This window comes from Furipterus horrens, unplaced genomic scaffold (assembly GCF_987537825.1).
Source record: "Furipterus horrens unplaced genomic scaffold, mFurHor1.1.pri manual_scaffold_3, whole genome shotgun sequence".
In the NCBI taxonomy this organism is placed as follows: Eukaryota; Metazoa; Chordata; class Mammalia; order Chiroptera; family Furipteridae; genus Furipterus; species Furipterus horrens.
In genome coordinates this window covers 136,515,096-136,651,958 of record NW_028327173.1, presented here as the reverse complement: position 1 = coordinate 136,651,958, position 136,863 = coordinate 136,515,096, and the positions used below count along the sequence as shown (strand labels likewise).

The following is a 136,863-nucleotide window of genomic DNA, read 5'->3' as shown; positions in this document are numbered from 1 at the left end:
AAAGCTACTGACACAGTAGATTGGGGCCATATTTCCATGGGGATAAGCTTATTGGTTAATGACGCTAAGGCTACTGAATTTAGGAGACTGAATTATTGGTCTTAGGGGATGAGGCTATGATTCCATTGGAATGATGCTACTGGTCTGTGAGAATGAGGCCACTAATGCATAAGTATGGGCTATTGACCTATGGATTTAGGATAATTTGCCCACAAGGATGTGTGAATACTGGGCAGAGAGGATATTGATTTTAAGGAACTGGATTACTGAATGTTGGGGTACTTTTGGTCCATGGGAGTTGAGCTATTATTCCATTTGAATAGGGCTGTAGATCAGTAGAGAGGAATCTAATAATCCATGGGGATGGTCAATGGAGGTAGAGCACCTGGTCAGTGGTGATGTGTCCAGAATGTGAGGAGATGGGAGTTTTGATCCCTGGGGAGAGCTATTGGTTGGTAGGGATGAGCTGATCCTTAAGGTGAGGCCACTGATTCATATAAATGGGGCTTCTGGTCTGAAAGGATCTGAAACCACTGAAACCCATGAGGATGGGACTTATAATTTCTAGGGTAGTGGTGCTATTGTGGTCCTTGATCCATGGGGGTTGGACTATTGACCCATGAGGGTAGAATCATTTGTCTGTAGAGATGAACTGTTGGTTAATGGGAATGGGGATGTTGATAGTTAAGAACTAACATAATGATCTTTAGAAATGAGGCTAATAGTCCACATGGATGGGGATGTTAACGGGGATGAGCCTATTAATCTATGAAGATGGGGAGGGAGGTGGTTAGTGGTGACAGGAACAGTAGAGGAGGAGCTAGGACTTTTGATGTGTAAAGGTAGGGGTTTTAGTCATGGGGATGGGGTCTTTGTAGATGATATTGTTGATCCATGGATATGGGGAATGAGATTGAAGTCATTCCCTTGTGCGGAAGAGGTATTGGAAGGAGTATTTCTTGATGGGAGTGCAGTTGAGACAGGGGTGGGGCTGCATATCACTGAACAGAAGAAATCCGGAGAAGGCTGCAGAGTCCAACCACTCCTCTTCGGCCTCTTGCCAACATCAGCTGCCTGGCCTAGCCTCCCTAGCATCCCCTGCTTGCCCTGTCCCTGTTAGCCCTCACCTGTCCGTAGGGTAGCCCAGGAACAAGTAGCCGGAGGCAAAGCCCAAGATGAAGAGGATCTGCTCCAGGATCACCTGCCAGCCCAGGTCACACACCAGATCCCACTGGGAATGTGAGAGGGATGGAGTGGGTGTGAGGTCCTGCGCTGGTGGCTCTCAGCCCGAGGCCCCCAGACCCCGCGGCCCATCCAGGTGCCTCACCTGGCCGATGGCGTTGGTGGTGAGCACTGGCAGGCCGTTATAGTCCCACTCCTTGAGACAGTGGTTGAAGTCCGGCGGGGCAAAGCCACTGCACGAGGGGTCAGTACTGGTGGCGACGCGGCTGGCGGCGCTGGCAGCAAGCGCCGCACTGGCGACGCCAACACCGCTGGCGTTAGGGGGTTGCTCCCAGGCAGAGGCGTTGGGGGCAAAGTCCCCGTAGTGGCAATGCAGTGGGGGCGCCAGTGTGAAGATGGGGTCCGAGGCCAGGCCCAGCGCCACGAAGAGCACGGGCAGGCAGCAGAGGCCGAGCTGTAGTTGCTGGCCCCCGCCCAGCGCCCCTATCTGGGCGAGTAGCGCCTCGAAGCTGAGGGGGCCGGGGGGCACAGCCAGCGACAGGCTGCTGCTCAGCCTGTCGCCGCCCGCGTCGCCCTCCCCATCCCGCTCACGCTCACGCTCCCGCTCACCCTGCAGCTGCTCTGTGGGCACCGCGTCTCCGAGGGTCCCGACCTGCTGCGGGGGGAAGGGCGGGGAGAGGCAGAAGAAGGGTGAATCGTAGACAACTGCAAAGCAATGGAGGAGGGCGGGCGCACGGAGCGCGCACGAGCAAGGGAGTTAGGGGAGGCGGATAAGCGGAGGAAAACGCCAGGCTCTGGGTGCGGGAAGGTGATGGCATAGCCCTCAGGGCGCGAACACTTACTCCATTGGTGCTGGGGGTGATCTCTACAGTGCTGTCGATTTTGCTGCCGCCCCCGCCATTGGGCTCGGGGGTCCCGGTGGCCACCCGGGGAGCCAGCTTGCCAACCGAAGGGGCCCTTCCAGGCCTCACCAAAGGGATGCCCTTGTCCTCTGGCCCGGTGGTGCGCCAGGTGCCCGGACACAGAGGCCGGAGAGACCCCGCTCTGCAGCTCTGGACCCGCTGGCGCCTCCTTCGTCTCCGCGATCCCCGCGCCGATTTCCCCTCCCCTTCCTCCAGACTCTCCTCCCCTTCTCACGTCAGCAGAACCTTCGGTCCAGACTCTTCGTCAGAGAGGAAGGGGGGCCAGGGCTCAGGAGAGGGAGGGGATGGGGCTCTGTCTCTGTTCCCTGGGACTACGGGCCTTTGCGGTAAAAAGGGAAAAAAGCTGAAGGTTAGTAGGTAACCAGGTAGATGCCAGAGATTCTTTCTTTGCTTCCAATTCTTCCTCATCATCCCTCCATTCATCCGTCCATGGGTAGAATTTATGAAGCTTCTACTCTGTGCTTGGCCTTGTGCTGGACTTGGGGGATAACAGAATGGACAAGACATCTTGGAGTAGTTTTCTGGAGGTACAGATGAGTATATTGGCGATGACAGTACAGGACATGCACATGGAGCGCTGAGATGGGCACTGTACTCAGCCCTGGCTGCACTCCTGTGCAAGACCACTTCTCCATGTTTCACTCTGGTTGAGTCACCATCATTTTTCAACAGCATTTGGCACTGCTGACCACCCCTTCCTCTAAATACCTTCTTTGGCTGCTAAGTCTCACACTCCCCTGCTTTTCCTTTTTCTTCTTCTTGCTTGTTTTTTCTCCACTGCAGGCCCACTCATCATCACTCAGTGTTTGTGATCCTCAGAGGCTGAGTTCTAAGTCCTCCCCTTCCCCTTATCTCACACTGTTCTGTGCACCCTCAATATAAATAATACAAACCAACACAGACCTGGTCTCCAGATGTACATTTCCAGCTTCTGTTACTGAACCACTTCCCAAAATTCAGGTTTGGTGCCTACATGCACTAGTAAGCCAAACACTGAGACACTGGTGCTTGGGGCAGAGAAATGTTTATTCCATTTGGCCAAATCAAGAGGACAGAGCAAGATCTCTCAAATTTGTCTTCCTCAAAAAACAAATGTAGGGAGTAGGGGAAACAGCATTTCAGGGAACTGAGGGAGAAATCTGTTTCTTCGATCACTGTTGAGTTAGACTTCCACCTCTCTGAGCCCCAGACGCTAGAGGCCACTTCTTTGCCCTCTTGGATGACGCATAAGGACCTCAATGTGGCCCAAGACCAAACTCATGCTCTTCCCCCAGTAACCTGGTTGTCTTTTTAAGTGCATCCTCAGTGAATGGCATGCTCATCAACCAATTGTGGCCAGATATTCAGGTGACAGCCCTTGAAGTGCCATCTTCCTTATCCCCACATCAAATCCTTTACAAAATCATGTCCATTTTACTTCCTGTGTATTTCTTCGATATTCCCATTCTCCCCATCTCTTACTACCATTAATCAAGCTATCTGTTGCACAGACTGCTTTAGCCTCCTAATTCCTAGCTGGTGCTGTGCCCACTTGTTTCAATTTACTTTCCTCATCTGTTATATATAGTGCAGATGAAGTGATTTTTTCAAAATGCAGATCTGTTCATGTCTCTTTCCTGCTTAACAACCTTCAATGGCTTCTCCTCACCATCAAGGTACAGTAACATTTTAGACAGCTCGTACATGGTCCTGCATGTTTGGCCCCATGCTCTCTGCAGCTCGCTTCTCCTTTACTGCAGTCACACTGGACTTCTTTCATTTTTTATCAGTACCACAGGGCCCTTGCACAAGCTTGTCTGGATGCTAGGCTTCTCCTCCTCGAGTCAAGTGCTCATCCTTCAGCTGTCAGCTCAAGCACATTTGCTTCAGAGAAGCCTTCCCTAACTCCTAGAATTGCTACTCAGTGTCATTTACAGACCAGCAGCACCCACATTACCCAGAAGCTTGTTAGAAGTGCAGAATCACAGGCTTTTTAACCAGATCCCCATTAGAGATGCACTTGCCTAGATTTGACACCTAGTAGGTACTTTTTTCTCTAATCTCAGATAAGGGCTGGAAAGGAGTGTCCTGTCAGTCTGTCAGGAAATCCATCCCCTTTTTTCCACTAAACCACACTTCTAATTTGTCTCCTGTTCACAAATTTTCCAAATATAGGAAACTCTTCTAATGCACTTAGCAGCCTCCCACCATTTCCCTTCCCCCAACTCATTTTAGTACCTTTTCAGGATTTACTTCAGTGCTGGTACCACCAACATTCCTTGAGGATTTTTCTGTGTTCTTGTGTCTGTCCTGGAATTATCCTTTAAGTTTATGTGGTGTTAGACTGTTCATATGCATTATCTTGTTAGGGCCTCACAACAATTTGTGAGACCATTATGATCAATTCTCCATTGAAGCTGAAACCAGAACTGAGGGACTGACAGGACTTATCACAGACACATAAGTACATGGTGTTTCTGGGACTGGCACTGAGACTTCTAATTCCAGGCTGATTTCTTAATATTTTTGCTTGATGATGGAGAATGGCCCCTATTAGAAGTCTTCAATACACAGGGGTAAATTTTGGTGACCTCAGAATCTGGAAATGAGTTTTCTTTTGAGAGTGAAATGAGGAAGGAACCCATAACGAAGGAGACAAATGCATAAGGGACACTGAGACACTAGGATGTGACTGGTTTGAGACACTTCCAATCAGCAATGGATCTGTGGCAAATGACTGGAGTAATCCTTCATCTGTACCATGGCTCACCTGTTTCACCAAACCCCAAGTCCTACGGACTTCCAACACATGGCATTAATCAATCTCTCAGCTTCTCTAAAAGATGGTTTGTCCAGAATGATAGTCAGCAGGAAGCCTGGGAAGGTACCTGAAGTTAAGGGGCTAGACCCTCTTGAGTTAACCTGAGAGGGCACCCAGGCTGGCCAGCAGCACTCTCCAGCCAACCAGAGCTATCCTGCCACACAAAGCTGATAGTTGGGGTGACCTTCTCAGCACAGCACTTTAAAAGGCTCTTGTGCGGCCAGCCTCTCCATATGTGCACCTCTCTAATAACATCATTTGACAATGAAGTCTTGGAGAAGCCCCTGGTCAATCAACAGTGTCTGTCTTTCTGGAATGCTAGTTCTCTCTTCTGGGTTCTCTCCTTCTTGGGGTTCTCAGTTCAGATACCACATCCCAACCATCCTGTCTAGTCTCCTTCAATGGCCATTTCCTTCATCTTGTTAGTCCTTCATATTACCCTGTATTTCCATTACCAGCAACTGTGAAATCTGTGGCAGATCTTTTTTAAAAAAATTATTTTGGGGGGTGCGGGGAGGGGCTTGATCAGGCCTTGGGCCTCCCATGAGCAACACTGGGGAGTGGGTCTTCCATTGGCCACATTTCCTGCGCCCCATGGGATGGTGGGGATTCAGCATTGGGCTCTTTCCTGTTCACTCGCTGTTACTGAGGAAATCCTGGTTGGTTTCTTTTCCTTTGCTACTATGCGCAAATTCAGTGGGTCGCCACATCTGATCTGAGGTCATGTTTAATTATTTTAACTGACTCATTTATGTCCATTCCATAGCCACAATGTACCTTCAGATCTATGGCACATTATTAGGAGCTGAGAACCTGCTAAAAGAACAGCTGTTACTTTCCCATAAACTCCTAAAGGCATCCTGTCCACAGTGTGTGCCCCATAGGTTTGGCTCAGGGGCACAGACCTGCCCTCCCCCAACCCCTCACCCTCCAGCTCCCAAGAAGCAGTCAACGAACCAGAGAGCAGGGTTTATTGAGGCGCATGTCCAGTGCCTGAGGCCCAGCTCTCACTAACTTCCTGTGGGGAAGAGCCCTCTGGCTTCTCCCAGACGTTCACATACTGGGCAACCAACGTCCTGCCCTCACTCTAACCTAACAGAGAGGCACTGATGTTCTACAACCAAGAAAGGGGCTCTGGGTGGCCCAGGTTTCAGCCACCTGATTCTCTGTAGGGCCATGCTTCCAGAGGTGGGTGGCAGAGCAGTGACCAAGTACCTCCACCCAAGGCTGAGAGAGGAGGAAGAGTATAGTTCCTCCCTGACCCAGAGGGCCTAGCACCTACTCCTGACAAAGCAGGGAATGATATTAAATAAAAATAATTTATATAAAATGGCTCATACAAAAAGCTGTGGGATGGGGGAAGAGATGCCTCTGTCAGAGACTGAGATACAGGAAGGGGCAGGAATGGGAAGATATACTGTCCCCTCTCCTAGTCCCTAAAACAGAGTCCTCCAGCTGCTCAAAGACTGGAAGAGGGCTCTGGCTGGCAGGGTAGGGTCAGAGTAGGGCCAAGGGATCCTCAGGAGGCCAGGCTGGTGAGCAGGGTGGTGAATTGCAGGGCCTTTCCTGCCAGCTGTGCCACACACTGCGTCATCTTTTGGGCTGCAGAACCGGATGGGTAGCCTAGGGCGGCCCCCTTAACAGCGAGCACAGTAGCCCGCAATTCCTGGCCCAGCGCTGTACCTGCAGCCCCAACCTGTGCTCGGAGAGGGGCAGAGGCTGCCAGCCGGCCAAGGGTGTCCCCAACAAACACTAGGCGGTGAGCAGCCACCACCAAACGCTTGCCATGGGGTACAAAGAGGCGTGGGGGCTGATTGGCCCTGGTGCTGGACATCAGGGCCGCCACGGCAGCCTGCAGTGCTGAGTAGTGGCTCTGGCACTGCCCTGCGTAGAAGTGCAGGAGCTGTAGATCTCCAGTGGGCAGAACCAGCGGCTCCCCTGGGGACAGGACCTCCTAGGAGTAAGAGGAGTGGTCAGTGGCAACACTCTCATTAGTGTCACTTCTGCTCTCACTTGCTTTCTCCTCCCCTCCCTTTGTTCCTCAGTCCTTCCTTTCTTCCTAGTACAATCCCTTTAGCTCTTACTTCTGCCATCAGAACATTTAGATGCTCATAGCAAGCAGAAGTGCTTTGAATTGATGCCAGATAAATCTGGATTCAAACAACCTTAAACAAGTCTCTGAACTTTTTTGTTTCCTTATCTCTAAACTGGGGAATCTAGTATCACCCTGTCCAAAATAAATATAATGTGATTTTAAATTTTATAGTAGCTACCACATTAAGAAAATAAACTGGTAGGTTTTTGAACTCCAAAATATTTTTTAAAAAGTTAATCTGCAAAATTTGGTGTGCATTTTATATTACAGCACATTTCAATTAAGACTAGCCACACTGGAGTAATCAATAGCCATATGTGGCTAGTGGCTACCATATTGGATAGTGCCAGTCTTAGTATCTGCCACCTAAGGCTGCAATGAAAATGAATTGATACAATATACAGAAAAGGCTCAAAACGGAGAATGGCACACTGTACGTCCTGTTTGAGTACTTACTATGGCTATGATTATTGTTGACGCGTACGATGCTTAGTACAGGGTCTGGCCCTTCATAAATAAATACCTGATAAACGGTAGCGATTGTGATTAGGAACATTTTAGACAGAGTCAAGGAGACCACTTCACTTTCCTGAGGCCCAGAGAGACTAACTGGCCACTTCAGAGCCTCTGGTTTCTTAATGGTAGAGCTGGGATTAGGAGCCAGGTCTCTTAGGAACGAACCCAGGAATTCAGCTGGAAGGAGCCTCAAAAGTCACCTGGCCCAGCTCTGACCCACAGCCCAGAAACTTTCTGCTCTTGACTGCTTGGTTTTCTGATTCCTTTCCAACACATTCTTTCCCCTCTTTCTGCATTCCTGATACCCTTTTCTAAGTTCCAGTTCCTTCCTGTTGAATTCTAACTCCAGTCAACTCCAACTGCTCCCTTTCACTGAACTTTTACCCAATTCTAATCTAGTTCCCTTGATAGTTCAGTTGTGAATATTCCTTCTGTGTTCTTGCTCCTCTACCCCGTCCCCCTTCTCTAGCATCACCCCCATAGGATTACCTGCTGCTCCAGTGGGCCCCTCTCCAACAACTCAGGATCCCCGGGGAGGGTCTTATCCAGGGGCCTAGATCCCTGAGCTTTATCAATACCCTGCAGGAAGGGATCAGGGTCTCAGTGCAGGGGTTGGGGAGCAGGGCTGGGTGGCCTTCCTAGTCTTTCTGGCCCTCCCCATTTCCCATTCCTTCTAGAGGTCCCTCCTGCCATTGCAGTCCATGGACTCCAGGTCTGGGAGAGCTCTGGTGGCAAGTCAGAGGGCTCAGGGACCCCAGTCTGGGTTTAGGGGGAGGAATGTGGCACTGGTAAAAGTGGTGTGGCCAAGTACTGGGGTCCCAGGCCAGAGGGTGCAGGGCCAGTGGAGGGGAAGGAAAGAGGAAGAGAAGCTCTGCATGTGGGCCCCAGGCCTGCTCGCTCCTCCCTGCGGCTCTCCAGGGGGCATTCTGAATGGGGCTGGCTGGAGGTGAGCTCACCTTCAGATGGACGTAGTCGTACTCCTCGGCCATCCGGATGCCTTCATACTCATTGTGGTGTTCTGCTGAATCCTCCTCCACCTCCTGGCCCTCTGAATCCTCGAAGACCTTACAGCCCCCATAGCCAGACAGGCGGGGTGGGGGTGGAGGCAGAGGCCTGTCCTGGATGCTGCCTTTTCTGCCTAGAGCAGGAGAGGGAGCCGCAGAAGGACTGGGGACCTCAAGGACAGGCAGGGCAGGCAGTGGACGGCGGGACAGACTCTCAGCGGAGGGCAACCGGGGCCTGTGAGAGGATGGAGGGCTTCTGGCCAGAAGCAAGGCCAAGGTGTCCGTGTCATTGGAGGCTGAGGCTCTCAGGGGCTCTGGAGAAGAGGATGTCTCTGGCCCCAGCAAGGGCACATCGTAGATGCCCTCATCAGTGCTCCCACCTTCCCCATTTGCTAGCAGTTCCTCCGGTGCTTCGTACAGATTGAGCAGGGCTGATGCCCGTTTCAGGTTGGAGGGGGCCGCATAGAGAGGGGGGCCTGGTTCGCGGCCCTCCTCCCACTCCAGATCTGGCTCCAGCTCTGATGGTGGCTTCGAGGCCAGAGGCACGTCATAGGGAGCTTCATCCTCTCCAGGGGGTTGTGAAGTGATCCGGGCCAGAGGGCAGGAAAAGGAAGCAGGGGAGTCATAGGGGTCACTGGAGGGAACTCGGAGGGCAGAGGAGGGCACGTCGTAGACCTGGAGAGGGAGTGGCTAGTTACCGTCAGGTTCAGCACTGGACTCTGTCCAGAGCTATCTGTTCCCTGTGCCACATAGGCACAGACCTCTAGCCCTCACCTCTAAGGTGTCTCCAGGGGCAGCCAGTTGAGTCCCACTGCCTCTGGGGACCTTGTAGATGGGGTCAGAGGACGGTAAGTAGGGTCGAGCTGGAGAACCTGAGGTCAGACAGGGCCGAGCTGGGGGTGGCACCACATATACCTGGGGGATCAAGACATATGGGTCAGGAGGAGGGGGGACCAGGGAATCAGATAACGTGTGCCTTGAAGGAGCATAGACACCTTCCAACCCCTTCCCTGTCCCAAGGGGAAGTAGAACCCAGAAAGGCTTGGTGGATAGGCTTTCAACAGCAGAGCCCTGGAGAGCTGTGGTCTTAGGGTTCTCCCTGCCCAGCCTCACTGCAGGCATCAGCAGAAGGGAAAGGGGCTCTCTTAGCTGGGAGTTGGGAGGGCTGCAGCTCTCACCTCCTGGTCCTCATTGCTGTGCTCTGGGGCTGGATATGGTGAGCCAGGGACCTGGGAGAGACTGGGCTTGGGTGCCGGGCCATCAGGAAGGAGCTTCACTCTGTTGGCGGGCACAATGCCCTGCTGGCCATGCAGGGAGCAGAGGCACCAGCCGTCCAGCCCACCAGCACCCTCCCTCTGCAGTACCCGTAGAACATCCCCTCGGCGGAAGGACAGCTCCTGGGGGGACTCAGCGGTGTTGTCGTAGAGTGCCCGGGCCAGCTGGGCCTGGTGGGTGAGGTGGGATTGGGAAGAGGGGTCTTCACACACATATTAGGTCATGGCACCTCCTGCTCAAAACACTTTAGAGGTCCCCATTTCCCTCAAGCTAAAAATCTGACCTCCTGTCTCAGCTCTTCCTGAGTGGGCCCAGCCTTGTCTCCCATTTCATTCCCTGAACTCTCCCTCTTCCTTTCTATTCCTTGAACTAGACAAGCTCTTCCCCAACCTCAGGACGTTGGCACTTGCTGTTTCCTCTCCCTTGACTGGCCCTTTATCTGTGAGAACAAGGCTATATTCCTAGCCTCTGAAACAGAGCCCCACCTGGAATCAGTCCTCAATAAATGTATGTTAAATGAATTTCTTCCACAGCCTCATGTGTACAAGGAAGTCCTGCTAAGCTCTCCCAGAATCTCCTTTACCTTCTGTGTTGCCAAGTCAGTATCCCCTACAAGCAAAAGGTTAGATGAAGCAGCTGCAGAGACCCCTCATTCTGAGAGGGACTGAGAGAGGCCCAGCCCAGACAGTGCCTCAGTGTAATAAGAAAGAAAACAGAAATCCAAGCAATTTTTTTGTTCTCAGTCTGAGCAAATAAGGTTCTCAGAAGAGACTGAGGTTACCATGGAGAAAAGTGTATAGATTTGTGTGTGTGTGTGCGCGCGCGCATGTGTAGGGGGATGGTGGACCAACCAAGAGCTAGCATTTATCAGCCTGTTTCCAGTCCTGACTGGTAGGGACATCTAAGCTTTTTCCTTAGAGAGCAACGTGCTCAGGTAGTAAGTCATAGATATCAAGTGCAAATTATGCATCCAGACACTAGGCAGGTCTTTGCACTAATCATCTCATTTAATCCTCACAGCAACCTTAGGAGGAAAGAGCCATCATTACCCCCATTTGGAAAATAAACTGGAACAGGGAGGTTAGTACTATTCCCCATGGCATACAGCTGGTACAGTGGGTGGTGTATGATTTGAACCCCAGGCCCTTTGATTCCAAAGCCTGTACTCTCGCTCTTCTACTGCCTCTCTACAATCACAAACCTTAAGGATCTACTTTTTTCTTCTTATATTAGTAACAGTGGTTAAGTCAAGAAGGTCCATGACTCAAACATGACTCAGGCACATCTGAAATCTTCATTTTACACAATTTCCCTTTGCTAGTCACCCTCCACAGGGCTCTGGTTCTGTGGTAAAATCTAGCTCTAACTATTCAGTATTGAAATATATTCCACTTCAGTTATGTTTGCTAAGTGACTGTAAGCCAGGCAGTGGTGGCTTACACAGCGATGGCAGAGAGCAGATAGTTGCATACTGAGCAAGTGATCCATGTGGGCTAATTCAGTAAAAAGTCTCACGCTAAAGATTTCTGGCAGGCTATATTTGGTGACCAGGCCCTGGGGAAAAGGATACTTCAGCCAACATGAGTGCATGTTTCTCTTGGCTGGTGTTTTCCTTGGGTGGAGAAGGTTATCCAGCCCTTCATGGCTGGGTGACTTCAACAATTTCAACAAACTGACTTTACGGAGGCAGACAGAATTGAGTTTGAGTTCTGGCTCTACCCTTTTCTGAGTGACTTTGGGCAAGTTGTTAAACTTCTGAGCCTCACCCTGACTGGCAAAGGGAAAGACCTGCCTGTTTGATTCCCAGTCAGGGTACATGCCTGGGTTATGGGCCAGATCCCTGGTTGGGGATGGGCAAAGAGGCAGCCAAATGGATGTTTCGCTCCCTCTCTCCGTCCCTTCCCTCTCCCTAAAATAAATAAATAAATAAATAAATAAATAAATAAATAAAAAACCTTTCTGAGCCTCAGTTTCCTCTGTAAAATTCCATACCCATATCTGAATAGCCATTTTTTGATAATAAGTACTAGCCTCACTAGCTTGGATGAGATAATGCATTGAGCAACCAGGACAGACCAGGACAAACCAGGATGAAGCTTAGGGCTAGTAAATGTTCAATAAATATTAGCTGTGAGTTTGATTAGCATAAATACCCCCACCTCTAGGTAAAAAGAAAAACACACCTCCTGGGACCACATGGCTGACAAGCTGACTCCTGAGCCAGCATCTTTATGTCAGAGGACATCCCCTATTTCCAGGATCTCCCCCTCTCCCAGCTCTGAACACTATGATGATTTTTCTCACCATCATACAGATGCAAGAATTAAAAGGAGTTTGGTCTGAGAAGGAGTGAAAATTGAACTCTTCCTACAGGGATAAGGGAGGATGTCAAGAGCCATACTCGTCTTCCCAGCCTCCTTTTCAGAGTAACCATTCAGAGGGGCCAAGAAAGCAGGTGGCAGCCTTGCTTTCACTGGGAATCCAAGGGCTTAGGGAGGGAAGGGTGGAAAGCACACAGAGTTGCCTGGAATTCAAACAGCAAGAAGTGCAAGACAGAAAGCAGAGGTGGGGCTGTGGAGAGCTCCTCCTAGTGTTAGGTTTGAATTCTGTCCAATGGGGCCAAACCTCTGGGCCTTGCAATCGCAGGAACCCAGGCCAGAGCTGCTGATAGACTGATTGATGATGGGTGTGGTCACCCCTGCACTACCCCCTCCTCAGGGATAGGGCTGACCTGCGAGGGAGGGGCTGCCTTAATGGTGGTGGCAGTGGGCCACAGGCTCTCTGGGAGTTCTCCTCCCACTGTCCCATCATGCCGGTTGTCTTCTCCCTTTGTCCCCAGAAAGTGGCCCGAAGCTAGCTGACATCACCTCCCCCCTCCTATTTTTTCTTTCTCCCTGCCTGATCTCCCTCTTTGCTTCATTTCCTCCCTTTCCTTCACTCCTCCTCTAGAGAAGGGCCTTCCTGGGCGCTCCCGCCTCTCCGGTTTCTTGCACCCACCCCCGTTCTTTCAGCCCGCTCCCAGCCTTTCACTTGCCTCCCAATCACGAGCCCCTGCCAGCTACCAGTGGCTATCTGTTCCCGCCAATAAATGAGCAGATAGGGCTACACTTGCCCCCTCCCCTCTATCCAGGACAGTCTTTAGAAAGAAAAAGGAGAAAGGGGAGGGGGGGTGATGGGGAGGGGAAGGGGGGGGCCCAGACCAGAAGGAGCTTGGGAAGAGGCGTGAGAACGAAAAACAAAAGTGAGAGGAGAGGGACACAGCTTCCTGGAGAAGGGGCCCAGGAGCGAGACAAAGAAAAGGCAGACATAAAAGTGACAGGAGTGCAGGGCAGCTGTGGAGGTCTCTGCCCGGCAGCCTCCTCTCCCGGGCGGACTCACCGACGTGGCTATGGCCATGGCCTCGGCCTCCCGCGCTGCCTGCTCCAGGCCAGGCTCGGTTTCGCTGACTTCAGCAGCGGCTGCCCAGCACCATGGAGGCGGCCCCCAGCTTTGGCGCCTGAGTCGTGGCCTCCGCAGAGGTTGGAGGAGGAGAAAGAAAACCCACAAAACTCCCCAAATGGGAGGCAACTTGTCCTGGCTGGAGGAGGAGCAGTGGGGCGGGCAGGGGCGTCGCTGCGGGACCTCATCCAAGGGTGCGCTCTCTGTCCTGTCCCCACGGCCTCCCGGGGGCCGCCGGGTTGACCAGACCCCCGGAGCTGCCTGCCCTAGGTCGCAGAGGCACCCCAGGTCCGCAAGGTCCGGCTCCCCTCCAGGGCCGCGGCAGGCGAGGACGAGGGAGCGAAGGCGCTCGACGCCTCTCCAGGCCGTTCAGGACAGCCCCGAGGGCTGGGAGAAGCCGCCGGGGCTGTTGGGCTGGACGAGCGAGTTTAGGAACCAGCCCAACACGACTTGGGATCGGAGAGCAGGGCTCCCAGGGTTGCGGTCCGGGCGCCTGGGGCAGTGCGGCGGCCCCGCTGTGGGGAGAAAGCGAGAACTGAGGCCTACGTCCCACTTCAAACTCGCCCAACTTGGCACAGGAGGCCAGGCTGACGCCAAAGGCCTGCGCGAGCGTGGCCGTGGGGATGCGTGGCCTGCCTGAGCGGCTGTTTTCGGCCCAGACACTCGCACCCCGGGCGGCGAGGCGGTTCGCACTCCCGCACACTCGCTCTCAGCGCGCCCCGGGCTCGGGGATCGCCGCGATGGCACGGCACGCAGCACGGCTCGAATGGTCTGGACGGCCTTTCCAAAGTCAAAGAGAGGGACGCACCCGGGCCCACCCGCCCCTCGGCCGCAGACTGCAGGGCCACCTTGTACCAGTTCCTACCCTCGGCGCCGGTCCGCCGCCCCGCTCGCGCGCACCCTGGACAGGGCCTCCCGGCTTCCCCAGAGCTCGGGGAAGCTTCCAGGTGTCTCTGGGAACGGAGGAAAAGGCCACAAAGCAAAAGGAGCCAAGAGAAGGCGAAGGAGGGGCAGGGGCCAGGGGCCTGGAGGTGGGGTGGACACTAAAAAGGCTGGGGAGGCTCTGGGGGCCGCACGTGGCCTTTAGGCTCACCCCGGCTCGTGGCTCCCCTTCCCTCCCCTTCCCGGGCTCCAGGCTCCTCAGTGCAGTTCCTTTCTCCTCCCCTCCGGCCCTCTCCGCTCCGGCACAGGGCTTAGTCTTGGGGATTGAGAGAAAGGAGGGAGGGGAAAAGGGAGGGGAAGGGAAGGGGCGGAGGAGAGAGGAGGGAGATCCCTCCAAAGGCGGGTGTTGAGTTTCAGCTCCTGACCCTCGGGCCAAACTCCACGCCCCCTCCCGGCCCCTCTCCATGGTGTGTTCTTTTTCCAGACGTCGAGGCGGCCCTCCGGGTGGTCGGGTGCACTCATTTCTGGGGGCTTGCCTCTCCCTGCAACGCCCCCGATCTCCCCCGCCGGTTCTGCGCCTCTCTCTGCCTCCCTTTCATTAGCCCTACATCTGTCTTTCCCGTGGGAGGGAGCGCACTCCTTCTGCCTTTCTGGTGTCTTCAGTAGAGCCTCTCTTCTCCCTTGGCGCTGCCTTTGCAGGGTGACAGGGTTAACGGTCTTTCCTGCGTGGGACAAGCCGGGGGTCTAGGGCTGGACATGGATTCTGGCCCTGGCGAGAGAACGTGAAGTCTGAGTATCTGGTTCTAGAGCTTCAGGAGGGCGAGTTGAGCTGCTGCTTACACTCCTGCTAGTCTGGGCCTGTCCCCAGCCCTCTGCCTGGCACACTTCTGCTGCCACGAAGAGCGGGAGAGGGGATCACGGGCACAAAAAGGCAGAACCCTTTCAGAGGAGATGTGCTTTGGCCTTCCAGGTTTATCTGCTGAAACGGTAGGGCTCTTGGGTCTCCACACCTCTCCCACCATTACTGCTCCTTGGTGTGTGTCACTGTCTCTTTCCAGCTACCCTTCCCTCATCCCTTGTTCTTTTCCTTTTGGGGCACAACACACATCAAGGCCTTGCAGAGGCTGGTGGGAAGCCTTTCGTCTGTTTTTGAGGTTTGGAGTATTTAAAAAGTGAGATGCCAAACAGTATTGAAAAGCTGTAGTCTATTTTTAATACTTACATTTAACAAATTAACACTTGAAATTGTTGATGTAAGAAATGTCCAAACCTATAGAGAATTTTTGTGGTTATTTGAGCCAAACTGAAGACAATGCCTGGAAGCAAGATTTCAAATGCTCCAGGGAATGAAGAATGACAATTTTGTGGTTTCTTTGATGCATTTGGAAATAAGGAGGGAATTTAAGGAAGATTACATGAAGGTGGGAGATAGCAAGGTTCGTCAGCAGCCGTCCGTCTCGAGAGACGATGGTGTAGCTTCTTAAGAGTCTATCTGCACCGCCGAGAATGGCTGTGCAGTCCGACCTCGGGAGTGACACGGTATCTGTCTCCTCCCGTGTTGAATCGACATCTTGCGATGACGCTGGAGTGTCCTCTCCAGTGAAGCTGAAGCTACAGAGCCTGGGCAGGGTGATATGGAGGGTCTGCTGTTGCCCATGCAGCAGACCCCCCCCTCTCTTCGCAGCTGAAGGGTCCAAGGGAAAGACGGAGTCAATACAGCTTGGCTTCAGGTGCGCCGCTGGAGTTGCCGGTGTTGACTACAACGTCAAACCGCCTTAGGGACTCCGGCTCCTGATTTTCTGTCGGGGTTTACTCCCTTAGTCTTTCCCCTGAAGAGGTATGCCGCAAGGCAGCGGAGGTTTTTTGGAGTCAGAGTTTTCCTTCTCTGATGTGCCCTGACTGGAAGATCGAACCAGCGACACTTAGCTCGCAGGCCGATGCTCAATCCACTGAGCCAAACCAGCCAGTCAGATAGCAAGGTACTGAATGGTTAACTAGATTCTGTGTTCCCTTGAGGGTGGTTACACCTTCAAGAGTCTCGAAAAGAAGATTACTTATGGTATTTCAAAGGTGTGTTGACCTAGAACATTGGACAGGGCTTACTTAAAAACCTTTACCAAAGAAGTTATAAGCCTGGGGCATGACAACCCACCATGACCTGCTCAGTTAGGAATTCATGATCAGATCTCCCTGTGAGGTTATTTTCAGTCGCTGCACTTGTTCATATCCCCTTTTACATCTACAAAACACAAAAAATAGACTCTATGTATGACCTAATTTGGCAATAATATCGAAAATCTAATTTAAGGCCGTTTGTGAACCTTAGGCCTTGGGCGGGTAGATAACTCCCCTCTCCACATTCCACAGGCCCACAGGCATTTCCCCGTGTGGGAAGGAGGTGAGCATACCTGCTTTGACTGGTGTTCTGAGAACACCACCCCTTTCCTCCCTATTGCCTGGACACCTATGAAAAACCCTCTGCACCCTGGCTGGTGTGGCTCAGTGGATTGAGTATCAGCCTGTTCGATTCCCAGTCAGGGCAAAGGCCTGGGTGGCAGACTGTTCCCCAGCTGGGGACGTGCCAGAGACAATCGGTCAAAGTTTCTCTTTCTCCCTCCCTTCTCCTCTGTCTAAAAATAAATAAGTAAAATCTTTTCCAAAAGTCAGAAATCTCTGAAAGGAAGGATGGAAGGAAGGAAGAAAAAAACCCTCTTCAGAGGCGAGGGAGTGGGTTAGGGAGAGATTCTGAGAAGAATATGAGGATGGACAATATTGGTTCTGGACTTGGCTAATGAAAGGAGTACAGACCTGGGCATGGGGCTGGGAATCCTGATCAGACTCAGGCACTCTTAGGATGGTAGAGGAACTTTTAAATTTCCAGATGCATCTGAAGGGAGAGTTCCCCCATCCCAGCTCCAGCCTGGTCCAACAGACCCCAGCCCTGGGAGGCCTGGCTACCTGGAACACATACACTGAGGGGGTGACTCCATGCTCTCTGCCCAGGGGACTGCCAAGGTGAACACTCTGACTGGCACATTGGAAATAGATGGAGGCCAGAAAAGGCTAAGCAGGAATGAAGCTCCAGGACCAGGCAAAATGGTTGTCTGGGAGGTGGGCAATGGCCTCCATCCTTGGGGAAACATAGGTATGGGCAGCAGAGTGCAAATCTGCAGGAAAATAAGACTGCCTCTGTGCAGAGACAGCCAGACTTGGAAGTGAATCCTGGTTTATAAGCTGTGTGATCGTGGTCAAGTTGTATAACATCTCTGAGTCTCAGCTGCTTATCTGTAACAGTGGCTTTGGTGAAGCGTAAGTATATGTAAAGTGCCCTGCATCGTGGTGATTCCCCTCCTGGCTTTTCCTCTTCACCTTGGCTCTCCCCACAACTTGAGCTTTTGTGAAAGATGAAAGGGTTTTTTGCTCAGGGCAGGAAGAGCCTCTTCCCTTGTCTTGTACCTCACCTTACCTTCTCTTTTACAGAGGTTTAAGGTGAATCTAACTTGTTCAGAGAGAGCTGTGGCCTCCAAGTTAGGTAGAGAAAGCCCAGGCTGGGTGGACAGCTAAGACCCTGGGAGGCAGCCTTAGGCAGCCAGGCCCTCAGCTTTGAGACCTGCCCTTGTTATATTCAGAGGAAGAAAGGAAGGATCCCCTCCATCTGACTTTCTGGGTCTCAGTCTTCTCTCCGCTTTCCAGCAGGGACAACCTGCTGGTATCTCTCCCTCATCCCACCCTATGACTTCCTTGACCTGTTCTTATTCCTCCTGCTACTCGGAACTTTTCAGGTGCTTGTGAATTTCTCCAATCTTCTTCCTTTGGATCCCTCAGCATCCAGATTGCCTGGGTTCTAATCCTGGTTCCAACACTAGCTAGTGACTTTGGCAAGCTACATGACCTCTTGGAGCCTCTGGTTTTCTGTCTATAAAGTGGGGTAAGAATGGAACTCACGATGTATAAACGTTGGATAAAAGCAACTATTATTGTTATTTGATATCAGCCCTGGGTTGGGAAGAGCAGAATATCAAGGACACAGTGCCTGTGTTCGGGAAACTCACGTCACTGCACTCGTGCTTGAATCCAGTCGGTACTTCCCCACTGACCTTGGAATAAAATTCAAATGCCCCACAACAGTACCTATGTGATCTGGTCCCTGCCTACCGCTTCCACATCATCACATCTCACTCTCCCCCATATGCTTTGTTTTCCATCCACAGTGTCTTTTCTGTTTCTCAAATACACCCATCTGTTTCCCACCTCTAGGGCTCCGCATGTCCTGCTCCTTCTGCCTGGACCGCTCATCCTCAGAGAGGCCTTCCCCAGCTTTCTAAGTTAAAGCAACCCCATGCCCCCATAACTTCCTATCTCATAATTATTATCAGAAAATTATCTGTTTCCTTATTTATCATCTGTGTCCTCCTAAGATGGAAGTTTCGTGAGACAGGAACCTTATCTGGCTTGTCCTCTTCTACATTCCTACTGTTTAAAATAGTGCCTGGTGTAAAGTACAATAAGTGCTCAATAAATACTTGGTGAATGGATAAATGAACAGGGGCAGCCCTGACTGTAGGACAGAGCTGAGTAAGCCAGGGTCTTCTTGCTCTAGGGGGGTACCAGCACCCAGCTGGAGAGGGAGTTGTGGGCCTTCTTGTCTTGTGTAATCCGATTCTCTGTGTGTCTCCCAGGCCAGACGGGGTTCTCTTTGAAGGCTGGCTCCTGAGCCTAAGCATCTTTGTAACTAAAGGTGACACTACAAATAATTAGCAACTGGTACCATTATCACCTGTCAATCAGTACATGAAGCAGTGTTCTGGAGGCCCTATCTGAGCCAGGCTTTTAGTTGCAGGACACAGGCAGGCTGTAATAGGTACCGGTGCTCCTGGGCTGAGGATATCATCTACTTACTAGCAGGGGCAGAGGTGCTCCAGCATTTTAACCACCAGTGGCCCTGCCTCACATCAGGTGAGTGGAGATGAGCTTCTGCTGAGTCCTGTTGTTTCAGCACTATTCCAGGAGCTGAGGTCCAGAGCAGCTAAGCTGGTTGGCACTTTTGCAGCCATCCAGGTTAACCCCCACCTTCACCCCCAATACACATATATGTCTACAAATAAGGAGAAAGGACCAGAGAGGGCCCAAGGTCAAGAGCTGATCAGATGTAGGGTCAGCACTTTAAGGCAGCAGGTGAAGATTTGAATATCTTTCTGAGAAAGAGCAGGACAGCCACATTCCATCTTTCTGCAAGCCCCAGGAGCCTTTTCTGGCCAAGGGCCACATCTTCTCTGCCCTTTCCAGCTAGGTGCTGATCTCTCTTCCCAGGAGTACAGGGTGGGTCTCCCAGCGGGTTTCCTCTGACTGCCAGGTCAGGCCCAGACAGGTGAGAACACACTGGAAGGCATCCTTGATAGCAGGTGCTGGTTGAACTTTTCTTTGCTCCCACCTCCAGCATTCTCCCCATTACTACACCCATCTCCCCACATCCCCAAGGATTCCCTGGAAGCTGAAGTGACTCAGGGATTCCAAAACTAGTCACCCCAGGAGGAAAGCCCTCTGGAAAATGTTTCTCATGGCAGGGAGTTACCCTAAGGAGTCCCACAGAGATGCTGCTGAGATAAGAGCAGAGGCTGAGCAAAGGGGCGGGGCAGAGGTGTGTGGCTCAGAGCACACATTCTCTGTCAGGCCTGATCATCCCTAGGGGAGACTGTGTGTGTGGAGGGGCCCTCCCTCTGACTTTCAGGGATTTCCTCAGAGAAGGTCCTGCTACAGAGGAAGGGGGTCACCCCAAAGGGCTCTTCAGAAGGTCAATGTCCTGGGCAAAATATGTGTTTTTTTTTTTTTTTTTTTTTTTTTTTTGCAACATCAGCAAGTAGTAAGTAGCTAGGATCACTTTCAGCTCTTTTGACCAGGGCAAGGGATGGAGGTTGAGGGGTTGGGCAAGATCAGGAGGTCTGGGCCAATGTCAGGCTTTGGAGCTTTGATTGGTTTGGGGGAGACCCGTAGGGATTCAGGTCTTCTGAAGAGCACTGCCCTCACAGAGCCTTTTCTGGGGTTGGAGGTTGCTCAGGAACATCGAGAGCTGCCCTAGGGGCCTCGTGCCAGACCCAATAGCAGTGAGGAGCAGTGGATCCCACTCAGCAGGGCTCAATGCCCGAGTGGGCAGGAATGGCCTGTGGCCTTGGGGCAGGTTTAGGTGAGATCTGTCCCACCTCAAGTCCAGGTGAGTAGAAAAGCATCTATGTGTGGACTTCCCTTCCGTTTGCAGCCAACCAGGGGCAGCATGGTGTGGCACCTTCGTGCCAGGAGCTTAGATTTGGAGTTGGTTAGGGCTGGAGTGGAAAACCACCTCTGCCCCTTCCCGTGTGACCTTGAGAAGGTTACTAAATTTCTTTAGGTCTCCGTTTCCTCATCTGAATATGAGATAATAGGGGTAATAGTTTCCACCTCATGCTTTTATTGGAAGATAAAATGAGCCAATGCACGTACAGGCCTTGGCACCATCCTGGCACATGACACACAGAGCTGAGAGGCCAACAGAGTGTGGAAGCGAGAGTGTCTGGGACCACACAGGTGAAGAGGGAACAGTGGGAGCCAGGTGATAGGTTCCTGACTCAGTTCTCTCCTAAGGGCCCCTGCTCTCCCAAGGGCCCCTGCTCTCCCAGCTGCCACTTGTTTGCCTGGAGCCCTACCTGCCCCTGCCACCCCACCCCCATTCCCTTTCAAGGCCCTCCCCAGAGCAGCTTCTCCCAATCCCCCAGACTGCCCCCTGACCTCATTCCTACTGTGCTTTAGCACTGCTTTGCCCTAGGGCAGCAATTTTCAGCTGGTGTGCGGAAACACATTGGTGAGCCACAAACATGCAATACCTGATTGTTTAGTCAGGGGCACTGACCTTTCTTCCCTTAGATTGTCAAATTAAAAAATGAAAACAGCCAACACAAAAATAATGGTCTGCTGTGAATGAATCAAAATTATATCTATTTTCTTGTCAGACTGGCAAAAAATATAATATAGTTTTTGGTGTGCCGCAGAATTTTAGTAATTTGTTTATGTGTGCCATGAGATGAAAAGGTTTGAAAATCGCTGTCCTAAAGCATTTGAAGGATTCCTCCTCCCTCTACAGTTGAAGTTATTCCTTGTTCTTTGTTTATTTCCTGCGTCCTTGGTTACAAGAGAAGTATTTTCTAAGGGAAAGCACATGCAAATCAGGAAACATCATTCTAGAGACAATGTCAATATATGGTGTGTCAATATAAGGGTGGGGGGGTAGTGGGTGTGGGGTTTGAGGGGGGTCAGTGGGCAAAGATGAGAAAAAAGGCCTGGAGGGAAGTAGGCTCTGGCCTGCTCTCAGCACAGTGCCTCTCAGGCTGGGTGGTCCCTGGCTGATGTGTGTCTTTGGGGTCAGCCCCAGCTTGAACCATTGTGAACACAATTGCGCCCCCTACCATAGCCCCAGCCAACAATAGCCCATGCAGCTGGGGACTCTGAGGCTGGGTGGGCTCATCTCATGGCCTGAGAGCAGCAACTCCCCTACCAAGACCTTATCCCCCAAGGCCCTGTGAGTGGGGGTGGGGGCAGACTGGTCCCTGGAACCGGGACCTCTTGTTGGGATTTAGATTAGGCAGTTACCAGGCCCCTCCTCTTCTTGGCTTTACCTTCTCATTTGTGCAATGGGAACAGTCACCCACAACTTCTTCCATTAGACCTTATATATCCAGCCAACAAACTGATGGGATGCGGGTGGTCCTGTGGGGTCAGGGAAAGGGCAGGGATGGGGGTTTGGGGGGCCACTGGAGAGGGTGAGGGTAAGTTAGGAAGCGGGTGATGGACAATGGGGAGAAGTCATAGATGAGGAGGGTCATAGGAGTTGGGGTCATTGAAGATGAGGGAGGGGACAGAGAACAGAAGGGTTGATAGTCATAGGAGGTAGAGTGGAAATGTTCACTATGGTAGGTGATTAGGAGGACTTCTGAGAAGAAGGAATGGTGGAGACAAGAGGCTAAGTGGGAGCAGGAGAGACCATGAAAATGAAGCCTCTGGAAGAGAGGCCAGATGATGTTCCCTAATTTTGGCTGCTACCAAGCCAATCAGAGAAATTCCCATAATGCCAGTTGTCAAAGTCTCAGAAGAGCAGAGTACTATTGCTTTGACTCCATGCAAAGAACAAAGTTTACCCAATTGTTTTCCATGCTTACAACAATGTTTATCACAACTTCCATGAGTATAGTATTTTAAGCAGCTTTGGAAACACTGTCAGGTTTTCTTTGGTTTTGTTTTGTTTTTTAATCTCAGGTTACTCCCTCCAAAAGGTAGTGGAAATAAATTTGAATAAACAAAACAGGTTTGCTGAAAATAAAACCAGGACTCCTAAACTGCTCCAGCCAGCCTGCTTCCCACAGGGCCCTGCCTGTCAGCCTCTACAGCACCGCGCTGGTGAGCAGCATCTGGCATCCAGCATGTACCAGGTGAGTGTGCAGAGGCCCGGTGGGGACGGTGCCAAGTGGGAAAGCAGCAGGGATGTTGTTGGGGGTGGAGGGAGGTTGGGTTCCAAGGTTTGGGGCTGGGGATCAGGTGGAGCTAAAAACCAAGATCTAGGGAAACTGCTGGGAGAAGGGCACCCAGACTAGATGGGAGCAGTTGTCTTAGTGGTCTTTTCTTACAGGTGGCTGCCTTCTTAGCAATAGTCATGGGAGCCCACACCCTCTGTTTGCGGCTTCACAAGGATTACACCCGCTGGCCCAGCTGCTTCCCCAGCAAAGGACAGGACCCCACTGAAGAGTTGCTGAAGTTGAACACTGTGCCGATGCCTCCTTCAGAGACTAGTCTCGCACACTACCCAGTATCCTGCAGGGCCAGCGAAGATGGACCCCTCAACAGCAGGTCCATCTCCCCCTGGAGATATGAGTGAGTCTGTTGTTCCCTCCTGAATGCCTGCATACGTGCCAGGCAGGGTGTGTGTGAGGGGCCAAGGGGGTTCTACCCAATTCCAGCCTACCTGCCCCTTTTTATCTCAGAGAGGCCATCAAGGTTTGGGTGTTAGTCTGGGTCCTAGCTCTGACTCTTATTGGGCGGCCTTGGGCCAATTACTCAAGGTTTCAAAGCTCAGGCTATTTTTCATCTGTAAAATGAGATAATACCACATAGGCTAACATGCAGATCATATGACATAATGTACGCAAAATCTATATTTTGTACATAAAATGTTGGTTCTCTCCTTTTCTCCTCCTCCTCCTTCCTCCGTACAATGGCCATGCTTTTCTAATTAGAATATCAGGGAATCATGGTATGATATAGGCAAGAAGCATCCCAATACAAAATGTGTTGCCTTGGGATATGAGTGGGTTATAAATTTACCAGCATAAAAAAACCCTCCACGTGGGGTCTACTGGGTAGCTAGAGCATCAGGCTGCTTACCTTGGATCATGGGCAGTCTTAGTCTTTTACTCTGTGTGCCACACAAATATTGTAATTCTCTATTTGTGCCACGATGTGAAAAATATTAGGAAGAACTGAAATAGGGACAATGAAACAAAATGCTAAAAATTAGGTCTTAGGAATCCCAAACATATTTCTCCTGTTTTGTCTGCACAGGGTGTCTGTGTTCTCACTCCTCATAAGTCCAGTCTGGCTTAACCTTGGCTTTGGGGATGAATGGAGAAGTTCAGTAGGTAGGGAGGGGTTCAGTTCTGATTGAAACTAGATCCATTGTGGAGACCCCAGACACCATACTTTGAAGTGGTTTCCGAAGTCCGGCTGGATCCCTGGCTAAATGTGAAGGGTGGGAGCACTTTTGGGAAGGCTGGGAGTCAGGTGGCTAACTCTGCTGGGATCCAGATCCCTCATTGAGCCCCTGATAACCACGCAGGTGGTCTTCCCCAAAGTGGATTCTTTGCAACATTCATCCCACAAGCCGCTCCTTAGAAAAAAGTGTGGGTAAAGCTGCTCCAGCCCTGACTCCTTGTAGACTCACCAAGTGCTCAGCACATTTAAGTCTGCAAGAAGTCCGCAGACAAGAAACCATTAAGCTCATTTGGCCACAGAACCCTTCTCTCTCAAGGTACTCATAAGGGAACCCACTTTGGAAAATGCTGTGCTAGCTGAGCCCTAGATTCTGAGGGCTTATCTGCAGAGAGAATGGTCTTACAACTTAGCAGCTGTTTCCTGCTAGGCTTCTAGAGTCCTAGACCTGTGGAATGCCTATTTTTTTTGGACCACTACACCCTTTCAGAGTAAATCAGTCAGTCATCGTGCGCTCTAACATGTGCTTATACTACATGTACAGATGGTGTCTGGAGCAAGTGCAAGAAGTGGTTGACGGTGGCGCCCTCTGGGGAGTGGGACTGGTGGGGAGCTAGACTGCTAGTCTTCATTTTACACTTCTAATGTAAGACCAATTTTTACTATAATTAAAAACACCCTAAAAGGTAATAACAACTACAAAGAGAAATGTCATGCCAGAGCTCAGTGTGTGTTATCACAGAGCGGAGCTGGTCTGGCAGAGGCTCAGGCAGGAGCCTGCTGACCTTGTCCTGCCTCCTTTAGGGTTCCAGGACTAATAGGAACACCATGCTTCCATCCTGACCCTCACAGTGGGGGAAAATAAATCCCAGAGAGAAGGGGATGATTTGTTCAAAGTCACCCAGCAAGTGGGTGCCAGAACTAGGGCAAGAAGCCAGGCCTCCCGACAGCACGATTTCCTTTCTCTGGCATTTCCACCCACCTTGGGCCCTCCCCGCTTCTCGTCCAGACCGTGTCTGCCTGGCCAGCTTCCTTCCAGGGCCTGACTGACGAGTGTTACCCCCACAGGTTGGACAGGGACTTGAACCGGCTCCCGCAAGACCTCTACCATGCCCGTTGCTTATGTCCGCACTGCGTCAGCCTACAGACAGGCTCCCACATGGATCCCCTGGGCAACTCAGTGCTGCTCTACTACAACCAGACCGTCTTCTATCGCCGGCCATGCCCTGGTGAGCAGGGTGCGCATGATGGCTACTGCCTGGAACGCAGGCTCTACCGTGTCTCCCTGGCTTGTGTGTGCGTGCGGCCTCGTGTGATGGCCTAGCCGTGCTGCCCATGGCTGGTCCCCGGTTGGAACACTGGAACTGGGTGTATAACCATCTACCCTGGTGAGCCAGGACGCCCAAGAGCTCACCCCTCCAAGTCATCACCTGGAGCAGCAGGATCGTGGACAGGATGGGGACTTTAGAGGAAAACACACTTGCACTTTTTGGAATGGATGGGAAATGCAGGTGAAGCGAAGGGAGTAGCAGCTGCTGTGGCCACTGGAAGCTGGTACCCTGGTGTTTCCTCTCATAAAGGTCTTCAAAGCTCCGTTCATTCCTGGAGGCCGGGAGCCTGTCTCTTCCTTTCCTCCCACCCCCAGCTGTCCTTGTGAGCACAGGCACTTTCTTGATATTTTCCCCCTTGCCAACAGAGAGCCCTTCACTTCATTTATTTGTTTGTTCATTGGTTCATTCATTCATTCATTCACTCATCAAACACTCAGTGAGCATGTTACTAGTCTTCTGACATGGGTGACTCTGAGCATGGAGAGACGTATCCAAATAAATAATCTGTATGTAAAAGTGGTTTAATTCGTCTTTGGCATCCTGGTGCCTGCACATCTTGTGGTCTCCAGCCCAGTCCCTTCTCTTCCCCACGGTCAGCCCTCACCTACCACTCTCTCCAGAGTTTCTGCTGTCACCTCCCATCCTACTCCTTCTCTGGCTCCCCAGTCCACTCCTGAACACCAAGGTGGGGGTCAGGCCACCCTCCTGGCATCCTGGAGAGACAGAGGCCCATTGAGGCACTGCAGCAGGAACAGAGCACCCCCTTGTCCCCCCAACAATCTGCCTTTGTCCTTCATCTTGGCTGCTACAGCTGGGTCCTGGGGGTGCTGCTGGGCACACTCCAGCTCCCGCCCTCACCAAAAGGAAAAGGGAGAAAAGATGGGCCTAGGAAGAGGGTTAAGGTTAGGGGAGGGGACACAAACTTCTTCAGGCTCAGGCCCTTGGGGGTTCCTAGTCCAGCCTGTTTCTTGGCTCCACTTCCAGCGCCTCCTGGTCTCCACAGACCTCCTCCTCTTCCCCCTCCGCCCTGCTCCAAGTAAGGGGAGGGTTGGCCACTCCTCCCCAGCCCCTCCCCTCCCCATGTGCCTCCTGGGGGTTGGTGCAGGCACCAGCAGGGCAGCTGGGTGGAGGCTCATCTGGGCAGGCCTCCCCCACCCGGGCGGCTGTCTTCTCCTAGGACCCCCGCAGCAGGCCTGCACGCTTCATGTTCAGGTTTCTCAAAGTGCCTTCCTTCTTCTATCTGCTTCCCCATCCTACCAGGTTTCCGTCTTCCTTTTTCCCTTCCTGGGCTGCTGGCAGTGAGGGGCTGTGCCCTCTGGGCCTCCTGGAGATGCTCAGTGCTCTGGATCACCGGGACCGGCCCCCTGAAGAGGGGCCAGCTGCAGGGCTCCAGGGCTTTGCTGTGGACAAGACCTTCCTCTCCTCCCTGAAAGGCATCCTGCTGGAAACTGAGCTGGTAACAACAGCCACCCCAACCTGGCGCCTCCACGTCTCCCAGCCCTGGCCCCCCTGACCCTTCCACCACTCCCCTTCCCAGGCTTCCTGGGCACCCCTCCTACCCCCAGATGCCCCTCCTTCTTCTCCTCCCTGCCTTCCTGCTGCCTCTGCATCTGGAGTCAGTGACAGCAGGTCTCAGTTGGGGAAGCTAGGATTGAAGTTAGATAGGACAGCTTTCTGGGGCATTGAGGGAGTGCAAGACACAGGGACGGGGTGAGTGCACCACCTCCCTGTCTTTTCTGGGCTCTAAAATGGCCAATTCTTCGCATGTCCAAGAAGTCCAACTATCAAAAAGGGCAGACTTTGTGCAGCCCTGTTGTATCTGTTTCTGCTCCACGTGAACATCTGTTCACAGGAAAGGATCTTCCCCTGGTCCCTTAGCAAGGCCTTAGTGTAAAGGCAAGTCTTCTGCATGTATGCCATCCTATAGGGCCAGAGCTGCAGGGACCCCCAGAATCCACTGTGGAGCATTATCTTTTAAGCCTCATCTCTTGCCATGGAGTCACAGGCTCTGGACCTTGTTAGAGGAGTTTGAGGCATCCAGGAGGGGGGAAAGGATTATGGGGCATGGGCTGCCTCCTGGGGCACAGGGCTGGTGCAGGCATGACTCCAGGGGCTGCGTTCACATGGTGTTCTGTACCCCAGCAGGACACCAAACTGCCAGGGCTGCTGGGATGCGGGGCAGGAGGCGGCTGGTCAACCCCAAATTAAAAGATTCGAATCCTCCTGGGCTGGCAGAGGTGGGAGGCTGGAGACTGCCCCTGGGCAAAAGCCCTGGAATGTGATTCCTGCTACCAGGAATGGGGAGACCTCCAAGGGCAGGTGCTGGGGACCAGCCTATGGGAGCTCCTGAGGAGACGGAAGCCAAGGCCAGGCCAGGCCAGTGTCTCCTTCCTGGTAAGTCCACACACTTGGTCCTACAGGCCCTGACCTTCATCATCTTCATCTGCTTCACGGCCTCCATCTCCGCATACATGGCCGCGGCGCTGCTGGAGTTCTTTATCACCCTCGCCTTCCTCTTCCTCTATGCCACCCAGTACTACCAGCGTTTTGATCGGCTGAACTGGCCCTGTCTGGTGAGGGACCCCACCTCCCCCATCCCATTCTGGTCCATTTCTTCTCCTTTGAATCTGGGGGTCTCCTTTTCCTCTTCCAGCCTCTCTCCTTTTCTTGGGTCCCTCAATCCCAGCTGGGCTTTGCCCCATTCTGTACCCTGTACTTAAAAACTGCTTTGACCTGCACTGATTCACAGCTGCTGGGTCACTGACAATGAGGACTTACATCCTTTAGATTTGTTCTCCCACTCGTTAAAGGCCCAGCCCCAGCCCTGCCCAGCCCTCCCATGGGCTGGCATCCCCTAGCCCTGCCCCTTGGCCCCAGCTGCTGAGCCTGGGTCAGCCGCACCCAGACCCCTGGCTTTCTCTCCTGGTCACACTGCATTCACCTGCATCCCTTCCCTGGAGAGTGTGTGAGCGCCCTCCCTCTTTTCTCTCTTAATGCTTTATGTAGTGTCCAAGGATACATTATGCAGGCACTGAGGGCCAAGTGCTGACTAGCCTGGAAAAGTGCATGGGGTACCCCTGCCCTCTGACTTCCCTTTGACCTGGAATCTTGCCCTCCCCCCACCCCCAGGACTTCCTCCGCTGTGTCAGTGCCATCATCATCTTCCTAGTGGTCTCCTTTGCAGCTGTGACCTCCCGAGATGGAGCTGCTATTGCTGCTTTTGTGAGTCTAGCCCCCCCCCCCCCCCCAGCTCATCAGTTCCCTACGAACCTGCTGCTACCCACTTCCTGTGCCTCCTCCACCCAGGGCCAAGCCAGTGCCTGGGGCTCTGGCCCACCCTTTGCCCCGAGCCACCCACCTCCCTGGCCTTTGTGGTGACATCCCCACTCCTGCATCACAGGTTTTTGGCATCATCCTGGTTTCTGTCTTTGCCTATGATGCCTTCAAGATCTACCGGACTGAGATCATGCCCAGGGCCACCGAGGGTGAGTGCCTGTGCTCGGGAAGAGGAGATCCTTCTCCATCCCTTGCCCCAGTGGCCCCAGCCTGACGTGTACTTCCCTGCCTGGCTCCATCTTCACAGGGGACCAGCAGTGACCCAGGGCTACAGCCAGACCAAGGGGACAGGGGAACCCAGGCACATCTCTCTTGGATTCACTAGCCTCTCGCCCACTGTCCCCTGCCCCAGATCTACAGAGATGGAGATTGGTCTGAGAAGTCACAGGGACTTCTTTTGTGGGCCTGGTGCTCTAAGATCTGGCTCCTGATGAAGCCGGACTGAAGAGGGGTGTTATGGAGGGAGGACCGGGCAGGAAAAAGCTGGTCATTTCCAAATTAAAAGATTCGAATCCTACTGGTCAGTATTTTTCTTCCCTAGGAATTAAGCATATCAGGACTTCAAGGAGTGTTCAAGGAAATGTTGCCTGGAGTAGGTCATGGTCCTTCTCTGGGACCATGTCTCAGCAATGAGAAAGTGGGGGGCTAGACTGAAGATGCTAAAGACATGCTCAACACAAAATTTTCATGCCGCAGCTCTCTGTGTACAAGGCGACTGGGTAGTGTGTCTGGTGGCGGGGCACCTGGAGTTCTGGCTCCGAGAAGGAACAGCCTTCCCAATGTGAGTGCCCACCTGCCACTCCTGTGCACACAGATTTGTTAGTGGGTTTGAGGCTAGGTGCTTACCGAGGGTGTGTGTAGAGCTCCCCCTTGTGGTGTGGGGAAGACTTGGTCTGTAAGCAACTGGGAAGAGGTCAGCCTGTGGCATCAGAAGAGGGCAGAGGTTCCCAAAAGCAGGCACTAGAAGAGCCCTTAAATATCAGCCCTCATTCCACATAAGAGAAAACGGGTCAGTTAGGGGAAGTGCCATCCTTATTCGTGACAGGGCTGGGACTAGAACTCAGTGCTCCTAACACCTTAACTGGTGTTTTGGATACTGTACAGAGATCCCTTGTACTGGCTCAGAAAACATGGCCCAACCTCATCTCCAGCTCCCTCCATCAGTGAGCCCATTTTCCCAGCTTACCAGCACCCAGCAAACATTTCCTGTGCATTTCCTGTGTGCAGACCCTGTGCTGGGCCCCTGGGATTCAGAGGTGACAGACGGGGGAGGAGGCAGGCTATGATGAAAGGAGGTTATGATTCTCCACCATGAATGATATGGGAAAGCTTTGCTTGTGGGGTGGGGGGGTTGGGGGAGGAGGGTTGGAGCAGGCACTGCCAAAGCCTAGAATCAGCTCTGCAGGGCCCATGACAGTCCAGTGCAGCCAGGTGGTCCTGCCCAGCCCCGCAGAACGCAGCGTGACCTAGCTCAGCAGCTCATCCAAGATGACTTGCTACCTCCTCTCTCTAATGCTTGTTTGCTCCTGTCCTGAAATGCTTTCCTTCTTCTGAGGTGCTCCTTCCAGATGTAGGCCCCAGCCCCTAAGCCCTGCCTGAACCCTGGGACTCTAGTAGAGGTACTTTGCTCCTCTTGGTGATAACCATAGGTCTCTTGGTCAGATTTCTCTGGCTTCCTGCTTCTTGTTCTCCTAGCCTCATGTCCTGGTTCCTCACCGGAGTTGGAACCAGCTTTTCTGTGTTCCTCTGGTCTCCGCTCACAGCTGTCAGGGCTTTATGCACAACCCGTTCTGAAGACTGGTGGCTGACCTTCGAGGGGCAGGGTCATGGCCTCAGAGGAGGGCTAGAAGGGGCTTAGCCAGGGGCATCCAGGAGAGGGGGTGAGAGGGTGGTCAGGAGAGCCTGACTGTAAAGCCCAGCAGGGGGCAGAGATTTGCTCGGAGCAGAATGAGTAGGACCAGCCCTGTCCCCTGAGCAGCAGGGTGGCTCAGATGAGACGGCCCCTAATGGGATCTCAGAGGGAGCATAAGTGCCACCCATGGTGTGTGTACCTGCACGTGCATCCGTGCTCACTTGTGTCTGTGAAAGAGGTCAAAGTCAGACAAGCAGTGCCCAAGTTTTGGCCACACGGTGTATTGGTTTGGATTCAGTGTCTGCTGGCCTAGAGCCTCAGGCTGCCCTCATGGTGAGGAGCTGAGCCACAGAGGCTGGGGGCAGTCCTCAGTCCCAGCTGACTGTCCCTGGGGATGATGGGGAGGAGGACTCCTTCTGGGTTACTTCTAAGGGGCTGCTGAGCACAGTGGATTGCGTCCCACCTCTTTATCTGCATCTGCATCCCCGGCCAGCTCTGCACCTCTCCTGGCATTGGTGGGACATTCATGTTGGGAGAAATGGGTGTTTCAGGGCAGTTTTAACCCTTGTGGCCTCAGAGGTGGGATAGGTAGAGGGTGGCTTCAGCTTTGAAACTAAAATTCTCTCTCCCAGTGTCTAGAATTGGTCTATCCTTCTGGTGCTTTTGTTTTCCCCACTTAAAAAAATTTTATTTATTTATTTATTTATTTCCAGAGAGAGGGGAAAAGAGGGAGAAAAAGAGGGAGAGAAACATCAATGTGAGAAAGAACCATCAGTTAGCTGCCTCTCACGCAGCCCCAAATAGGGACCTGGCCCTCAACCCAGGCATATGCCCTGACTGGGAATCAAACTGGTGACCTTTTGGTTCACAGGCCAGCGCTCAGTCCACCGAGCCACACCAGCCAGGGCTGTTTTCTCCACTTTTGAAAATTTTCCCTCTTGTCCCTTATCTGGTTGGTTTAGCAGAACTAAGACTCATAGTTCTGCTGCCTGAGGAAAGACACCTCACTTCTTGGGGCCCCAGTTTCCACCTCTATAGATTGGGAAACCTTGGCTACCACAGCTCAGACACAGGGCAGGGCTGCCCTCTAAGCTCAGGACAGAAATGACAGGGGCTCAGGTAGAGTCTGGCATTCAGATTTATTACAGGTTAGCAAGAGCGAGGTCCTGAAGGCAGCATCACTCTTCATCATGCAATTTTTGCTGAGAAAGGAATAAAATGTGTCAGGGGGCAACTGGCAGAGGGAGGAAGATGGGGAGAAATCTGTAGGGCTCAAAGGGGCCTAAGGGAGATGCCTTAGAGGGAGAGGCTCAGGCCTCAGGAATCTTGGGGTTCCACTTAGGGGTCCTTGTGATTTAGGACCCCTAAATGGAACCCTGAGGGACTAGGATTCTCTAGAGGTTCTAGTCTGTAGGGGTGCTCTGAGCAGGAGGGGAATTCTCAGGAATTGGTGCTGTGGGATTCTTGGGGCTATCCAAATATAAGGTAAGAAGTGCCCACTCAGAGGGGCACTGATGTTGGAGGGAAGCTGCTGTGGGGGAAACTAGCCAGGCTTGGGGAAGGGACTCACCTTGGCACCAATGTCACGGCTCTTGGCCCGCAGCTTGTTGACCTGGGATTCGGCAATGTCTGCCCGCTCCTCCGCCTCATCAAGTTCATGCTGCACCTTGCGGAACTTGGACAGGTTGGTGTTGGCCTGCTCCTCCTGTGGGGGTTCAGGGGGGTGGGAGGATGAGGTGGGGGGGTAATGGGGCTCAGTGCTCGCACCCTTCACCCATGTTCCTGCAACAGCCTTGCCAAGGGCATTCTACTCCTGGCTTGGTGTCCTCCCCAAACTGGTCCAGCACTTAGAACCCTTCATGGCCATCCACTGCCCAAGATGAATCCCATGCTGCCTGGTCCAGCCCTACTCAAATCCAGCCTCACTGTACTTGTCCAACTGTGAATCTGATACATGCTCCCAGCCCCGGGGTTTCCCACACAGGCATGCTCAGCAACACCTCACATCCACACTTTTCTGCCCACTCAGATGTCTTCTTCACTGCACCGTGCCTGGTCAGCTTCCCTTCCATGCTCAATTTCACTGCCACCTTCTAGCCTTTAGCATCATCTGGCCCCCTGGCCTACATTATCAGCTACACTGCCCTCTCTTGGGCTTACTGGTATATGAATTATAAGCAGCTTGTAGGCAAGTTCTGGATCAAATAAGCATTGCTTTAGTTAACTCAGAAGGGCTGACACCAACTCTGAGCACACTGGACATGTGTAACAAATGTTTGTGAGTTAAAGTGAACAGCAAACCCATTGTCCAGACCCCATGTTGGGGTGGACACTCATTGGTTCGGACACACAGGAACTGTGTTTATTAGAGTGGAGAAAACCAGGAACTCACCGCCTCCTCAGCCTGGCGCTTGTAGGCCTTGACCTTCAGTTGCAGCTTGTCTACCAGGTCTTGTAGCCTGAGCAGGTTCTTCTTGTCCTCCTCCGTCTGGGGGTGGATGGGCAGGAGAAGTCAGGTTTGAGGGAGGAGCAAGTCCAATCATCTTTCCCTCCCTCGCCATTCTACTCTTCTCCCCTTGCCTTAGCTGCCCCTCCCTCAAGTGGGCCAGAGTGAAAAGGTGGTGGAAAGAGCTATCTCTGACACTACTTGTAGGTCAAGGGGCCAAGGCAAAGTCTTCAGTCCGAGATCTAAAAATCAATGAGAGCTGACCCTGGCCGAGCAGCTCAGTTGGCTAGAATGTCCTGATACACAAAGATTGCGGGTTTGGTTCTCAATCAGGGCACATATAAGAATCAACCAATGAATGAATAAATAAGTGAAACAACAAGTCAGTGTTTCTCTCTCTCTCTCTCTCTCTGTCCCCCTCTTTCTCTCTCTCTCTAAAAATAAATAAATAAAAATTAAAAAAGAAAGCAATAAGAGCTGCTGCCTTGAAGTTGGAAGTTGGGGGAGGGGCCCAGACCAAATGGAATTCCATCATCTAATAATATGGAGTCACTGGGCTGTTCCAGCTCCAACTTATCAGTTCCACCAGAGTGACCAGAAAGGAAAAAGGCGAATACAGAAAGAAGAGAGTATTATAGTCCAGATCATTCCAGTCTATCATAACCCAACATTCTAATATACCGTACTGGGCCAGATATGGCACCAGGATCACTGACTCCAATGTTACTTGATCCGTCCTATGTTTACATCATTGTATGTGCTAGGCTGACATTTCCTAGGCTGACATTATGTCCACAATACGTCTGCAGTTCTACATCTGTATCTCTTTCCTGTGCCTCATATCCAGTTTCAAATGGACTAATACCCCTTTCTCTGTCTTTCATTACCAGGCACACTGGTCAAGGGCAAAAGCTATGAGCTATGCAAATAAAGGTCGTAGAATATTTTGGGATCTTATTTCTTTAAGGCCTTCTAGCTATTGTCCCAGAAGTTCCATGGAAGTTGTGACTTTTCCCATCCCTGACTTTTATCCCTAAAATGCCACACGATGTTCCTCCCAATCAGGCTGCTAGAAGGTGGAAAGATTCATGGGACTATTCTGAAGCCTTCATGGTAGATCTTCAGATTATTAAGAAACCTGAGGAAATTCTGGTTAAAAGAGTTTTCAGAAAGTAGATGTAGATTCTCTTCCATTCACAAGAAAAATTCATGGACTTAAGCCAAACTGACTCTGGAATATGTGAAAGAAAGTTAATCTAAAGACAGCTTCTCAACAAGCAGGTACCAGGGGCGGCCAGGTGGCATTTCCTGAGTGGTGGTTTGGCCCGGAGTCTGTCGGGGGCAGGAGGTGGGACAGGTCCACACTTCCACTCCTGATGGCCCCACCCCAGAACAGCCACCTGCCGCACCTGGTAGGTGAGCTCCTTGATGCGCCGCTCGCTCTTTCTCATGCCCTTGATCGACTCCGCGTTGCGCTTCTGCTCAGCCTCCAGCTCGTTCTCCAGCTCCCGCACCCGGGCCTCCAGCTTCTGCAGCTGCTTCTTGCCGCCCTTGAGGGCGATCTGCTCAGCCTCGTCCAGCCGGTGCTGCAGGTCCTTAATGGTCTGCTCCATATTCTTCTTCATGCGCTCCAGGTGGGCGCTGGTGTCCTGCTCCTTCTTCAGCTCCTCCGCCATCATGGCGGCCTGTGGATGGGAGAGAAGTGGTATGTGGTCTGGCTGAGTCCTCTCACACTCACTGCCCAGCAAGGAGACCCTGGTCTGGAGCAGGCGGGCGGGGTGGGGGCACTTACATCTGTGATGGCCTTCTTGGCCTTCTCCTCAGCGTTCCTGCACTCCTGCACCGCCTCTTCCACTTCTGACTGGAGTTGGGTCAGATCTGACTCCATTTTCTTCTTCTGGTTGATGAGGCTGGTGTTCTAGGTATGGGCAGAGAAAAGTATGGAATGTATACTTTGTCACCTGATTCTACACCTTTATCCAGAGAGAATTAAAACCGGTCATTTGTTAAAAACATGTCTTGCTTGTAGTATATTCCTTGTTTTCCACCTGCTTTCCCTTTCCTTATGAAATTAGATAATTATCAGCTCTGAAGAAAGACTTCAGACAACAAAGCGTTTGCAGGTCTGCTGTTGAGCTCTCTAGTAACATATCTATGCAAGAACATAAAAATATTTTGAGGAAAATGGGAATAACTTTTTACCAAAACAATGTCCTGGAAATGATTATGGTTACAGAGAGGATGTAGTAGAGTAAGGAAGAGAGGACCAGGTCAGCGCATGATGTTATTCCCACACTCACTAGGCTGTGGAACAAACTACAGGGCCCTGCAGTGAGATGGGCACAGAAACTCACTGCAGAGCATGGCAGCGCGTATGGGATTGCAGAAAAAGAGCAGTTTGCAAGTAGGTGCAGTTGTGCTCCTTTAAACTTCCAAAGTCCCATCTTTTACAGAGCAAGATGGAAGTGTCTTCTAGATCAAGGATAGTGAGTAACAGCATGCATTCCTCTCCTTCCAGATTTGTGACTTTGGCAGTCATCACCAATCAGTCATGACAGTCTCAGGGGTGGGATGCTGGGTGGAGGTGGGCAAAGTGAGAAAAAGTGGGAACAACTGTAATAGCATAAACAATAAAATACAATTTAAAAAATCATGGCTCTCAGCTTTTAAGTCTAGACCCCTTTCTCAAGGTTCCACAGCCATGACTCACAAATTAGACTTGGCTCAGATAATTTGCGACCCTTGTTGGACATGCTCACTCAGAACCTCTGGTTCAGAATATCTATAGCCCAGGCTCTGCCACTCAGCGGCTATCCCCACAGTGGCCCCTGACCTCCTCACCTGGGAGTGCAGCAGTTGCACCCGCTCGCTGGTCTCGATCAGCTCCTGCTCAGCCAGCTTCCGAGACCTCTCCGTCTGCTCTACCACAGACCGCAGCTCCTCCAGCTCAGCCTGCAGCAGGTTGTTGCGCCGCTCCACGATGGCGATGTTCTCCTTCAGGTCATCGTTGGCCCGGACCGCATCGTCCAGCTGGATCTGGGTGTCCTGTGGATCAGGAGGATGGGCGTGAGAGAGGCAACCGGCCTCTGGGCCCATCAGAAGGTTGTTGCTCCAAACTGGATGTCGGTGGGGAGCACACTGTGATGGCTCAGAAGGAGCATGTGGCTTGTCTCTGCAACGGCCCTGGGGCAGGAGGGATCTGGAGCTGCGATGGGATACCACCACCCAGCCTGGCCACATGGGGGTCATCTCTCTGGGGAGGTGACTTGCTGCTTCTGAAAGTCTCTGTGTACCTTCAGCAAGCTCTGGAGGTTCTTGAGTTGCTTCTGGGCCTCAGCGGCCATGCGGTTGGCGTGGCTGAGCTGGATCTCCATCTCATTGAGGTCGCCCTCCATCTTCTTCTTCACACGCAGGGCTTCGTTGCGGCTGCGCGTCTCCGCGTCCAGGGAGGTCTGCAGTGACTCCACCATCCGCAGGTGGTTGCGCTTGGCCTGCTCCATCTCTTCGTCCTTCTCTACCAGCTTCCGTTCCATTTCTGCCTTGATCTGGTTGAACTCCAGCTGGGCCCGGAGGATCTTGCCCTCCTCATGCTCCAGGGAGGCCTGGGAGGGGTGTGGGGAGAGAGGGTTGAGGCAGAGAATCAGGGCACAGGGCGGGGTGGAGAGGGAGGTTGATAGCATACGGATGGCAGCCAAGACTACGGCCTGGAGGGGAGAGCTGGGAAGAGATGGGGAGGTGGAAACTGCCTTTTAGGCCACCTGGGTGCTCTGGGGGAGGAGATGCAGGATGCCCTGGGCTTCCTCTGCCAAGGAAAGGGTTTGGACCTCACAATTGCGAAGACATCCCAGCACCAACACTACATGGTTCTGACTCATCTAAAATATCATAGAAAAAGGAGGGAGTTTTGTACCCACAAATTCAAGGCTTTATCTTTGTTTCCCAGGCTCCTCACCCTTCAGAGAAAAAATTTAGAAGCCCAAATACTCAGGGCTATCCCTGGGGTCTTAAAAATGAACAGTTACAATAGCTAATATATATCAAGTGCTTAGATGTGTTGCCTCATTTATTTTCATAATAATCATGCATAAATATTATGAGGTATGTACAATTAATTTAATTTTACAGGTAAGAAAACTGTGGTACAGAGAGGTTAAGGAACTTGCCCTATGACACAGTGGAGGCCCTAAAGCCAAGTTTCAAACTCAGGTCTGTTGACTCTAGAGTCTACACTGCCACCCACTGTCTCAGGGGTTATTATGATGGTCAGGCTTAAACGTTATAAACCTCTTATGGCCTGTGATCAGATTGTGATGTTTTCTTTGTGCAGACCTTGGCTTTGGACGTAGTCATGGGTAGTGGGTAGACAACCTTGGACTATGAATAAGGAGCTAATAGCTTTGTCTTGGGGTCAGGGTGAGTAAGACTTGGGGAGTCAAAGACAGTAGGGCTGAGGGGAGCAGGAGAGGATCCAAGACAGGGTTGCAGGCAGAGCCAGGCCCTCACCTCGGCCTCCTCCAGGGCTGACTGCAGCTCCAGCTTCTCCCCTTCCAGCTGCTTGCGGATCTTCTCCAGTTCATGGATACTCTTTCCTCCTTCTCCCAGCTGCTCAGTCAGGTCGGAGATCTCCTCTGGGGGTCAGAGGGCCAGAAAGCTCAAAGCCTGTGTTCTCCCTGACCCTCTGTGGCCTTTCTTACCCACCCTCCTCCCTGGCCTTGGCCCTCTGCGCACCCTGCAGGTTCTTGTTCTCCCTCTTGAAGGTCTCCAGGTGCTCCAAGGACTCCTCATAGGCGTTCTTGAGCTTGAAGAGCTCGGTGCTGAGGGACCGCGCCTCCTTCTGCGAGGACTCCAGCTCTGACTGCGACTCCTCGTACTTCTGCTTCCATTCGGCCAGGATCTGTGGAGACAGGGTTGGGGCTCAGTGTGCGGCTCTGCCCCACCTCCAGGTGCTGCTCAGGCCCCTCACCTGGGCTCAGCCTCCTCCCTGCCTCCAAGGAGGATGTTCCTGGCCTCACACTGATGCAGGTACTCCTGCTGCCCCCTGGTGGCGGCCCCCACCAGGCCCCACCTTGTCAAAGTTCCTCTGCTTCTTGTCCAGGGCTGCAGCGGCAGCGTTGGAGCGCTCCACGTCCACCATCAGGTCCTCGATCTCATTCTGCAGCCGGTGTTTGGTCTTCTCCAGTGAGGAGCACTTGGCATTGACGGCCTCCACGGCCTCCTCAGCATCCTGCAGCCGCTGGGCCAGCTTCTTCCTGCCAGATTGGTTGTGTGTGTGTGGGACTCCACCCAGGAATAGTGGGGCGTTGGGACCACCCCCTCCCTGGACTGCCACATGAGGAGGACCCACTCCCTCCCCACAGATCTTTGGGATGATGAGCAGACCCTTTAGGCCCTGGGACCCCTGCCTTGAGGGAGCCAAGGCCATGGGGTGCCTAGAGCAGTCTTCTTCCCACTTGTAGCATCACTGGGGTGGCAGCCCTCACCTGTCCCCATGCCAGGCTGATCGATGGTAGCTCCTCTGACCAACAAGCTTTTTGCTCGTCTTATACGTGAGCATCAGGTATAACCCGGGCCAAAAGCTCGCCCGTCACAGGAAGTGAGCCAGGGCCACTCGGGGTTTACTCAGAGTGCAGGATCCAAGCACCTCTATTTTCCACCGCATTTCTCCCACCCTCCTCTCTCTCCTACACCAAATCCCCTTCCCATTCCCACTTCGCCTGTTTCATCCTAGGTGCTCTGGCTCCTTCCTTTCTTAGATTCAACGTGGGGGACGACCTAGAACTTACTTGGCCTCCTCAAGCTCCTCGGTCCTCTGGATGGCATCCGTCTCGTACTTGGTCCTCCACTGGGCCACCTCTGAGTTGGCCTTGGACAGGACGCGCTGCAGCTCTGCCTTGGCCTCTATCTCCTCCTCATATTGTTCCCGGAGCAGGTCACAGTCGTGCCGGGCCGACTGCACTGCATGGGCCAGGGCGTTCTTCGCCTGGGGAGGTTAACACTAGGAGTTGGGTTCAGCTCCCAGGAAGGTGAGAGGGAATGCCTTTTGCAAATCCTTTTCATATCTGTGAACTTCAACTAAGCCCCAGTCACATTCGGGGCGTGGAATCTCAACATCCTGGAGCAGCTTCCCAGTTTGCCCACCCCACCCCCTTACAAATAAGAAAAGAGGCATTTGATGATGCAGGTGTGGCTTAGCTGAAGACTAGAAGAACCCAGATGGAGGCCTTCCCAATGCAGGAGCCTCTCTGCAGTCTCTTTCTGGTGTTGATATTAACTGCCCCAGGGCTGCCATCAAGCCTGTCCTACTGCTCCCTCCCTCACCTTAACCTCCTCCTCCAGCTGCCTCTTGAGGTCCTCCATTTGCTGGGTGTAGGAGAGCTTCCCTCGGGTCAGCTGTGAGATCAGTGCTTCCTTTTCTTCTAGCTGCCGGGACAGCTCTCCTGGAGGTGGGAATATGAGTTTGTAGGCCACAGAAGAAGGCAACTGATGGCCTCTCTGGGGGCAGGCACAGGGCTGGTTAGGGACACCCACCATTCTCAGTCTGCAGTTTGGCTCTCTGGGTGGTGAAATCATTGAGGGAGCGTTGGGCCTCTTCCAGCTTCATGCGGTACTCGTTGGCCTGGTCCTCCAATGTCCGAGACATTTTCTCCAGGTTTGCCTTTAAGCAGTAAAGGGACAGGGAAGGGTGAATGTGGAGGGGCTGGAGTTGTCAGGGGGTAGGGGCTGGGTGGACCAGAGGAAGGAAAAGAGGACCAAGGTGGGGAGAACACAGAAGGCTGGGTGTGAAATGGGGTGGTGCTGGAAGGGTACAACCTGAAGAGGGTGCATGAGCTAAAGAAGGGAAGAATGGTGAAGAGATGGAAATGTGGACGGTGAGGAAGGAGCAAGGGAGAGAGTAAGAGAGACCAAAGGATAATGGAGGGAGTGGCAATGACAAGAGAGATGGCAGATAGGAAAAGTGAAAGGAAGGCACAAGCTGTTAGGGAGAAGAGGGTGAGGAGAAGCTGAGCGCAGGCCCACCTTGGCTTTGATGACCTGCTCCATGTTGGAGGTGACATCGTCCAGCTCCAGCTTGAACTCACTCTTCTCTTTCTCCAGCTTCTGCTTCACACGCTGCAGGTTGTCGATCTGCTCGCTCAGCTCGGCCACACTGTCGGCGTGCTTCTTGCGCAGGGCCGCTGCCGTGGCCTCGTGCTGCAGCGTGGCCTCCTCCAGGTCCCGCCTCATCTTCTGGAACTCAGCCTCACGCTTTTTGTTCATCTCAATCTGTGCAGACGTGGCCCCTCCAGCCTCTTCTAGGCGCTCGCTGATCTCCTCCAGCTCCCGGGACAGGTCTGAGCGCAGCTTCTCCACCTTGGCCCTGGCGGTGCGCTCGGCCTCCAGCTCCTCCTCCAGCTCCTCGATGCGTGCCTGGGCCCAGACACAAAGGGCTCAGACCCATTGCCTGGAACCCTCCATTGGAGCCCCCTCTCCCTGATCTAGAAGAGTCCTGGCCCAAGCACTCAGGTCCTGTAGAGCAATGATTCTCTAGGGGTGAGTCAGCAATCTCTGGAGACATTTTTGACTGTCATGACTGGGGAGGGAGGATGCAACTAGCATCTAGGGGCCAGAAGCCAAGGATGCTGCTAAACATTCTGTAATGCAGAGGCCATCAATATGAATGTGGTTGAAGTCAAAACTTTGAGGTACTTTCCAGGGACATCTCAGACCCAGTCTGAGAATCTGTAGCCCTGAGTCCTGAGAATATGTATTTGGAAGAGGATTGCAAGAACTTGTGAGATCTTAAATCTCATAGATTCCACAGATGTACTAGGGTCTGCTCTCCTAACCATAAGGCAGGAAAGCGGGTGCTTGCATTTTACAAACATTTGCAACAATGCACCTCACAACAATCAAAAGCTTTTGTAGTTTTCCAAGTTGACCACAAAGTCCAGTCAACCGTATTCCTCACTCTCCAGGGTTTGCTTTATTTATACCAGTGCTGGGCTCTAGTTTTATTGTTCCCTTCCAGGCCAGCTGAGTGCCTTCTGCCTCTACCTCATTTTTCTGACCTTAGCCTTGGCCTTGACTAGATTGGAATAATGACTCATCTACCATTCTGATCTGTTGTCTGACTAGCCACAAGCAAAGGGGAGGATTGGTGGGATCCCCTCATCTGTGGTTATGAACAGTGTTAATGGAACATGCATGGGTGGATCCTGGGAGCAGGAAGGAGAGGACCACCATGCCTGTGCTCCCAGGATGGAGAAGTTGGGACTATGTACAAGAACTTGAGCAGGAAGAAAAAGGAGCCACAGCCTGTGGCCAAGACTTCATGAAGATGACAACACTATTTTTCTGGGTCCATGAGTCAGAGAAGTTGCCCAGACCCATGGTAGAGAGCCTAAGGATATCTTGACTTTCTGGCTAAAACCCAGAAGCAGCACCAAAGAAGATGGGAGGGCACATTATCATTGATAGCAGGTCAGCTCCTGAGCAGCCCCCAGAGGAGAGGAATTGTGTTCATGTGTCATTTGCAGCCTGGGCCATGGGCCCCAAATGCTGAAGGGAGATCAGCTATCTCCACTTGCTGCCATCTGACCAGAAAATGAGAGGATAAGGCCCTGCCCTCAGTAGCTGAGTGTCTGTTGCCTTTGGGGTCACTGTATCTAGAGCAAGCCATGAAGCTTCTGCAGTTATAAAACAGGGATGAAAGCGCCTGCCTTCCTTGTTTCCAGGCTTCTGACAAACACAGGACTAAAAACACATTAAAATTTGGGATGCATTAAAGGTAAGGTAGACTGTGGCTGTTAATTTAATCTCCTGCAGAGGGATGAGAAGGCCATGGGAAGGAAAAAGAACCTGTCCTTGCTAGTTGGCTGGCTAATTTCTAGTTGACAGAGTGGTTTCACACACATTTTTTCCTCGGTCCTCTGTAAGCCAGGAGTTACTAGTCCCACATGGCAGCTGATAGGAGACTCTTAGACTTTGAGGCTCTGAGGAGAGGTGACTTGCTCAAGATTGTAGGAGTTCACCCCATAACATGGGTGGCCTATGGGGAGTTAGCCTGGGTTAGTGGCTGGGTTCAGGACCCAGGAAGAGTATAAACAGAGTGGCCCCTACAAGGCACTTCTCACTCTCATGCAGGGTTAGAGGAGTATCGGATGCTAGCATTTGTCCCAGAGCAGAAAACCCATAAAGCTGAACATGGCTCAGAAAGAGAATCCCTTTGTGTAGGTATGATTCCCTCTCACCCCCACTCCATGCATGAAATAGTCTTGCTTCAGTAAGATATTATTTTTCTAATGGGACAAGGCTGGTGTGTCCAAGTGCCTGTAAGTCAGGACTGGTGGGCCTTTTGCGGTGGCCTGGAGTTGTAGATACTGTCTACAACCCTAAGCAGCTCCCGTGGCCACCGCTGCCTCAGGATCATTGAGCACCCCTTGCCTATACTAGGAAGAACTTTACCTGGTTTTCCTTCAGTTTCTTCTGCAGCTGAAGGGCCAGTGCCTGTTCATCCTCAATCTTACTGTTCTGCTGGTTAATTTCAAACTCTTTCCTGGAGAAAAATCAGGGTGACAGGTGGTCTTCCTTTCTCTGTGCCCATTTTCTTCTCTTGCCTTAACATGCCAGGATCAGCCCCTCTCACCTGGCCCAGAGGGTGAAGGAGGGAGGGCTGTGATCGACACCTCATTCCCACTGTGCACAAAGCAACCATGGCCAGTGGGGCTGCAGCACGCTATGCTCTAACCCCCCTGCCAGACACCCCCATTAGCCGCTCCTGACCACTGTAGGCTCCTACTTCTTGAGCTTTTCTTCCAGTTGCTGCTTGTCATTCTCCAGGTCCATGATGCTCTCCTGGGTCAGCTTCAGGTCACCCTCCAGCTTCCGCTTTGCTCGCTCCAGGTCCATGCGCACTTTCTTCTCCTGCTCCAGGGATCCTTCCAGCTGGTGGAGGAAAGAGAACAAACAGCGTATAGGTAACCTGAGATCTATGGTGCATACTTGTCTGGTCCCCTGTAAACTCAAAGTTCAGGGGATTGGAAGTCAAAGCCAGCAGAGAAATCCCTGCAAGCACAAAGAATTCAGAGACTCAGACTAGAGAGGAACTACAGAGAACAAAAAGGCCCCAGGAGTCATAGAAGTTATTTCTAGGGATCTGGGACCCCTTGGCCGTTGGGATTGCATGCAAAATCCTGACCTGAGAGAGATGGAGTATGCTTTGAATTACTCACATCGTCCACCTGCTGTTCCAGCTTGACCTTAGACTTGGTCAGTGTGTTGACCTTGTCCTCCTCAGCCTGAAGGTCATCCAGAGCCTGCTGGTGGGCCTCTTGCAGAGCTTTCTTCTCCTTGGTCAGCTTGGCAATGATCTCATCCAGCCCAGCCATCTCCTCTGTCAGGTTCTTCACCTGTCAACCAAGAACCCCATCCCTTTTAGGGTCAAAGGTCACATATATGGAGATCTCTAATGCCAAGGAACACACTGCTCTCAGGATACCCTGAGTGGCCCGGTGTTGGTTAAGATCAGTGTAGTCTTTGAATCCTCTGCATACCTGGGCTGGCACCAAAGGGAGCTGCCTCACCTTGTTCTCTGTTGCATGCTTCTCTTTCTCCACCTTGGCTAGCGTCAGCTCCAGGTCATCAATGTCCTTCTTGAGCTCAGAGCACTCATCTTCCAGCTTGCGCTTCTTGGCAGTTAGCTCAGCGTTCATCTCTTCCTCATCCTCCAGCCTCTCGGTCATCTCCTTCACCTTGGCCTCCAGCTGGATCTTGTTCTTGATCAGCTGGTCGCAGCGCTCCTCTGCATCATTGAGGTTGTCTTGTTCCTAGAAGACGAGGACAGAGAGGAGGGCTGTTGATTAAAAGCAGTAGAGATTCAGGGTCTTAGTCCCTGGTGGTGATGAGATGGGCTATAATCTAGGGGAGAGAAAAAGAGAGGTGAAGAGACAATCATGTGGCCTCACCGCCTGCACTTGGAGCTGTAGGTCGTTCTTCTCCTGCAGCAGGGACACCATCTTCTCCTCCAGCTCCTTGCGGCGAGCCTCCGACTTCTCCAGTGCCTCTTTGATGCGATCAAACTCCTCCTTCATGTTGGCCATCTCCTTCTCTGTCTCCGCACTCTTCAGCAGAGGCTTGATCTTGAAGTACAGCTTCATCCAGGGCCAGTTCTTGACCCCCATGAAGGCCCGAATGTTCCACTGGATTACCAGCAGGGCATCCCTGGCAAAGAAGTATGGAGGAAAGGAGGGGCACTATGAAAGAGCTCTTCTCAATCATGGGGCCAACTGCACTTGGCTCCCAGCCCATCTATGCAAGTTTGTAGGCATCTGTGGGCAGGAACTCTCTCCTGTAGCCTTGATAAATACCCCCACCTCAACATTACCACATTGAATTCTGAGTTGCTCAATAAACATTTATTAATTGATTAGTTAAACAACAGGGCAGTTTACATCTTCCCTGCTGGGGCCTTAGTACTAATGAAAGCTACCACTTGCAAAGTGTTTACTAAGTCCAGTGTTTCTAATCTTATAAGAACCTCAAGTATGTTAAAAGTTATATTTTACATGTAAGGATATCTATATTATATGTTATGATGCATGAAACAAAATGATGGTCTATGAAACCATCACCCAGACAAAGACTAGAGCATTGCCAGTGGTGACTCTGCCTGTGTGCTCCTGTCCCTCCCTTTGCCTGGTCCCCCCACCACAGGCAGCCACTGCCCTGAATCTTGTGGTTTTCATTTCCTAGGTTTTCCAAAAATACTTTAATCATATATGTATGTATCTTTAAACAACATGCCACTGCTTTTATTATTTCTGAGCTTTATGAAAATTGTATCACACTGTATGTATCCTTCAATGACTTGTTTTTGTTTACTTGACAGTATGCTTTTAAGGTTCAAACATACTGCACCATGTAGTTGTAGTTCCCTTCTTTTCCTTGCTGTTTAATATTCCACCACATGACTATACTATTTACCCATTCCCTTGTGGATGGGAAATAGGGTTATTTCCAGATTTTTGCTATTTTTACCAATGCTATAAAGATTCTTTTGTTGTCTTGTGTTGTGCACCTGCAGGAGGTTCTCTGGGCATGTACTCAGGAGTGGGACTGAAATGTATGCAATTCTTCATCCTAAAAGATGATAAATTGTTTTTCAAAGAGGTTGCACTAATTTACCCATGTGTAAGTGGTGAATAACACTTCTTGATTTTTTTGTAAATCTAGTGCGCTTAAATGGTATCTAATTAGGGTCTTAACTGGCATTTCCCTATGAAAAAAAAATTTTTTTAAAGAATTCAAAACGAGACCCAGAGTGGTAAAAATCATTTGCTCAGGATAGCTTGTAAGTGAGGGAGTCAGGGTTTGAACTCAGGTCTTCTGACCCATTACAGTTGACCATATTTGTCTGCCTCTTACATCTCTGGGAGCACCTCTCCCTTCCCTCAAGCCTCACCTGCGCTCCACGATTTTCTTAAACTCAATGCGCATGAGTTGACCCCGGGACTGGGCCTGGATACGAGTGATGATGCGGCTCAGCCTCTCATCTCGCATCTCCTCCAGCAGTCCCAGCAGCCCCGCCTTGAAGAACACCTGTGGCATGGGGGAAAGCCAAGGGGACCGAAGCCTCAGAGAAGGTTATCTAGGGTGGAGGAAGAGGGTGGGAGATCCTGGCTGGGCTCCCAGGGGACCTGTCACCTGCTCATTCTACACCTGGGAGTGAAATGTGAAAGGCAAGACAGAAAGGAAGCCTGACTTCCAGCCTTTGGGTTGATACAGAGAGCCAGGAATCAGGGGTCTACATTCCAAACTCTCAGCTGCTCCACTCAGCACGGCTGCACACACCCTGCAATTCCGCCCCATGAAGCTCTAGACTGACCTTGGTGTGGCCGAACTTGTACTGGTTGTGGTCAATGTCCAGGGAGCCCAGCAGCTTCTCTGCTCCTTTTCTGCTGTCGATGAACTGCCCTTCAGGGATGGCCGATGGGTTTAGAATGCGGTACCTGGGAAGGAGGTGCCCGGAGTCACCCACGGCTGCACTGATCCGCTGTGCCCACAGGATCTGGGGCCACCTGCAGACTCCCCTCCTCACCAAGGCCTCCTGGGCACCCCCTGTTCCCTGAGCCCTGGGGCGTCCTGTACCCACCTCTGCCGGAAGTCCCCATAGAGGATGCGGTTGGGGAAGCCCTTCCTGCAGATGCGAATGCCCTCCAGCACACCGTTGCAGCGCAGCTGGTGCATGACCAGGGGGTTGTCCATCACCCCTGTGGCAGGAGGGAGGGGAGAGGGGTCAGCCTCAGGAAAAGTGATGCCAAGTGCCCCCCCCACCCAACACACACACTGGACCCTTCCTCATGCCTCACCGGGAGCCTTCCGTTCATTGGGGATGATGCAGCGCACAAAGTGAGGGTGGGTGGTCTTAAGGTTGGCCATCAGCTTGTTCAGATTCTCCTGGGGGTGGATGAAATGGAGGAGTCAGGAGTCACAGGGACCATCCCTTTGGCCCCTGAGCCCTGCGCCCCAGACAACCTGTCATCAGAGCCCACAAATGGATAAGGAGTTGACAACTTATTTATGCCAAAAGTTCAAGCTTGTGTAGATGAGCATGCCACAAATGACCATGAAGCTCAAGTTTCTTTCCCCCTAAACTCAGAGCATCAGGTTAGGGAGGTACTCCCAAAGGCTCTGGGCTGGGCCTGCCCAACACAGGTCTCTGGGTTCTTACCCGGTGGAGAGCCGACACTGTCTGAAAAGATGAGCCCTTTTTCTTGCCTCCTTTGCCTTTACCGCTATCAGCTAAGAAGAAAAGAAGGAATGATAAACAAGAGCTTTAAACAGAGGAGCCCTTGGGCAGGGACAGGGCTCTGCCCTCACTAGCTGTGTGACTTTTTATTTCCAAGTCTCAGTTTTTCCATAAGGAGGACAGTAACTACCTCTAAAGGTGGAAGAAGATTAGATAAGATCTAACTTATTTATGTGCTTGCCACAGAGCAGGTGAAGAAACAGAATCAGCTCTTTTCTTCCACCCTCTTCTAACTACACCCTTCATGCTTACATCTTTCCACTCTATATTTTTCCTCTCATATTTTATCCTCCTCATTTCAGTCCACACCCTCTCTCTTCATTGTCTGACCTGGAAGCTCATTTGTTCAGTGATCCTCTCAACATTCACCAAAACCTCCTGCAGATACAGTCGCATGCTGGGCTTGGTGCAATCACGTGTGTGCTACCCTCACTGACCTCCAGGTGCTTGGTCTTGAGATGAGACATGACATATTCGCTGATGTCCACCACACAAAGTGGAACATGGCACTTTCACAGAAGGGGTACAGATGGACTGCTGTGGGATCTTCTGTCACCCACCCCAAGACTCACAGGTTCCCTCCTGCCTCTAGAGTCATGAACTTTGAAGTAGTGGGTCCCTGGCCCCTGGCATCTCCAGAAGTGCTCTGGCCCAGTGCAGAGGATGCCCTCTTACCAGAATCAGCAGAAGCATATGAGGAAAAGAGTGTGGCCAAGAGCTTGAGGGAGGACTTCTGATACAGGCCCACCACCGTCTCATTCAGTGGGTCCTTGTTCTTCTCCAGCCAGCCTAGGATGTTGTAGTCCACGGTGCCAGCATAGTGGACCAGGGAGAAGTGGGCTTCCTGCTTCCCCTTGACATTGCGTGGCTTCTGGAAGTTGTTGGACTTGCCCAGGTGGTTGTCATACAGCTTGGACTTGAAGGTCATGTCGGTGGCCTTGGGGAACATGCACTCCTCCTCCAGAATGGACATGATGCCCATGGGCTGAGAGCAAGGTGGGGTGGTAGAAAGAGCATCACTGAGCACATAACAGGTTTCCAGAGTCCCACACTCTGACAGAGCATTAGAGCCTGCTCTTGTCTCTGATCCTCATATAGGAAGCCAGTATTCTTGGAATTAACCTGATTTATGTTCAAATCTGGCCTATATAACCTCTTTCTGCCCCAGAGTACCCAGTGAAGAGTCATGTACCCCTAATCACCCTGCAAAGCCCCCAAGACCTCCCAGCACAGCCCTTTCTTCCTGGATGGCTCCTGCCTCAGAGGACCATGAGGGCAGGGACAGATGTATGTCAGAGACACCAGACTACAGGGCTGGCCAGACCCCTGTCTATACAATAGGTAACAATTCTTCAAGGGATGATTAGAGGGATCCAGGTTCTGCACAATATCCTACTCTTCAGAAAGTATGCGGTTCTTGACTATTCTTGGGGCAAGGGTCCTATTGAAAAGTTGATGAAGCAAAGACTGCCTCCCCAGAAAAATGAGTGTATATAAACATACACACACAAACAGACACTCTTTTCCATACAGTTTCAGGGGAACTTGAGGCCTGTGGAAAACCTGTACCCTAGATTACCACCCAAAGCCTATGGGATGCTCTCCTGAAGGACAGGGGCTGGGCTAGGGGAGAGTCAGTCCCTCTGGACTCTGGGCCTTATCAGCAAAGCCCAAGGGCACCCTGAGGGTAACTCAGCACTGAGAGCCTTTTACCAGCTTCACCCTGTCTCCTGAGTATATAGATAAGAGGGGCTGAAGACAGGCTTATTCTCAGTGAACAGGAAAAGGATGGAAAGCCAACATCTCTAGTTTCAGCCTAGGATCTTTTCATGAATATTGCCTCTCATGGACTTTCAGAAGGGCGAGGAGACCCCTCCTTCACTACATCCCCTTCTTAAGACACTGAGATGTGATCACTGTGAAGACAAGGTCCTGGGAACAGAAGGAAGGGGTTTGGCCTGTCTATGCCTATGACTCCACAGTGGGTGAAAGCTGGGTCTGTAGAGAGGATTGGGATTCTTGGCTGTAGAAGAAATGGACCTATCATTTTGCCTGGGTGGTGGGGAACGGGACGATAGGCAATGGGGCTGAGGCAGCACCTTCTCGATGAGGTCGATGCAGGCCTGCAGGTCCATGCCGAAGTCGATGAACTCCCACTCGATGCCCTCCTTCTTGTACTCTTCCTGCTCCAGCACGAACATGTGGTGGTTGAAGAACTGCTGCAGCTTCTCGTTGGTGAAGTTGATGCACAGCTGCTCGAAGCTGTTGAACTGCAGGGCAAATGAAGGCGGAGGCGTGTCAGGTAGGCAGGTGGCCTGGTGGCCAGTGGGCTCAGCCTAGAGCTATGTCCAGCCCAGCCAGGGGTGTGGCTGGTCCTCTCCCCTGTCAGGGCAGGGAGGGAGTGCCCCCTGAAGGCAGGACGATGGCTGCCTCCATCACTGCAGAACCCCACTGCCTTCCTGGCGCCTGGCCTATGACCATCCTGTTACATGTGCTAACGAGTGCATTATTGTTCTCCCTACTCCCAGGGCTCCCCAACTCACGTCGAAGATCTCAAAGCCAGCGATGTCCAGGACACCAATAAAGTACTGGCGTGGCTGCTTGGTCTCCAGGGTGGCGTTGATTCGCGTCACCATCCAGTTGAACATCTTTTCATAGACTGCCTTGGCCAGCGCCCCAATGGAGTAGTACACCTGCTGCACATTCTGCCCCTTGGTGACGTACTCGTTGCCCACTTTCACCCGAGGGTGGCACAGCCCCTTGAGCAGGTCGGCTGAGTTCAGCCCCATGAGGTAGGCAGACTTGTCGGCATCTGGTGGAGAAGGAAAGGAGTAAGCAAGTCCTTTCAACAGACTCTTTTCCCTTCCCTGGGGCCGGAGCCTTTCTGAAGCGTCAGGTCCCTCTCATGAAATGGCTGCTAACGGAAGCCTGGAAGGGCACAAGGCTTGCTGTGGTCACACAAGCAGCAGGCATCTGAGTCAGCCTGCAGCCCAGGCCCCTTCATTCTCCCAGGGCCTCCCACAACATGGCAGCCCTTCTTGCCTCCATCTTCACGTCTGCTGGGGGCCTCTGGTCCAGGCTCTTCGCTAGCACTGCTGTTAGCTTGTCTCTAAGCTCACTGCACCCTCTCATCTCTGCAGAGCAGGGATGGGAGGAGATGTACTCTGCTCTCTGCCTCCTTTGTTCCATCCCGGGACTGGCCCAGGATTGAGTACACTCTACTCAGTCCATGTGTTGACCTACTTGACTGGCTGGAAATTCAGTTCCTAACAGCATGTGGAACAGTCTCCCAACTCCCGGCTCTTCAGATATGCCATCCAATATACCTCCTCTATTTAGAGGATATTTATTTGTTTAATTTCAAGCATTTTGTGATAATTGGTGACATGGCTATCATGACAGCCAGGCTTGGTATTTTGATCAAGACAGACATGGAGAGAAGGGGTCCTCAAAGGCAGGTCAAGAGGAATGTTCTCAGGTGTTTGTCTGTCAGAGTTCACACCTTCATACCTCCTTCTGAAAGATTTCTTGCAAGAGCCCCAGAGGGAGCTGGAAAGGACTGTCCTCCATTTCACTGAAGAAGAAACTGAGGGCCAGAGAGTGGGTGACACCAGTGCTCTGAACTGTGCCCTGACCTCTGGCCTGCTGCCTCCTAAATGACATGGCACAGAGCCTGTGAGAGGCACCCTCACATACACTGCATCAGTGATGGGGACATGCAGGGCTCAGAGTCTGTGTGTGTTTGGGCTTTGGCGAGCTTTGGGCACAGAAGGAAAAATTCTTAACTCACTTCTTGTCAGTATTGCTGGTGTTGAGAACTTGAGATGGTGGGGGGCCTCCCTGTCTGCCCACGTCTCCCATGTCCCTGGTCCCTCCTCAGCCCTTACCACACCCATCTACCCCATGAGCCTCAGGTCCTCTTTGGGGACAGTGGGTGGCCAGAGGCCTGGCTAGGCTGTAACACAGCCTGGAGCAGGACTGAAGAGGGAGGGGTGGGGCAGATCCTGTCCCTTGGAAAAGGCATTTCCTTCTGACTAGCTGCCCTCAGACTTCTGATTTCCTCCCATTTTCTCTGTTGTTGTCAAGCTCGCCCCTTAAGAACTGTTAAAAGTTAGTACTTTTGGACACAGAGTGGGAGACCCAGCTCTGAGAGGACCTTCTCCTCTTGATGGGTGAACACCCAGCACCTGAAGCCTTTCCAGCGCCTGCCCTCCTGCCCCTCAGACCTTCGGTGCCGTCTGGCTCTGCCTGCTCCTCTCGCTGCTTCTGCTTGAACTTCATATTTCCATAGTGCATGATGGCCCCCGTCAGCTTATAGACACAGGATTTCTCCTCAGCAGTGAAGCCCAGAACATCAAAGGCATTCTGGCCAAAGGGAGAGAGGCAAAGGGGTGGTTGGAGTCTGTGGCCCAGGAGCCCTCTGGAGCCCTCACACTACCTCCTCACTCACATCTGTGGCCATGAGCTCCTCGGAGTCGTCGATGGAGGCCACGGTCACCTCTCCCTGAGACACGAAGGCATAGTCGTAGGGGTTGGTGGTGATCAGCAGCATTTCTGTCCAGGCAAGAAGCAAGGCAGGGGACAAGGGGTGGGGGCAGCGAGGGGTTAGGAGAAGGGAGGAGAGGATTGAGAGCAGATAGAGAGGAAGAGAATCAGCAAGGACCATGGAGAGACTCCAAAAGAAATGAAAAGCTGGGGGGAGGGCAGGTGACCCAGGGAGGGAGGACACCTGTGAGAAGGAGAAGCAAAGGAAGAGGAGAAGGAGAAAGCCAACAAGGAAGAGGAGAAAAATATGACAAGAAAAGGGTGGGAAGGGGGGCAAGAGGAGGTGCAGGCAGACCCAAGGTGGGGCAGAAAGAGAAAGCCGCTCTGGCTGGTGTGGCTCAGTGGATTGAACGCCAGCCTGTGAACCAAAGGGTCGCGGGTTGGATTCCCAGTCAGGGCACATGCCTGGGTTGCGGGCCAGGTCCCTGGTTAGGGGCGCACAAGAGGCAGCCATACGTTGATGTTTCTCTCCCTCTCTTTTTCCCTCCCCCCCCCTCTTTGTAAAAATAAACAAATATTTTCTTTAAAAAAAGAAAGGAAAGATAAAGCCACTGTGCAGAAGGAGGGAGGAGGGCGGTGAGTGGGGCAGCAGGGCAGGGCGAGGAAATGGAGGGCACCTGCCCTGTGTTGGAATAGCAGTGGGGCAGCGGGGTCATGGGTCAGGCTCACCCAGCAGCTCTGGCTTCTTGTTGGACAGGATCTGGTAGAAGATGTGGTAGTTCCTCTCAGCCTTGAGCTGGAAGATCACCCGGGACTTCTCTAGGAGATCTGAAGTGCAGAGAGAAGAAGGTGGGTAAGGAAGGGAGGAGATCAGTCCCCCACAGCAAGATGGAGAGAGTCAGGGGAAAGCCATGGTTTGAGGAACAGAGGACTAAACTAAAGCCAAGAGGCAGCTGCAGACAAAGACCGAGGATGGAGGGGAAATGATGAAACAGGGCCACCCACAGGGAAAAGAGGCAGAGGAGGAGGGCCCCCAGAGGTGGGCAGGGTTGCCTGCACACTCACAGGTCTCTATGTCAGCAGAAGCCAGCTTTCCAGTGGCTCCAAAGTGGATTCTGATGAATTTCCCCTGGGGGCAGATGGGACAAAGTGAGGGAATTGGTCAAAAGAGACAGAATAGGGATTTTAGGCCTCAACACAATTCAGAATGCCCTGGAAATGTAAATGACCAATTTGGGGCCCTAGTTTAGCATCACGAAAACAGGGAAAGGATGCCCATACCCACATATATCCAGAAACAGCGGCACAGGAATGAGGACAGAGAGAATGTCTCCTGTTTGTACTTCTGATATGACCTCATGTCCTCCTCTCAGTGACTATTACCACCTGTCTCACAGATGAAGGGACTAGAGCTCAGACAGGTGTGGGACGTGCTGGGCAAGTGTAAAGCTGGGGAATTGGCTCCAATGTCTAGGTTCTCTTCCCACTCTAATGTGGAAGAGCTCTGGAAACAGACATAAGGAAAGTCTAGAATGCAACTAAATCTACTCCATTTCTCATCAATGGAACAGCTGTGGTGGCTCGGGTTTTTTTTTCTTGCGTTCCCAGAGGCACGCTGAGTCAGGAGGGGTGTGTGTGTGTGTGCCTGTGTGTGTGTGTGTGTGTACTTGTTGACATTTCAAGCCAAATGCAGAACAATCAAGTGGGTGTGGTTAGTGCCCCCCTTTTTTGGTTAAGGCCAAATGAAGCCAGTTGTCAGTTGTCAAGGGCACTCACAAAGCGGGAGGAGTTGTCATTCCTGACGGTCTTGGCATTGCCGAAGGCCTCCAGGGCAGGGTTGGCCTGGATGATCTGGTCCTCCAGGGTGCCCTGCAGGGGAAGCAGAACCTTGGGAGTTCATTTTCTGTCCACTTTTGGGTACCTGTGGGAGGGCAGGGGGCTGCTCTGGTCCAGGGAAACGGGGACAGGGCTGGGTGGACTGCTGAGGAGCCTGCAGCTCCAAAGGGCCATATTTGGATCTCAGAGTGTGTGACTTCTCCAGGAAGGTCTTGAGCACTGGGCTCAGTGCTGCTGCTACCACCGTTCCCCAGGTCAAGGCTCAGGGTCACTAGGGTCAGCCTGCCCCAGACCCCTTCTGCTGAGCCTGTGGCCCATCCCGCACCTTGTTTGCATTGGGATTTTCCTTCTTGCCACGGTCACCTATGGCTGCGATGCTGGCAAAATACTGGATGACACGTTTTGTGTTCACCGTCTTCCCTGCCCCGGATTCTCCGCTGGAGGCAACAGGGACCCATCAGAACCTAAGATTCCCACTGCTCTCCTCTTGGACTCAAGCACTGCCCCCTCCTCCACCAGCAGAAATTGCCCATCATCACTGGTCGCTCCAGCACTTCTCTGAGAGCCCAGCACCCCACACTCTTTGCAGTCACAACCTGAAACCTTTCCTCCCCCCTGACCCCCAGGAATCAGCCTGGGTTCCCCCAAGCCCCTTTGTGGGCAGATGGCGCTCACTCACGTAATGAGGATGGATTGGTTCTCCCGATCTGGAAGAGAAAAGAGGACAGACAGTGAGGTCAGGGCTGAGGGCCTAGGTCCATGGCTGCGGGGCTGAGGGGGCACAGTTCAGGGCCACAGGGCTCACCTGTCAGCATGTACTGATAGGCGTTGTCAGAGATGGAGAAGATGTGGGGCGGCGCCTCGCTCCTCTTCTTGCCCCGGTAGGCAGCCACCACCTCTGCATTGTACACCGGCAGCCACTTGTAGGGGTTGACGGTGACGCAGAAGAGGCCTGAGTAGGTCTGGAGCAAGAGGCAAGCAGGCATGAGAGGCCAGAAGGGAGAACCCAGGATGGGCAGTGGTGGCAAGCAGGAGAGTCCCTGGTCACTCCAGCTGGCTCCTCTCTTCTTGCAGCTGACCAGGGGCAGGGGGGTGGGGTGTGCTGGGTCCCTTGGGAGAGTTTTGACCTTCTCGCCTTGAGAATGTTGCCCTGGCCTACTCTGGTCTTGGTCCAGGATGGGCTCCCTGCCACGTGCAGAATGCACTCACATAGATCATCCAGGCTGCATAGCGTTCCTTGAGGTTGAAGAGCACAGCGGGCTCATGCAGGAAGGTCAGCATGGCCATGTCCTCGATCTTGTCGAACTTGGGCGGGTTCTGCTGCAACACCTGGTCCTCCTTCACGGTCACTGTCTGGGGTGGGGGAGGGGGGAGCATGGGTAGTAGGACAGGATGAGTACAGTTCCCAGTCTGTGGTCTCCAGCCTCACCCACTTACCTCCTCCCAGAACACGGGCCACTGCCTGGTCTTGCTCCCCTAGCCCTTCTCTGCCCCGGGCCCAGGTCCTACTCCAGAGCTTCCCAGGAAATTCGCCCACTGACTCTCTCTCCCACCCTAGGGACCGTCCTAGATTCTCTGCATCTTGTCAATACCCTAGACCCTGTGTTCCTGAGTGTAACTTTTCAGTCCCTGCTCCAAGTGTCTAGGGGCAAACTTGGAGGGGCTACCAGCTCTGCCTTCTGTGCACATACACCTTACCATGACTCCTGGGGGCAGTACTTGAGGAAAACCTTCACCTTTACTGGAAAAATATCTCACCCATCTACCCTACCTCCCCAATGGCCACTGTCACTGGTTTGAATGGCACTGGTCAATTTGCCATGCTCTGGTGTCATTAGATCCTGCGGCAGGTATTCCACCATTTGTTACAGTGGAGGAAGCTGCGGCTTAAATAATGAAATGATTTGCTGGCCTGGTGGCTTGTTAGTGGCAGAGCTGGGGTAAGAGTCTAAGCCCCCAGTGGGCTGTTACCCAGGATTCCACACCTCGATGAGATGCCACATTCAGTAAATGTGTCTGCGGGGCCTACGATTCTGAGCTGCTGCTGGTGACCAGTGGCAATTCTCATGGCTGGCGTGAGGGACCAGGGACTGAGGACTTCTGAGTGCCAGTCACCGGCCCCAGGACTGAGCATTCTGCTTAAGAGTTCCTGCTCTTTGTGTTCATCTGGGTCTATGAGTTTGCTCTTGGTTTGGGTGTGGGGAATTTGGGAGAGTTTGTCCATGGAGGAAACTGAGGCACAGAGAAGAAGATGCAGATTCAAGAAGGGAGCTTCACAGGGTGTTGTGACTATGCCCTCTATCAGCAAGACCCAACTGAGGTTTCCAGCATCCTCTCTGGCAATGGGTGTGCAATACTGGGATGGTGCCCTGTCACACCTGCGCAAGGGCACCTGAAAAAGGTCAGAGTTCTCACTCAGATACTGGGCTCCTCAAGGGAGCATGTCCTGCCACCCGCTGGCTTTGGATCTTCTCTAGTACCCATCAGCTCCCACTGTGAGTGGCTCTACCCTGCCCCTGCCCCAAAACCTTCCCCCCCTTCCCCTGGCCCTGTTCTTCACGCACCTTGCCATTCTGGGTCTCGGCAGTGACCTTGCCCCCCTCCCGGGATGTAATCTTGGCCTTGACAAACTCCTCCTTGTCATCAGGCACAAAGCACTCAGTGCGGATGTCGAAGGGCCGTGTCTGGGCCTCCAGACGCTCCTTCTCTGACTTGCGGAGGTACTGGGCCGCCTCCCCAAAATCGGCCATCTGGGCGTCTTCACTCATCTTGCTGCTCTTCTGTGGCCGAAATAGGGGGGACCAGGCCTTAGTGGGTGGCACTGCTCTCTCCACCCCCCAGTCCCTGCCCAAACTTCTCACCACCTGGATGTAGGAGCTCCTCCCTTGAGAAACACCTGGCTTGGGTCCAGCCCTCCTTCCTCAAGTTCTGTTCCCTTGCCCTCTAAAGTGACTCTGAAGGAGAATTTCTGTGAGGCATCTGCCGGGGGTGGAACTGGCTGCAGTTTGCTAAGGAGGGGTGCTGAGCTGCTCTGAGGACAGATGTGAGCCCCTGTTCTAGCAACCTGACTCCCAGGAGAAAATCAGTGGTTCTCACCTGGTTAACTCTTCACAAACAATTCTGAAGATTCTGGACCATGGGTGGAGCCAAAGAGGTGCAGCCGGGCAGAGAGAAGAGATAGAGGATGAAGAACCATGGAGGTGGGGAGATGTGAGGGGCCAGATGTAGATTGGAGTGGGAAAGAGGGAGAGGCAAGATTAGAACACGCAGCCAAGAAGGAAGAGCGAGGGGGAGACCCAAAGAAACATGATGAGTTTTGACAAAGACCAAGAAGCAAAGAACACCAGGCAAAGAGAGGGGAGCCACCAGAGGAGGGAGAATGCTGGAGACGGTATGGGGAGGACACAGAAAGCAGAAAATGACAGATGCAGGAAAGAAATGCAGATGGGAGAAGAAAAGAGGTTTCTGGCTTTTCCACTGAAACCTCCTCTCTGTCAGTGGGAACGTCCCAGGGCTGGAGAAGGGCAGTTCTAGCAAAACTCTCCAGCCGACCTGTGCCCCATTCCCCTGTGAAGGCACAGCCTCTCAAGGTGGGGGCTCTGGGAGTGTGGCACAGAGCCCTCGCCCACCCCTGCTCTTACCTGGCTCAAGGGAGTATCTGCCAGTCCTCGCAGCCAGCTCCTTTTATATCTCGCTGCCCCCACCCGCTGCCTAAATTGGGAGTCCTTCCGGGAGGGACCCTCCCTCCCACCTCTGTCCTCTGCTAGCTCCTCCTCCCTTGATCTCTTGGCTCTGGAGGTGAGAGGAGGACAACCGGGCCTCCAGATTTGCCCATGAAAGGTCTGTTGCCCTAGCCCCTCTGGCTCCAGGGCCTTTTTTTAGTCCTTGGGCACATTCCTCCCCTCCAAAGGACTGATGGGCAGAGAGTGGGAAGACAGGACCTTCTCACACCACCTCCCCCTCCTTACCTTGGTTATTTTTAACCTGAAGGGTGAGTTGAGCACACTGGGTGAGGGTCACCTTCTCCTGCAAACCAGATGCTTGTCCCCTGCCCTCCAACCACAAGCTCTCCCCATCTTTTTCACCTTCTTCTTCCCACTTGAGCTTGTCCTCACACAGCCCCAGGCTGGGAGCATCTCTCACTCTCCCACCTGAAGTCTACAGAGCTAGGGACTGGGAGCTGAAGCCAGGATGCCCAGGAAGGCGGTCTCCATGACTCCTGTGCTGCCCCTCTCAGCACCAAGGTTGTGTCTTGTTACCTTCTGTTCCCCAAGTTTTCATGTAGGTGTCCTCTTGGGGACTTGAGGCTGTGCTGCCTTGGGGACACATCTGGAGCCCCCGGCCCCTCCCCTTATGCTCCTCTTACAATGCCCACCGTCCAGCCTCTCAAACAGGAGAAGGAGGGGTTCCCTCATGCCACTACAGCAGATCTGTACTCAGACCCACAGTCCAGGACCCTTAAACATGAACTCGACCACCACATGTCCACGCCCACGCTTAGCCACACACATGCAGAATTTTCACACTTATAAACTTAAGTTTGTAAATTTTCCTACTTTCTGTTATGCATACCGATACACACATTTGCACACATACAATTTTACCCTACCACTGCCACCCTTTGCTCCTGATGGGGGGCAGGCATCAGGGGATAGGAGGCATTAAATCCCTGAGGGAAGAGGGATGGGGGTGGGGGGCCGCTCCCTTCCGCCTCTCTGGACTGCCGAGAGTGCAGATGCTGCTGGGGCTGGTTGGGGCCTGGCAGGCCTGGGGATTTACAACAGTTGGGCCCTGGGCTCCTTGTTGCCTGGGGTGGGGGTGCGGGTGAAGCTCTGCAGTCTGCCGCCCCTTCCCAGGTAGAACTCTGGTGCCCCTTCCAAACTTCTTGGGGCTCATCGTCACATGCCCTTCTTCATGGTGTCCCCAAGTGCCCCAGGCCCTCAGGCCTCCCTCCCCAGCCTCTACTGATGCCACCTCTCAAAGGCAGTAGGTGTCAGGTCTTCAGCAGCCGTGACTGTTATGACTAAGTGGACATTGTGTTCGGGAAACAAAGCCAGGCTCCCTGCTCTGGCTTTCCCCCACACCCTCACACCCAAGAATACTCTCCCAGCTCCCCCCTCCCCCCTCCCACTCCATCTACTGTCACCTCTCAATATAGCTCTAGAGTGTGGAGGTGGGTAGGACAGGCAGGGGTCAGCTTCTCTGGGTAGGAGAGCTTTCCACTAAGCATGTGGCTTCTCTCCCAAGGTCTCCAACTCCCTAGGACCCTCTACTGTCCCATCATCAGATTCAGGAATATATATTTGTCTCCAGACCACTTGAATCCTATACCCAGTGTCCTGTGAGTCAACCCCACCTCCCCATCCCCTGCAGGTGCACACGTCAAATTGTTACCCCAGGGAATACAGGCCACCTGTCCCCAGCTCTAGGTCACTTGAGGCCCCATTGTGCAAGCTGGGGGGTTAGTCCTGGCCCAATGCCTCACTCACTGCCTGGTTCCCATTGCCCTGGGGACAAGATAAGGGGCTGAGAACATGAGGTCAGCCTAGGTTGGGTCCAGGTGACAAAGACTAGGCTTTGTCCTTAGGAAACCCTGCGTTCTGAGCAGGCCAGACTCCATGTAGGTGGAGAGGGGGTGAGGGGTGGCAGGCAGCTCCTGCTGCGTTCTACGGGACGAGGGGGAGGGAAGGGGCTAACTTGATTCCAGGGCTCTGCCCCCTCTGTGGTCTGGTTTGCCCTCCTCTCCCTTTCCTAGGCCCCTTCCACTTTCCTGGCTCTCACACCCACACATGCTCTCCATCCTCCCTCAGCTCCTCCCAAAGCAGCTCCTCATTCTGCTGGAAGTCCCGGAGTGTGAGGGCACGGGGTGGAGGCTCCTGCCACAGGTAAGGCGATGAAGAGGTAAGGCACCAGGTCTCATCTCTCGGCCTGGCTCCCTGTATCTCTGTCTGTCTCTGTATCTGACCATCTTTGCCCTCTGCCTGGTTCCCTTTCTCAAAGTCGGACTTGGCCTCTGCCATGTTTCTGCCCATCGTGGGGTCTGACATGCCTATATTTTCAAGGGTCTGTCTTCTCTAAGCTTACCTCTGCGTGCCCTCTGCCTGTCTCATCTTTTCCTCCACACCTTGCTCCAGTGTCTTTGTTGACCTCTTTCTAATCTCACTGTTCTCTGCTTTCCTGATTTTCCTTGCATCCGAAGGTGACCCGGAATTCTTTCCTTGGTCCAGGATCACCCTGCTCAGCTCTTCTGGTTCTTCTATCCAAAGCTCACCCTCCCTTCTCCTCTTCCATCCCCTCTTAACACCCTCCTCTTCTGTGGCTCAGCTGCCAGTCCTCGCTCACACCCCCTATCGCCTGCCATTCTCTCAGCATCCAGATCCTGCACTGTCTTCTGCTTTGGGAACTTAGATTCTCTGGGTGTCCCCTGCATCTCTCCTCTCAAATGTGTCCTCTCTTTTCCCTACTGATCTCCTCATTGCTCTCCAAGTCCTTCCTGGGAAGAGGAGTGATCCTTGGGTGGGGGAAGGGAGAAAGGTATGAGGAGAAAGGTGGGAGGGGCTGTGCATCTTTCCTCCTCACTTTCTGTATCTTTCATCTTTGTTGGTTTCCCTGGTCCTCCTGTCCCCCAGCTTCTTGAGCTCTCTCCCTCTCTCTCTCCCCGGGTCTTTCCGTTTTCTTTTCCTTTTCCCTTTCTCCCTTCTCCCTCCCCACCCTGTAATCAAACACTGGCATCCCTCCATCCTGGGATAGGACCCTGCCCTCATTCTGACTTGCATTGCAAGCTCAGAGCTCCGAGTGGGGGCGGAGCAGGAAAGTGGCCAGGAGTGGCTGTGTGTGCTGGGGCTGGGGAGATTCAGTTCAGGGCTGAACCAAGGCTTCAAGAGTCTCAGCAGAAGGCTGGCAGTTCCATTGCCTCCTGGGCCCCTGCCCCCTATGGCCTGAAGTCCCAGGCCTTTGTTAAGCACCCAGGTGAGGCAGCGATTCCAGGGTCCTGGGCTTGTTGAGTTGTAGTGGGGCTTGCTTTTTCCTCCCGGCCCTTCAGTGACCCTTCCCCTCCTCCTTTTCTCCGGAGTCCTGCTCACATGTGACTCTCCCCAGTTCCTCATTTGCCTGTCTCCCCTTGAGATGGCTGCCATAAATTGGCCAAAGATCCCCTACCTTCCAACAAGTCCATATGAGGAGGGTCTTGGGAAAGGAAGTTATAGTGGGAAGAAATGAGAGGGAAGAAAGGAGACCCTTGGATAGAGGGGGACAGGCCCTGGGAGATGTAGGTGGGCTGAGGGTCCGGTTCTCCTGGTTAGGTGGGGAGAGGGGCACTAGCCTCTGGGGGTGGTTGGAGACTGTGCTGGCCGTGTCTGGAAGGGTAGTGGGGCTACAGCTGCAAGTCTTTGTGCCTTCTCAGAGACCTGCCTTGACTGAGACTTGAGGGTCATTACACTACCTGTCCAAGTGGATCACACCTCAGAGGGTACTCTTAAACGCTAACCTCCTCCCCACGGTCTAGCCCTGGTGTTGTTGTTGTTGGTGGTGAGGTAGCATTGATCAGAGCTGGGATGTATGTCCACAACAGAGGGGCACACATTCTCTAGGCGAGTCTCAAGAGTTTCCTTAAATCTCCTTAACCTTGGGTGTCTCAGAGCCAGGAGAGGGGCTGGGAGGAGAGGTGTCAGCTGCCGAAGAGCAGGTGAAGGGGAGCACAGGCATCGTTGCATTGGGGATGCTCAGAACATCACAGACTCTCCGGGGAGGCCTCCTTGGTCTGGCCTGTGAAGCTGCCCCTCCTCTCCTCACCCCTGTGTCCACCCCCCTATGCCTGTTCTTGTGCTGGCAGGCAGTGAATTAGAGTCCAGAGGTAGAATCTCACATTGAGGAAAATTGCTTTATTCTGCTTTCACCAAAAAGGCTGCTTCATAGGCTCTAGGACTGGGTCTCTTTGGCACCCTCAGGGCTGAGCACATCAAGAAGCTGTGGCAAAGCTACTCTTCATTCAAGCCCTTTGAAAGGAAATAAAGTCCAACTTAGCTCTGGAAAGGTGGGTGTTGGGTCAGGATGGGCATAGAAAACAAAAGGGAGACAGGGCACTCAGTAGGGTGGAGGACTGCTGTGTGGCCTGACAGGGGCCCCCATGATGGTGGGAGATATGTCCTAGGATCGGTGTGGAGGGCAACTTCTGAATGGCAGGGCTCTGGGGTCCACCAGAGGGAGCTGCGTGGGTGAGGTAAGGGTGCTCTGGGACACCTGCTTTAGGTTTGCATTACAAGTTTGAAGGTCAAAACTAGATGAAAGAGAAGTGGAGACTAGCAGCTGGGAGAAAATGGAGCATACTGAGTGTATATATGAAGTGGGGTTTTCTAGGGTTGCTGACCACCCTGGGGCAGGGATTTGCAAAATCATTGAAAGTGAGAGCCAGAAGAATCTTAGAAAACACAGAGGGCTGAATCGCCTTGCTCTCTAGGGCCTTGGAGTTCATTTGTGGTGGGTGAATAAAAAGGAGGCATCCCTTGTGTTGGGGGCTGAGTCTGGGCACTGATGGGGGGTGTTGCACTGCCATGGTGGCCACTAACATGGCCCGGGTGTGGGGGTGGGGAACCCACCTTGGCGCCGATGTCACGGCTCTTGGCCCGCAGCTTGTTGACCTGGGATTCAGCGATGTCCGCCCGCTCCTCCGCCTCATCAAGTTCATGCTGCACCTTGCGGAACTTGGACAGGTTGGTGTTGGCCTGCTCCTCCTGTGGGGGTTCAGTGGGAGAATGAGGGGACAGGGGGCCCAGGGTTCTCAACCTCCCAGCCTGGGGCATTGGTTCACCCTGTGTCCACAGCAAGGTCACTCACCGCCTCCTCCGCCTGGCGCTTGTAGGCCTTGACCTTCAGCTGCAGCTTGTCCACCAGGTCCTGTAGCCGCAGCAGGTTCTTCCTGTCCTCCTCTGTCTGGGGGTCAGGGGTGGTCAGGAGTGAGGATGGCACTGTCATAAGAGGCATGCCCCACCTCCCCTTACTTGTCATTTTTACCCTATTTTCTGATCCTCAACAAACACTTGTGTTCTCCTTATAATTTTTCATACCCCTCAAAAAAGTAGAACTATTTTTACTGGTTTGTACCAGGAAAGTGTCTAGGGAGCTGATAGGACTCTAGAAATTTTGCAGAAAATTGTGTGTGTTCATTGTTTGGAGGAGCAAGCTCTTGGAGGTTCTGGGGCCCCACAGAAGACAAACGCCACAATTCTAGAACCCAGCAGGCTGGCAGTGACTCTGGGCCTGCAGGTGTGATGGGACCCCCTGGGCTGCAGGGAAATGACATAGACTTGATCAAGATTAAAGGTAAATGTGCGAAGAGGGATGGTGACTTTCTGGATTGGACAGAAATAAAATCTAATTGAGAGTCTGATTCTAGAACACACCATGGAAATCTAAGGTCTACACCTCCTTATGTAACTGGAAAGTTTTGTGATTTATTTGAATGGCTTTCGTATGTTTTTGGTGTATTTTGGTGGCAATGGGGCCAGGCCAAAACTTGGCCACACACTTGCTTTCTGGTAATACTGTGCAGGCTGAGCTCTGTCTGGAGTTCAGTGTGTCCCCAGGAGACAGACTGAGGGTGACCGCTGAGGTGGAGCTCTCAGCCAGGAGTCTCAGAGACTGACCTCTGAGCCAGGGAACACTCAGGGTGGGACCGGGCTCTGCAATGTGATAGTGGGCATCCAGAGGTTGCGCTCCCACCCCTTGCCCTGAAGCAGGCTCACAGAGAACAATTCATTCCTCTGGCAGAGCTGTCAACCCTGGCTTCAGGCCATAATGCCGAGGGCCCTGCCCCCAAGCAGCCACCAGCCACACCTGGTAGGTGAGCTCCTTGATGCGCCGCTCGCTCTTTCTCATGCCCTTGATCGACTCCGCATTGCGCTTCTGCTCAGCCTCCAGCTCGTTCTCCAGCTCCCGCACCCGGGCCTCCAGCTTCTGCAGCTGCTTCTTGCCGCCCTTGAGGGCGATCTGCTCAGCCTCGTCCAGCCGGTGCTGCAGGTCCTTAATGGTCTGCTCCATGTTCTTCTTCATGCGCTCCAGGTGGGCGCTGGTGTCCTGCTCCTTCTTCAGCTCCTCCGCCATCATGGCGGCCTGTGGATGGGAGAGAAGTGGTATGTGGTCTGGCTGAGTCCTCTCACACTCACCGCCCAGCAAGGAGACCCTGGTCTGGAGCAGGCGGGCGGGGTGGGGGCACTTACATCTGTGATGGCCTTCTTGGCCTTCTCCTCAGCATTCCTGCACTCCTGCACCGCCTCTTCCACTTCTGACTGAAGCTGAGATAGGTCTGCCTCCATCTTCTTCTTCTGGTTGAGGAGGCTGGTGTTCTGAGGGCCGGGGTGGGCAGAGCATGAAGAGCACTGAGCATCCATGACTGGCTTCCAAACCTCACCTGCTGGGTCCTGCAGCCTGTGCTTGCCTCCAGGAATGCCCAGGGGAACCACTCACCTGGGAGTGCAGCAGTTGCACCCGCTCGCTGGTCTCGATCAGCTCCTGCTCAGCCAGCTTCCGAGACCTCTCCGTCTGCTCCACCACGGACCGCAGCTCCTCCAGCTCAGCCTGCAGCAGGTTGTTGCGCCGCTCCACGATGGCGATGTTCTCCTTCAGGTCATCGTTGGCCCGGACCGCATCGTCCAGCTGAATCTGGGTGTCCTGTGGATCAGGAGGATGGGCGTGAGAGAGGCAACTGGCCTCTGGGCCCATCAGAAGGTTGTTGCTCCAAACTGGATGTTGGTGGGGAGCACACTGTGATGGCTCAGGAGGAGCATGTGGCTTGTCTCTGCAACGGCCCTGGGGCAAGAGGGATCTGGAGCTGCGATGGGATACACCACCCAGCCTGGCCACATGGGGGCCATCTCTCTGGGGAGGTGACTTGCTGCTTCTGAAAGTCTCTGTGTACCTTCAGCAAGCTCTGGAGGTACTTGAGTTGCTTCTGGGCCTCAGCGGCCATGCGGTTGGCGTGGCTGAGCTGGATCTCCATCTCATTGAGGTCGCCCTCCATCTTCTTCTTCACACGCAGGGCTTCGTTGCGGCTGCGCGTCTCCGCGTCCAGGGAGGTCTGCAGTGACTCCACCATCCGCAGGTGGTTGCGCTTGGCCTGCTCCATCTCTTCGTCCTTCTCAGCCAGCTTCCGTTCCATTTCTGCCTTGATCTGGTTGAACTCCAGCTGGGCCCGGAGGATCTTGCCCTCCTCGTGCTCCAGGGAGGCCTGGGAGGGGGTCAGGGAGAGAGAGTTGAGGCAGAGGGTCAGGGCACGGGGCGGGGGCAGGGATCTTTCCATGAATCATGGATACAAAGTGAATTCAAGGGTGATGTAAGTGGCTCAGTCAAAGAAGCATTAAAAGGAAGAAGAAAAAAGATTTAAAAGGAAAAAATAGGCCTAATAAAAGGCATTTCAGGCATCACAGAAAGGAGCTAGCAATAAAGACAAAGAGGAAAATGATGAGAAAGGTGTTACCAAGGAAACAAATGCAGTCAGTTATAAAATGTAAAAATCCCAAAGAGGGAGGCAGAGGTGGAAAGGGGAGGAGAGTGAAAACAGGAAATCTTTTCTAAGATGTAATAGGTAAAATGTTTCTGTGAAGTAAACTGAGTGACCTGTTCCTTCATTCCACAATATTTGTTGAGTGTCTACTGTGTGCCAGGCACTGTTCTAGGCTCGAGGATGGAACAGTGAACAAATCAGACAAACAGGGACCACAGCCCAGGGCTCTACCTCCCCCTCCTTACACACACACCTCCGCCTCCTCCAGGGCTGACTGCAGCTCCAGCTTCTCAGCATCCAGCTGCTTACGGATCTTCTCCAGTTCATGGATACTCTTTCCACTGGAACCCAGCTGTTCAGTCAGATCAGAAATCTCCTCTGTGGGAAGGGCCGAATGACTCAGTTGGGGGCTGCTCTGGTCCATTGGGGGAGGGCATGCCTCTCTGAGGCCCCTGTGTGCACCATGAGGTGGCATTCTTCCCACCCCTCCTTAGCCTGGGGGCTCTGCACACCCTGCAGATTCTTGTTCTCCCTCTTGAAGGTCTCCAGGTGCTCCAAGGACTCCTCATAGGCATTCTTGAGCTTGAAGAGCTCAGTGCTGAGGGACCGCGCCTCCTTCTGCGAGGACTCCAGCTCTGACTGCGACTCCTCGTACTTCTGCTTCCATTCGGCCAGGATCTGTGGAGACAGGGTTGGGGCTCAGTGTGCGGCCCTGCCCCACCTCCAGGTGCTGCTCAGGCCCCTCACCTGGGCTCAGCCTCCTCCCTGCCTCCAAGGAGGATGTTCCTGGCCTCACACTGATGCCCCCACCAGGCCCCACCTTGTCAAAGTTCCTCTGCTTTTTGTCCAGGGCTGCAGCGGCAGCGTTGGAGCGCTCCACGTCCACCATCAGGTCCTCGATCTCGTTCTGCAGCCGGTGTTTGGTCTTCTCCAGTGAGGAGCACTTGGCATTGACGGCCTCCACAGCCTCCTCAGCATCCTGCAGCCGCTGGGCCAGCTTCTTCCTGCCCCAGGAGGTGGGGGTGAGGGGAGAGGGTGGGGAGAATGGAGAGTGTGGATTTGGACAAGAGGGAATGACATGAGCCTTCTGGAAAACAATACTTGAAAATTCAGACGTGTGCGGGAGAAGCCTGAGGATGGGCCCCTGGTGGAGAACTGAGCAGGCAGAGCGTTTTGGTGGCAGGGTATGAAGAACCACAGCACCCCGGAGGGCCTTCTGGGTGGCATCCTTCTCACCCTGGGCTGGCCCTTAGGCTTCAGACATGGAGGACATATGAGCTTCTCCGGGCCACCCCGCCTCCCCTGCCACAGCACCCTGCCCCAAGTGGGAGCACTCTGCCCTCAGACAAACCTTTTGTTCGTCTTATATTCGGATGAGAAACATAATGCGAGCAAAAAGCTTCCCTGAGAGGAGAAGGAGACAGGGCCAGGGCAGGGTCCTCCTGTATTGTCAGAACTTAGCTAAGTATACATCTCCTGTGGCCAGTCTACTGAGGATTGGGCTGCCCTGCATCCTGTCTGCAAAGGGGCCCAGCCAGAGTCAGGCTGCCGGGGACTCACTTGGCCTCCTCGAGCTCCTCAGTCCGCTGGATGGCATCCGTCTCGTACTTGGTCCTCCACTGGGCCACCTCCGAGTTGGCCTTTGACAGGACGCGCTGCAGCTCGGCCTTGGCCTCTGTCTCTTCCTCATATTGTTCCCGGAGCAGGTCACAGTCATGCCGGGCTGACTGCAGCGCGTGGGCCAGGGCGTTCTTTGCCTGGGCAGGTGGGCACCAGAAATTGGTCTCAGCTTTCTCCAAAAGCAGCCCCAAACCTTGCCCATCTCCTCACCCTGTTTCAAAAACCTCCCCATGGCTCACCTATCTCTAAGTCCCCAGTGGATGTGGAATGGTTTACTGAGCACTAATAAGAAAGTCTGCCCATGCAGCACTGCACTATTCACAGAAAGCTTCATGTCATCACCCCTGCAGGAGGCATCATCATCCTTACTCCCACTTTGAAGGGAGGAGACAGAGGCTTAGGGACAGAGGCTTGATTTTCCCAAGATCACCAGGCTCTAAGAGGCAGGTTAGGATTTGAGCCCTGGTCTTTTAAAAAAGTCATTTTCTTTTCCCTTTTTCATGAGCCCAGCAACATGCTAGGAATAGGCTTCAGTGAATTTCTTTCTCTAGTTTCAAATTGCCCTGCTAATCCAGGACCCCCGGGCACCCTTGTCCATGTCCTCCCTGTAGCCCTCCAGGAATGGCAGCAGAAACCTCAGCCTGGGGATTAGACTTAAGAGGTATGTGGTGGGGTCTAGGCTGTCATTCCTTTGGAATTCTGGGAGAATAATGGGTGAGCAACAACCCCAATCCGGTGAGAGAAAATGATGTGGATGCAGGGCCAGCCACTATGCTCCTGGCAGGGGACCAGTGGCCTGAATCCAGGCCTCACCTTAACCTCTTCCTCCAGCTGCCTCTTGAGGTCCTCCAGCTGCTGAGTGTAGGTAAGCTTCCCTCGGGTCAGCTGGGAGATCAGTGCCTCCTTCTCATCCAGCTGTCGAGACAGCTCACCTGGAAAGGCACCAAGGCATCCCCAACTCTTGAAGGCCAGACACTTCTCTCTCCCCCAACCCCTCTTCTAATCCTTAGGCTCCATTCTCTGGAAAGGTATGTGTGTGTCTATTACCCTAGGCTGGGGTGGACTCACCATTCTCAGTCTGCAGCTTGGCCCGCTGGCTGGTGAGGTCATTGACAGAGCGCTGAGTCTCCTCAGCTTTGCTCCGGTGCTCATTCATCTGGTCTTCCAAGGTCCGGCACATTTTCTCCAGGTTAGCCTGAGAGAGGAAGGAGAGTCATACAATGGCTGTAGGGGGCATTTTCAGGGGTGTAATGGGAGCAATTAAAGGAGAAGGAAAAGGGAAGACAGAAGAAAGGATAGATCAGAGAACTGGGTGGAAGGAAAGTAGGAAAGAGCCTACTCTCTGCATCAAAGCAGAGAGGAAGAGACATGAGCAGAATGTGTATGTTGGTGGAGGGAACTGGAAGAGGGGAGAAGCTGAGCGCAGGCCCACCTTGGCCTTGATGACCTGCTCCATGTTGGAGGTGACATCGTCCAGCTCCAGCTTGAACTCACTCTTCTCTTTCTCCAGCTTCTGCTTCACACGCTGCAGGTTGTCGATCTGCTCGCTCAGCTCGGCCACACTGTCGGCGTGCTTCTTGCGCAGGGCCGCTGCCGTGGCCTCGTGCTGTAGCGTGGCCTCCTCCAGGTCCCGCCTCATCTTCTGGAACTCAGCCTCACGCTTTTTGTTCATCTCAATCTGTACAGATGTGGCCCCTCCAGCCTCTTCTAGGCGCTCGCTGATCTCCTCCAGCTCCCGGGACAGGTCTGAGCGCAGCTTCTCCACCTTGGCCCTGGCGGTGCGCTCGGCCTCCAGCTCCTCCTCCAGCTCCTCGATGCGTGCCTGGGCCCAGACACAAAGGGCTCAGACCCATTGCCTGGAGCCCTCCATTGGAGCCCCCTCTCCCTGATCTAGAAGAATCCTGGCCTGTCTGAAACAGCAAGTTTGTTTTAGTTCTGCCAGTGGAGGTGTGGAAAGAAAAGGATTTGGGAGAGATGGTTTAGGCAGCAGAGTTAGTCTTCCTTTAGGCCAGAACATTTACATTCTCTTTACTGAGAGGACAGCTGTTGAAGCTTGCTCTTAAAGAGGGACAAAGAGACCTGTGCTCTAGGGATAATTCAAGCAGTTTAGTGGGAAAAATAATAGAAGTTAGAATGAGAGAGCCATGTTTGTTTGACCAGACAACTAAAGACCTAACAGTGTCTGCCCTAAAAGTAAGAACCAAAGTCATAGACCGTCAGGGCTGAAGGGACCTTAAAAGCTACCAGGTAACAGGCGGGGACCTGGAGACGCAGAGATCTGGAGTGGGTTCCTCCACTGTCATTGGCTAATCCAGAGCTGAAATAGGAAGCCAAGATTTCTGTCCTCCAGACCTGTGAGCTTTTTAAGGTCTCTTCCTACGTCATCCTTAGATCACCCAGTCCCTCATGGAAGTTTTCCATGGGAGAACTGTGATATCTCAGTGTCTCCCTTCATGGACCCATAGCAATCGCCTGTAATGCTGAGGAGAGAACCGCCTGAAGGAGGAGGTTGGGAAGCTGAAAACCAGTCCAGGGAGTCCAGCACCCACCCTGGGCATCCTAGACTTTACCTGAAGCTCTTTGATTTTCTTCTGCAGCTGACTGCCCAGGGCCTGCTCATCCTCAATCTTTGCGTTAAGGGCATTCAGCTCAAAGTCCTTCCTGTGGGGAAGAAGGGAGGGTGAGGCAAGGGAGGCTGTTTGGGCTCCAGGAGGGCCCACCAGTGGTTGGAAATGGTAATAAAACAAATGAACATCAGGATTTCATCAGAATAGGGCTGATGGAGGGTCCACCTGCTGAAGGACTGAAGTCCAACAGGAAATGTAATGGGAACAGCACAGCAGGCGGAGTGACAGGACCTGGGCTCTGAGGGCCTCTCCCTCTTTGGTCTGTAAAATGAGGGGGTTGGACTAGATTGTTTCAAAGGCCCCTGTTAGCTCCAATGGTCTTTAATTCTGTCACTATTACTTTGCATTTGGTTAACCTTTCTGACCCTTTGTTTCCTCTTTGGTAAACTGGGACTAAAAATACCATCCTTTAAAGGTGGTTTAAGGATCAATGAGGTCATATACTCGCTCATTCAACAAATACTGTGCCTGGGGAAGTGTAAAGTCTCCTGGGCAGACATAGCCCAATGAGGATGGAGATTATCATGATTCTCAGAGTCTTTCAAAGGACTTACTCTAAAGCACCATAGGATCCTGATTATCCAAATATGTTCTGCAGGTTTGCCATTTACCAAGTTGGAAAGTGGAGCTGTATATTTTGGAAGGACTTGTGATAAGAATTAAACCCCAAATTCATCAGAATGAAGAAAGGCCCAGACCCTGCACTGCTCATGTGCGGCGGCTGGCCCATTTCTCTGTGTCCTAGGCTCTCTGTGAAGGTCCTAAAAGAATGTTCTTGAGAGGCTGTTGTGTGGAGCCGTCTTCCGTGTTAACAGCTTGTCTCCAAAAAGACTTGTATATAAAGGGGGGAGCTGTCTTTTTTTGCCCCTTTTAAGTGGCCAAAAGAAAGAAAGGGCTTGAAGGATTCAAGTCAGACTTTTTGCCAGGGAGGACTGCCCGACCCTGAAGTGCACATCTGCGGGAGGAAAGCGCGCCTCCTGGAGCCTTTGACCACAAGTTTGCACCCACTTATTGAAGCTGCAGGAGGCTGCTGCCTCTGGGGATGGAGATCTTGGGTCAGCTTAGACTGCCATCCACCGGACAGGGTGCTGGGCTGGGGAGGGAAAAAGGCAACAGAGAGGGGAACACATTACTTTTTCAGCCGCTCATCCAGCTGCTGCTTGTCATTCTCCAGGTCCATGATGCTCTCCTGGGTCAGTTTCAGGTCACCCTCCAGCTTCCGCTTTGCTCGTTCCAGGTCCATGCGCACCTTCTTCTCCTGTTCCAGGGACCCCTCCAGCTGGTGGAGAGAAGGACAAGTGTGCTCTGTTAGGACAAGTATCCTGCCCTGGTGATTTGAGAACTTAGTCACTCTGAGGATGGGGCATCCCAAGAGATGTCCAGTACTTGGGAAAGCTTCCTCAGAGTAGGCCAGATGTTACCAGGAAGCTGTGAGTGTGCCTAGTATGTAGGGATGCTCAGGAACTGATAAATAATTGAATGAATGACCGTGGGATGAAATTCCAAAGCTACATTTATTCATTCTGCATCCTACAAGCACCTACTGGGTTTCAGGAGCCATCCTAAGCACCACAGACAAAAAAGGGAATAAATCCAAGTTTCCACCTAAAGGCAGCTCACAGTCTTATGGCTGAGACAGATATTTCAATAATGATAAGTCAGAGTAATAAGTGAGTCAACAGAGATATGCACAAAGAACTATCAGTGGAAACAATGATCCCTGAGGACCAGATCCTGCCTAAAGTATTAGAAGTCTGAAGCTCCTCCTTGAGGAGCTTCAAATATTTCCAGAGAAATGTATCATGTTCTTATGCAATAACCCTCTAAATCCTGTGGTTGAAGGCGGAGATATTTAGGCTTGAACCTACATTGAAATAAGGAAGCCCATCTCTACTGTTGGTCATAACAGTGATCACTCTTCCCCTTTTCTATTCCCCAGCTCCCTTCTAGAAAGGTTTTAAGAAAGAGAACACTCTCCAATACCACTCCACAAGAACACACACACAAGCACAGATGGACATGGTATATCTAGGCCCTGTGACAATCTACTCACATCGTCCACCTGCTGCTCCAGCTTGACTTTGGCCTTGGTTAGTGTGTTGACCTTGTCCTCCTCAGCCTGAAGGTCATCCAGAGTCTGCTGGTGGGCCTCTTGCAGAGCTTTCTTCTCCTTGGTCAGCTTGACAATGATCTCATCCAGCCCAGCCATCTCCTCTGTCAGGTTCTTCACCTGTCAACCAAGAGCCCCATCCCTTTTAGGGTCAAAGGTCACATATACAGAGATCTCCAATATCAAGGAACATACTTCTCTCAGGATGCACTGAAAAGCCTGGTGTTGGTTAAGGTTAGCGTAGTCTTTGAATCCTCTGCATACCTGGGCTGGCACCAAAGAGAGCTGCCTCACCTTGTTCTCTGTTGCGTGCTTCTCTTTCTCCACCTTGGCTAGCGTCAGCTCCAGGTCATCAATGTCCTTCTTGAGCTCAGAGCACTCATCTTCCAGCTTGCGCTTCTTGGCAGTTAGCTCAGCGTTCATCTCTTCCTCATCCTCCAGCCTCTCGGTCATCTCCTTCACCTTGGCCTCCAGCTGGATCTTGTTCTTGATCAGCTGGTCGCAGCGCTCCTCTGCATCAGCCAAGTTGTCTTGTTCCTGAGGGTGAGGCACAGGGGGGAGGTTGTTCAGTAGGTGGGGTCTTTGCTGTGGCAGGTGGAAGGAGGGAGAGGGTCAGCCCTCACTGTAGGAGCTTGCAGCCATCCCCCCTCTGAGAAGAACCTCAGAAGGATGTGGAGGGGAAAAATTTTAGGGCAGTGTAATGGGAAGATTGGGAGATGAAAACGGAGGGAAGGAAATCGAAGTCTCTTTATCTGGCCCTCTTCCTCTGGTCTCCGACATTGAAGGGAGGGAACAACATAGACACACTTTATATATTTACAATGTAGTGAGATGGACAGCTTTAGGGATGAGGACATTGAGATTCAAAGGTAATGTATAGTTTGCCCAAGGTCACAAAACTATTGAGCTGTGGACCCAGGATGAACCCAAGCAGAAAACTTGTGTTTTAAAAGTTAGTTCTCCCCCCACCTCCCTTCCCTTTCCTTCTCTCTCAAGGGACCTCTTTGGAAGTCTTTGAAAGTATTGATTCCAAAATCCTCTGCCTGTGAGGGAACAAGATGGAGAACCCCTGGGTCGGAGGTGCAGGGTGCAGGCAGAGATAGGTGGAAGAGCCGACAGGGGCCCAGAGGCTCACCGCCTGCACTTGGAGCTGTAGGTCGTTCTTCTCCTGCAGCAGGGACACCATCTTCTCCTCCAGCTCCTTGCGGCGAGCCTCCGACTTCTCCAGTGCCTCTTTGAGGCGCCCGAACTCCTCCTTCATGTTGGCCATCTCCTTCTCTGTCTCCGCACTCTTCAGCAGAGGCTTGATTTTGAAGTACAGCTTCATCCAGGGCCAGTTCTTGACCCCCATGAAGGCCCGAATGTTCCACTGGATTATCAGCAGGGAGTCTCTGCAGAGGACCAGGGAGAGGGGTGGTGAGAGATCCCTCCTCCCTCCTTCCTGGAGCTGCCCTAGGAGGCCCTGACTCCTAGGCCCTTTCTCTCACCTACCTGGTTCTCTGACCAGGAGGCCCACCCCCTGTCCCTATGAGACACTCCTGCCGGTCTCATTGTTTGAGAATCCCATGAGTTTTCCTCTTGACATTGCCCCTGAACCAGCCTGGGCCTCAATCTGACAACCTCCTTTTGGGATCTTGCACCTGCGTTCCACCAGCTTCTTGAACTCTATTCTGGAGAGCACGCCCCGGGACTGGGCCTGGATACGAGTGATGATGCGGCTCAGCCTCTCATCTCTCATCTCCTCCAGCAGTCCCAGCAGCCCCGCCTTGAAGAACACCTGTGGCATGGGGGAAAGCCAAGGGGACCGAAGCCTCAGAGAAGGTTATCTAGGGTGGAGGAAGAGGGTGGGAGATCCTGGCTGGGCTCCCAGGGGACCTGTCACCTGCTCATTCTACACCTGGGAGTGAAATGTGAAAGGCAAGACAGAAAGGAAGCCTGACTTCCAGCCTTTGGGTTGATACAGAGAGCCAGGAATCAGGGATCTGCTTTCTTGTTTTTAAAGATTTTATTTCTTTATTTTTAGAGAGGTGGAAGGTAGGGAGAAAGAGAGGGAGAGAAACATCAATGTGTGGCTGCCTCTCGCGCCCCCCCAACTGGGGACCTGGCCCACAACTCAGGCGTGTGCCCGGACTGGGAATCGAACCAGTGAACCTTTGGTTCGCAGTCTGGCACTCAATAATCCACTGAGCTACACCAGCCAGGGCCTTCATTTTTTTTTTTTTTTTTTTTTTTAAGATTAAGGGTCTGCCTTCCGAACTCCCAGCTGCTCCACTCAGCAGTTCCACCCCATGGAGCTTTAGACTGACCTTGGTGTGGCCGAACTTGTACTGGTTGTGGTCAATGTCCAGGGAGCCCAGCAGCTTCTCTGCTCCTTTTCTGCTGTCGATGAACTGCCCTTCAGGGATGGCCGATGGGTTTAGGATGCGGTACCTGGGAAGGAGGTGCCCGGAGTCACCCACGGCTGCACTGATCCGCTGTGCCCAGGATCTGGGGCCACCTGCAGACTCCCCTCCTCACCAAGGCCTCCTGGGCTCCCCCTGTTCCCTGAGCCCTGGGGCGTCCTGTACCCACCTCTGCCGGAAGTCCCCATAGAGGATGCGGTTGGGGAAGCCCTTCCTGCAGATGCGAATGCCCTCCAGCACACCGTTGCAGCGCAGCTGGTGCATGACCAGGGGGTTGTCCATCACCCCTGTGGCAGGAGGGAGGGGAGAGGGGTGTGTGGGGAGAGCACTGGACTAAGTGCCAAATGTCCTGAGTTCTGATCCTGCTCTGCCACTTAAAAGCTGGGAACCTTAGCAAGTCAGTTTATAATGATCCTTAATTTCTTTTCATTTTTTATAGCTTTTAAGAGTAACCAAAGGTTTTCACATTTTTTATATTGTTTATGTCTATTGTTATAAAGTAACCAGGGTAGATATATCCCATTTTCTAGAGAATAAACTAAAGCCAGAGAGATTAAGCACAGAGAGACTATGAGACTTGACTAAGATCACTAAATTGATCTGAACAGAGAAATCCAGGCCCCTCAGCCTCCATTTCCTTATCAGTCAAAAAGAGATAAACAATCCTTATATGTCTCATTGGGGGGTTGGAAGGCATTCATGAAGTAATGTCCATCAAAGTGCCTTACATACTCCCCTGCATTACACATTCCAAATGTAAGGTAGCACTGGGGCAGGGGACGGTCTGTGAGACCTCAGGGGTGACGAGAGGAGAAGAAGGCGATGTGGGAAGCACTGTGATGGGAGATTAGGCGATGACTTAGAATGCCCTATTCTCTGGCAGTGAGTCCCTGGCAGTGGGCTGGTCCTCATTCTGGGGCTCACCTGGAGACTTCGTCTCGTTGGGGATGATGCAACGCACAAAGTGGGGATGTGTGGAGCGCAAGTTGGTCATCAGCTTGTTCAGATTTTCCTGTGGCCCAAAAAACATGAGGGAAAAAAAAAAAAAAACATGAAAGAAAGAGAAGAAAGAGAGGAGAGGAAGAAGGGGAAAGAGATGGAGAGAATGCAAGGAGCTGAAGAGAATGAAGGAATGTTAGGGGAAGGCATGGGGGAGGAGAGGGAGGAGGGAAGGCAGGAGGGGAAGAAAAGAGGTGGGTTGGAACCAGTAAGGGAAGAGGCCAGCAAACGCAGGGGAAGAGAATGCAGATGGAAAGAGGAGAAGACGAAGAGTGGGATCACAGTGGAATGAGGAGACAGGGAATGGGAGGGGTCAGGATGAACAAGACAAGGAAGGAGCCATGCTGGGCTGGGCTCCCACGCTTACCCTGTGCAGAGCTGACACAGTCTGAAAGGATGAGCCTTTCTTGGCCTTGCCTTTGCCCTTGTCAGCAGCTGTGGGAAGGAGGATCAAGAAAAGGGGCACAAGCAGGTGTGTGGGGAGGCCAAGGCAGGGGTGAAGAATCACAGTCTCTAGTTCACATCCTCTCTGGCATTTGGCCTCAGGGGATGACCTTCACAGTAGGTGCCTCAGTTTCCCCACCCAATTCTATGTCAATGAGCCTGTAAACCTTGGGTACAGCCTGACGTGGAAATGGTGAAGTATACTGATGGAACTGCTTCAAATTCAGGGCAGAAACCCTGTTTCTTAGCCTCCTGGTTCCCAGTCTCTACTTACGTGTATCAGCCCCAGCATAGTTGATAAACAGGTTGCTGAGCAGCTTGAGGGAGGACTTCTGGTACAGGCCCACCACCGTCTCATTCAGTGGGTCTTTGTTCTTCTGCAGCCAGCCTATGATGTTGTAGTCCACGGTGCCAGCATAGTGGACCAGGGAGAAGTGGGCTTCCTGCTTCCCCTTGACATTGCGAGGCTTCTGGAAGTTGTTGGACTTGCCCAGGTGGTTGTCATACAGCTTGGCCTTGAAGGTCATGTCGGTGGCCTTGGGAAACATGCACTCCTCCTCCAGGATGGACATGATGCCCATGGGCTGAAGGTGGAAGGGAGAGCATCACTAAGCACATTTCATATAGATGGAGATAGATCCTGCTTTGGGTTCCAAATTTGTTTATGGAGGTGCCCCTTTGGACATTAAGGTATCATGCTCAGCTCTGAATATAGTTACCTACTGACTGATACCTGTTCAAGACATCCCAAGGTGGAAGACTTTGATTTCAGAGGGACCTTTGTGAAGTCTGGGAATGTGGATGCTATAGGTGCTTTACACATCACTCATTACCTAGATCCTGAAGATGGTAGGGTTGAAAATTCCCACCCTTACAATTCCCCACCCTACACTCAAACCTTCTGCTCCTTGGATGGGTAAGACAGGGTGGCTAAATACACTGGTGTGGGAAGCCATCCTGGAGGTGCCTGTCCTCTATGTGTCTATTCTCTAGCCCTTGGGAACTCAGCTCTCCCAGGTGCCACCTTGTCATGGGTGGTTAGGACAAAATGGGGCTCTGGAAACTAGTTATCCAGATCTTGTTCCCCAGAAGAGATGAGGCTGCCATTTTGACTGGGGAGTTCAGGTGGGTGTGAGTGGAGAGTTCAGTTGGGGCTGAGGCAGCACCTTCTCGATGAGGTCGATGCAGGCCTGCAGGTCCATGCCGAAGTCGATGAACTCCCACTCGATGCCCTCCTTCTTGTACTCTTCCTGCTCCAGCACGAACATGTGGTGGTTGAAGAACTGCTGCAGCTTCTCGTTGGTGAAGTTGATGCACAGCTGCTCGAAGCTGTTGAACTGCAGGGTGAATGAAGGCGGAGGCGGGTCAGGTAGGCAGGTGGCGCGGTGGCCAGTGGGCTCAGCCCAGAGCTGTGTCCAGCTCAGCCAGGGGTGTGGCTGGTCCTCTCCCCTGTCAGGGCAGGGAGGGAATGCCCCCTGAAGGCAGGACGATGGCTGCCTCCATCACTGCAGAACCCCACTGCCTTCCTGGCGCCTGGCCTATGACCATCATGTTACATGTGCTAACGAGTGCATTATTGTTCTCCCTACTCCTAGGGCTCCCCCACTCACATCGAAGATCTCAAAGCCGGCGATGTCCAGGACTCCAATAAAGTACTGGCGTGGCTGCTTGGTCTCCAGACTGGCATTGATTCGTGTCACCATCCAGTTGAACATCTTTTCATACACTGACTTGGCCAGTGCCCCAATGGCATATGACACCTGGAAGGTAGGGGAGAGACCCAGGTGAGTAGGTTTATTGGGAAGAGTAAATTTTAAAGCTCCCACTGCACCATGAAAGTCTCCACCACCATTTATCTTCTGAAGATGACCCACCTGCTGGACATTCTGCCCCTTGGTGACGTACTCGTTGCCCACTTTCACCCGAGGGTGGCACAACCCTTTGAGCAGGTCGGCTGAGTTCAACCCCATGAGGTAGGCGGACTTATCAGCCTCTGGAAGGAAAGGGCAGGTAGCAAAGTTGATAAAGAGATGACTCTTCTGCAGATGCAGCCTTCAGTGACTCCACAGCTGCTCCTAGATCCCAGACTCCCACCTTCAGTGCCGTCAGGCTCAGCCTGCTCCTCCCGCTGCTTCTGTTTGAACTTCATGTTTCCAAAGTGCATGATGGCACCCGTTAGCTTGTAAATGGAGCTCTTCTCCTCTGGAGTGAAGCCCAGCACGTCAAAGGCATTCTGTAAGAAAGCCCCATATTGGTGGACCGCAGAAAAAGAAGTAGGGTCCATAAATGAGATCTTTTTTCAGTTGGAGAGAGAACTCTGTGAGTTCTGAGATTCCTATACCCAGTGGTGACTCCAAAACAAGGACAAGAGGTATCAGCGCAGAGGGCAGACTGCCTCGGCCCCAGCATCAGGGGTCAGAGCTGTCCTCTGGGGGTGCTCTGGGTTACCCACACATGTTTCCTACTGTTAACCCTTTTCTAGGTCCCACACTTGCTTCCCTGCCTGGACCTTCCATATGTGTCCATATCTGTTGTTTACCTAACAGCTTACCCAGCTCATGGAATCCTCATGATCCTCCCCTCCCTCTTTTCCTTAGTGATGCCTTATTTCTTGGCTTGTCTCCTTCTCTCTCCCATGGCTTTTAGCCCTCTGTGGTTTGATTGAACACCAAATACTGGCCAGCCCTGTCTCATCACACCCACACCCTAGCACACCCTGACAAGAGGGGCATGCTGGCCTTCAGGGAGGGCTATACCACTATGAACAATAGACAGTCAATGTCCGCTCTACTCCTGGGCCAGTGGAATCCCCATTTGCCCCTCCCTGCCAATACCCTCATTTCTCGACTGTGTCCTTACACACTTACATCAGTGGCCATGAGCTCCTCAGAGTCATCAATTGAAGCCACAGTGGTCTCTCCTTGGGAGATGAATGCATAATCATAGGGGTTTTTGGTGATCAGCAGCATGTCTAGGGGAAGAAGATGTGGTTAGGATGTGGCACAAATCCCTGGCTCTCACTGGGCTGCCTGCCACAGCACAGGGCCTGCAGAAGAGTACAGGACAGGCCTTAATGTGGCTCCACAGCCCCCAGAACTGAATCCAGAGTGCCATAAACCCAGTGCATGCCAACAAGCAGCAGCAAGTAGAAGGGACCAGGTTGCCATGGAGATAGTTGGTCTCAGTTGGTAGCTCTGACTCACCCAGCAGCTCAGGTTTTTTATTAGACAGGATTTGGTAGAAAATGTGATAATCTCTCTCTGATTTCAGCTGGAAAATAACTCTGGATTTTTCCAGAAGGTCTGTGAACAGTAACGGAGAAGAAATAGAGAAAGAAAAGATTGTTGGTTTTAGGTACAAAGAAACAGAAATGAATGATAAATATAGCAAGCAAAAAGTAGAGGGAGAGGGAGAGGGAGAGGAAGAGAGAAAGAGAGAGAGAGAGACTCATACACAGACACACAGAAGTGAATATGGGGGCAGAGACCCAAGGGGAGAGAAATAGTCTCAGAGAAAGACATACAGACCTGCAGCGAAGAAATGGAAAGAAACCAGAGAAAGTCTCGGAGAGAGATGGATACACAGGCCTAAAGACACAGTTACTCAGAGACAGAAAGAGAGGGAGAAAGACTGAGGACTGGAGACCCAGTGAAAGAGAGAGAGAGATTGAGATCAAGATGGTTAGAACGAGGATGAGCTCAGGTTGGGCCCTAGCACACTCATGACACTCACAGGTCTCTATGTCTGCAGAGGCCAACTTTCCAGTCGCCCCAAAATGGATTCGAATGAATTTCCCCTGGAGAGATGGAGGAGAGGAGTGAGGAGTTGAGGGAAAGGTCATATTTGATGCCAGCCCTCAACCAGCCCAAACCCCAAGTCCAAGGTCAGGGACCACTCACAAAGCGGGAGGAGTTGTCATTCCGAACTGTCTTGGCATTGCCAAAGGCCTCCAAGGCAGGGTTTGCCTGGATGATCTGGTCCTCCAGTGTGCCCTGCAGAGGTCAGGAGAATGGCAGGTGAGGGGGTTCTCTTCCCTTTTTGCAGTATGGGACTTTCGGGGACAATAGACCTACCTTGCTTGGGTTCTGGTCCTTCTTGCTGCGATCCCCAATGGCAGCAATAACAGCGAAGTACTGAATGACCCTCTTGGTGTTAACTGTCTTCCCAGCCCCGGATTCTCCGCTATCAGGACATGAAGGGGCTCATAAGGCAGGGCACAAACACTGCTTGAGGCCAACAAGCCTGGTCCTACTCAACGGGGGAGCCCTGACGCCAGCAGCTGGTGGGTACTTAGCATGCCAAACACGTAGTTGAACTCTGACATACACAGTGTCAGGGGTAGCAACCAGAAAGATGGCACAGAAGGTGGTGGGTTTGGGCGGGTGGAACCTAGTCTTAGCTGAGCAAAGTAAGTCAGAGGAGATGAGCCTGGGCCGTTTTGAATAAGAATGGGTGGGGATGGAAGAACAGGGGAGGTTTTTGAAGGGAAAGGTGGAAGAAAAAGAAGACTTGAAGAAGACGTGATGGTACTGAGCTTAGGGATAAATGATGAGTTGGAGGAGAGTGGGTGAAGGAGATTGGAGAGGGAAAATATGAGAAGGAAGGGGCAGAGCAAAGAGAACATAAGGGGGAAGGCCGGAGAAGAAAAAGGAACTGGTGTGAAGGTGGAGGAAAAAGAGTGGGTTATGCATAGGGCTTGGGGGCCCTGATGGGGCTGGAGACCCTGATGGGGCTGGGGTCAGGGAGATTCCGGAAGGGAACTGGGTAGGAGCCATACTCACGTAATCAGGATGGACTGGTTTTCTCTGTCTGTGAGGAAGAAATGGGAAGGGAAAGTCAGGAGCCACATAGGATGCTCTTGTTTTGTGTCCCCCCCACTCATCTCCCCACCCCCTGCCCTTCTTCAGGCCTGTCCCAACTGCCAAACACCTCAGGAGGAGGAAGAGAGCCAGTATGGGCATTTCTTCCTGTGGGGTCCTCAGGAAAACCCTTCACTGGGGGCCTGTCACCTGTTAGCATGTACTGATAGGCGTTGTCAGAGATGGAGAAGATGTGGGGCGGCGCCTCGCTCCTCTTCTTGCCCCGGTAGGCAGCCACCACCTCTGCATTGTACACCGGCAGCCACTTGTAGGGGTTGATGGTGACGCAGAAGAGGCCTGAGTAGGTCTGGGGGTAGGAAAAGAGGAGTGAGCTGCCAGTGGGAAGGATGGCATTCAAGTTAGAGGAAGATCCCAGGAAAGGAAGAAGAGAAAGGAAAACCTATGAATACACAAAAGCTGAGTAATGCCAGCCCTCAGGGTATTAGAACTGAACCAAGGATGTAGGAAGGAGGACAGAGTGCAAGACTGCACGGGTACAAAGAACAGAAGCTCTTGTCTCCGGGACATAGATATGTACTGACCAGGAAGCTACCCGATTCAGAGGGATGTCACAGGTGGAGCACTCACGTAGATCATCCAGGACGCATAGCGCTCCTTGAGGTTGTAGAGCACGGCGGGCTCATGCAAGAAGGTCAGCATGGCCATGTCCTCGATCTTGTCGAACTTGGGCGGGTTCTGCTGCAACACCTGGTCCTCCTTCACGGTCACCGTCTGCAACAACCCACACGCAGAGCCCACTGTCAGCCCTCCCTCAGCAGGGATAGGAGTCGGGTGAGTTACAGGACAATGGTGTTCAAGAGAGAAGGAGCCAGGATCACAGAGAAGATACACTGAATGTTGGGAATGAGAAGGGCTATTTGGAGGATGTGGATCCCTACCTAGAGGAAGGAAAAATTGGACCTTCCTCAGGTCTGCATGGGGTGGATCCTGGTGGCACCGCTTTCTGTCCACCCAAGGAGTAGGGGGTGTCCAGGGTGGTTTCTTATGCCAGCCCTGCCACCCACCTTGCCATTCTCGGTCTCAGCAGTGACTTTGCCACCCTCTCGAGACACAATCTTGGCCTTGACGAACTCTTCTTTGTCATCAGGTACGAAGACATCCTTCTTGAGGTCAAAGGGCCTGGTCTGGGCTTCCAGCCGCTCCTTCTCTGACTTGCGCAGGAAGGGGGCAGCAGCCCCAAATGCTGCCATCTCTGCATCCCCCATGGCTGGGCCTGCAGTGGGCAAAAGAAGGAGTGGCTGTCCTCCCCTCGCTCTCCTCTTCACCAGGAGCCCCAGAGCCTAGCACCAGGCTCAGGAGTCAGGAGGGGTCACTGGCGAGTCTCTTGTTCCTTGAACTTATATCCCTTAACCTGAGAATGGCTCGCAAATCTGTCAAGGCAGAAGGGGAGACTAACTTTTGTTCAGCCTGGGGCGCTCCTGGGAAAGAGAGAAGCGTCCTGGGCTTCTCGTGGGAGCAGGAATTTGACAATTTCCATCTCTGGCCCTTGTCCTTCCCTGGCCCCCTCACTAGTCACAGGTAAGGATTCCTGGTCACCAAGACATTCTCCCTAAGGCCAGGCAGAAACTAGACTTCCATGTCTTCTGAGAGCCCCCCACACCCCATCTGCAGCTTTCCTTACCTTGGCTTCTCAAAAATGTCTATGAGGAGAAAGTGTCTCAAACTTGCAGGGGACCTGGGGAGAGGGAAGGCTGTGTCAGGGCCACCCCCCTGCTGCTCCCTGGCTCTGCCCCTCAGCACCCACCGACCCCTCCTCTAGGGCTGAAAATAGTGGGAAGTGGAAGTCTCTCTGGTCCTGTCCTCTCTTTCGTCTTCCAAGCACACTGTTCATCTAATTCCCTGAGCACTAATTCTTGTTTCCTGACATCAACTCAACTCTGAGCCCTAGTCCCCTTTCCTCCTGGGAGATGGCCCCACCCTTGCCTATATCCTTCTAGTGAAACTTGCTTTCCTTCAGGCACCTGAAGACCAACAAATGCTCACCTGTATTCAGAGCTTTACAGGCTCCAAAGCATTTTATTCACATTCTCACACTCAATCCTCGCCCCATTCTACAGATGAGGAAATCAAGGTTACAGGATTTGCTCGTCCAAGAACACATAACAAAAAGTGGTGGAGTCAGGATTTGAACCCTATCATGACTCTAGAGCCAGTTCTCTTCTATCCTGTCTTCATTTGATCATCAGTCTTTGTTGACATTCTCAGAGAGGAGACCCTGTGGGCATCCTCTCATAGACACACCTATCACACAGCTGAAGGCATTCCACATGTCCTTTAATAAACACCTGTGCTCACTGCTCATCTCTCACACAGACACCCTGCCTTCCCTCACACTAACCTTGATACACACCCCCTCCCGGTGTGCCATTATGCCTCAGCAATAGATGTACCCTTAAATATATGTACAGCATAAATAGGCTCACATGCTGTACTCTGTTAAGTATACAGAGACCTGGAACAGCCACACCACCTGCCTGAGAACACCTTTTGCAGGGTGTATGCACCCTGTAGCAGTCAAGACTCCTAGATGTGTACACAAGCACCTCCACATGTGTGGACATGGGTAGTTACACATTGGAGACCTCACATTTCCTAAGTAATCATTCTCTGCCATCCTCTGCCCCCTGCACCTCCCCCCAGATGGAGCTGCTTGTCCTCAGGCATGATCATAAACACACATCTCCCACTTGATATTTCTGTATCTTAAGCAGTGAGGTACATACTCTCCATCATCATGTGTTCAGACCATGCATGCTTGTACACACACCATACACACATGCACACCCCTCCATTGCATTCTGCTCTCATATGTTTTCATATAGACACCCCCAGTAACACATAAGCCCCCCATTCATCCTGGGGCACATATACACATGTTTAGACCTAAACGTGTGTGCTCAGCTACCAGACCCAGGACTCTGCATGAAGCCCTGCTTACAGCTTGCTATTCCTAGAGGGGCCCATTTCCAAACCTGGGGCCTCTTATCCCAGAGGAAGGCTTCCAGCTTTGCGCTCCTACCTGAGAGCAGAAAGGACAGACAAAGTGCAGGCCAGAGCTGTGGAGTCTGGCTTGATTAGGGGCCATATATATGGGGCAGCAGGGCACTTCCACCCCCACCTGCACCCAGTCCCAGCCAGATTTAGAAAGGACTGTTGTCACTAGAAGCATTTCCCCCAGCCCCCCCTAACAGCACTCCCCTCCCCGCCCCTCCCCCCCCCAGCTAAGAAACAATTGGAAGTGGTCGTCATTGTTATGGAACGGAGTCCGCAGGGTCTGAGTTCCACGGGGCGGGGCCGGCTCCAAGTGCAGCCAAAATACCTCCCAGGACTCACATTCCACAGCTGGCAGGAGAGGGAACTGACCACAACCGACCACCCCGGGACCTCAGGGAGACAGGACCCTGGCCCTCCCCCAGGGGTCTCCTGGACCCTGACACTGCTGCCCCTCAGTCCCTTGCCCCAAGCACTGGCTGGCCCCTTGCACAGTGTCCTCCCTGCTTGCTGGCTTGGGTCCTGCATCCAACTGTGAGATGGGAGGGGGCTGAGTGTCAGCTGTAGAGGGTATGGCAGAGTTGAGGGCCTGTTCCTAAGGTGGGGGCTGGACTGAGGCAGCTGGAAGAAGATTTCTTGGCCAAGTGACAAGAACAACAAACCAGAAAGCTTAGAGATGGGAACTTGGGCTTGGGTACTAATTTCCTTGGACCAGCCAGGTGATGTTGAGGTCACTGAGCTTCAGAGCCAGATAGGACTTAATGATGGGTCCAAGCCCTTCATTTTATTGGAGAGGGGAAGCACCTTCTTTAAGGTTTCACAGCCAATCAGGACAGCAAGATTCAAGGGTGGAAAGAACACTCAGCAAGTAGGGGAGAGAGCCCAGCCTGTGGAGGCGCACTGAGAGTCTAGGGAGACAAGGACCCATGTGTGCAGAGGGCAGGGCCCGGCTTTCAGATGGTTTTGCTGGATGGAGCCTTTGCCTGACTCCTTTTCCTAGCTCTGCCCCCAGGTACTAAATGCCTAGCCCAGAGCCAGACACTTTAGAGCCACAGATAACACAGCTCCTGTAGAAGGAGACCCTTAACCAAGACAGCTGTTGCCCAGTCCACCCAACCTCTTGTGTTCTGTGGGATGCTCTCTATCCAGACCTGGTAAGACTGGTGCTCTGGCAAGAGGGGCAGAGAAACAGCAAAGATGTCCCCTATACCTGCAGGCCTTAGGAGCAGCCACAGAGTTAGTTAGTGAGGAAAAGGAGCTGGGGTTCAGTCTGTGAGCACGGGACATAGCCAATGCCACGCTCTTCTAGCAATGGGGACGGTGAGGGTGTGTGTGCAAACGTCACTGGCTCCGTATCCTGGCAACCACTGCGTGGTTTGGTTTGGAATCTCCTTCCTTCCCAACCCCAACTCTTCAGCGCATGCAGGTTAACCCATCTGATTAGCTGTCAGCTCGGAAGGTCAGTGGCAGGCCTGGGGGATGGAGGCAGAGCAGGCACACTTTGAAGGTGGGGTGGGCATAGCCTGGGGGCATTGAGCAGCACAGGAAAGGGCGCAGGGAAGTTGGGGTGGACCATGAATGCAAGGGCCTTGCCCAGTGCAGCCGCAACTCTGCAGTGCTGAGGTCTACACCTCCTGGCCCGGGGCCCATAGGTCCAACTGCTAACATGTCTGGCAGAACAAACTCTGGGGAGCTCAGTGAGGCCCTGCCAGGTGCCAGGAATTAAGCCCACAGGTAGGGACCCCAGGAATTGGCAAGAAGTACGAAATCTTTATTTTTTTTAGTGGTTAATTACTTTTTAATTATTAAATTATGTTGTAAAGTCTATATCTACAATTTAATCAGGAAGAAATGCTTCAGCAAATTTCTTTTCATCCACCCACTCCAGGTTTCCAAACTCAAAGCTGCCACCCCTCTTTGATTGTCCAGGGCTCAGGCACAGATGCAGGCAGTTGAGATGCACCAAGAATACTTGGGACATGGCTGAGCCATTTCAAAGCCAGTGTCTTCACCATGGGCCAGCCTCCATGGCTGTGGAGCTGGGAAGTCTTTCCTATGTTTAGTAAATCAATTGTGCTTTGTTTTTCTCCTGGTAGGCTTGGGGTCACTGGCCTACTGGTATTACAGTGTTACTATTCTCCACACTCCATTGCAGAATAGAACTCAGCCTCCTTGCCTCTAGACTCTCTGCCTCAGATCTCCAATCTGGAGATAGATTGGAGTGTCTGATGTCCTTAAACATCCCCACTCGTTCCCAACCCTCTGGCACCTGCTCATGGCTCCATCATGATTCTCTTCCTTCTGCTCACTATTATATGAAATGAGCAGTTTTGCTGATTCCTTTATTCAATAAGTATTTACTGAGTGCCTGCTATGTGCCAGGCATTGTTCCAGTCAATAAGAGTCTAATGATGACCAAATAAAGATCCTTTTTCCAGGCAGCTCTAGTTAACTGTTTGCAGAATTGAAATCCAAGCTTGAGCTTATTAGCTAGTGCCTTTGCTCACAGCACATTTCTGGTTAGGGAGTGAGGGGCCAGGGGCCCCACTGGGTGAGGGTGGGTGGGGATCTTGCAGAGTGCACTACAGAGTGATAGCAGACAAGACAAAGGAGGGCAGAGCAAAATGCTATAAATAAAGAGGTACTGGAGGAAAGCTGCTTCACCAAGGTAGACCAAATAAGGCCTGGAGTGGAAGGAAGGTAATCTCTCTCTCTGGGCCCTCCCTCCTGTCCTTTCCCCTCCCCTCTGCAGCATTGTGCCGGCTTTGTCTGGGCTCTGTCACCACCCTGATCAAGTGTCAGGCCCAAACAGGAGCCATTTGCTGTGAACATGTCAGTGGGCATTCAGAGGAAAAGTGACTAAAATTACTACCAGGAATGGGGGAAGGAGAGGCACACTAGGGAAGGTTAGAGGAGACCCCCAGAATGGAAAGAGGCCCCCAAACCCACAGGGATGGTAACAGGAGAGGGGCAGAAAGAGGCAGGGGCTTGGCCCAAGAAGAAGAATGAGGCACCAGCTGTCTGTGCACACAGGAGCAGGGACCCACCCTGGAGTGGGGCTGAGCACTCCTACCCGCCTGCCCCCGGAATCCCTGACCTTGGGGCATCTCCACCCTGGCCTCCACGTGAGCCTGGGATTAGAGTTTGAGCTTTGTGCCTGTCTCAGGTTTCCCTTTACAAACAGCTGCTCCTTCTTGTCATCCCTTTGTCTTCCTGCTGGCTCCAAAATCTTTTGTACCTTTCTCTACCCGGTCCAGAGCCTCTGCTTTCCGACAGACAGCAGACAGCTGGAAAGGTGGGGGCAGGGCCTGGGGCTGTTTGGAGTGTTTAGGAAGGTGAATCTTACCATCAGACAGTGTTTGGATGGGCACAACTTACCCAAAAAAAGGCTTTGTGGACTTGGCCAGTCTGGATCCAAGGCTGGAGGCCTCAGATGGCATGCCTGGTGAGCTTTGGGGTCAGTGACAAAGATTCACTCTGTTTTCCAGATGTGTGGTCAGGTCAGTCACAGAACCTCTCCGAGTCAGTTTCGTCATCTGTAACATGGGCATAGCCACATTTCCCTTCTAGGGCATTAAAGACCACTAGAGCTTGTATAGGTAAAGTGTTCAGCACAGGCCCAGACACACAGTGGGCCCTCACTAAACGGCAGCTTTTATTGTTAGAAACACAAACCTAACTGTAGGTGGGCAGGGCGGTTACACTGCCGTAAGTTCTCTGCCCCACACCTCCCTCAGCCCCACTAAATGGGATGGTCTGGGCCAGGGCCAAGGTGAATAAGAGACTCAGCAATCCTGTGATCTCTTCTGTTCGGATTGTTGCTGACCCTTGGGAATATCATGACCAGGAGGCCAAGTCTTTAGGCTCTCCCAGGCTCAGTCTAAGCCCACAGCCCAGCCCGGAGGTCTGGAGAGGCAGGACTGTCCACGTGCTGGCCACAGACTAGCCCTCATGACAGGCCAGTGTGCTGAGCTGAGGTTCACCCAGAATTGCCCAGGCTAAGTAGTGACATTGGCCAAGCACATCTGACAGGAACAGAGGCTCTAAAGTAGAGGCTGCTTGGCCATTAGGGCCAACCATCAGCTAGATTTGTGCATGTGTCCTGGCTAAAGATCTTAGGGATCCTGAGTGGACTTGCCTGGGGGGACTAGGCTGGCCTTAGGAAGTAGAGTTGGGTAGTGGAGGAGAGAAATATTAAACTGAAGCCCTCAGAGATGGGAGCTACCCCTGGGCTGGAGCCAGACTTAGGATGCAGAGGGGCTAGCAACCTCTGGGTATTGCCAGGGTATTGTGATGTGAAATAATTGGACAAACTGAAAGATAGCATCCTGGAGTCATTTGCTGGAGCTGTGCACACTGCTCTCTCTATGTTGGGCCCCGGCTGGGAACCCAGTACAGGCCCCCACTCCTCCATCAGAGGACCTGCACACAGGCATCCCTGTGGTTGCCGGGCCTGGAGCAGCCAAGGATATGGAGACACCATGGGATTTATTAAGCGTGAATGGTAATTGTTCAGTGAGGAGCCAAGAGGCTGAGTAATCAGCAGCACTTTTCCCAAGGGGAGAAGAAATTCTGTACTTCATTCCTTTCTTCAGAGGCCCCACTTCTGTAAGCAGGCCTCCCTGGGACTGTCACCTGCCTGCCTGCCTCTACCCTCACCATAAAGGCAGGTGTGGGCACACAAGTGCATGTGCTTACACACATACACACATATGTGTGTATGCATACATCTCTGCACAAAGACCTATAACACGCAGTCTCCACTTACCTTACAGAGCATTGGTATTTGATGGACTTGCCAGGAGTGCCTCCCTCCCAGCTTCCAGCCTATCTCGTTCTTCCTTCCACCACCCAGCTGGGTCCTAGTCAGCCACTTAATCAGGTGCCTCGATGACCCTGCTGTATTCCCAGCTCTGTGGGGGCCACAGGAGGATCCCATGGCCTCTAACTCATAGACACTCCCATCAGCTCAAGAAGACACAAGTAACATACTGGAAAACAAGGGAGAATGGTTTAGTGTAGTCCACATCCAGAACAACCCAAAGGCAGAGAAGCTTTTGTTCAGTGTGGGCTGGAACAGTCAAAGGTTTCTAGGCCGGCGCCTGAATTGGGGTTTGAAGGGAGGAGGGTAGGGCTTTAAGAAGCACTGGGAATGGGAATGTGGTCTAGGGGTCAGAATCACAGCATGATCAAAGGCATGGCAGGAAATGGCATGCTGAGGTCACAAGGACCCAGAGGACATATTCCTGGTTGGACTATGGGGGTCTGTAGATTTCAGGTGGGGCCACATTGTAGAAGAGGGGAAAAGGCTGTTCATGCATGGAGAGCCTACCTGTGCCAGGCTCCATGCATATTATTGCCCTTAATGCTCACGTTTGTCTGTCAATTAAATTGGATTTTATGGTTGAACAATGGAGTCCAGAGAGACTAGGATGTTTGTTCAAGATCAAGCAGCAAGTATGGTGCTGGGATTCAAACCCAGGTCTGTCTTGCTCCAAGGTGCTTTCTACCGACACTACCATGTTTCCCAGACCAGCAAAATGAACAACGTTCTAGAGGCAATGAAGAATGACTAAAGCTCTGGACCAGTGGCAATCACTGTGACATTGTGACAGCAGAGTTTGAGGGGCCTCACAGGAGTATTGTTGGGTGCTCTGAGGAGAAGAAGCTGGAGGCAGGGAGACCTGAAAGGAGGACAGAACAGCAGTCAAAGTCAGGAGGAGGATGTGGCTAACCAACGTGATAAGGGCAAAGCTGGAAGGATTTTGAAAAGAATGCCTTGTTGAGAGACTGGACACAAGAAATGAAGAAGGAAGACTCTTAACTTTGTGAAGTTTGGCAAGGACAGGGATAGCAGCAAAGAGAACCAGAACTTAGGCAGACAGGAGGAAGGACCAAGTGTTTAGCTGCAGGGAGTTGGCATTAACAATGTGGCATCTGATGGAAGATGCTTTGCATCCCTGTAGGAAGTTGGAAGTATGGGGCTGGCAGGCGGGCTGCTGAATGAGACCGAGTGCCGAGGGACAGTGGAAGAAGCTGTGAAATGGGAGAGAAGAGGAAAAGCACGAGGAGATACGCATGGTACCAAGATGAAGGAAGGGAGAGAGGCCCTCAGAGAACAGAGAAGGTGACTCAAAGAGAGCCAGGGAACATGAGAAAAGGGCAGTTAGTTTCCTAGAAGCCAGAAGTGTTTCAAGAAGAACAGGTGGCTGTAGTGTCAGATGCCAAAGAAAGACTTGGTGCCAGGGAGACAGAGAAGAGGAACTTGAATGATCTTGGAGCGAGCATCTTCTGTAGAGCCACAGGGCAGAGCCAGGCTGCAATGAGGTGTTAAGAGAAGGATGAATGAACAGGAAGTGGAGGCAGGGGGTGTAGACCGTGCATCTGAGGAGCTTGGCAGCGAAATGAAAGAGATTATTAGACAGCAAGTAGAAGGAAGAGGGCCAAGTAACACTGTTTTGTTTTTAAGACCAGGCAATCCCAAACATATGAAGATGAGGGTGACTGATAAAAGATGCCCTTGTTTTGTTCCCCACTCTCTTTTACATTTTCTAGTTGTTTTCTAATTCCCATCTTTCTTTCTGGAAGCCTGAGAGGTGGTCTGGAAATGAGAGTTGAGATACTCACCACCATAAATTGGGCTTGCAAACGTGAGGCTCAGCCAGCTTTCTCCTCATCTCCAGGTACAAATAGGGAGTTCAGAGCCGAGCTTGGGGAAGCTCTGGCCCTTACCCTTTGGCCCTCACCAACTGGCCTTAGAAAGGTCTCGGCCTCCTGTGTTCCAGGGTAGGAGAACTAATGTAGGGCTGGAGGGCAGGCAGTAGCCCTAGAGCGTCATCTGGAAACACAGTTAGCACCCGTGAGTCAGCTTCTTCTCCTTGCTTATGTCTCACCATTTAAATTTTACCTAAAAAGATGATGTTTCTCATTTGATGGTATAGCTGCCTTTACCTAACCCATAACCTAGCCATGGGATAACTGCTGGTCTCTGAGAGCAGAGCCCTTGCTGATGTTTCAAGCAGATGCAAGGTAGAAGGAAGGCTGACCCTTCACTGCTGTTCCTATGCTGCAGCACCCTATAGCATTCCCGCTTCTGGAAGTGTAAGCCCGGGTTTATGCCAGACTTTAATTCCAGTCCTCTGCTACACATGCTCCAAAGTTATACACAAATATTAGAAACTGTTTTAGAGAGCACACAAAGATGCATACATTATGCAGGTCTTTCCAGCCGTGGGGGAGGGTGGTAAGTGACTTCCCTGGGTCTGATTTGGAAAGGAGGAGCCTCGGGAACTGGCTGCTACTTTCTCTCAAGGGAGCTTTTCAGAAGCAGCAAGTAGCCTGATTGCCAGATCATCTCGGAACCATGGACCAGACTAGGGACCAAGATCTGGCCAGGTTCCTTGATGTCTAAAGGCATCAGAGCTGGGGTCTTAGCTTTCTTACCTGTAGCAAGGAAAGAAGGGCCTTTATCAAAGAGCTTTGGATTTACTAGATAAAAGGAGCCTGACCCATTCTGAGTAGGAATAGTGGAAAGGAAGCAATATGGTGAAGTAGTTGGTTTGTTGGGAGTGGGGGAGAGCCAGGAAAGGGTCCGAGGGGAGCTGGAGAGAGGGGCATGTCAGGAGGTACAGCAGAGTAGTAGGGATAGGGCTGGCAGAATGGAGGCTCAGCTGTGCTGTGAATAGGCCAAAACTGCTGAAAGGGGCAGAGCTGTGTAGCTGTGTGTCTCTGTGTGTCATGGGGCGGGGCGGGGGGGGTAGGGTTGTTAATGACCTTGCCCCAAGGGCAGAGTCTCCATGGCTCTGAGAAGTCAGGTCAGGGGCATGGGTTCCAGCCTGGCCTACCCATGCCTGGGCCCCTTGTCTCTGAGATTACAACCCTGGCTGCCGAAAGCAGCTCCATGGCAGTGATGTTAAACAAAGCAAAAGGCCTTTTTGTGATACTGGGTTCCTAAGAATAGCTCTGGCTGGGCTTGTGGAGGTGTCTACCATGGCCTGCAAGTCAAGTCATGGGTCTTGTTCTCAGAGGTGTCCCTATGCCTGCTATCCCACGGTGATGACTGCCAGTTGTAAGGAGATGGAGGCTGTCAGCTCACCCCGGCCTCTTGTCCAGCTCAGCTTTGAGGGAGGGCATAGCAATGGGGCAGAGGGAGGAATGGACAAGAAACTGGTCAAATGTGTTAGGAAAGGGAGACAAAGGCCAGCAGTCTGAAAAACAAGTCTGGCTCCTGAGGCTGAAGAGAGTGGGGATCCTGGGAGGTGAGAGAGTGGGACAAAGTGGCCAGGAGGGAGAGGGAAGTGGAGAAGGATAAGTGGGAAGGGCTCGTAAGAGGTAGTGGGAGGAAGCAGAGCAAGGCAGACAAGTAGGGAGAAGAGGCGCTGGCGACAGGAACATGGAAAGGAAAAGAATGAGGTCTTAGGATGTCTGGAGAGGAGGGTGGGGAGGGGGACAGGAGGGGGCGGGAAATAGATGCACACTAACAGAGGAGAGCAGATGAAAAGAGAAGAGGAAGAAGTGGTGAAAGACTGTGAGCACCCCCACACAGACATGGGGCAGAGGAGGGAGTGGTGCAGCTCTTGGAAGAGCTTGGAAAAAAAGGCTCTCAAACATGGTTCCTGTGAGATAACAACGCAGTTCAAATCCCTCCCTAATCTCTCCTCCTATTATTAGCCCTGCGTTCTCTCAGAGAAGAGGCCACAGGTCCCTGGGCATTGTCCTTTCCTCCATGCCCTTGGCTAGAATTAGACAGACGTGCCTGTGTGGTCATCTGCTAGCCATTGCCCTTATGGCTTCTGGCAATGTCCCTGGAGAAGACTGTGGAGAGGTGGCCGGAGGGGACAGGAAGGTCACTGCACACCCTCTGTGGAACAGGCAACACCTAGACACCAGAAGGGGTAAAGAGGCAGGTCAGAGGCCTAGAAGAGCTTTCAGATCAATGAACACGTGGCCAACATGATCACAGATACAGAGTGACAACAGTTAACATATGCAAAATAACTGAAAATCTGAGTATTTAAGTATAGGAATACAGAAGTGTTGTCAGTAAAGGCAGAGCAGTAAGGGGAGAGGGCAATTAGGAAGGTTTCTGGGGTAGGTAGGGTGGAGATGGTCCCTGAAAGGGCTGGGTGGGTCTTGCGCAACCTTATTCATGGCCACTGTCAATGCTGTTGGCTTTCTGGAGGAAATAAACGTGATGAGAGAGGCTATGTTTACCTTTCTGGCATAGCCTCTCGGAAGCAAGATTGTCACAGCTCAGACAAAGAGTAGCGCCTCCGGGGTTTTCAGCAGACTGGTATTTGTTGTTATTTACTTGAAACTGCTGTTTCTTTCTTGTCCAATGTGTTCTTCTTATGTTTTCCCCTTGCCCTCCCTCTTGCCTCTGGTTTCTTTAATATTATTATTTTGATATTTAAAATGGTCAAAAGTTATTATGTATATTTTTATCTCAAGCTCTTCCAACTCGGATAAATCTAAATAAAATATGTGATGAATAATGTACCAATGAGGGTGAACAGCTGCTGTTCTCTATTCTTGTGAGGGTTCCAATTGCTCCTGCAGGATCAGGGACATAGATGAGATTCCCTGGATCTTATTCAGGGACAGGGTGGAGGTAGCTCCTCTCTCCCCCTCCCACCTCCCTCCCTCTCATTCTTTCTTTCTCACTGCTTTTTTGTTTTGTCTCTCTTTTCTTCTCTCTCTCAAACCTCTTTCTCCTTGCTCTCTCTCTGCTCCTTTTCTTTCCTCCAAATTATATAAGTAATGCTCACAGAAAGGTGATGTACAGCATAGGGAATAGAGTCAACAATATAATAAATATGTACCATGACAGATGGGTACTAGACTTGTTGTGGTGACCATTTTGTAAGATATATAGACATTGAATCACTGTGTCACACACCTGAAACTAATATAATAATTTATGGCAACTGTAATTAAAAATAAATTTTTAAAAAAGTAATGCTCATTACTTTAAACATTCAAACAGTGTGTCTTCTATAAAGCAAAAGAGGTGGATCTCCTTCCACTATCCACAGTCCCTCTGCAAAGGTAACTATGGTCAATAGTTGGAGTGTATGTATCCAGACTCTTCTATGTATATGTATAAAATATATGTGGGTTTTTTTTTTAAACTAGGATACACAAAAATGAAATGTTTGTAGTTTTTGGAGGCTTCAAGTCATGGATGTTTCCAGGGTTCCCTCCTCCAGTAACTTGTATTTGGATAATTATCAGTCTCCAGAGGCTACGCACTAATCTGCTATCAAAAGTGAACCCAAAAAACGCTTATTGGTGTGTCTCAGTTGGCTGGGCATCATTGAGAAAAGCCAAAGGTTTGATCCCTGGTCAGGGCACATGCCTTGGTTGCGGTCTGGTCCCTAGTCGAGGTGCGTGCAAGAGGCAACCAATAAATGTTTCTCTCAGGCATTGATGCTTCTCCCCCTCTCTTTCTCCCTCCCTTCCACTCTCTTTAGAAATAAGTAAATAATATCTTTTAAAAAATGAATTAAAAAATGAACCAGAGAGGCTGAGGAAGGATCTGTAAGAGGTTGCCAGCAAACATTCCCTTTCTGCCTCTTTTTTGCCCCTGGACATCCTCCTCTTAGAGAATGGAGTCACTTGACAGACACACTCTGCCTGGGGGCAGAAGTGACAGTAAGTACATCGTGGGCTCTTGGATCATGAGAAATTATCCTCAGATAGCAGAGGCAATTATCTGTCTCTGCTGTGGAAAAGAGTTTTTGTTTTTGTTTTTTCACAACAGTAACAGTGATATGATGATGCCTGATCATGTCTTTTGCAAAGCCAATTCTGAATTGTCCCATTTATCATGCTTGGAAATTTATCTGGTCATTTCTGTTTTGGGCTCTGTAACTTATCCTTTAGGTCACATTTGTACCTCTCCTTTGTTGTGGCAGCTCTGAAGTGGCCTTTAGCCAAAAGTCTATCAAAAGTTCTGGCCAAGATCCTAATATAGTTGATGACTCTGATGCAGCCCTTCAGCTGACAGCTGCTGTAGTGTGCATGGCTGGATTCCTGATGCAAAAGCATAAGCCCAAAAGCATCTGAAACACCCTGCTCTTTACCCACCTCCTGCTCTGTGCTGTTTCCCATGGGCTCAGCCCTCTCCACTGCAGACCCCAGACTGAGTCAATACTAGCACCTCTGGTTTCTGCTGCATTTCAGAGACCTATGCCCTGGCCAATCAAAGGGAACAGTCAGGATGGAAAAATAAGGAAAGAAAAATCCAAGGCAGTTGTTACAGATCCTGACAGAGCAAGGTCAGGGAGATAAGGACCTGAAATATGGAACTTGTCATGCAAACAGGGAGTGTGCATGTGGGGACTAAAGTGGGAGAAATGCTTGAAATCAAGAGATGAAGGGTGAGAAAAGGGAGTACAGGGAATGGGGTCTATAGTCCAAAAAAATACTGGTGAGTGCTAGGAGAGCCTAGCCAAGGATCCTAGGGAGGAGAGCAGGAAGTATGGCCTGGCTCCCATTCTTTGCCCCTTTTCTTCTTTCCTATGCCTTCTTTCGTCACATCTGTAGAATCAGTCTTGCCCCTGCATCTGGCCCTATTTCAGGCCCCAGACAAAAGGGATAGAATGAGCTCTTTCCCACACTTGGAGTCTCAGCATCAAGTCACCCTTGCTGCTGTACCCTAGTTCTAGAAACTTAGCTTCTGTCTTCTTTCTAAGACTTGGGCCCCACCCTGTGCCCCAGTCTGGTAACTGAGCCCTGGTCCTGTTTCCTCTGTCTCTAAAAACAAATAAATAAAACATTAAAAAAAAAAAAAAAGATGGTTCTAGTAGCACTTAGTAGTCTTTAACTTCATTTGAAACAATTTTGTTAGATTGTATTATGAGAGCTATCACATCAGCATGCGTTTTTAAAAAAACATAAAATTAGTGCATTTTTTGTGTAGCTATTTTAATATTGAAGACTGAAGAAAAGAGTGACATTTTTGGCATATTATGCTTTATTATTTTAAGCAAGGTAAAAACACAACTGAAACACAAAAAAAGATTTGTTTAGTGTATGGAGAAGTTGCTAGGACTGATTGAACATGTCAAAAGTGGTTTGTGAGCGGGGACCACTGTGGCTAAGTTGGTTGGGCGTCATCCTGCAAACCAAAAGATCGCCAGTTCAATTCTTGATCAGGGCACATGTCTGGGATGCAGTTTTGGTCCCTGGTTGGGTGCATACAAAAAACAGCTAATTGATTTTTCTCCCCCACATTGATGTTTCTCTTCCTCTTCCTCCTTTCCTCTCTCTTGCAAAAAAAAAAAAAAAGTGGTTTGAGAAGTTTCATGCTAGAGATTTCTCGCTGAACAATGCTCGGCGGTCAGTTGGGTAAATTAGGTCTGGCGAGAGTGAGAGGAGAAACGACAGGAGAACAGGCCATGAGTTTATAAAGGATTTATTTGGCCAGCTGCAACAGGTGGGCTGAGACCCTGAGGTGTCAGCAGCAAACAAAAGAAAGGCAGGAGATTTTAAAGGGGATAAGAGGGTAGGGAGTTGAAGGGACTCTGTAGATGTCTTTGGGGGAGTTGGCTCTGAGAACAGAGAAGTTTACTAAAACAGAAAAGTTACTAAATTCTTGAAGTAGGCTAAGACATCTTTGAAGGACAGAAGCTTTGCCAGGAGGCTGAGATATCTTTGAAGGTCACAGGCCTTGCCAGCAGCCTAAGATATCTTAGAAGGACACAGGCAGTTACTAACATCAGCAGTTACTGAGGGGGTAGCAGATTTAATGGGGCTTGCTAAAATTATTTTAGAATTCCTGGAATCCAGGTCTTATGCCTAAGAGGGTAGATGAGTTGAAGTTGATAGCAATCAAATTGAGACATTAATTGAGAACAATCAACGCTATACCGCACAGGAGATAGCCGACATATTCAAAATATCCAAATCAATAAAGTTATTGGTGAAAATGAAAAACATGTCTTTTATTTTATGAAAAAACCATATGAACTTTTTGGCCAACCCAATATGTGCAAATGTTATGAATGATTGCCCGTTTATGATCTTGTCTTCTTTGCCAACACTTGTTCATTGGTCTTAGAAGAGTTTTACCAAGATTTACTGTATTGTTAACTCCGAGATTTTCTTGTAATGAAATGGTTGACAAGTATTTAATAATCAAAAACAAAAAAAGGTGGTGTAATTTGTTTTGCCATTGATATAACGGACACAAACTAAATTTCAAGTTCCAAGGAAAGGAAAAGCTTATCTGTGACCTAACTAGAGAACTTATGTTGAAATGGAAACTTTTCCTAATACAAATCCTGATAAATGGTACAAAAACTGTTGGTTAATTGAATGTTACAGCACCCTGAGCTTGCGTGCTGGGCCTGAAGCAGCAAATGTTAGAAGCAGAGGCATGGGGATTGGATACCCCTTGCCTTCTTCCAAGTCCAGCAAAAGATTTAGAAACAAGGATTTCCTCACCCTGGCTGCTGATATGTGGAGGTTAGTCCTTCCTTAATTTCAAAAGGCAGCTCCAACTCAGAAGAGCTGATTTCTGGTCCTAGATCCACTCTGTGGTTGCAAGATAAATTCAAGACCATCATTTGCCCTTGCACTGCTATTTCCTTAGGCAGACGAGGGGAAAAATTAATATGCACCCAACTTACTTTACCTGAGAGGAGCAGGAGTGAACTGATATACTGGAGAGTACTGAGAAAATCTGAAGTAGTGCATAATGAAATGTGCACAGGCTGGTTTGAACCAAGTTCTGCTGCTAACCTCTATGACCAGAGGGAAGTCACGTAAATCTGAATCGGCTTCCAAAGAGTGCGGAGTGTTGGGACGGCACCTGGGGGCCTTTCTAGATGTCCCTCGGTGCACACGACGAGGGCGACTGTCTCGGTTGTCCGTGTCTAAACCCTAGGTTTCTTTGGCCCGATTCTCTTATTTACACATTAAAAAAGCTCAATGACCTACTAATTTCTCCGTGGTCACACAGAAGTACAGTCACAAAATCCATCCAAGGGTCTTGGGGTCTGTGAGCAACCTGGCACGGCCTGCGGTGGAGCAGCAGCCGGCGACAGCACCTGCACAAACTGGCCATCTCCTAAAGTTACGCTACAGCCCGCCGCCTAGAGGCCGGTTCAGGCCCCGCAAGGGAAGCATCGTGAAAAGACTCTGAATATGCGGCATCAGGGAGCCAATACACTCTCAGTTACCTCCGTTAATTTCTTTTTTCCATTGGGCCTCTGTAAGTGTCAATCAATCACTTGCCCAGTTTTTATTGGTTTAGATTCAATCATTCTACTCAATTTACTAATCACATGCTTCTTTCCCGCAGCATCTTTACATCATTTAGGTCTCTGCCTAAATCTGACGGATTTAACCAGTTCTTCTATTCCATTGGTTGGACCCGGTCCCTCTTCTTGTACATCCTGTTCGAGGCGGAAATGAGAGGTCCCTTATTCCTATTGGCTTAGATTTGCAAGCTGTGCTTGTCCATCAGTCTCTCGACCAGGAAGTACGGCTCCGGAAAAGGCGGGTTTTGTGAAGATGGCGGCCCCGGCGAGTGCGGTATGTTGTCTTTCTCGGGGTGTTATCGCGGACGTGTCCTTTACCCTAAGTGGCTCAGGCAAATTATTGGCGTGAACCTCCCTGGCACAGCGAGGGGGAAAAGCAGCAGTGGGGAGACGGGGCTGGAGTTACCACTCCTCTCCAGTAACCTTTGAGGGGGTGACCCTCTAGGAGGCAAGGATGCTTGTGAACCGGAGTGGGAAGGCCGGAAGTCTGGGTATCTGAAAGAAAGTGGGGACTTTTCCATTTCGTAATTCTGAGGAAGACATGGCTTTTCTTTACTCTCCCTCCTGTAGGAGGTGCCGGAGTCGGACCTGTCAGGTGCCGTGGCACTTCTGAAAAACCTCCAGGAGCAGGTGAGCGATGTCACCCCTTAGGAATAGATGAATCACAATTTGACGTTGTGTGTTACACCTCCAAACTTTGGTGATTTGAGGGCATATATTTGAATGCTACCACATACCATAAGAACAAAATGATTTGATGAAGACCTTTTCAGGTTACAATGAAAAGTAATTGATTTCTGCAGCCAAATGAATGCAGAAAACTCAAATTATCTGAATCAATTTTCTTTATTCTTATAGCCAAGGAAACCGATGCTGGGGAAGGTGATGTGATTTGCACTTTGCATGCCCAGCTAATATACGTTTATATAGTTCTAGGCATTGCAAATTCAACCAGTACAGATAAAGTTACAGGCCCCTCATCACGACTGTCCCTGTCCCCATTGCCTTCCCATGGATATGTAAGGTGGTTTTTTTTAGCTTTAAGAAGAGATGAAAGTCCTTTTCCACCTTTTGAAGAAGTATCGGAAACCATCTCTCCTATTATTTCCCAGAACTGAAAAGAAGATAGTACTGTATGTTGGACAGTGTTTAAAATCATTTTCAGGTGGTATTGTTTAGCATTTGCCCTTTACAGCTCACAGAGATCACTAATGTATTCTAGTCAGCTGTTTTATTTGGACTAATTTCAGGCAGTGGCTGTAACTGCACACATTCAAGCTCTGACCAAAAAAGTTCAAGCTAGAGCCTATTCTACAGAGAAGGTAAGACATGCATGAAGAATAAGCATCCCCTGACTTGATGTTCTCAACATTTCTTCCCTGATTGGTATATTGTCTGTCTGTCCTAAGTATTTAAGCTTTAAAAGTGAAAAATATCCAGTTTCTGTGCTGAGGTCTAGTGAGTAAGATGATCAAAATAGTAAGCATAAACAGTAGCCGTGTCACAGAGTCATGAAGAGTACCGTACAAGCCAAGAAGAGAGATTAAATAGTTGACAGAGAAGCAGAGGAAGTCAGGGAAGTCTTCTCAGAAGAGGTAACAGGATTGTAAGCAATAAATAAAAGTCAGAGGTTCAGAAAGAAACAGGTGTGAGAAGACACAAAGGCCTGAAAGCATGGTGATATTCTGGGAAAGGAGGTGAGTCCTTTAGTGTGGTTGCATGTATATTGTGTGTGTGTGTGTGTGTGTGTGCGTGTGTGTATTAGGGGTAGGAAATAAGACTGGAAAAGTAGTGACTGAAAAGTCTTGTCAACTGAGGAGTTAACTGTTGTATTTTATCTAATGCAAGAAGCTGTTAATTGAGGATATATCACTTACTTTATATATATAGTACTAAGAAAAAAATGCTGCCTGTTAATCTGTGACATAATGCTAAGATACTGTTGATTAAAAGATGCATCCTGACTTCAGAGTTGTCAAAATATGACAACAATGTGCATCGTAAAGTTGAAATACAGTAGTTTATAAATTAAGGTCTTATAGAACCTTCTCAGGGTTCATTGAGTATGATCAGTATAGACAGAGGGTTTTGGATCCCTCCTACTTGCTTGAACTAGAAAATCTGGTGTTATCTATTTTATATATTGAGCTTTTGTCCTAAGATGTTATTTAAGCAAAACATTCCATAGGTCAACAAAAGTATGAAAATCATGACATTGGGATAATAAGAATTATTGAAGGATTTTTAATCATGGGGTTTATGCTTTAGAAAGCAGTTTTGTGCTTTAGAAATATAGCTAATACCCTTTTTAATATACTCTCTTTGCCTTTTCTTTATTGTCATTAAATTTTGTTCTTGTCTTATTTTATATTTTCTGGTTATTTTTTATTCTTGGCTTTTTCTTCCATCTTTGTGTTTCTCTCATGGGCTTATAATCCAGTTTGCAGTTGTTAGTGCCTAATCATGTCAGAAGAGCCTACTTCTCAAATTCTTGGCTGTCTTTATTCTAGGTACCATGCTTTGCTCCATTATAATGCCTTTTTGAGATAGGCTGCCAGCATGTATCTTACATCACTATATATTTGTTTAATCAATGAACAGATATTCACTAGCTTATCACCAAAGACTTTTACTAGATGTTTTATAGGTTACAAAGTGCTTTCATGTTATCTTATTTGAGCCTCAGAATTACCCTTTGACACTGGGAGGAAATACTATTCATATTGCAGATGAGGAGACTGCTGTTAGAAGGTTAAATAACTTACCCAATATTTGACTACTAAATACCTAATTCAAACTTGACTTGTCTGTCTTTAAATCCTTTGCTTAACCTCCTGTACTACATCAGTGCTGATATGAAGAGCTTTTATTGGTTTAAAGATATCTAGGGCTTAGGTATAAGAGTTTGATACCTAAGGTGTCAGACTGAGGATGAATCCTAGCTCCACTCCTGTTACTGTGTGATCTTGGGCAGAGTATTTAACCTGTCTGACATAGGTCTTCCCAGGGCTGTGGACTTTCTCAGTTTTATTTTGTGTAACAGTTACTCCTTAAAAAAAACAAAACAAAACACAAAAAACCCACATATTACTTTCTTTTATCTAAACGTTTTATGAACTTACATAATTTTCTGCCTGTAAATATAATAAGCTTTTAATTTTAGCAAGCTTATTTTTTTTTTTAATTTTAGAAAGTTTGGAGGATATGTAAAAACACAAAGAAGAAAATTAAAAACCAATATAATCACTCTTTTGAGATAATCACTAGGGTACATTTCTTTTTTGAAATTTCTTTGATTATAAAAGTAATACATGTTTGATGGAAAAACAGTTTCAAAATACAAGTACTCCATTTGTTTCTTTTTTTCATTTTGCTCTCCAGGGGTAGCAGTTGTTAATTGTGTGTTATTTTCCAGGCATATTTCCATACATATAAAATGTGTGTATATCATACTCCCCACTTTTAGTTGAAACCATATTAAGTTAGTATGAAATTAAGTTAGTATGGCAGGCATTATGTCATTATGTATAAATAATTGTTTTTCCCTATATCACATAATTCCATTGGATGGGGATAAAAATCATTAATTGTTTTGATTAAATTAGCTTAGAATTCAGCAGTGTATTGCGACATTGTAAAAATTTTTATAAGAATTTATTTGAGCCAAACTGATGACATAAGTCATGAAATAAGATCTCAAATGCTCCCAGGAATAACAGTTTTGCAGTTTCTTTTATACGTTTGAAATTAAGGAGGGGATGTAAGGAAGATTGGAGAAAGTAAGGCAGGGATTGGACTATAAGATAGTTAAGATTATGTGCTATCTTGAGGGTTAGCTCCCCACTTCTGGCATCTCAAAGACATGTTAACCTCGATGCCCAAGAACAATGGGCCAGGCTGCCTTAAACCCTTTCACCTAAAGTTATAGGCCTAGGTTGTGACCACCCATCATGACTTGCCGAGTTAGGAATTTATGATCAGGCCACCCTGTGAGGTTACTTTTTTCATAGAACCTTTTCTTTTTCTCCATGATTCTCCCTTTTGGTCCTAAATCAATCTGAAAGATGCACCGATGACCAGCTTTTTGGTTGGGTAGTGTGGTCTCACAGCACTGGGAAGACTCATTCCTAGGAAGTCTTAGTATGGCCGTCTTGTTGACCACTGGGGATGGGGCAAAACTGTAATCATCGGACCTGAGTTGAGAGGCAGAATTTTTCACCAAAAAAGGAAAGGCAAGTAAATGGAAGGCAGTGTGGTCTTATGGCCTTTATTGTGGGGGGGAAAAAAACACTCTGGATCATTTCTATCCTATGAAGTAGCATGATCCGAGTTTTACCTTCTCATCTTTCTGTATTTGGCATTTAATATAACATTTACATGAGCCATCAAAAGAGTATTAACAGATATCTCATACTCAGTAATCATAAACAGTTGGACTATATGGAAAAACCTGAATAACAAGTGTAACTATTATTATGACTAATATCATTAGTGGACAGGTAAAAACAATCAAAATGGATTCTGAATTCAATATCAGTCTGTAGATATGTAGGCCTTATCATGTCTTGGGATAGCTATCTACCTTTGGTGTCAATGGCTCTTCATGCTCAAGGAGTCTTTGACATCCACAGACAGAGAGAGATGTCCATTCATGGTTAAGCACCTGATAAGATCCTTTCTAACGAGGTTGGAGTGTGGCTTTTATTAGATGTCCTTTCCAATAAACATTTCCACGTGGCAGTCAGTGATCTTTAAAATAAAGTCTTTGTCTTCTGGGAGCTCGCCAAATTCACCTGATGCAAAGCAAGGAGTCAGTGGGGCACAATGGGCCTTTGCTTGTACCTAACACCAGATCTGGGTCCATGGATGGTCCTGGGTGGGCTTTTCAGATTCCTGCCAGCTACCAGGTAAATGTTGACACCAAACCATTTCCTAGCTTAGGCTCTCCTGATTCTCTGGCTAAAACTGGGTTTGCATCTTTTACTGTTTTATTCAACTCAGGGTCTCAGCCTCTTGGAAGTGAAAGACCAGCTGCTGCTCATGTACCTTATGGATTTGAGCCATCTCATCCTGGACAAAGCTTCAGGAGGGTCTCTTCAAGGACATGCTGCAGTTTTGAGACTGGTGGAGATTCGTACGGTATGAAGCATTTGGTATCTTAAAGTACTAGGTTTCCAAATCCTGAACTCCAGGACCAGCACACAATAGATACCATTGAAATGGATGTTATGTTTAAGTGAGGAAATGAAATGAAAAATAGTATTTTTCTCTTCATTTTTTCTAGTTTGTGCATATTTTAGGTGCTTTATCTGGCAACTTAATATAGGTATGTGCTTAACTTGGGAAAAGGAATATGATCCTTTTTAACAATGTTACAGGTTTTGGAAAAACTTCGTCCCTTGGACCAAAAACTGAAGTATCAAATTGACAAACTGGTCAAGACTGCAGTGACAGGCAGCCTCAGTAAGTGGGGGAAGCTGTAAGGTTGTGTTGGGTCTATCATAAAGTCCCAAATCTTATAAAATATGTTGGTTTTTTAATGTTTCAGGTGAGAATGACCCACTCCGTTTTAAGCCTCATCCCAGCAATATGATAAGCAAGGTAAGGGGTTGCATTATCCTGATTTTCCTGAGTAATCTAAGCCTGAATGAGCCTCATGGTGATCCTGGTTCTCCTGGGATTCTCTTATTACTGTTGATGCCCAGCCTGAGAGTGTTGAGTATCAGATTCCCCCTTCTCCCTTTTGTTTACCCACCTCCCAGTTTATGCCAGCTTTGGATTTTCTTGTCCAACTAACACTTTCCAAGTGTGTGGACATTATATTCTTTTTGTAGTTGAGCTCTGAGGATGAGGAAGATGAAGTGGAGAAAGGTCAGTCTGGGGCTTCAGGGAAGAAATCTGCAAACGGAGCAGTTAAGAAATATGTTCCGCCACGCTTGGTTCCAGTACATTATGGTATGAACTGTGGCTACAACCTCCTTCGTGTGACTTGTGTTTCTCTTCTTTTTTTCTCTATTCTGGGATAACCCTTGCTAATTTTTATCACAGATGAAACAGAGGCTGAGCGGGAGAAGAAGCGCCTAGAACGAGCCAAGAGGCGAGCGTTGAGCAGCTCTGTCATTCGTGAGCTTAAGGAGCAGTACTCAGATGCTCCAGAGGAAATCCGTGATGCCCGGCATCCTCATGTTACTCGCCAGAGTCAGGAGGATCAGCACAGGTCTGGGTTCTTGGGATTAGGCATTGTTTTCTAGGCAATAAAGACCTGTCTTTGTGCATTGGATGAATATGATTAAGTCTGGTACCAAGAGAAACCATATTATATAGGAAATGGAGTAGAAAATTTGGGAGAACAGTTTCTAAGAATTAGGGATTTGAAGTACAGAAGAACTAGGGAAAAATCCCCTCCACTCCCCCAACTGTTTAGGGTGAGAAAATGCTGTATGAAGAGGAATATAGGCAGTTCCACCTAGTAGGGCTTTAACATTCTGTATTTCACTATCATAGCTCTCTCACTTTTGTGCAGAAGGCAATAAAAGCAGGTTTTTTTATAATGGTGTTTAGAGCTCTAGATAAGTTCAGGGAAGAGGAGTAGAAAAGTGATTGTAACTTGAATACAAACTCATTGACTTTTCACAGTGGATAGGTTTGAGTGAAAGGGCCCATGTACTAATCCTGTTTCTGGATCTGAAATAAGAATTTTCTGATATAATAGTTTAAGTATTTCTATGGTTGGGCTGTGAGTTCATCTCTAGGGAGGAGAGAAGTTCTAGCACGAAGGACATTTCCTTGGGGAAGCTCAATATTGAGTGTTTGATATATCCTTAACTAGATACTATAGTGTTCTGCTATGAAATTTCTTGAGAACTGTGTGAATAAGGGGTGGGTGAATGTCTGGGCCCAGGTTCTGGGCTTCAGCTCTGTGTCTTATGAACTGAGCATACTGGAAACAGTGTCTGTTTCTCTGGCAGGATTAACTATGAGGAGAGCATGATGGTGCGTTTAAGTGTCAGTAAGCGAGAGAAAGGACGGCAGAAACGAGCAAGTGTCATGAGCTCACAGCTTCATTCTCTCACGCACTTCAGTGACATCAGTGCTTTGACGGGAGGAACACCTCACCTTGATGAGGTGAGGTTGTGATACAGTGGTGGGAGGTGACCTCCATGCTTTTAGCCAGAAGTACAAGGGGCTTCTTCCCATGGGAACTTGGGAAGGGATACTAACACCTGCAAGCTCACTGCTATTGCTTCACTTCTCCATCTGTCTCCAGGATCAGAATCCTATTAAGAAGCGGAAGAAGATACCTAAGAAAGGTCGGAAGAAAAAAGGTCAGTGAATGGCTAGGACTTAGGTGATCAAGCGCAGGGTGGAGAGTATGAATTGGGATGTCAGCTTGGATTTGCCATCCTGGGTCTTACCAACCACTGTAATATCTCTTCCATGCTGGGCAGTAATCTCTTTAGAGGTGGGCTTTTATTTTTCTTCTTTCCCAAGCTGAAAATCAACATCATTCACAAAACAGATTTTTGGACTCTTTCTCTAAGGTCCCACAACTCCTATTCAGGCTCCCTTAAATGGAACTATGAGTGTCACTTGAAGAAACCATTATTCAATTTCAGTTTCTTCCTACTTCTAGTCTTTTGTCCTGGGAGGATATAGAGTAGAGCATAGGGGACCCACCCCTATTGAGCCCATCTTTCTAGATGTCTTTTTGTTCTGCCCTTCAGCTTTCCCAACTGTCCTTTGCCTCATTCTTGGTTTCCCTTCCTTTCAGGTTTTCGGAGGCGGCGGTGATTATGGGTGTACATATTTATATATTTTTTTTGTCATCCTGGGATACTTCTAGTTTCACTGTATGTAGGTTTTTTCCCTTGGAATTTATTAATTGTTTGCACATATGGAAAGACATTTATTAATAAAATTGATTTTACTTTGAATTGAAGCCCCTTTTGCACATGTATGACTCAATTGCTTTGTGTGGAGTATTTTAGATAAGGTGATAAAAGGGAAAGATGAGATTTTGGGGGGAATGGGAGAAGTTTGGCTTTATATAGTTTTTTTTTATAGCAGAAACTAGAAATTGGTTATTTAACCAAAAGAAATGAGAGATTAGAGTAGCATAATCAACTCTTCCAACTCACATTGCCCCAAGTTCCTATAGGATTTGTTATAGTACAGATAATCTGAAATACATGGATTTTAAGTTTTATAATGCATCTTGCTGGCCACCAGGTGGCATTAGTGGTTCGGAAAACTGCGTGGTGCGTGACTAATCAAAAGCAAGCTAGAATCTTCATCAGTGAGTTAACTCTTGTTACCATTTCTCTGAATGTTTTGTTTTTTTTTAATTTCTAAGATAGCATGAACACAGAACTGAGCTTAGCTATTGAAAGTTAGAGTTTATCTGGAGAGAATAGTAGAGTGAATGAAAAGACTATAGAGGGTGAAGAATCAGTCTAGTCTTGTGTTTCTTAGCCTCTTTGACCCTCTTTCAACTAAGGCCTCTGTTTACCAGTCAGTAAAGGCCAGCCGTTTTATAAAGAGCTTGCAAAAGAGCGCCAGCAAGCAGGCAGAAAGCAAGTTCCTACCTTAAAGATAAAAAGAATGAAAATCTCACAGAAATATCTGCCGAAGTCAGGAGACTGGTGGGAGTTACATATCTGAGATCTTCTGTGCTTTTCATAGAATGACGTGTAAGTGAGAGATCCCTCAGGCCTTGGCTAATACAAAAAATGGAAAGAGGACTAGGAAGAGAGAAGCTGAGGAATCTGTAGAGTTAATTCATTGGAGTTTAAGGGCTTGGGGTCTCACAAACACCTAATTTCCTGGGTAGTGTCCTGAAGAGGGATATAATTTAGGTCATTACTTCACTAAAACCTTGTTGGTTCTGATTCCTATGAATTTGGATTTCTACTGGTCTGCTTGATTGGGGCAGGGTCTGTTTTCAGTCAGTGGCATCCTGATAGAAAGTAGTTAGAAGATAGTCTAGTAATGTTTTCAGTTAACTCTGTGATCTTAGCCAAATCACTTAACATCTCTGGTCTTAATCTTCCTCAGCTGAAAAATAAATGTGTAAGACAATTTATGAGATTTCCTCCAAACCAAAGAGCTTAGAGCTGTTTCTCATGAATGACACCAAGATGCTTACTTCTGGGTCCTCTCTTAGTCCCTGGCAGCTCTGAGAGAGCCTGACATGCCCCGGGCCCTCATACTGCCATGTCCTGGAGTGAATCTAAGCAAAGAAGCACAAGAACAGATTTAGAGATTCTTTTCCCTTTCTGGCTGAACTAACTGAACAAGGGGTTCAGGTAAAAACTGCTTTAGGACTACTACATTTGCTTAGGACTATTGCATTTGCTTCTAATTTATTACAATATTTGGATTATAGGAATTGCCAAGGGAAAGGAGGTCACTTTTATATATTTTTTAAAGCTCTTACTTTGTGTTAAATACTGAGCTGAGTGCTTGACACTTAATCCTTACAAAATTTATGTCATCTCTATATTATTAATGAGGAAACTGAAACATGTAGGTTATTTTCCCAAGCTTACAACCAGTGCTTGTGGAACACAGAGAGTGGAGGACCTCAAGGGTCCTGAGATTAATGAAAGTTTTCAGAGTTTTTGTTTTTTTTTTCATTAAAAAATATAATATTGTTGGGTAGTTTATAATCTCAGGCTCTCCCTTCCTTGTGCTCATTTCTATTCCGGGACTTGCCTTCAAGAAAACCACAAGTTCCAGGCACTGTTTGGCTTCTTGGTATAGCACTGAACTAAACAGACAAAAATCCCTCCCTCCCTTTGTGGGTATTATATTAATTCAGTTCAGTCTTTCAATCTCAGGACACTTATCCCTGCCCTCATGGATGACGGGCATTATTTGAAAGAGAGTTCCAACAAAAAGTTGAATAATTTCTGAGAATATTTGCCCCAGAGTCATCAAACTGTTTAGAGTACATTCTTGCCCAAGTACTACATGGATTTTCAATGTGTAAAACAGGCATATGGGAGGTTACTATCGTTAAAATGGGAATGAAGGGTCCTGGAGCTTCATGTTCTCATGGCCCTCTTTCCCCAAGATATCTGAGGAGCTCCAAGGAAGCTTTAGAACTCCACAGAATGTAGTTTGAAAGCCAAGTAGTAGAGCAAGAGAACTGAGGCTTAGGATTTGAGTTTCTCTATAGCCATTGTTTTTCTTTCTCATTCCTACTTATAAATTCAGTTCTCTGATCATTCAGACCACATGAATGTCACACTTTTTCAGTGCAGTGCAGACAACAGATCGTTCATTTCTAATGCTCGCTAAGTAATGTCTATCATTAGTGCATATAAGCACCTGTTCATTTTATCATGTGATGATAAAGAGTCTTGGCTTTGTTCTGGCAAGTAATTTAGCATCTCTGCCTTAGTGTTTTCATCTGAGGGGGTAGGGAAGAGGGTTTGACCAAGACCTGCTTTTGTCTCTAAAGCTTTTGTTATGACTATGAAGGCTTGGAGAAATGTCTATCAGGAGTTCATACAGTCTTCATGGATGCCTTATTAGAAAAATATGTTTTGTCTTGTAAAGAAAGCATGACCGGATTATATCCCTTTTCAGCACCATGGAGAGTTCAGGCTCATTCCCTGTTTTGGGTTCGTTGGATGGAAGGTACACAGCTAAATCGACCGGTAGAGCTGTGTGTGTAGACCTACCCATTTGCAGAGCTCAGTTTATCTGTCCAGTCTCCAGATTTGATTGTCAGCAGTAGTCCTGAGTGTCCCCATCCTCTCTGGTATCTATTATGTGTATAAACCTCAGATTTACGGTTAGACTTATCCAAGGATTTGGCCAACCTAACAGAGGCAAATGAGTGAAATCCTGCTTTCTGCTCTGTTGGTAACATCACTCTTATTGTGATGCACATGGTTTTTAACAGTCATTGAGAAAAACTGTCTCCTTCTCTTCTTTGCTTACAGACCCTTAGAAGACTTAAAGTTGCTTTTTCATTCCTTGGACTCAGCCTCTTTTTCTGCCTCTGCATGGAGAAAGGCATCATTGCGCTGGCTCTCTGCCCAGTCTTGCTTTTGTATTTCTTTGATCTCATTGTTCAGAGGGTCTCAGAGAAACCCCAAGAGCCATGCCTTTGCATGTTTAAGCTATTGATGCTTTTGAAATAACACTGTCGCTGTGTAAGAAGTGTATTAAAGCTCTATCTTGAACAAATTTGGGTCAATAGGTGGCAGTAGTCACCTAGTCCCAAGGCCCTGACACCCCCTGAACACAAGCACATTTGATAGCCATTATATTTAAGGTTGTGAGAAAGAAGGTCACACTGAAATAAAAATGGGGGGGGGGGATGCAATCCTTTTTGTTGGAATCCAGGAAATGGTGAAATGTACTGGTTACTTCTGTGAGGGTATTGGAGTGGGAGATTGCCGTCAGCTGTGAAGGGCATGGTAGGAAAGCCGGGGGTGGGGGGCGTTGCTCAGGATTAGGGGATTGGTGTGTGGGTATTAGGGCTTCTGAGAGTTAGAGTAAGACTGTTAAATGAGCACCAGTGCTGAAAGAATTGAGTCTAAGGTTGCGGGGAGTAGAGAGAGGGAGAGAAGTGGAGGAGAGAGAGGCAGAGCTGTGTGAAGGAATCGTGAAAGGGGTGGGCTGTGATGGGGAGGACTGTGGGGGAGGGGGAGGCTGCTGCAATACTGAGCCTGTTTAGTGGGGGAGGGGAGGGGAGCGGGGAGATACTCGTCTGTGCTGCAGCTGCATTGACTCCCCTCCCCCACACTTCCCAAGGAGCCAGAGCAATGCTGGCAAATTTGTCCTCATGTATTTATTATTATTAAAAATGTGAAGGATCCTTCCTCCCTGGAAGCACAACAAATACCACTGATCACATTTCTCTCTCCCCTCCCTCTGCAGAGCATTTTGCATTCTCTCATTCTTTTCACCCTACCCCTCCCACCCCCAGGTCTGTTTGACTGGTGCGGGGACCCTTCCCTTTCCTTCTTGGAGCTTGGTGGCTCCCTGGGGGTTTCTAATGATGGTTGGGAGTTGCAAGGCTATGCTGGGAGGAAGCAGCTGAATGAGGGGCATCCATTGCTCCAGGGTGGGAGCTGTACTCCCACATACAGTGGGGAAAGGAAATCACTTGGAAATAAAGATGAAATCCTTTCTCTAGCTAATGAAAGAAGCAGGCGCACACATTTCTTTCTGAACCTGGCATTTCTTCCCTTTCATACCCTTTTCTTTCTGCTGCCTGAAATCTGAGGGGGAAACCCCTTTGGAATGGAAAAAGCCAGGAGTTCTCTGTCCTCCCTCCCTTACCTTGTTAAGTCCCTCTCCTCCCAGGAGAGCCATATAGAATTTATTCTTCTAGCCTGCATGTTGTGTTACTGAAGGGTCTGAAGGGCAGAAGCCATGGCTTCTCCCTCCCAACCTGCACCCCAGGATCCCATGCCCAGGTGGGGGCCTCTTTTGTTGCTGTCTGTAACCCTGCACCATGCCCATAGGTGGTGCTGCTGTTGCTCCATGTGCAGGGTCCTCCTCTCCAGCACCCTTCCTCCCCACCCCTTGACGCCCTCCCCCTTTCCCCAGCCCTCTACCGCCTGATTGTTATTCCACTAACGTCTCCTCTACTGTTCCCTTCCTCAAATTAATTTTGTGGCGCTCTTTCTTCTGCAGTGCCATCTTCCTCCCCTCCCCCCTGCTCCAGCTCTCTAGCTTTCTCTGTCTCTATTTCTCTCTCCCTCTGTCTCCGCAGGATTTCCATCTCACACCCCAACCTAAAGTCTACACTCTTTCTTACTGTTTTTCTTGATTTCTTCTACCTTTGGCATCTTACACATGACTCCTAATGAAAAGTGGCTGTAGTTGAGACTGGGTTAGAAGAGAACGGGGTGAGGGGTACTTAGGGGTCAGTCTTAAGGGCTAGCTTAGGAGAAGGATGAGGCTCTGAGGGAAATGAGTGGAGATGGGGAAGTAAAGGAATCCTTTGCTGCTCTTATCTATTCAGTTCCTGGATTTTGATAGTGAGAGTTCAGTTGGCAAGGGACACTGCATTATCTTAAGTTACAGAATTTCACTCCACATGCTGGGAAAATGGGAGCTAGAGAGTCACAAGAATTGAAATAATAAGGACTTCATCCAAAAACTTCTGGTTTCAGTTGCTAAGGATTGCTCTGCTTTTGTTATCCTGTATTTTGAAGACGCTGGAGGAAAACCATGCTCTGAAACCTGTTCTGTGGTTTCTCATGAAATGTCCTGCTGCTGATCTCTGAGTCCTCAGAAGGTTCTTGCCAGGGCAGCTATGACACTTGTTGGCACCCTGGCTCTCTGGACACTGCTGAGCACAGTTTTGGCTGCAGGATCTTAGTTAGCTCTTGGTGGCTTGCCTCCTCCATCTGGTACTCCCTTCTATCCTTTATCTCGGCCAAGTGTCCGTGGTTATCCCACTCAGCCATAGCTCCCTTTATTGTTTAGTCTTCTCAGAATGTAGTCCAAACTCATCAGCCCATTACCCTAGCTCTTGCTCCACCTCGCTTCTTAATTTTATCTGGAGACCACTCATTAAGTGACCAGTATGACCCCTTAGCTAACTCACACCCATGTGGTTGACTGTAAAGTTATCAATTTCTAGGATGGCTAATTTTCTCTTATTGAATTCTTTTTATGGATTGCTAATACCATTCTACTAACTCCCTGGATAATAGTGCTGAGTCTTTGCCTTGGAATTATCTGCAGCATTACAGTGTGGCCTCTTTCCTTTATTCCTTGGTGCGAGACTTGCCTTACCTTAAGTGGCAGCCCCAGAACGACTGGCCTCCATTTCCCTCGCATGTGCATGTCAGGGCTGACTTCTGGGTTGTGAAGAGGGCAGAGCTGGTCTGCCCAGCAGAGCCCTGGAAAGAGCCACAGTGAAAAGTGGGCTAGAGTACCACACCCTTCACTTTATTTTATTATCTGAGCCTTGGAGGTGCTTGTGGAAGCTTCTCTTTTGTCTGCCTCTCCTGCCTTCCTAGGGTGTGTATATTGTGGCGACACATGGACCAGTGGCCTCTTTGTTTCCTCAGCTGATTTTCCTACTGCCCTTTTTAGAGACCTCTCTTGTCATATGCAGGTGACCCTAGTTAGGGTCATGGACTCATGTAATATGGACAATGGTCCCTGTTAAGGTCCCTCTCTTAAAAGCCAAGCTCAATAAATATTTGTTGCAATGAATGATAGGGCTTTCCAGCTTTAGTACTTTTGTACAGAAGAAACTTATAAATTAAATTTTAACTATTTCTTTGCTAGGTGCTATGGTGCTATAACTAAAATTGGTTGATTTTTGTTATTTTTTCCACTGAGGCCCAATGAGGGGAGTGATTTATTCAAAACTGTACAAAAAAAACATTAGCAAAACAGGCATTAGAACCTATATCCTTTTGGACATCTAGACTTTTTTGTGGACTACTCCTTGGAAACCAGTGTTCCCATTTCACCCCCAGCAGGTCAGATTCTGTGTCTAAGCCAGCCTCGGCAAGGCTGCTGAGGGAGCGTGTCAGCGGCGGGGGGTGGGGGTGGGGGGTGGCCAGGTGAGGTACCGGGCTCACCGAAAAGGGGCCGGCATTCCCCTCGGGTATCACACAGTCCAGCCTATTGGAGCGGCCGGGACAGTGCCAAGGTAGGGAATTTCCAAAGCCCTGGCTTCTATTTTCCATTTCAGATTTGGCTTGACCTTTCTGCTAACTAATATATCCCTTCCCCTAGCCTTTTCCCCTCAAGAATATCTTGGACTGGATAGCACATGGTGGCAAATGCTGGAAACTCTGGACTCTGCTCATTCGCAGCTAACTCCAGTCTTAGGACCCCTAAAATTAACAAAGGCTCTCTGGGCCACCTATTTTCTCCTACTAGCGCTGATAATCCTAAATCTTACAGAATTTCTCTCTCGTGTAAAGCCATCATTATGGCTATATTAATAAATATTATTGTAGTTTTTATTGTTAATTAAAACCTAAACTAGAAAGTAAACTCAGAAAGCATTCATGTACTTCCTCTTCGAGTCTGTAGTAACTTCCTCCGAGAACTGCTTTGTCTCATCTGCCAGCCTTGGGTTTAGCCCCACAGGTGAGCTCTGGAGAATAAAAAGTCACTGAGCTTCTACTTCCTCTCTCCCAGTTTTGATTCACTCATTGCTAGCTCTTGCAGGAAGCCCTAGGTGGTAGAGAGATCAAATCAGAATTCCTAGCCAGGAAAACCCTGTCTCTTAGCTACAATGACCCTTGTCTGCCATTGCATTCAGCTCTGTGGCAGTGAACACCAGAAAAGCTTCATCTGGCCTCACACCCTCCTCAATTTCTTTCAGTCAAGTCTTGTGTAATCTATCACTGATGGGAGACTTTTTGCCTTCCTTTATTCCCTCCCAAGGCTGTAAGCTCCAAAGCTTCCTAGATGCCTCCCACCAAAGGGGTGCCTTCTGGAACCCAATCCTTCCTTTCTTTCTCATCCCTCACATCCTCAAATCAATCCCCTCATGGAGTATTTCCCTGAGTATCAGCGGACTCCCTTACAGAGCCATTTGGGTGTTGCTAAAAATCCCATTCCTCACCCATCTCCCTGCTGGAGCTCCTGGAAGCGGATTCTGCAGCCTCCTCTCATCCTAGCCTCCTTCTCTGTTCGTTAGGAAGTTTTTCTCCATTGCTTTTGATAAATTCCTGGCTTGGCATAAATATCCAGTATTTAGGAAGATTCTGCAGGATGCGTTCCCTGTCTCCAGCACTTCGGTTGACCCTCAGAAGGATCTGTTCCTGCCCCCTCCCTGCAGTGCTGCCATTCCCCTTCTGCCTGGCCTAGGCTGGGCGGGATCAGTACGTGGAAGTCCTCTGCACAGACACTCCAGCCCTCTTGATCCTTCTTGGCAAACAAAGCCCCTGACTTCTCTTCTCTGTTATTTATTTCTTCTCCTTCACCTCCCACTGCTCCCTTCCCTTCTCACGTACACCCTTCATTCCTCTTCCTTTAAATCTCTTGCCCACTTGCTCACCGTTGCCCATCTGTGCCCACTCCTGCCACTCCCCATCTTTCATTTGCAGTAGCTCTTCCTCATCGCCTGCTCATGCTGAGGAAGCAGTGTGGTGTGGGAAGAATGGCTGCAGGGTGGGTCCCTGGTTGTCAGAGTAAGCTATCACTTTTCTTCCAGAGGATCAGTGACTATCCTTTCCCATCTTGTTTTCAGTAGTCCTTAGGAGCCAGGGAACCCCAAGATGTTGGCTTGCTTTTGGGATGAAGAAGCTCTCCTCTTCGCTTCTTCCAGTGTTGGAGAGGAGAGGCATCATTTGGTTCCGATGCCCACTTCTTTTGCTCTTCCTGAGCGTGTGTCTGTCATGTTTCTCTCTCCCTTTCTCTCGCTTGTCCTCTCTTTCTGTCTCTTCCCAGTACAAAGCAGCTGCAGGACTGAATGAGTCTGTCTAGTGGCTCTGCCAGTCTGTGCCCCTCACTTTTGCCCCTCCCCCCTCGCTGTGTGCTGTTGGGTGGAGGGGGGTTGGAGGGCGGTGGCATGGTGCCAGCCAACCCAGAACCATCTGTGGTGCCTTCTGCACTGAGGCGAGCTCTCTCTCCCACCCTCCTCCTCTTCTATCCTTCCTCTCCCATTTTTAATTAGCTGCTGAATTAATTAAATCCCACATGCTAATTAAACATTCCTACAGGGAAGAATACGAGGTCAGAAAAGTAGGGGGTAGTAAAGCAACGCTTCTGTCCATTTAGAATAGGAGATTTAGGAATGTAGAAGAAGGGGAAATAAAGGGTTGGTGAGGAAAGAGCAATCAAAAAGTGGAAAGCAACCTTGAGAGAGCTATGAAGAGACAGAATGGAAGTCATGGAGAGTGGAATCTATTAAAAAGGAAAATAATTAAACTTATTAATATGGGAGAAATGAAAGTGTCTTTGAGCCTCTAAAGATTTGAGGTAGAGCTATGGGTCTCCAACATTAGCATGCATGAATAACCTGAGAAATAATGATACAGAGGGTGCTAATTTGCTACCTTGAATGTCTAAAGAAATAAATCTCAATTTTAATAGCAGTGCCGTAGGTTAGAAATGAAGGAGAACTTCCTCTTGCAAGGCTGTGGCATGCTCTACTGGAGGAACTCTTTGGGAGATAAATTCTTATCTGTCCTGAATGGTTAAAGTTTGCCTAAAGCTAGGGGAAGTGATGAACTTTGGAGGATTTTTTTTTTTTTTTCTAGATAGACAAATATTAATCCTTAAGTGTGTACTATGTCCTGGAGAATCAAGGAAATCCAGGATGGGAAAACTCAGGGTTGCTTTTCAGCTCCCTTTCCTTATTGCTGCAGGGTGAACTTTGAGTTTGCTCTTTGTGGTCCTGTCAACTTTGTAGGGATGTATCTTCTCTTCTAATTAGATAACGGCTGCCCTGGAAGGTTTAGAGCACTGCCTCCCAGCCAAGACTTCAGAAGGATGACCGTCTGATGGCTGGCATGGCTTCCATCCTTGACTAAGAGATGGGGAGACCAGAGAATGGTGGGAGTTATATATGGAGCAGAGGAGGGGAAGTTAGGGTGTAATTTGACAAGGGTATGGCTGGCACCAAGTTTTTCATTAAGGTCACTGAGAAAAAAGAGGGACAGCATACTTGTCATTGCTTTTCTCCTCTGAAAAGGAAAGAAGACTATTCAGTACAAGTCTAAATTCTCCCCATCTCATCCCTGACTAAGAACTGAAGTCTGAGAGGAGTCCATTAGGTTAGCAGAGCCTCTTGATGGCAGCCCCAGTGTTTCCCAACATTTTTCAGTCTGAAATACACCAAGAACAAGACAATCTTTCCTATACCCATAACCACCATTCACTTAGATGGCATTCTCTGTTATTATTCATACTGAAATATTAATTCACTAAAAAATAATTGCATTTAACTGTGCAGAGCATGGAGTATCATTAGTTAAAGAACATTTATGAAGTACATACTATCTGTCAGACATACAGGCATTCATTGGTTTAGATACAAAAATAAGGAATAAGAGAACTTCATCTGAGGGGTTTATATTTTGATTCAGGGGAAAAAAAGATGTATTCAATAAAGTTCAGTAACTCTGTGATATATGTGCAAACATGCATGAACTTCTTTAGCTCCTGTTGCCTGTACTGGTTTTGTGTCCTCTTATATTATTACTTATTCTTTCTTATATATGTGTCCTATCTGTCCACAGAGATGGTAGCTCCCTAAGGGTAGAACCCCACATCTTTAAAATGAGTTACACATTTCACTAGCCCAAAGCTTTACATGCTTGCAGCTATTCAACTGTGCTGATTAACATACAGCTGTATATCAGAGAATAAGTGTTACTTTAATATCTATGACATTCCTAGTTATGACAAATACTTGTCCTCTGAAGGGAGCTCTTATTTTTTGAAGTTACAACAAGCATGATAGAGAGTAAGCTAATTATGTGATGAGTGAGGTAGATCACTAAACAGGATTACGGTGCTTAGGCTCCTCAGTGGACTTGAAACCGGTTCCTAAAGAGGAGCCAGGGCTGAGGAGAGGGAGTGGAGTGTAAAAAAAAGGTCACAGGCTTCTTTTTATATGTACTATCTTCCCTTTCACTTTTTAAAAAAAATATTTTTGGTTTATTTATATTTTTAGAGAGAGGGAAAGGGAGCAAGAAAGGAAGGGAGAGAAACATCAATGTGAGAGAGAAACATTGATCAGTTGCCTCTTGTATATACCTGACCAGACAACCAGGGACCGAACGAACCCAAAACCCATGCATGTGCCCTGACTGGGAATTGAACCCACAACCTTTTGCCTTGCAGGATAATGCCTAACAAACTGAGCCACACTGGTCAGGGCTCCTTTCACTTTTTATAGCCATTCTTCACCATCTTCCCACTCCAAAACTATGATTAGGCCATTCATACATATTCATGTTCTGTTTTGTTTACTTAACATTTTGTCATATTTTCCTATGCTATTAAAACACGAGATTAAAAAATAATGCATATGTGAGCCCTGGCTGGTGTGACTCAGTGGATTGAGTGCCAGCCTGTGAACCAATAGGTCAACCTGTTCGATTCCCAGTCAGGGCACATGACTGGGTTGCAGGGCAGATCACCAGTTGGGGACTCACCAGAGGCAACTGATCGATGTATCTCTTGCACATCTATGTATCTCTCCCTCTCTTTCCCCCTCCCTTCCCCCCTCTCTAAAAATTAATTAATTGATTAATTGAAAATAATGAACACGTGATATTTCATTATGGATATACCATAATTTGTAAAACCTTTTTTTGTTAGACATTTAATATGTTACCAGGTTTTTTGTTGCTATTTTTTCCTTCTATGATGGATACCCACATGTTTATACATAAATCTTTGTAATTTTCTGAAATGGAATTTCTGCAGCAAAGGATGAGGACCCCCATTCTAGTTTGTGGACTGACTGCGTTAGATTCACCTAAGGGGGCTTATTATTATTTAGTTTCTTAAAAGGGTTTATTTTTGAATAGGTGAAAAATTTAAACACTACAAAGGGAATACAATGAAATTTCCTTCCACTTTGTCCCTCATTTTCCTTCCCCAGAGGTGTTCTATGCCTGTATAAGCACATGTGTAGATAGAAGCCTCGTGAAAAATAGAGCTCATTCGATCCCACCTCCCAGAAATTCTAATCCAGTCTAAGTGGAGCCTTAGAAAGCCTTTTTTTACCATCTAAAGCTGTCTGCCTAATTCTCTTGTGCAGCCAGATTTGGGAAACACCAAGTTAGATGAACTCTTGGGATCCTTTCCAGCTGTAAAATTTAATGACTGAAACTCACAAAGTTAGTAATTTAAAAAATAATAATGATTAGTGTTAAGACTAAATATTAATCAGGTATCATAAAGAGTCTCTTTGAAATGATCTCAGGGATCTAATTTTTGATGCTTAATTTATTGTTATGAATGCAAATACTGAATGGCTACCATTTACTGAGTGTTTATCTGTGCCAGGTTCTGTGGAAAGTACTTTATACATTCTCACTTGTACCCTGTAGGACCCTATATGCTAAGTAATTCTTAAACCAAGGCTTTGGAAAGATTAAGCTGGTATTCCATGATCAAGGGACCATCAGGTGGCAGAATGAAGATCATAACTCAGGTCTCTTCTCCAGGCTGATTTTATTTCCTTCTTCCCTCTCACCCTGATCATGAGATTATACTATGCCTGGTGTCAGGTAACTTGCTTTTTTTCACTAAAAACATATCTTGGACATCTTTCATTTCACATATAAAGGTGGCCTTAATATTTTAATTCATTTTTAGGGTTGGGGGTATTTTTGTCATTACTCATTGCACATGAGTACATTTCCTTTTTTTAAAAAAAAAATTTTATTCTTAGAGGGGAAGGGAAGGAGAAAGGGAGAGAAATGTTGATGTGCAAGAGATACATTGATCAGTTGCCTCTCACATGCCCCCAACTGGGTACCTGGCCCGTAACTCAGGCATGTGCCCTGACTGGGAATCGAACCAGTGACCTTTCAGTTCTCAGGCCAACACTCAGTCCACTGAACCACACCAGCCAGTGCTGAATACATTTCTAAAACAAATTTCAAACAGTACAAATAAGAAAAACAACCTTGACCCTTACTCCCTTAGTTCTTAAAACCACTGCTAACAAATGCAAGTGTACCTTCTGGACTTTCTTCATGCATTTATGGATTTACAGAAACATATGGTTCTGTGAGTGTTTGTAGTTTTATTTTACAGTAATGGAAACATACTATATATAGGGATTTGTAACTTGTTCTTTTATCTTAATTTGAAAACCTTGCCATGTCTCTACCTAAAGATCTTCCTCAAATTTTTAACAACTACGTGGGTATGGTTTACATAACTGTTTCCCTAATGATGGGAATTACTATAAACACTGCTATCATAAAGAATGTTGAATTACTTTTTTTTCATAAATGCCTAGAAATAGAACTGCTAGATAGGATTTTGAAATGTTAATGGAGACTGTGGTTGCCCTCCACAAGTCTAACCCAGTTTATGCTTCCTCAGCTGTGTGTGAGAGTGCCATTTCCCTTGCCAGCACAGTCACACCGCAGCTCTCCCTGTGAATTTGTTTTATGTTAATTGCTTCTTCTGGATGGTCTCTTGCAGAACAAGCCAAATATTGACAGACCTCTTTTGATTAAACTCTAGGGTAACTTTTCCCCTATTATTTCTGACCTCTGTCCTAGACCTGTTCTCTGAGATACATAAGACCTTTTTTTTTTTAAGAGTCTAATTGTCTAAATCTTGTGTCTGCTTTGGCACACCCTCATGCTGTTTTTCTCTCCCTTTTGCAGTCACTAATATTCCTGGAATGGTTTAGGCATAACCCTGCTTACAGCCATTTTTCTGCATCTCTCAATTATTTATTGGCACAGGGAGAGACTAGTTGAAGAATTATATAACACTTTGTCTTAACAAATTGCTTGTTTTCTGTTTTAACACTTTGTTTAGTAGCTATTATTTTTCCCTCTTTGCCATCTGTTGAGAATGTGTGTCAGGCTACCTTGAGTAAAAGCCACTAAAGGGTGAGATCATCAGGAGGCCTCTTGATGACAAGGCAGTGTTCGCTGCACCCGTAGTGAAAATGAGGCTGCCCTCCGAGAAGGGGCACAGGCAGCTTCAGGCCCTACTGAACTTCGGATCACATGCGTAAGAATAGGTAAACAACAAAGAAAAATAAATAAACAGTACTAACATTCAAGTATTAGAAGAAATAAACATCGTTTGCTACACTAACAGGTTCAGTTGCCTTAATAGTTATTGGAGAAAAAAGAAAGGAGGTGAATTTGGCAAGCCTTCTTTTCCTTAAGGCCTTTCTTGATTTTTCTCCTGGACTGTTTGTTTCTGTGGCCATAGAAAGTGCAACTTGGGTAATTTAGCTTCCAGATCTTGATGCCATGAACTGATGAAGGAAGAAAAAAGTGACAGTGAGGGATCATTCAAGAAATTCAGAGCATTAGAGCTGAAAGGGAGTTTGGAAGTTAACAACGGCATATGGCTTAGTGGTTTTTGGAATCTGAAAAAAAACTGACCTTGAAATTCATCCACTTTCTAGCTGCAGAGCTTTTGGCTAGTCACCTATCCTCTCTGAGCCTAAGTTACTTCATTTGCAAAATGAAGATAGTTACTACTTCATAGGATTTTTATGAGTAATAGAAATGAGTATAAAGCATTTCTAACCATGGCCGGGTGACTCAGTTGGTTAGAGTGTCGTCCCTATATACCAAAGTTGTGGGTTCAATCCCTGGTTATGGCACATACAAGAATCAACCAATGAATGCATAAATAAGTGGAACAATAAATTGATGTTTCTCTCTCTCTCTCTCCCCCTCCCCGAACTCCCTCTCTCCCATCCTCTTTTTAAAATATCAATCAATAAATTAAAATTTAAAGCATTTTTCATAGTGTCTAGCCTATAGAAAGCACTTAGTACATGTGGTTGACACATGGGCCAGCATCCTCATTTACATGAGGAAACCTGTTTAGGGAAGTGAAGTAGCCCTTCTCACCAGCTTGTGAGTAGCAGAGCCAAGCCCTGGATTTAGATTTCTTGACTTTTAGCAAAGTTTTCTTTCTGCTGCCTCACAATGCAGTTGTTTTTCATTCATTCTTTATTTAAAAAAGAAAAAAAAATTATGCCGCCACCATGCTTCCACTCCCTCCTCCCGACCCCCATACACATTCTTCTATGTTTTTCTTTGTGTACACAGAGAGAGTTGGGACAGGAGCCCTACAGAGGTGTGGGATAGGAGGAAGCATTCAGTTGGAGAGACTTAATTGACTAGCTTATTGGAAAGTCTTGCCAAGCTGGTAGTAAACCAATGATCCTGGGTCTAGCTCTGGCTATAAGCAGTGAGGAATGGGCTTGAAGCTCCTCCACTCCCTCCCCCTTACTTCCTACTGTGCTTGTCAAAGGCTCTTGTTGGCCAGGACTTCCAAATGGATGAGACTGATTTGAGCCAGTATCCTATTAGCCAACTCTGTTTCCTCCTAACTAGGAGCTCTTGAGAAGAAAATGGCTGGTTGGCCTTTGGGATTTTTCTGCAATCTGCAGAGGGAAGAAGGGAGGAGGAGGTGAGACCGGAAGGTCCAAGGCTGAGTCTGGCCTCAACAAAGAGATGCAAATGTCTGGGAATTCTTGGCTCCCTTATTGTTAAATCTGTGCAGAGATTTCCATGGATGGATGAAGTTGGCAACACTTAACCACTCTCTTTTTTGAGCTTTGTCAGGGACTTTTGTGTCCTTTGCTAAATAGCATGGCTGCTGCCCTTGGCCAGGTAGTTCAGTTGGTTGGAGCATTGTTCCATGAACCAAAAGGTTGTAGGTTTGATCCCCGATTAAGGCCCCTATGGGAGGCAACCTGTCAGTGTTTCTTTCTCATATTGATGTTTCTCTCTCTCTCTCTCTCTCTCCCTCTCTCTCTCTCTTTCCCTTCCTCTCTCTCTAGAATCAATACATATATTCTCAGGTGAGGATTTAAAAAAAAAAAAAGGATGGTTGTTAGATCCTGTCACTGTGGTACCCTATACTCTGGACCTTTACCTGCCTTTCTTGACCATATTTTATCTTTCATACTCCCATTCCCAAAAGACTTTACTTCTGTCAGGAGACAGTGAATAAATGAAATCAGCTAGTTACTGCTAATTGGTTTGATTTCTCATGGTATTTTTCCCAGACAATGCCTTCAGCTAGGTAAGAGAAGCACTTCTGGGCATGAGAAACTTGGGCAGCTTGTATCTGCAATAGGTCACTTTTGTTAGGCACACACTAACTCTGAGCACTGCTTTTGGTATTAGGCACTATGCTAGGTGCTGGGATAAGACACGAGCCTCTTATGGAGGAGTTCACTGTTTGGAAGGGAGTTAGGCATGCTCAAATAGCCATTATAAATAGGGTATGCTCCGGGCAGACCATTTGTGTAAAGTCTTTTGTAATATCAACTGAGTGAATCCATTGGACATGTCGGGGATATTTTGGGGCCTCAGTCCAGGCCTGGGTGGTAGCTTTGGGGGTCCTACACCCTTTAGTTGTCTGTAGACTCAGAATGTTATAGAAACCTGATAGTATGGGGGAGTCAGGACTCTTGAGAGTTTTTATTGGAACTAATACAGACTTGTATCTAAGAGGAATTTTCTTGATAGAGCAGAAGCCTTGATAGCATTGTTCAGTCACATCTGAGGGTAAGGATAGTTATCACATGCTCCTACCCAGTTATCTACCTAGAGCTGGATTAGTTAATCAATAACTTTATTGAGCACCAACCATGTGCAAGGAAGATATGGGAATCAGACATAGAGACTCCCTTCCCGATCCCAAAAGGTTGTAAGATTTCTATGAAATCCTAGGTTTAAAAGTCTTTGAAGTCTATAAAGGAAAGAAGAAAATGAATATTTATTAGCATTTATTGAGTAACTCCTAAGTGCCAGCCACAGTATAAGATGTTTTCATCACTTGGACCATTTCACAGCCATTTTTAAGATGAGGGAACTCAGGCTTAGGGGGATTTGTCCTTAGAATCAGTAACTTTTTCAGGGTCCTGGGTCTAATGCATAAGCTCCTTTTTCAGGGTCTTGGCCCTCAAGAGACTGCCAGGTGACCCTGACCTAGGTGTTCCTTGAAGCACTACTGCTTGTCCTGACATGAGTCTTTACTGAGCTTCAAAATGAATAAATAAATTGTTTTTGTTTTTCAGTGGCATTAAAGTGGGGATAATGAAACATAGCAGTTGTGAACAGTGTTCTGTGTCAACAACCTGGATGAAATAGATTAGGGTGTTGCCAAGATCTCCAGTGGACCCAGCATTTGACCTTTTGGTCTCTCTCCTTCTTGACCCTCTTCTCCCTTGGCCTCTCTGACCCACCCTCTCCCATTTGTCTTTGAATCTCTCTGTTCCTTCTTGGCCTCTTTCGGCTCGAACACCTTTCCCACCTGTTTAGTGTTCATTTCTCACTCAGCATTTTCTCCCTGGGTGACACCATTCATTCCCAAGGTTTCAACTCCACCAGTTTCCTCTACCTTCAGCTCGGATTTCTTCCTTGAGCTTCCAACTCCTATATTCATGTGCTTGATGGGTGGTCCTTCACCTGGATGATCTAACAAACTTTAGTGTAACATTTCTAAAACCAGCACTATCATTTTCTCATCACATCTACTTCTTTTATTCACTTTTCCAGTAGGTGATTCCAATATCCTCCTGATTTCCCAAGTGCCCAAGCTGAGCATTATTCTGGACTTTTTCTCCTTTCACCCCTATATACCATCAGTTAAGGAAAGCTGATATTAACTTCCCTTTCCTGTTACTACTGTTTCTGTTCAGTTTCTAATCATTTCTTACCTCAACCAGCCACAAACTCCCATTATCCCTGCCTCTGGTTTCATCCACATTCAAATCTAGCCTCCAATTAACCACCAAAATAATCTCTCTGAAGCATGAATCTTGCCATCATTCCCCTGCTTAAAATCCTTTAGTTGCTTTTGGTAGCCTTTGGAGTAATGTTCACATTTCTTTTTTTAAATATATTTTGTTGATTATGCTGTTACAGTTGTCCTAATTTTTCCCCCTTTGCCCCTCTTCACCCACTACCCCCATTCCCTTCAGCAATCCCTGCCCCCCTTTAGTTCATGTCCATGGCTCTATGCTGCTGTCCTCCACTTCCTCACTTTCTTTTCTTGTTTCTCCAAGTGCTGTTTTAATTTTTTGTACCTCTGGTGGAAAAGAAAATGGCAAGCCCACTGGACAGGTCCATTTCTTCTGGTCCTAATCCTAGGCAGAGCTGCATTGTGGGTAAGTAGATACAGGGAAGAGACAGCAATAAGGCTCACTTAGTAAGTCACCCAGCTATGTGTCTGCACCAAAGTTCTTCAAGGTGTGGCCTAACCAATACTTGTTATTACAGTCACCTTAGGGGAGTGGAGAGAGTTGTTAAAATGCATATTTCTGGGTCCTTCCCCTGTCCTATTGAATCAGTCTCTGGAAGATGACCTGGGAATAAGCATTATCAACAAGCTTACCAGGTGATTCTCATGTTTACTTAAGTTGGAGAATAATGGCTTTAAAGGTTGGTTTTTTGGTCTTGAATAGCCTGCAGTAGTGGACTAAAGTGGGCTGAGAAGGGCTAAGCATTCTCAATGAATGGAAGTCAGGGAAGCTGCTTGGGGTTCAGCAGAAAACATCCCACTTAAACATCTGGTTTTCCTGAATGGCTTGTTCCTGAGTTTGTGATGAAAACAGAGGGGGTAGAGAGTACTGAAGTGATGATTCATCTCTCCCTGTCCCCAGCCCCAAATGATGAAATTAGACAGGTCTGACTAAAACGTATCATTCTAACCTTAGCTTCATTCATTCAGCAAATATTTATTGAGCACCTAAAATGTGTCAGGTACTGTTCTTTGTGTTTGGGATACACACATGAACAAAGCAAACATCCCTACCCTTGCAGAGCTTACATATCAGAGGTTAGAAATAGGAAATAAACAATAAACAGAATAACCAGCGTGGCTCAATTGGTTGAGTGTTGTTCTGCAAAGTGAAAGGTCACTGGTTCGATTCCTGGTCAGGGCATATGCCTGGCTTGCAGGCCAGATCCACAATTGGGGCGTGGGAAAGGCAACTGAGTGATGTTTCTCTCACACATTGATGTCTCTTCTCTCTTTCTCCCTCCCTTCCCCTCTCTAAAAATAAATAAATATAATATTTTAAAAAATAAACATAATAAATGAGTCAATTATATAGTATGTTAGTAGGTAATACATGCAATGGAAAAAAGAAAGAACAGAGCAGGGTGAAGGGGCTGGGTGGGGGCAGTGTCAGGATTAAATAGGATGGCTGGGTAGGCTTCCTAAGGAAGGAGCAGGAGGAGGGCCAGGTGCTGGCTGCGCTGCTCTCTGGGAAAATGCGTAGCTGCACAGAGGACAGGTGGCACAAAGGCCCTGGCTTGGGGAGCAGATCTGGTGTACCTTTAGTCTGGGGCTCAAGGCCTCAAATCATTTTCCTAGAAAACTTACTACCATGATCCTACTTTTTTTAGTGCTCAGACCTTAAAGAAATCTGACAGTAGCCTTAGAAGACATACTAAACTAAAGAATTAGAGAAGGTACCTTAGGTTCATTCCCTTCTTTTTAACAGAAATGTGGTGAAGTCAAGTGCCACGCTGAAGGTGTGGCAGAAATGGGACCAGACTGTAGGTTCCTTCCTGTTCACTAGTGTTATTTCTTTCTGGGCAGTTTTGTTTGAGATTAACCTTCTGGAAGACACAGCCTTCTGGTTCATGCTGAGTGTGGGGGTATGGACATGGTAGCACTGAGGACTTTTCATCCTCCTCCAGGGTTCCTAGCTGCCTTTGGCTTTCCCTCTGCCTAGTCCTGCCCCCCAAGGGCCATTACTAACCAGTCTTTCTCCCTTCTTTGCTGCTATTGGTGGGAGGCTTAGAGAGTGGCTGTCAGACAGAGTGATGGTTCTAGAAGACAACATACAGTTTATCAATATTGGATTTTGTAGCTCGCCTCTGCTGACACCGATGTAGGGAGCTGGCCAGGCTTGGCAATGTTATTTGATAACAGAATAATCATCATTTATATTGCAGCTCTGGAGTGCCTCTGCCGCTGACAACAGCTCTGGACCTGGGTGTCAGAGAGAGAAAAGGGGCTCTCGAAGGGGGAGTGAACTGGGTTGGAGTCCATGACCCTGGAGAGCTGGACTTTGGCCTCTCTGACTGACCACTGAGAGGGAATAATTTAACAAAGATGCCACCCGAGCACAAAGCCCTAAAATGCTTTTATTTACGTGTCCTGTGAGATCATCCAGTTTTCTCCTCTCGCTCTTTCTGGTTGGCTAGTTGACTCCGCTTCGTCCCCGCTTCATCACATGGTTCCTCAGCTAGAAGAGTGGTCAGCAGGTGGATAGTGTGTCACACTTGCACTCTGAAGTGGCTCTGCCGTCCCAAGGCCAAAGGGCTATCCTGTCAGGAACATGGGAGGGAAGGAAGAGACGGGGTACTGGTGCATATATTGAGCTCCAAGGGACCTCATCATTCCTGGAAATTTGGATGTAGAGCTCTCTGGCAAATCATAATTATATATATTTCTTTTAAGGATTTCATTTATTTATTTTTAGAGAGAGAGTAAGGGAGGGAGAAAGAGAGGGAGAGAAACATCAATGTGTGGTTGCCTCTTGCATGTCCCCAACTGGGGACCTGGCCCACAACCCAGGCATGTGCCCTGACTGGGAATCAGACTGGCACTCAGTCCACTGAGCCACACCAGCCAGGGCCATAATTATGGATATTTCAAAGCTCTCTCTTTAAAATGGTGTGGTCAGTTATCTTGTGAAGAGAGTCATCATTCTTTTGAAGTTGTGGGTGGGTGTGAAGTGGTACAGGCTCACACAATAGGATCCAGAAAGCAAAAACAATGTAACAATGTTCTTCAGCCTTTGAAATGAGCTAGGCTCCACCTGTCTCTGTTGTCCTCCAGCTCCCCAAAGGGCTCTGTGAGGAAAGATGGGCTCAGGCTGAGGGCCCTGGAAGGTTTCTGAGGCTGGCTCCCTGGTCTCCTCACTCTAGTGAGCCACTTGTGCCTACACGCCTATCATCTAGAGGATTCTGAGGGAGCAGTTAAGTGACCTCAGGGACTCTGGTTGCCAAAGGGAAGACAGAAAACGGAAGGTGCTGGGAGTACAATGGGAGGAGGCCCAGGAGACATTTGGGGTTTCTGAACAGAATGAGGTGAGGTGGTGATGGGAGTACAAGTTTAGGTGGATGGCAATGATATATAGTGGAGGCAGGGTCATCCTAGAAGAGGGCGAAGTTTTGAATCCAGATACTAGGAACACTGGGGGAGATTTTGTGAAACTGATGCCCCTATTTCCACTTCCACAGGAATACAGAATAGACTTTCTAGAGGCAGATAGATGCTTCAGGGTTCCAAAGGAGGCAGGAGGCAAAGGGCAGGGGTAGAAAAGACCAGGCCCAGGCCTTAGTCAGCGGAGGGAAGGGGGGTCTTCATGAATCTCTTCCAGAGCAAATGTAAATCCTATGCTGGCTTTGTCCTGGAGTCGGGAAATCTTGGTCCTAATGTTAGCGCTGTTGTCTAGTGGCTCTGTGACCTTGGCCAGATCACTTCACCTCTCTGAGTCTCAGTTGCTTCTACTGTAAAATTAAGAAATTGGGCTTAATGGTTGCTAAGGTCTCTTCCCAGCTCTGAAAGTATAGGTCTGTGTTTCTAAAGAGTGAAGAGGTTTCTCCACCGTGAGCTGGCGCGGTGCTTTCCTGAATTACATTTGTAAGACCAGAGCCTGACTGCTGTCCCTTTGTTTATGGAATGTTAGATCCAGCTGACCTGGGGCCAGCTAATTCTTCTGCCAGCTTCTAGGCCATAACCACCCCGATCACTCGATAGAGCCTTCCCTGTAGCAGAATGCTGCTTCTGTGGGAATAGAATTAATTAAATAAGAAATTTAAAAAATGAGGGCCCTGTTACCCAGTGACTTTGAGACTCATTGGATTAAACATGTTCAAGGGTTTCTCTTTCCTTTTAATTTTTTTAACAGGACTTCTCAGAGCCTTTAACATACCAATATGCATTTTGAATCTTTTAAGAGGAGGAATATGCAGTATTTCTCCAAACTGATTTGATTGTGGGATCCCTTTTACTGAGGCACACTCATCAGATTAGTGTTTCATAGAGCACCCCCACAGAGGGAAAGAGGTTCACTCTGTGGCATCTCTCTTTCTTGGGAAACTACAACTCACTTGTTCCCAAATTCTTGACCTTCCAGGTGGGTAGGAGTGTCTACTCTTCCTACTCTGGAATCCCAAAGACAGTCTTTTGTCATGGTCTTCCTAGGGCAACCTTGCAGGCATTGCCAGTGATTTTTCTGCTAATTGTTATGGAATTCTTATTGAATTGATACCCATCATGGTTTCCCTTGTTGGTCCCCTGTGTCTCTCTACAGCAGACGCTCACAGAATGCCCCCTTCACCTTGACCAAAAGGTAGCTAAGGGCAAGTCAACATGAGCTGCTTTGAGCCCAGAGCCTTCTCTTGTGACCCGGGCTGAGGGTCATTGTGGCTGGATTGACGGTAGTAGCGGTTGACTCTCTGGTTTGGGGTTGGTTTTCTAGAAGAGACAGGAAAACAGCTGCCAGGGTCCCCCATCCTAGGAAAATACACTTTTGTACGTGGGGCCAGAAGGGAGGGTGAGCTTGGGGACGGGGTACTGGCTGTGTCTTACTTATGTGGGTAGGAGAGGTTGGGTTGCACTCACTTGGACTCAGGCAGTGTTTATACTCCATTTCCATGCCCTGGTCTCAACACTTTGCCCTCTTTCTCCTTCATTCTTTTGGGTTCTTTCCATCTCCTCCCTCTTCTCCTAAGCAGACAGGCTCTCCTTCCTCCTCCCCCATCCCAATCTCCTCTTTACATCCCCTCTATGTGCTGCCCCCCCCCCCCAGCCTGGCAGCCTGCCCTTTAGGAATGTTAATTAGCATTCTCGATTTAATTAATTCAGTAGCTAATTAATGATTGGGGACTAGGGGGTGAGGAGCTGGGGTGCAGGGGAGTTGGGGGCTGGAGGTAGCAGGGAGAAATAGAGGAGGCTGCAGAAGGCATCGCAGATGGCTGTGCGGTGGCTGGCACGGTGCCCACCGCCATGGATGCAAACACACGCGCACACACATACGCACACACAGAAAGGAAGGGTGATCGAGGAGTGAAATCAAAAGCAGGGAGAGAAGGGCACAGGGGCCCTGGAAACTGGGGGTGGGGAAGGCTCTAGATCTATTTGAATCTGCTCCGGAAGTGGAAGAGGAGGGAAAAAAAGCCACCACAGGCGCAGAGAGAGGAGTGCTCTCCCGATACCCCCCCACCCCCACCCCACCCCAGTCACCCCTCCTCCCTGGCATGGGATTCCTGGGCACCAGCTGAGGACAGGGTCCCTCCCTCTGCCTGCCATACACATTGGCACCGAGGACCCAGAATCAGGACAGGACATTCCCAAAGAAAAGACTTTCTCTTTTAAGTTGCTTTTAAAAATATATATGTATAAATATATTTAAAACATTGCACCCGTTTTGGTGTGAGGGTGAAGGCGAATGAAAGAAGGTGACCGGTGACTGAGCCAGGAGGAGAAAGCACAGATGGCTTGGTGGTGGTATAGTGTGGTGAGTTGTGGGAAGGAGGAGAGGGGGTCTGGTAGAGGTTGGGGGTGGGCGGAATGAGGACCCTGTTTTCCTCTTTTCGTTTTGCTGTGGATGAAGGAGGGAGAGAGAAAGAGAGAGAAAGGGGGTGGGGAGAGAAGCGAGACAGATGGCAGAGTGGAGAGGCGGCAGCCAGTGCCGGCACTGCCCAGCCTGGGCGGACCCAACTCCCCCCGCCTGCCAGCTCTCCAAATGCCACCCTTCCCCCATCCTCCCCTCTCCCCATTCCCCCAGCTTGGCACTGATCTCGGAGAGAGAGGGAGGGAGGGAGGCTGGGCAAAGAGCATCTGTTCCCTCCATGCTCCCAGCTCCATCGGCTGCCAACCTAGGGCCATCTCTACCTCCATCACCCCTCCACCCGCCTGCCCGCCTGCCTACCCACCCAATCCCAAATGGGTGCTGGATCAGGTGCCGAATCTGGTTGACTCCTTGGGAATACGAGTCACTATGCATTGCTGTGTGTCTGCCACCGCTGCCTGGCACTCATGGGGCCGTGTGTGAGTGCGTGTGTGTTTGTGTGCGCACATGTACATGTACGCATAAGCGTGTGCTGTATGTGAGCCTCCTGGGCATGGGTGGGGGTTGACACTGCGGTTGCCAACCTAGTGTCCAACCAGGAGGACAGAGGGATGGAGTAGAAGAAGGAGGGGAGAGGTTCGGGGCCTGGGAGGGCAGAAGAGGATACATGAGTTACTTCATGCTGCCTGCTTCAGGCATTGGCATTACAGCTGCTACCCTTGTGCCCGCGGAGATGGAAGGAGGCGAGTGGGGAGGGGAGCAGCAGCAGGAGCCCTGGTGCTCTGGGAGGAAGGCTTGGTACCCGGGAGCCATTGGCCTCACATCCGTCAGGCTGGTGCCTTGAGCTGGGGCAGTGGAACGGGCCCTGGGAGGTAGAGAGGAGGGGCAGGGGTATGTTGCTGATGTTGCTGTTCCTCTAGAGCTCTGCTCTAAGAAACGGGTGGACTATGAGGTAGTCCTCTTCCAGTCCGGGAAAGTAAAGTGGTGGAGAGAGTAGCCAGAGAAGTGCCAAGAAAGCCTCTATGAGCCAGCAGGAGGGACTGTGCCACCGTTCCCCAGGGAGAGCTCATTGGGGCCGGCAGTCTGGCCTTTGTCGGAGCACTGAAGGAGAGGCAAGGGTAGCCGTGTGTGAGGCGGGTAGGTGCTGGCACTGTCCAAGGAGCCTGGCACAGGCTCTGGCATTGTGAGGAATGGGGGAGCGTGTCAGTGCCTCTTGCCAATCTGGTTGAGAGGGTTGTGCTAGGAGTGAGAACAGAGGAGACAAGATTGTGTGTGTGTGTGTGTGTGTGTGTGTGTGTGTGTGTGTGTACGCATTATTTGGGAGAACACTTTTTTCTGCCAGGACCTCCTTCCCGTTCCCTCTTAGGCATGGGAAGTGGAGCAACAGACAGAGAGAGGCATGAGGACACAAAGGAGGAAGCGCGCCATTGCCAAGACCCCAAGGAAGAAGGATGGAGAGTCTGGCAGTCCTGCCTGGCCACCAGCCAATTTCCTGCTGAAGATGGCCAAATCATCCTGCCTGGTCTGTATATGTTGCTGTGGGGGATTGGTGGGGGAGGGAAGGGCTTGCTTGCCGAACTGGGATCTAGAATGGAAAGGGCACATTTCTGCGGATCCCATTTGGACTCTCCACTCTAACAAGTGAGATGGTTTGATTTCCTCCCTGGGGCCCTTCTCTCCTTCCCCTTCCTCTACTCCACCCCTCTTTCATCTCTGTTACCAGCTGGGTCCTATTGCTTGGCACCCAACCAACTAGATGCTGCCACGCTTGGCAGAGCTGCATTGGCACGTGAACAGAGTCTCAGATCCTGGCACTGCGGCAAGCCCAAAGCCGCCAAACATGCTCACGACTGCCACTTGGCGGCAGTGAGAGAGGGGGCAGCACTGCCAGGCGTTGGGTGGAGCTCTGTGCTGGGGACTGGCATCGGAGGATGCCCCATCAGCGGCGCTGAATCAGTGCTCTCCAGCCCATCCCAACTCTGCCTTCCTCCCCGTTAGACAGCTACCTCTCGCCAACCCTCACAGCCCCCAAGAAAGGGATTTAGGTGGTGCCACACTCAGTTTAAGTGGCTATTTCAACAGAAGCTGGAGCACAGAGGGAAAAGGGTGAGAGCCATGCCCAAGGTCCAGCCCAGTGCACTGTACACTCTTTGGTCATCAAGGATAGAAAAATCGTAGGAGGACGAAATGAGATCCTGGAGAGAGGCAAGCCAGCTATGTTGTCATAAAGATGGTGCCAGAAGAGATTGGAAGGGAAGTAGGAAGGAGGAGAGATCCGCAGACCTTGCTATGGGGTGCTGAGGTGGTTTGTTCCTGTGTTTCATCCAGCCCTGTGCCTGGTAATTGGCTGAACTGTGGTTGAGATGAACCAGTTCTTTCTCCCATTTTAAAAGGCCCATATTCAGTAACAGTCCTAGAAAGATCGAGAGGTGCCCTAGGACTAGAGATAGGCAGATGTTAGAAAGACAAAGGTGCCTTGGAGTTGTCCTTCCAGGAAGTCTATTCAAGGAGATTTTGTGTTTAGGAATTTTTCAGTGGAACTCCAGTTAGAGTTGGATAAATGTCCATGTCTTTGAAATCCAACCCACAAGGGAGACCATAAGTGAGTAGTGAGCCCTGGTAGAGAGAAAGGCCCCCAGGAGCAGAATCCCAGCATCTGGTGACACAGAGCAGACCTATGCCTCCCAGAGGCAGTGCCATTGGCAGCCCTACAAAACTGGACCTTTAGCCTCCGTCTGGAAGAACTTCTATCAGGTTGGGCTTTCCTTGCTTCCCGGGTAGCCAAAGACTGTAGGGCAGTGATTCAGAAGCTCTCCGGGTAGACGTGGCTCTGGGTGATGGGGGAGGCTGGGTGGCTCTGATGGGGGATGGGACCTGTCCAGAGGGAAGTAAAACCGCTGCCTATGCTGGGCTGAGCTACTTGGAGCTGGGGGAGTTCTGATTTCAGCATCTCAGGACATGGAATGAAGCTTCAGAAGAAACAAAAGGAGAAAGCAGCACGCTCAGCCGGCCAAGGGGGTGAGTGCACAATGGTTATAACTTTTCTCCTATTCAAGACCAGCCGACATCAGCAGAAGGCACAGTCAGATTTTCAAAATATTGAAGGTGGGGGAAATGTCGAGGTAATGAAGACGATCTGACTAGGCCCTGTGTGACGGCCTCTGGTGTAGCAGGGCTGGTCCCTGGGCTGGAGAGTTGGGGACAGGTCGCAGATGTAAATGGAGCTGAGTAGTTTAAATTAGTGTTTCTTAAACCCCAGGGAGCACAGAATCACTTCAGGAGTTTCTGCTTCAGTGGGTCTGATGTGGTCCAGGAATGTGCATTTTACACAAGGACTCAGGTGGCCATGACACAGGTGAATGAATCTTTGAGACACTGTTCTAAGAGATGTCCATCACCTTGTAGGACAATTGATCTAGTCTGGAGTTATCATGCCTTTGGAATCTTTCTTCTTCCTCCCCAACCATAGGCATGTCTTTATGTCATCATGCATGCAATATATGTGTTGAGGGATGTGTGGATGCATGTTTTACGTGGGGCAGCAGGAACACAAAGGGTGATTTGTGAAGTCAAATCAGGCAGATTTAACTTGTGAGAACTACGCTTCTCGTTGACAATAGTATGATGGTTGTCTGCCCTGTGCTTCTGAAACCTCACCACTAAGAACCACTCTCAGAAAGTTGCTCTCTGAGGTCCTGGCCAGATGGGTGTGGACTCTGGCTCTGTACAGGATGTGTCCTCGTTACACCTCTCTCCAGAGGCAGATCGGGGTCCGGGTTGTGGGAGTAGGTGAGCATAGTGCATGCCTAACCTACTGCCGATACTCAGCAAGTTGCAGATAATGCTGTCACTTGAGCACTGGTGCAGGTCCTTCCTGTTGAGAAGACATGATGCAGGTTTGGGCCATTGCCGAGCTCTTGCCGATTCCTTGTTTCGGTGTTTTAGCCATTGTTTGTATAAGAACGTGTGTATGGTTGATAGGAATATGAGTCAATCTTGGGTCACCTTCCCCCTCACTTCCTTTTGGGCCCACTCATAATCAGCCTCTTTCCCCACTAGCTTTTAGCCAGATAACCTCTCCATGGTTGGGGAGTCTCAAGAAACACTAGGCTCAGACGGCTGTCTGTCCTTTGTGTGGAAGACTGTCTGGGTTGTCTATGTGGAGAATGATGGGGTGGGTCCTCACACAGTTATAAGTTCTTCCCATAAAGTTAGTCTTTCCCTGGGAGGTGTTCCTGGGGATCACTTCTCATCCTTCCGAAAATTTGATGAGCTATAGTCTAGGTCTTCTACCCATGCCCTCTCCCTTGCTTTTCTTTCATCTGACCTTTTCACAGCGTATCCAAGCTATAATCCTGTAAACCCCGCTGCTGGATCTGCACCTTTTGTGTTGGAGCAAGAGCTTACTTGGTATTGGGGGCATTTCTTCCTTAATCCTCTAGAAACGTCTTCCTCCTGACTTACAAGTTTCTCACTCTTGTTTCCCACTGGTGTTTTAAGTTCCCCACCGCAACCTAGAGAGAAATGCTCCCCAGTACCTGGCCCTTCCTGTAACACAGGGTCCCAGTCCCGTTTACCCTTGTGTTACACTTAAGTTTTCCCCAACTTTCCTCCTGGTTTCTCTTCTACAATTCACACTTCAAAGGAATATAAGGTCCTTTTCCCATGGGCTAATGTTCAACATTTGGTCACCTTTTCCTGATACTGCTTATACTTCCTTGTGTATAAGCTTTTCCATGAATTGGAGGCTGTTTCTACTTGGGGGAGTGTTGGTGCTGGGCCTGGGACATGTCCCTTTGCCTGTATGCTCATGGGACCTGTGCTTGCTGGCATTTGTGTGTATCCCTGCAGCTCTCTCTCTGTGGTTTGCTTCTGTTTCGGATGGTGTGCTTGCTTGTTTTATTGGTGCAGTTAAATACACAGAGCTCTGTACTTCAGGTATAAATATCTACACAGGGGTGAATGATTGCCTAAGTGAATGTCTCTTAAAACAGATGAAGGTGGTGAAGAATTGGGGAATCAGTGATCTGGTATCAGCCCTGAAAGTGGTTAAGGAAAAAATACAAGGAATTAAGGAGGTAGGTGCTATTGTGCCTGGAATAACTGGCTTTTGTTGTTGTTGTTGTTCTTGTGCGTGCTTCTGTAAGTACACTCAAGGGGCTAGAGGGTTGGGGGAACAGGTTTCTTTTTGTGGTCCTATTGCAGACAGACTCTGCCCCACTTAAGCCACTAAGGCTTCAGATTTTCTCATATTCTTCTAGACTTTGATTTTTGTTCCTACTTGAGAATTGGGTACTGTAAGCCATTCCCACCCAGCTGCTGGTTTAGAGCCAAGACAGCCAAGATCATTTCCTGCCTTCTGGTACTGACCCTGGCAGTAAGTAGAGTGGACCAGAATCTGGATGTTTTAGGACCCACACATGTCAGAAAACCTAGTCCTTTGCCCCCAAGCCATGGAAGATCAATCTTAGGAATGAGCGATTCAGGCTCACTTTAGGGTTGCGGATTGTTCTACAAAATAGGAGTTGCTGTGTCAGGCTCTTGAGCTGGGTTTACTGCTCCACAGAAGCAACATGATTTAACCCAGGTGACTTGCAGTTCACCTCTAGCATATTCTGTGAGGGGCTGTGCTGACTCAGCCTTCTGTCCATCAGAACAGCTCAGTGCATGTCTCTGGAGCGACAGTGCTGCTGCTAAGGACTTCTGCTCTGAGAAAGGGGTTTGGGGGGTGCTTCCAACCACTGGGAGCCTGCAGTGCTGTACCATGCAGAAGTGTGTTGATTGACCTAAGTCAGCTGAGTCAGCCAGGCTCTTGTCTCCCAAGTCACAGGGCTCCTGGTAAGGACAGTTGCTCCTGGCTACTGTTGTGAATGTCCCTGGTGTCTCCAGTCAGGGTATCTGGTGTAAGAGAGTATGCTGGAGGGCCAGAGGAGAGATTCCTGGTGAAAATAATCATGGTTCTAACTAAACACCCAAGCTAAACTAGCTGTAAAGCCCTAAAATGTGTGACATCATACCTCTCATCAACCCATGCTAGGTGCTTGCCAAGGTGTTCTTTAAAATGATTTTTTTTTTCAAATTTTATACACAAGTCATATTCCCAGAAATCAGAGTGAAAAAGCTTCTTTCCTCATATACATGCTGCTAAGAAAATAGTTTTATACACAGAATCTCAACAGGAGAAAAAAGATAGGATGGAAAGGAGGGGACAAGAGAGATGTCAAGAGGTGGGGGAAGGTGGCAGTCAGAGCAAGACCATGGTAGGACGGGCTCTCTCCTCTTGCCTGCACCTGTAACTGGCATTTTTGTCATCATCAGAATAACTAACTACACCCCACCCCTGTTTGCTAGAGTTGGAGATTTTAATTTTAGAAATGAAGAGGACCAGAAGTGAGATTCACAGAACATACGGGACTAGGAACAGCCATTTTCCCTCCCCCTCTCCCCTTCCATCTTTTCTGCACAGAAGCCACTGCTTTGCTGGTAACATGTTCACAGAGTGGAGTGACAGACAGGAAAATCTAATTCCAGGGCTGGTTGAATATGTGCGCGCGTGTGAAATGGAGAATGGAAGTGGAAGACGTCTGAAGGGAGAAAGTCTGGAAGCAGATTCCCTTGAAAGAGTTCTTAGGGGCAAGGGTAGTTGGGAAAACTATCTGGGGGACTGGGAAAGCTTTGTGGGCTTTTCTTTGCTAAAATAAAACACCTGCTCCTCCACCCTATGCCACATAGCTGGGCTTTGGGGGTTGCTGCAGGTACCACCTGATGCTTACAGAGACAATGAGGACAGAGGTGGGGAGCCCTGTCCCAGCTTGTTCCTCTTCTGTTGGTTCAGAGCCACTTTGTGTTTCGGTCTTCTCCTTGCCCACCCGGCCCCTGCAGTCATCAGCTGTGGTACCCACAGGCCACACCACAGGCCCTGACTCCTCTAGGGCTGTGTCCAGTGGCTGCCGCTTACTGGAGGGGCTGGGCTGGGTTGAAGGGAATAGGAGCCTGGGCAGAGGACAAGGAAGAACACATATAGGGAACAAAGGTCCTCAAAGGCAAGGAGGTTTAAGAAGCAACCAAAAACATGAAGGGGCCACTTGAGAGGGGAAGCAGCACAGGAGTTTGTGAAGAGGTGAGTGAGAAGACATGGCGGTCAGAGGCATGAGAAAGCAACACACCCAAGGTTCAGAAACCAAACTGCCCTGTCAGCCCCTTTCCTCCTGGCACTGCCAAGGCCTTTGTGGCAGCACCGACTTTCCTCACTCACAGCTGGGAACGAGGGGATGTTACCTCTCCTGATAAACACTATTCAGGGGCAGGATGTGTCTCCCCAGGGTCCAGGCTCTTCACCTCATTCATTACCAGCTCCCCCTGGAGGCCAGGCATGACCGGGGCAAGGCTGCACCACTGTCTCCAGGATCGCCCACCCATGCAAGGACTTAAAGCCATTTGATCTTCCAAAGACGAGATGCTTTAAGAAACCCTTATAATGGGGGAAAGTGACACAAACAGGAAAAAAAAACACTTGTTTGATGGGAGTTTTCAGGGTTTTTTTTTTTTCTCTCCAGTATTTTCCAAGTTTCTCTTTAGTTCATTCCTCTGGTCTCTCCATCTCTCTCCTGTGCACATATGTGTGCTCTCTCTCTTTTTGGTTGTGTGTGTGTTTCAGGTGGGGTTTTTTTTGTTTGTTTGTTTTGTTTTTTTTTAAGAACTTTGGATTTGCTGTTGGTGGGCAGCGCCGGTCCCAGAGGCTAGACCCCCGCATGGCAGGGCTGAGACAAGGGGCAGGCCCACGGCTGCTGAGAGGATCTCTATTTAAAGCCTTTGAGAATAAGTTACTGCAGTTCCCAGGGTGCAGGGTGGGGCTTGGCAGAGGTGTTCCTGGTGGCAGCTTCCCCCAGAGTCCAGGTCACAGGGGCTCCCTTGTCAGGCAAGGAAGTTAGGAGGGAGAGGTGTGAGGGGTGACCAGGGAGCACTTCTCCACACCACCAGCCTGAAGTTTGGTTAGTTTTGTGGGCTCCCTGCCCATCCCAGGCTCTAATCTTGGGAGCCAACGGGGTATTTGGAAAGTTTTTGAGCAGTATGGCGCTCTGGACAAGGGGGCAGGAAGGAGAAGGGGGAGTGACAGTTAACTTTCCTTCCCCCTTGTCTTGAGTTTTCTTTTTAACTTCTTCTTTTGGTGTTTTCTCAGTGGAACAGCATGGGAGACATGTGTCTGTGTGTGTTTATAGGAGTCGGGGGTAACTGAATTCAGCAGGGAAAAGGTTGTAGGAAGATCAAGGATAGATTCTATGTATAGTGGGCAGAGCAGACATGAATGAATAATCAGGATGACAAGATTAGGGTGTGTGTCTATGAAGACATAGGGCAAGGAGTTGTGGAGAGGTGTGTCTGGTTGGGGGTAGGCAGGACTCTGCTGGAGGTGGGGTGTGTGAAGCCCACTGAGGGTGGGATTAAGAGATTCCCAGGAGGTGGGTGGAGCCAAAGGTTGGGTGAGGGATTTGAGCTCCCACCAAACTCCCCTTGGGGTAAGAGAGAGAGCCCTGAGGCCTTCCCCTCTCCCAGGATCTTGGTTTATCTGTTTATAAAGCTAGAAGTGTAGAGGTAGTAGTAGTTTTTGGGTTGGAGTCCGAGTGAGGTAATCTTGCTTCCTCTTTGGCAAAAGCCACGGCAGCCGTGGCAGCAGTGGCTGCATTGGTGACGGTGATGGGTGGGCCCCCTGGGGGTGGGGCCGCCTTGCGCCTGTGGGCCGAGGAGCGCAGGTGGGATGCCAGGGCTTCACGCCCACTCAGCAGCACCTCACATGCCAGGCAGTGGTAGGTGCAGATGGGCACCCGCAGAGGGGGGGGCATTGAACCCCCAGAGCCCCGCCCAAAGAAGCAGAAGGATCTCTGATGAGCAGT

General features: G+C 49.8%; 8 protein-coding genes and 3 long non-coding RNA genes across 17 annotated transcripts in view; 6 read left to right on the top strand and 5 right to left on the bottom strand.

The window, feature by feature from the left end:
- Positions 1-3,790, bottom strand: part of SLC22A17 (solute carrier family 22 member 17) — a 7,836-nt gene extending 4,046 nt beyond the window's left edge. The window contains exons 1-4 of the mRNA XM_090268322.1: positions 3,754-3,790; positions 2,025-2,311; positions 1,328-1,837; positions 1,128-1,231 (exon numbers count right to left, since the gene is read on the bottom strand). Of these exons, the coding sequence (XP_090124448.1) occupies positions 1,128-1,231; positions 1,328-1,837; positions 2,025-2,311; positions 3,754-3,790 (938 nt within the window). The remainder of the gene's footprint in view (positions 1-1,127; positions 1,232-1,327; positions 1,838-2,024; positions 2,312-3,753) is intronic.
- A 2,072-nt stretch (positions 3,791-5,862) lies between these two features.
- EFS (embryonal Fyn-associated substrate) lies at positions 5,863-13,593 on the bottom strand. Of its 3 annotated transcripts, XM_090270254.1 has the most exons (6): positions 13,174-13,593; positions 9,699-9,965; positions 9,295-9,435; positions 8,473-9,195; positions 8,006-8,095; positions 5,863-6,859 (listed from the first exon to the last, which is right to left on the bottom strand). In XM_090270254.1, exons 1-6 carry the CDS (start codon positions 13,189-13,191, stop codon positions 6,425-6,427), a joined length of 1,674 nt encoding a protein of 557 aa, XP_090126380.1. In that variant the 5' UTR covers positions 13,192-13,593; the 3' UTR covers positions 5,863-6,424. The 3 variants fall into 3 exon arrangements, with proteins under 3 accessions (XP_090126380.1, XP_090126381.1, XP_090126379.1); XM_090270255.1 differs by lacking the exon at positions 9,699-9,965 and having other exon boundaries at positions 13,174-13,203; XM_090270253.1 differs by lacking the exon at positions 8,006-8,095 and having other exon boundaries at positions 13,174-13,198.
- Positions 13,594-22,517: 8,924 nt separating this feature from the next.
- Positions 22,518-25,611, top strand: IL25 (interleukin 25). Its single transcript, XM_090271887.1, has 3 exons — positions 22,518-22,568; positions 22,766-23,007; positions 24,910-25,611. Exons 1-3 carry the CDS (start codon positions 22,560-22,562, stop codon positions 25,163-25,165), a joined length of 507 nt encoding a protein of 168 aa, XP_090128013.1. The 5' UTR covers positions 22,518-22,559; the 3' UTR covers positions 25,166-25,611.
- Positions 25,612-26,267: 656 nt separating this feature from the next.
- CMTM5 (CKLF like MARVEL transmembrane domain containing 5) lies at positions 26,268-29,025 on the top strand. The gene is made up of 5 exons (XM_090271886.1): positions 26,268-26,628; positions 27,593-27,745; positions 28,302-28,394; positions 28,573-28,657; positions 28,756-29,025. The coding sequence occupies exons 1-5, from the start codon at positions 26,377-26,379 to the stop codon at positions 28,767-28,769; spliced, it is 597 nt and encodes a 198-aa protein (XP_090128012.1). The 5' UTR covers positions 26,268-26,376; the 3' UTR covers positions 28,770-29,025.
- A 2,455-nt stretch (positions 29,026-31,480) lies between these two features.
- Positions 31,481-56,091, bottom strand: LOC150016053 (myosin-6). The gene is made up of 38 exons (XM_090270250.1): positions 56,010-56,091; positions 55,478-55,693; positions 54,123-54,266; positions 53,719-53,875; positions 53,593-53,620; positions 53,239-53,350; positions 52,854-52,946; positions 52,143-52,206; positions 51,807-51,905; positions 51,043-51,146; positions 50,819-50,957; positions 49,136-49,404; positions 48,692-48,862; positions 47,268-47,577; positions 46,515-46,585; positions 46,153-46,240; positions 45,936-46,053; positions 45,669-45,792; positions 45,246-45,382; positions 43,750-44,005; positions 43,369-43,611; positions 43,018-43,194; positions 42,585-42,730; positions 42,251-42,341; positions 39,824-40,213; positions 39,335-39,461; positions 39,125-39,243; positions 38,590-38,786; positions 37,872-38,055; positions 37,535-37,700; positions 37,310-37,434; positions 36,100-36,408; positions 35,648-35,851; positions 34,599-34,724; positions 34,216-34,491; positions 32,753-32,848; positions 31,931-32,065; positions 31,481-31,562 (listed from the first exon to the last, which is right to left on the bottom strand). The coding sequence occupies exons 2-38, from the start codon at positions 55,679-55,681 to the stop codon at positions 31,539-31,541; spliced, it is 5,823 nt and encodes a 1,940-aa protein (XP_090126376.1). The 5' UTR covers positions 55,682-55,693; positions 56,010-56,091; the 3' UTR covers positions 31,481-31,538.
- A 2,421-nt stretch (positions 56,092-58,512) lies between these two features.
- LOC150016050 (uncharacterized) lies at positions 58,513-96,806 on the top strand. Of its 4 annotated transcripts, XR_016509769.1 has the most exons (5): positions 58,635-58,798; positions 75,872-75,981; positions 76,208-76,379; positions 78,781-78,894; positions 80,580-80,594. It is a non-coding gene; the product is annotated as an uncharacterized LOC150016050 (long non-coding RNA). The 4 variants fall into 4 exon arrangements; XR_016509771.1 differs by lacking the exons at positions 78,781-78,894; positions 80,580-80,594 and adding an exon at positions 58,513-58,533 and having other exon boundaries at positions 58,724-58,798; positions 76,208-76,279; XR_016509768.1 differs by lacking the exons at positions 78,781-78,894; positions 80,580-80,594 and adding an exon at positions 96,792-96,806 and having other exon boundaries at positions 58,638-58,798; positions 76,208-76,396.
- Positions 58,807-63,640, top strand: LOC150016052 (uncharacterized). Its single transcript, XR_016509772.1, has 2 exons — positions 58,807-60,945; positions 61,541-63,640. It is a non-coding gene; the product is annotated as an uncharacterized LOC150016052 (long non-coding RNA).
- On the bottom strand, positions 60,767-80,705 carry LOC150016051 (myosin-7). Its single transcript, XM_090270252.1, has 38 exons — positions 80,497-80,705; positions 80,060-80,203; positions 79,622-79,778; positions 79,394-79,421; positions 78,686-78,794; positions 78,512-78,604; positions 78,345-78,408; positions 77,816-77,914; positions 77,480-77,583; positions 76,707-76,845; positions 76,487-76,605; positions 76,223-76,372; positions 75,779-75,949; positions 74,887-75,196; positions 74,536-74,603; positions 74,094-74,181; positions 73,339-73,456; positions 73,074-73,197; positions 72,408-72,544; positions 71,903-72,158; positions 71,062-71,304; positions 70,711-70,887; positions 69,791-69,936; positions 68,601-68,691; positions 67,463-67,852; positions 67,099-67,225; positions 66,844-66,962; positions 65,971-66,167; positions 65,231-65,414; positions 64,923-65,088; positions 64,664-64,788; positions 63,826-64,134; positions 63,375-63,578; positions 63,128-63,253; positions 62,745-63,020; positions 61,746-61,841; positions 61,508-61,642; positions 60,767-60,907 (listed from the first exon to the last, which is right to left on the bottom strand). Exons 1-38 carry the CDS (start codon positions 80,695-80,697, stop codon positions 60,890-60,892), a joined length of 5,808 nt encoding a protein of 1,935 aa, XP_090126378.1. The 5' UTR covers positions 80,698-80,705; the 3' UTR covers positions 60,767-60,889.
- A 1,160-nt stretch (positions 96,807-97,966) lies between the features above and the next one.
- On the top strand, positions 97,967-104,684 carry NGDN (neuroguidin). The gene is made up of 9 exons (XM_090270251.1): positions 97,967-98,072; positions 101,752-101,889; positions 102,129-102,213; positions 102,299-102,351; positions 102,585-102,705; positions 102,799-102,967; positions 103,719-103,875; positions 104,018-104,075; positions 104,522-104,684. Exons 2-9 carry the CDS (start codon positions 101,791-101,793, stop codon positions 104,539-104,541), a joined length of 762 nt encoding a protein of 253 aa, XP_090126377.1. The 5' UTR covers positions 97,967-98,072; positions 101,752-101,790; the 3' UTR covers positions 104,542-104,684.
- A 24,576-nt stretch (positions 104,685-129,260) lies between these two features.
- Positions 129,261-134,689, top strand: LOC150016048 (uncharacterized). Of its 2 annotated transcripts, XR_016509767.1 has the most exons (4): positions 129,261-130,990; positions 131,232-131,327; positions 132,967-133,050; positions 134,439-134,689. It is a non-coding gene; the product is annotated as an uncharacterized LOC150016048 (long non-coding RNA). The 2 variants fall into 2 exon arrangements; XR_016509766.1 differs by lacking the exon at positions 131,232-131,327 and having other exon boundaries at positions 129,265-130,990.
- Positions 134,690-135,638: 949 nt separating this feature from the next.
- Positions 135,639-136,863, bottom strand: part of ZFHX2 (zinc finger homeobox 2) — a 13,552-nt gene continuing 12,327 nt past the window's right edge. The window contains exon 9 of the mRNA XM_090270249.1: positions 135,639-136,863. This exon is cut by the window's right edge and continues 659 nt beyond it. Coding sequence (XP_090126375.1) covers positions 136,543-136,863 — 321 coding nt within the window. The 3' untranslated portion in view covers positions 135,639-136,542.

Coding starts and splice junctions, on each gene's coding strand:
- EFS (XM_090270254.1), bottom strand. Junction 9,436..9,698: donor ACAGCAATGAGGACCAGGAG/GTGAGAGCTGCA, acceptor TTGATCCCCCAG/GTATATGTGGTGCCACCCCC. Junction 9,196..9,294: donor CCCCTGGAGACACCTTAGAG/GTGAGGGCTAGA, acceptor CTCCCTCTCCAG/GTCTACGACGTGCCCTCCTC.
- IL25 (XM_090271887.1), top strand. Junction 23,008..24,909: donor ATCTCCCCCTGGAGATATGA/GTGAGTCTGTTG, acceptor TTACCCCCACAG/GTTGGACAGGGACTTGAACC.
- CMTM5 (XM_090271886.1), top strand. CDS start 26,377: ATGTTCAGGTTTCTCAAAGTGCCTTCCTTCTTCTATCTGCTTCCCCAT. Junction 26,629..27,592: donor TCCTGCTGGAAACTGAGCTG/GTAACAACAGCC, acceptor TTGGTCCTACAG/GCCCTGACCTTCATCATCTT. Junction 28,395..28,572: donor GAGCTGCTATTGCTGCTTTT/GTGAGTCTAGCC, acceptor CCTGCATCACAG/GTTTTTGGCATCATCCTGGT.
- LOC150016053 (XM_090270250.1), bottom strand. CDS start 55,681: ATGAGTGAAGACGCCCAGATGGCCGATTTTGGGGAGGCGGCCCAGTAC. Junction 45,383..45,668: donor ACAAGTTCGGCCACACCAAG/GTCAGTCTAGAG, acceptor CCCATGCCACAG/GTGTTCTTCAAGGCGGGGCT. Junction 44,006..45,245: donor AAGAAAATCGTGGAGCGCAG/GTGAGGCTTGAG, acceptor CTTCTTTGCCAG/GGATGCCCTGCTGGTAATCC.
- LOC150016051 (XM_090270252.1), bottom strand. CDS start 80,697: ATGGGGGATGCAGAGATGGCAGCATTTGGGGCTGCTGCCCCCTTCCTG. Junction 76,606..76,706: donor TGAGCCTGACGGCACTGAAG/GTGGGAGTCTGG, acceptor CTTTCCTTCCAG/AGGCTGATAAGTCCGCCTAC. Junction 68,692..69,790: donor CTGGATGAGCGGCTGAAAAA/GTAATGTGTTCC, acceptor TCTTCCCCACAG/GAAGGACTTTGAGCTGAATG.
- NGDN (XM_090270251.1), top strand. CDS start 101,791: ATGTACCTTATGGATTTGAGCCATCTCATCCTGGACAAAGCTTCAGGA. Junction 103,876..104,017: donor GAACACCTCACCTTGATGAG/GTGAGGTTGTGA, acceptor ATCTGTCTCCAG/GATCAGAATCCTATTAAGAA. Junction 104,076..104,521: donor GAAAGGTCGGAAGAAAAAAG/GTCAGTGAATGG, acceptor CCTTCCTTTCAG/GTTTTCGGAGGCGGCGGTGA.